At 42.2% G+C, this 144,179-nt stretch overlaps 1 protein-coding gene across 1 annotated transcript; it reads right to left on the reverse strand.

The window, feature by feature from the left end:
* Positions 1-38,992: 38,992 nt before the first annotated feature.
* Positions 38,993-100,288, reverse strand: LOC126272152 (serine/threonine-protein phosphatase 6 regulatory ankyrin repeat subunit A-like). Its single transcript, XM_049974778.1, has 3 exons — positions 100,172-100,288; positions 64,602-65,166; positions 38,993-41,925 (listed from the first exon to the last, which is right to left on the reverse strand). The coding sequence occupies exons 2-3, from the start codon at positions 65,153-65,155 to the stop codon at positions 40,968-40,970; spliced, it is 1,512 nt and encodes a 503-aa protein (XP_049830735.1). The 5' UTR covers positions 65,156-65,166; positions 100,172-100,288; the 3' UTR covers positions 38,993-40,967.
* Positions 100,289-144,179: the final 43,891 nt, after the last annotated feature.

Genomic DNA, 144,179 nt, shown 5'->3' on the forward strand with positions numbered 1-144,179 from the left:
TGTGCATGCTCTGTTGCCTGTGTCTATGTGCCTGTGGTTCTGTCAGTGTGATCATGTGATGTATCTGACCCCAGGAATGTGTCAATAAAGTTTCCCCTTCCTGCGACAATGAATTCACGGTGTTCTTATTTCAATTTCCAGGAGTGTATATACGGCGCTCACTCGATCTCCCGTTGCAGTTCGCCGATTGTCCTCGGTGGATGCCTTCCGAAATCGACGCCGAAACTTCAGGGGAGAGTCTTATACGTGGACCACGGCATCTCAGCCCATAAGTGTTATGTGATGACAGCACCTGTCGTGAAAGCCTTCTTATGTTACTGTGACAAAAGTCATGGGATACCGATATCCGCATATACAGATGGCGTTAATGTGGTGTACACAAGGTGCAAAAGGCCAGTGCTTTCGCGGAGCTCTCATTGCTACTCAGCTGATTCATGCGGAAAGGTTTCCGACATGAGTATGGCTACAGGATGAGAATGAACACTCTGAAAGTGGAATAGTTGTTAGAGCTAGACAGACGCATGGGTAATTCCGTTTCTGTAATCGTTAAGGAATTCAACATTCCGAGTTGCACAGTGTCAAGAGTGTGCCAAGGCTACGATATTTCAGGCAGTACCTCTAACCACGGACAACGCACTGGCCGGAGGCCTTCACTCGACGACCGAGGGCAGCGCGGTCAACGTGGAGCTCTCAGTGCTAACAGACAAACAACTCTGCGTAAAATAACCGCAGAAATTAGTGCGGCGAAATTTGGCGTTAACAGGCTACGACGGCGGACGGCCGACGCAAGTGCCTTTGCTAACAGCATGAAATCTCCTACAGCGTCTCCCCAGGGCTCGTCACGATATCGGTCGGACCTCGGACGACTGAAAAACCGTGCCCTGGTTAGATGAGACCCGAATTCAGTTGCCAAGAGCTGATGGTAGGGTTTGGGTGTGGCGTGGACACCACAGAGCCAAGGATTCGAGTAATGACAAGGCACTGTGCAAGCTGGTATTGGCTCCATAATGGTGTGTGATGGAATGGACTGGGTCCTCTGGTCCAGATGAATCGATCATTGACTGGAAATGGTCATGTTCGGCTACTTGGAGACCATTTGCAGCCATTCGTGGACCTCTAGTTCCCAAACAACAATGGAATTTTTATGGATGGCAATGCGCCATGTCGTCGGGCCACAATTGATTTGATGAACATTCTGTACAATTCGAGCTAATGATTTGGGCATCCAGACCGGTCAACATGAATCTCATCGAACAAGTATGGCACATAATTGAGAGGTCAGTTCGTGTACAAAATCCTGCACCGAGAACTCTTTTGCACTTATGGATGGCAACAGAGACAGCACGGCTCAATATTTCTGCAGAGGACTCCCAACGACTTGTTGAGTTCATGCCACATTGAGCTGCAGAACTACGCCGGCAAAAGGATGTCCGACACGATAACAGGAGGTATCCCATGACTTCGGTCATTTCCGCACAATTTCTCGTATGTTACATTATTTTTAAAGTAACATGATATTGTGGTGACTGATTGATAAAAGCAGCATCTGTATCATGTCAAAGAAAACGGATTACCCCAGAACGATTTTTTCATTCTGTACGCAAGGCACAGGCACCTTACCCTGGTTAGCCGTCGCTGCCTTGGACGGGAATAATTCTTTTTATTCTGATGGTGGTGATGTCTCTACCGGGTCTTGTCCGAGGTTTTCCGAAAGCTATCACGCCGCTTTGCTGCTGCTGCCACAATACGCGGTGCATAAATGTGTGGCATTGCAGTAGTCTTTACGCAGTGAATGGTTCATTGTTGATATTGTCACTTTGTTGGGCATTACTTTAAATGGATCGTGATACGAAGGATGCTTGCGTCCGGACCTGCACTGTGGTACTTTAATGAACTGGTTCTCTAGTGTGATTGTGGTGGGGAGTTACACTTCATTGACCACGAAGGGAGTTTAAAGCTAGGAAGCTTCTACCTCCAAGGATGCAGTTAACCCTTCAGCGGGCGCGCCTTTCATACTTCCAAGAGTGGGCGCGTTGCGGCTTTTGTTTTACATTTTTAACCTAAGGGAAAACAGTCATTCCATCAGTAATAAATAGGTAAAATGCATAAATTTCTTTTTCTGTAATTTCAGCACTTGCCTTTGCACCTAGAAAAACTTGGTTATAGAAGAAAAAGAAAGCGGTTCACTTATCCAAATTCGCTAGTATGCTCCTGTGACGATTTACCCTTAGGACCACAATGTTAGCACCACGTAATGCCCGGCCAAAAAGCACAGCGTCATCTTGTCCATCTTTCTCGGCGGTGGTGACCGCACATACACTCCTGGAAATGGAAAAAAAAACACATTGACACCGGTGTGTCAGACCCACCATACTTGCTCCGGACACTGCGAGAGGGCTGTACAAGCAATGATCACACGCACGGCACAGCAGACACACCAGGAACTGCGGTGTTGGCCGTCGAATGGCGCTAGCTGCGCAGCATTTGTGCACCGCCGCCGTCAGTGTCAGCCAGTTTGCCGTGGCATACGGAGCTCCACCGCAGTCTTTAACACTGGTAGCATGCCGCGACAGCGTGGACGTGAACCGTATGTGCAGTTGACGGACTTTGAGCGAGGGCGTATAGTGGGCATGCGGGAGGCCGGGTGGACGTACCGCCGAATTGCTCAACACGTGGGGCGTGAGGTCTCCACAGTACATCGATGTTGTCGCCAGTGGTCGGCGGAGGGTGCACGTGCCCGTCGACCTGGGACCGGACCGCAGCGACGCACGGATGCACGCCAAGACCGTAGGATCCTACGCAGTGCCGTAGGGGACCGCACCGCCACTTCCCAGCAAATTAGGGACACTGTTGCTTCTGGGGTATCGGCGAGGACCATTCGCAACCGTCTCCATGAAGCTGGGCTACGGTCCCGCACACCGTTAGGCCGTCTTCCGCTCACGCCCCAACATCGTGCAGCCCGCCTCCAGTGGTGTCGCGACAGGCGTGAATGGAGGGACGAATGGAGACGTGTCGTCTTCAGCGATGAGAGTCGCTTCTGCCTTGGTGCCAATGATGGTCGTATGCGTGTTTGGCGCCGTGCAGGTGAGCGCCACAATCAGGACTGCATACGACCGAGGCACACAGGGCCAACACCCGGCATCATGGTGTGGGGAGCGATCTCCTACACTGGCCGTACACCTCTGGTGATCGTCGAGGGGACACTGAATAGTGCATGGTACATCCAAACCGTCATCGAACCCATCGTTCTACCATTCCTAGACCGGCAAGAGAATTTGCTGTTCCAACAGGACAATGCACGTCCGCATGTATCCCGTGCCACCCAACGTGCTCTAGAAGGTGTAAGTCAACTACCCTGACCAGCAGGATCTCCGGATCTGTCCCCCATTGAGCATGTTTGGGACTGGATGAAGCGTCGTCTCACGCGGTCTGCACGTCCAGCACGAATGCTGGTCCAACTGAGGCGCCAGGTGGAAATGGCATGGCAAGCCGTTCCACAGGACTACATCCAGCATCTCTACGATCGTCTCCATGGTATAATAGCAGCCTGCATTGCTGCGAAAGGTGGATATACACTGTACTAGTGCCGACATTGTGCATGCTCTGTTGCCTGTGTCTATGTGCATGTGGTTCTGTCAGTGTGATCATGTGATGTATCTGACCCCAGGAATGTGTCAATAAAGTTTCCCCTTCCTGGGACAATGAATTCACGGTGTTCTTATTTCAATTTCCAGGAGTGTATTTCCACTGCTTGCTTTGCTTCTTTGTCTCATGGTCACAGCGACCCACTCATCAGCTGTCTGCTAGTATAAGCAGTCACCAATATTCGGGTTACAGAGTTGTTGCCTCGGTTAGGGGTGTTTCTAGAATGGGACTGAGCAACTGTGAAACCGAGGGGGGTGCGGCCGTTGTGTTTACAAAACTGATCCATGACCAATTTTCACTTTTCCCGCTATCGCCTCCGTTGCGATACGCCAGTTTCAGAGCATCGGCGCCTCCACTTCCCTTCGGATTCAAATGGTTGGTTGAAATGGCTCCGAGCACTATGGGACTTAACTTCTGGGGTCATGAGTCGCCTAGAACTTAGAACTAATTAAACCTAACTAACCTAAGGACAGCACACACATCCATGCCGGAGGCAGGATTCGATCTGCGACCGTAGCGGTCGCCCGGATCCAGACTGTAGCGCGTAGAACCGCACGGCCACTCCGGCCGGCCCCCTTCGGATTCCATGCTGTCCACAGACGTGGTCTGCCACCGCACTGTTCATCTTTCAAGCCTGTTTGTTGATACTGCAATGGTCTGCGGCTCCTAATCACAATCTTGTGAGACGGTGCACTATTCTGCACGTATCTGCAAACTCAGCATAGATTTTAGTAGCGTTGTTCCCCATGAAATATGAAAAATTGGCCATGTATACAGTTCATCCATTCTGGGAATCTAGAATCTCGAAGAACTTTGCTTGCTATCCACATTGATACTCGCAACATTTCGGTCCCAGGGATTTCAAGAAATGTTTTCATTTCAATAATATAAATGTGATATAATATCATGCAGTAGGGAAGTGACCATTATTATAATAATCAGAACTTCTGCATTCAGGCTGACAGCGTCGCAATGGTAGAAAGCAAACATCAGGCGAGCAATCACTTTATTGCTCACATAAAGCGTTCGAAAATTATCCAGGAGCGATTACTGTACGTAGACACAGCATTTGTTTCACATACTACTTAAAACGCCATATTTAACGTGTAGCAATCGCTCCTAGATATCTGATGATGGATGAATTCCGAAATTCGGTCTATGAGCAATTAAGTTGTTCTTTGCCTGAAGTTTGACTTTTACCATTGCCATTCAGTTAGCGTGAATGAAGAACTACTGATTTCAAATTAAGTTTGACATCGAATAACAAATGTCGAGAGAAATATTTTTTCGTGTGACTTAATTACAAAGTTCTGATTTTTCCCTTTATTTGTTCTGCTTTTTTGTTTTATTTTTATATTTTTTTTAACCTACAGGTTCTGATGAATGAGTTTGCGTTTATCAAAATATGGTATATATGGCTATATCTTTTAACTGTGTTGACTTAGAAGCTTCAATTTTTCACACCGTGAATGGACCGTAGACCTTATTATTTGACATAAATTTCAGATTGATACTTGTACCTATTCCTGAGAAAAAAAACTGTGTTATCAGACGGACGGGCAATAAAGTGATCCTATAAGGGTTCTATTTTACCGACTGAGGTAAGAAACTGTAGACAAGAATTACCGCACAGTGCTCCATCTGGTCAGCTGGCTGAGCCATTCTCCTTTGGCTCTTGGAATGGCACCCTACCGTACTGTGGCACGGCGACTTCAATGTATACCTCGACTGCGGACATGCACCTGCAAGTGAACGAAAAAGTAATTAGTTAACTTTATTTTTCAGAATCGATACTTAAAAACGTCGACTACTCATCGTAAACTGGAATAAATTGTACCTTCATCATTCCTCCTTGATATTCGCAAGGTATATCAATGAGGTGTTAGGTCATCTGAGGCGACAGAGCTGCGATGAGGGCCTACAGTGTAAACTGTAAATAGCACTCGCGATCGTTAGGTTATTCTACAACATCGGTCATGATGTAGAGTCGTGAGAGTCTGCGAATTTGTGAGCAATTACATTGCATTACAAGGTCCCGGCCGTAGACAGCATTCCATTAGAACTACTGACAGCCTTAGGAGAGCCAGTCCTGACAAAACTCTACTATCTGCTGAGCAAGATGTATGAGACAGGCGAAATACCCTCAGACTTCAAGAAGAATATACTAATTCCAAACCTAAAGAAAGCAGGTGTTGACAGATGTGAAAATTACCGAACTGTCAGTTTAATAAGCCACGGCTGCAAAATACTAACACGAATTCTATACAGACGAATGGAAAAACTGGTAGAAGCCGACCTCGGGGAAGATCAGTCTGGAGTCCGTAGAAATATTGGAACACGTGAGGCAAGGTCACTACGTCTTATCTTAAGAAATAGATTAAGGAAAGGCAAACCTACATTTCTAGCATTTGTAGACTTGGAGAAAGCTTTTGACTATGTTGACTGAAATACTCTCTTTGAAATTCTGAAGGTGGCAGGGGTAAAATACGGGGAGCGAAAGGCTATTTACAATGTGTACAGAAACCAGATGGTAATTGCTGGCTGGTATGGCCGTGCGGTTCTAGGCGCTTTAGTTTGGAACCGCGTGACCACTACGGTCGCAGGTTCGAATCCTGCCTCGGGCATGTATGTGTTAGTTAGGTTTAAGTATTTAGGTTAGGTTTAAGTAGGTTAGGTTTAAGTAGTTAGGTTTAAGTAGTTCTAAGTTCTAGGGGACTGATGACCACAGATGTTAAGTCCCATAGTGCTCATATCCATTTGCAACATTTGAACCAGATGGTAATTATAAGAGTCGAGGGGCATGAAACGGAAGTAGAGATTGGGAAGGGAGTGAGACAGGGTTGTAGCCTATCCCCGATGTTTTTCAATCTGTGCAGTAAAGGAAACAAAATCCATGGAGAAGAAATAAAAACATTGAGGTTCGCCGATGACATTGTAATTTTGTCAGATACAGCAAAGGATCTGGAAGAGCAGCTGAACGGAATGGACATTGTCTTGAAAGTAGGATATAAGATGAACATCAACAAAAGCAAAACGAGGATAATGGAATGTAGTCGAATTAAATCGGGTGAGCCTGAGGGTATTAGATTAGGAAATGAGACACTTAAAGTAGGAAATGAGTTTTGCTATTTGGGGAGCAGAATAACTGATGACGATCGAAGTAGAGAGGATATAAAATGTAGACTGCCAATGGCAAGGAAAGCGTTTCTGGAGAAGAGGAATTTGTCAACATCGAGTTTAGATTTAAGTGGCAGGAAGTCGTTTCTGAAAGTATTTGTATGGAGTGTGTGAAACGTGGACGATAAATAATTTGGACAAGAAAAGAATAGAAGCTTTCGAAATGTGGTGCTACAGAAGAATGCTGAAGATTAGATAGGTAGATCACATAACTAATGAGATATTGAATAGAATTGGAGAGAAGAGAAATTTGTGGCACAACTTGACCAGAAGAAGGGATCGGTTGGTAGGACATGTTCTGAGGCATCAAGGGATCACCAGTTTAGTACTGGAGGGCAGCAAGGAGGATAAAAATCGTAGAGGGAGACCAAGAGATGAATACACTAAGCAGATTCAGAAGAATGTAGGTTGCAGTAGGTACTGGGAGATGAAGAAGCTTGCACAGGATAGAGAGTTGCACCAAACTAGTCTGTGGAGTGAAGACCACAACAACAACAACACACGTATAGACATGCTCGTGTGCAAACCTTATGGACGAAAATAAATTTCGCAGGATATGTCAATGCGAATTAACATAGCTCGAAGAAATGATACGTAGAAAGAACTCCTACAGTATATTACGGAAGGTAACTGAGAGAATGAGGTGCACAGGAAAGACAATGATTATACTCGCGTCCCCGCCATTTCTGGTGCTCCCCTGTGTTATGCCGTGCGTTCATATAGCGCAGTCGCCGCAGGTAAGAGGTGGCCACCGCCTTCTCGAACACCGTGTGCCAACGCTCCAGTGGCAGCAAAGCGGCATACTTCAACGTGCTCACAGTGGGTACGCCGCAAGGCACGCAGCAGTCATACCGCTGGAGTCGACGGAGCCTGACAGGATGCAGCCCCATGTGAGAAAGTAGCGTCGCGCGTCCCGGAAGAGTAGGGAGCAGGTCCCCTTTCAGTCGCGATGCTGTTACTGTGATGGTGTTTACGGGAGACGAACCTTGGCTACTCTGAGTTATGTTTCACCTTGTTTTCAGAATAAGTCTTTATAGCGTCCCCAGCGAAATAATACTAAAAGACTTAAACAGTATTTATAAAGAAGAGACATTTAAAAATTGAATAATATACATTTTTCTCATGTATCCGTATTATAATAATTTCTCTGTGTAAGTTTCGAGGGCAAAGAAATATAACAAAATGATTTAAAGAGACGACAAGATACGCTCTTTTGTTAATTTTTTAGTCGTCTTCACTTCTTCTCCTGTCTCGGTTGCGTGTAGACGGACATCTTGTGAGCGCCGGCAAATGTAAGCGTATTTGTACTAATTAAGCAGATAATATATTGATTTAATATCATTGTTCACTTTTAATTTGTAAGAGGTGATCCCGATTTTGTGTCCGCCTTCCTTTGAATTAACCTGCGTTCGAGTAATTTACAGTTCAACAATCGCAGCGGCCGATGCAGCCAACGACGCCATTACGTGGCGACATTAGCTTATAAAAATTATCGGAAGCGAAAACCTCGCCCGCTCTTAACATAATATACATTTTTTTTAAACAGCCGCCCGACGTTGCAGAAAATACGTAGCTTTAAGATTCTTATTTTCAGTACCACAGCCGAGAGTCAGAGCCAGGACTCCGACTACAGTGCAATGCTTAACGGAGGTAAGAAGAAATACTCTCGCGCGTGTGTGGGCCGCAATTGTAATTAATAACTAAAAATTTTTTGCTTTAAAGTGAACTGACTAGCTGAGGAAATTAATATGAAAAGTTTATTCCATCGTTCAACTTATATACTGATGTTTTAATATTCAGCGAGTCTAATTCCACTGATGATCAATACTGTTAAAAAAAGAGAACTTAACAAAAGCGTTTGGTTGTAAATAAAAATTAAAATGAAGTATCATTTCAATTAAGGCCCACCACGTAAGTCGGCAACAATCAACGTTACCAATAAATAATATATTAAATTACGACGGCCGACGGACGCGATATGTTGTAAATTGTAATTAATTCCGACTTCCCATTTGGTCGTTTGTGTCTGGGACACAACATCCTGCAGATTACAAAACACGCGACGTGACCTTAAAAGGGTGTGTGATCACCGCGGACGGCAAGGCTTGTTCTGCAACGTGCTCCCTGCAGGCCGCAATGTTGTTGCTGTTCTAATAGCATGTTCCATTCTTCCACCACCGCGGTGACAACTGCTGCATGGTCAGTGGTGGATGTGAACGTGCAGCAGTAGGTCACCCTCACGTGATCGTTGGGATTTAACTTGGGGGAACTCCAGTCCCTTCGTGGAACATCTTTTAGTTCCAAGAACTCCTACACCTGGGCTGTTTGATGCGATGGCGCATTGCCTTCCACAAAAATAGTCTGGGCCAAGTGCACCTCTGAAAAGACGCAAGCAAAGTGTACAGTGTCACAATAACGTCGACTGCTGAGTGTACCATGTTGAAAGCTTTGGAGGTCAGTATGGTCACTCCCATGCAACATTATGCCTCTCACCATAACACCTGACTCACCAAAGCGAACATGTCCAGTAGACTTCCTAATGGTTGAAATGGCTCTGAGCACTATGGGACCTCTGAGGTCATCAATCCCCTAGAACTTAGAACTACTTAAACCTAACTAACCTAAGGATAGCACACTCATCCATGCCCGAGGCAGGATTCGACCCTGCGACCGTTGCGGTCGAGCGGTTCCAGACTGTAACGCCTAGAACCGCTCGGTCACCCCAGCCGGCCTAGACTTCCTAGATGCATTACTTGTTCCCTCGTATCGCCATTTGACGGTAGGTCCAACATCATACAACACGATTGTTATGGTGGTCCAGTTGTTATGGACTGGGGAGGCGTAACGCTGCATGGACATACTAACCTCCAAACACGGTACTGAGCCGTGTGTCGGCTCTCAACATATATCGCGCTGTAAAGATTGTTCTGAGTCCTTCCATTCCATCGTTAATTGAGTCTTTCAGGTTTATCGTTATGCTGCGTATGATTCTGTATAGATTCCCCTCTGGCGGCGTGTACGGTCTTATCGATCTCCGAGTCGTTGCTTCCTGTTAGCCTTGTGTAAGGGAATAAGATCTTTGGGGGGATGGCCGTTTGATTGCCTAGCGGTGACGAGTCGGTCGGTCGGTTTTTAAAATCGGGAATTACAGAATGCCGTACGATGAGACCGCGGCGTGGCGTAGCGGTGGAGAGTTGGCTGTTGTTCCGAGAAGGCGCGTGGTCTATCCTGGCGGTGCGAGACGAATGGGACGAGCTGACGGGGCAAGGCTGTAAGCTCTTGCTGTGAGCACCCGGGGGCCACGGCTGTGGTTCCGAGTCACTACTTTGTGGGAGCGGCAACGGATGTCTTTAAATTGTCCGTCTGGAGGCGGGAATGATGGGCTAGTAACTCACCTAACCTGAGGAGTGGTATTTCGCCGCCGTGGGTGCGGAGAAGACGAGGGCTCCGGTGACAGAGCGCGTGGCTGCGTGACTGTGCCCAGTTAGGTACGCTGACGACGTGGACACGGTCGGGTGTGAGGAACCTTTGCATCGGAGTTCACCTGCTGTTTCTCTGATAAACTGCAAGTTAAGTTGGTTAAAGGTTTAGATGTTAATTGAAGAATTTTGGCTTATTCAACCAGCGTCTTTTCTGCCTTGTGGCCTCCTGCGTTCGGGTTTCCTGTCCCTGTCGCCGGTGTAATTATAGACAGTGATCTTTTGTCTTCTTATTAGTACTGCCTGGGAGGAAGTGTAGTTTTGGGCAGGGATTATGGTTCCTTATTTGATTCCTCCTCCTCCCCTGGCCTCGCGTGAGGTCGATGTGATTGCTGAATGCGAGGTGTTGTGGGTCTGTTAGTCCGCTTCTATCCTGAGCATCCTCCGGGAGACAATTGTGGCCGCCCTTTCACCCGGTCGGTTAATTACTTCTATCGCAGGACATTTTGGTGGCAGGACATGGTATTAAAGTTGTTAGTTAAATGGTTCAAATGGCTCTGAGCACTATAGGACTTAACTGCTGTTGTATCAGTCCCCTAGAACTTAGAACTACTTAAACCTAACTAACCTAAGGACATCACACACATCCATGCCCGAGGCAGGATTCGAACCTGCGACCGTAGCGGTCGCGCGGTTCCATACTGTAGTGCCTAGAACCGCTCGGCCACACAGGCCGGCAGTTGTTAGTTATTGTAAAATGTTAAATTATTGTATTTACTCCCATTGTATTTTGGCCACTGTTTAAAAAGGTTAAGTTTGATTTCATTGGTGGGTTTTTAAAATTACGAGGCTTTAAAATTGTTAGTTATTGTGAAAGGTGAATGACTATATCTTTACTTTGATTGTTTTAATCTACTTGGCATCCTTTGAAAATGCCTCCCTGTCTTGTTGTGCCAAAGTTTAAAAGAAGTTGGCTCCTTACATCTTCGGTGGCGAAACTGTATGCAAATTGGTGGTTTTGTGTTTAATTACTTGGAAAGTTTTAATTTTGTTATTAAATTCTTTATCAAAGTCGGCTTTAAGTAAAATGGCTTGGCCGTTAACTGTAAAGCAAATTGATTTGAAAAGACACTCATGCCTACTAGCTTTTTGGATCTGTTCCTGGTCAGGTGATAAGGAAATGACTTTTAATGGTTGAAGTAATCAATAAAGAAATTGTAAATTGTAACTCGACAGTAACCAACTAATTTAGGCCACGTTTCACAACTGGAGGGTTTCCTTGATTAATCGTAACACCCGTCTCAGGTACACTCATCAGTCAACGCTATTGAGACACTGTACTCCTTCCCCATGTGCGTATCTTCAAGGATGCATCATTCGGCCTGGACTTCATTTATATGAATGATAATGCTCGACTATATGGAACAGCACAGGCGGAGGAGCTCTTGGAACGAGAGGGTATTCAACAAATGGATTGGCCTGTCCGTCTCCCCGACTTAAACACCATCGAACACCTATGAGATCAGTTAGGTTGACGTATTGCAGCACTTCCTCATCCCCCAACGACCATTATGCAGTAGTCAATCAAGCCAATGGAGAAATGGAACATCCTCCTACAAGAACACCCGACCACAACAACACCCTACCAACCTTGTGGCCAGCATGGAGATCGTTGCTCAGTAGCATTGTCGTCTGTGGTGATCGCACACCCTATTAACAACCATATTCTTATTTTATAAACCAGGGTACCATCGTGAACTGCGGTTACCTCGTAGTACACTATGTGACCAAAAGTATCCGGACACCCCCAAAAACACACGTTTCTGCATTGTGCTGCCACCTACTGCCAGATACACCATATAAGCGACCTCAGTAGTCATTAGACATTGTGAGAGAGCGGAATGGGGCGCTCCGCGGAACTCAAGGACTTCGAACGTGGTTGGATGTCACTCGTCATACGTCTGTACGCTGGATTTCCACAGTGCTAAACATCCTTGGGTCCATTGTTTCCGATGTGATAGTGAAGTGGTAACGTGAAGGGGCATGTACAGCACGAAAGCATACAGGTCGACCTCGCCTACTGACTGACAGAGACCGCCAACAGGGTTGTAACGTAGAATAGGCAGATATTTATCCAGACCATCACACAGGAATTCCACTGATCCACTGCAAGTACTGTGACAGTTAGGAGGGAGGTGAGAAAACGTGGATTTAAAGGTCGATCGGATGCTCATAAGGCTCACATCACGCCCGTAAAGGTCACACGACGCCTCGCTCTTGTAAGGAACGTAAACATTGGACGATTGAACAGTGGAAAAACGTTATGTGGAGTGACGAATCACCGTAGACACTGTGGAGATCTGATGGCAGACTGTGGATATGGCGAATACCCGGTGAACGTCATCTGCCAGCGTGTGTAGTGCCAACAGTAAAATTCTGAGGCGGTGGTGTTATGGTGCTCCCCACTGCTAAATTCATAACGCACGGCCTGCGGCGAAGTGGTCACACGATAATAACATCCCTGTAATGGACTGGTCTGCACAGAGTCCTGCCCTGAATCCTATAGAACACCTGTCGGATATTTTGGACGCCAACTTCGTGGCAGGCCTCACCGAGCGACATCGATACCTCTCCTCAGTGCAGCACTCCATGAAGAATGGGCGGCCATTGCCCAAGAAACCTTCCAGCAACTGATTGACCGTATGCCAGCGAGAGTGGAAGCTGCCATGAAGGCTAAGTGTGGGCCAACACCATATTGAATTCCACCATTACCGATGTAGGGCGCTACGAACTTGTAAGTCCTTTTCAGCCAGGTGTCCGGATACTTTTGATCATTTAGTGTAACTATTGTCTCTGAATGAAAGGGTCATTTCCGTTAGTCCGAGGTTCGAGTCCTCCCTCGGGCTTGGGTGTGTGTGCTGTCTTTAGCGTAAGTTAGTTTAAACTAGTAAGTCCCACCCTATCTCCATCTCCACACCCTCCATCTCCTTTCCCAACACAGCTTCCACTGTCTACCCATCCCGGATGATGAGCTTCGCCCTGACATCTACCTTTCCTACCAACTCTATAACCCTATCTTCCTGCCTCCTACTCAGGGCTTCCTCTCCTCCCCCTCCCTCCTCCTGGGCGTATTCCCCCTCCTACTCCCACTCCATCTCTTGTGCCTCCTTTCAGTGTCTCTGCACTCCCTCCTGCCCTGTCTTCTTCTCCTGCCCCACATGTCTCCTGCCTCTTCATGAACCCACTGATGACCCTCCTCTCTTCATCCCGCCGCTTCCCCTGCTGCCCCATGCTCTCCCCTCCTTTTCCATCCTCTCTGCCCTTTCCCTCGGCTGGTCCCGCCCGGCAGTTTTATTCTTCATAGTGTGTGTTCCAAATGGGTTTTAAGTGTGTTGTTCCGGAGTGTTTTTACTACTGTGGCCGACTTTTAACGTGCCCATGTCCATTCAGTGTCTTCTGAGTTTTGAAGACTCACCAACTGTGTTTTTTAACTTTCTGGTGACTTTTAACTGCCCTCCACGAATGTCTCCATGTTATTCTATTTTTTACCTCCATTTTCTCCCATTAGTCTGTTTTAAGTTCCCCTTCACCGTCTTACATATGTAACATTTTATTCTTATTTTAAGTTCTTATGTCACTCGGCTGAAGAGCGGCGGACTGTGCCGCTGACAGCCCTCCCCTGCCCATGTGGCTCAGGAGAATGCAATCACAATAATGACAAAAAAACCTAGTCCAGTCAGTCTGGTACTCGCTCTGGATTGCATCTCTATCTCGGCGGTACTGCGTTCTGGTCATTGCTCGTTGTTGACATTTGCCTGGTTCTGGTTCCGAGTGGATTACTGTTGGTGTTTGGTGTTGTGGTTTCTACAAGCCTCTGTTGTTTAACTCTTCCTTGTTGTGTCGGTCGTTGTCGGTTGTTGACGGCTGTCGTTGGTCTGTTGTCCGACTCGTCGTTGTGCTTACCTGGTGGTGCGTGCTCCACCGCCGGCGGCTTGTGGCTCCGATCCACAGCCCATGGCGTTCTCGCGGTTGGTTTTGGTCACTACAACACCATTATCAACACCTCACGAAGTTTAAATGAGGGCTACGAAAAGTTGGATGTCCCTTCTGCGAATTTGCAGGAAGACTTGGCAGGAATGTCGCCGGTTTACATGACTGTTGGCAACGGTGGCCACGAGAATGTGCGGTCGTGAGATGGCCACGTGGCAGTACCGCGAGGGGAGACCATAGTGTTCGGCATATGGTTCTGGCGCATCATAACTGCAACTGCAGCTGCAGTAGCAAAAATTTGAGCAGTAGTTGGCACCACAGTGACACAGCGAACTGTTACAAATCGGTTACTTCAAGGACAGTTCCCTGTGTCTTCCATTCCAGTGGCCCCAAAGCACCGCCACTTGCATCTTGAGTGGTATCAAGCGAGAGCTCATTGGAATGCAGGGTGGAGGTCAGTTGTGTTTTCTGATAAAACCTGGTTCTACCTCGGTGCCAGTGATGGCCGGTGTTCGTTAGCAGCAAGCTACACTCCTGGAAATGGAAAAAAGAACACATTGACACCGGTGTGTCAGACCCACCATACTTGCTCCGGACACTGCGAGAGGGCTGTACAAGCAATGATCACACGCACGGCACAGCGGACACACCAGGAACCGCGGTGTTGGCCGTCGAATGGCGCTAGCTGCGCAGCATTTGTGCACCGCCGCCGTCAGTGTCAGCCAGTTTGCCGTGGCATACGGAGCTCCATCGCAGTCTTCTAACACTGGTAGCATGCCGCGACAGCGTGGACGTGAACCGTATGTGCAGTTGACGGACTTTGAGCGAGGGCGTATAGTGGGCATGCGGGAGGCCGGGTGGACGTACCGCCGAATTGCTCAACACGTGGGGCGTGAGGTCTCCAAGGTACATGATGTTGTCGCCAGTGGTCGGCGGAAGGTGCACGTGCCCGTCGACCTGGGACCGGACCGCAGCGACGCACGGATGCACGCCAAGACCGTAGGATCCTACGCAGTGCCGTAGGGGACCGCACCGCCACTTCCCAGCAAATTAGGGACACTGTTGCTCCTGGGGTATCGGCGAGGACCATTCGCAACCGTCTCCATGAAGCTGGGATACGGTCCCGCACACCGTTAGGCCGTCTTCCGCTCACGCCCCAACATCGTGCAGCCCGCCTCCAGTGGTGTCGCGACAGGCGTGAATGGAGGGACGAATGGAGACGTGTCGTCTTCAGCGATGAGAGTCGGTTCTGCCCTGGAGCCAATGATGGTCGTATGCGTGTTTGGCGCCGTGCAGGTGAGCGCCACAATCAGGACTGCATTCGACCGAGGCACACAGGGCCAACACCCGGCATCATGGTGTGGGGAGCGATCTCCTACACTGGCCGTACACCTCTGGTGATCGTCGAGGGGACAGTGAATAGTGCATGGTACAGCCAAACCGTCAGCGAACCCATCGTTCTACCATTCCTAGACCGGCAAGGGAACTTGCTGTTCCAACAGGACAATGCACGTCCGCATGTATCCTGTGCCACCCAACGTGCTCTAGAAGGTGTAAGTCAACTACCCTGGCCAGCAAGATCTCCGGATCTGTCCCCCGTTGAGCATGTTTGGGACTGGATGAAGTGTCGTCTCACGCGGTGTGCACGTCCAGCACGAACGCTGGTCCAACTGAGGCGCCAGGTGGAAATGGCATGGCAAGCCGTTCCACAGGACTACATCCAGCATCTCTACGATCGTCTCCATGGGAGAATAGCAGCCTGCATTGCTGCGAAAGGTGGATATACACTGTACTAGTGCCGACATTGTGCATGCTCTGTTGGCTGTGTCTATGTGCCTGTGGTTCTGTCAGTGTGATCATGTGATGTATCTGACCCCTGGAATGTGTCAATAAAGTTTCCCCTTCCTGGGACAATGAATTCACGGTGTTCTTATTTCAATTTCCAGGAGTGTAGTTGAGAGCCTGCACCCAACCTGAGTTCTAGACACGCTTTATCTAAGCCTGGAGTTATGTTATGCGATGCGATTATCTATGACAACAGGAGCACTCTGCTGGTTATTCCAAGCGCCCTGAGTACAAATTGGTACGTCAGTCAGGTAATTCGACCTGTTCTGCAGCCATTTATGGACAGCATTCCAAAAGCTGTTTTCCAACAGGATAATGGTCGCTCACATTCCGCTGTTGTAACCCAATATGCTCTACAGAGTGTTGACACGTTGGCTTGGCTTCCTCGACCACCAGAACAGTCTACAACCGAGCGCATGTCAAACATCATCGGAGGGAAACTACAGGCTCGTCCACAAACAGCCTATACCGACCGACCAAGTGCGACAGACATGGAACTGCAAACCACAAACTGACATCTGCCGCCTGTACAACGCAATACATCCACGTTTATATGTTTGCGTCCAACGTGCTGGCTGTTACAACAGTTATTAATGCACCAACATTTCATATTTGCAATCCCGCGCTTACATTAACCTGCGATCTTGCAATGTTAATCACTTAAATATATTACCTAGACTAATGTATTCCCAAAATTTTAAACTCTGTGTTAATTATTTTTTGCTGACGTGTTTTTTATCCGACAGTGTATATGGAACAGCGGAGGCATGTAGCAATCAACTTCCCCGTAATTTTCTAACTCTATGCAATTTAGTCATCAATATGCGGCTTCAACTTTTATGGCATACACAAAAAAGAGGATGCTCATCTTCGCCGACTGAAGATCACTAGCAACATTATATAAGCGGTGATATTAGTGTAACATCCCCTTAGGGTGAATAATTTTTTGTCTATTGTCCTTATTTTCCAAACCTGCATACCTTATCTAACATAAAGCACCAGAAACTACAACAAAACTGTCTTAAGTGGATATAGTGAACAGGGATCACTAAGCGACTTTCCTCTATGCACGATGCGCGTGATGGTTAGCCATAGGTACTAATTTATCACGTGCTCTCAAACAAGACAATAACGTAGTATCGATCTGCTAGACGCTCAAAATGGGCCAAATGGCTCTCAGCACTATGGGACTTAACATCTGTGGTCATCAGTCCCCTAGAACTTAGAACTACTTAAACCTAACTAACCTAAGGACATCACACACATCCATGCCCGAGGCAGGATTCGAACCTGCGACCGTAGCTGTCACGCAGTTCCAGACTGAAGCGCCTAGAACCGCACGGCTACACCGGCCGGCGATCTGCCAGAAGCCATGGCACCCGCAACAGTGGATGTCAGTTACCGATCGCTAAGGTCATATCCATGGAAACGCATGTCGTCAGCAACTTCTCGAGGGCCGTTTCATTTGGAAGTAATCCTGTTGCCGTTTCAGAGGTGAGAAGGAAGGAGAATTACGTTCCGTGGTATCAGTATAGGGAGGTGAGTAATACCTTCCATTGCTTGGATTTAGTACTACGGAGCTATAAACGCTGGGTGCTCCGATCCGTCGACATGTTATGCGTTTCGTGTGTCTTTAGAACTTTGTAATTGCTGCAGACATAAGCAGTTACATTGAACTGCATTACTTATAACGAGGAACAAACAAAGATTGTGGTGTACATTGTAGTTCCAGTTTCTTTTTACTGAGTGCGTTTTGCAGTTCGTAAAATGGAAAAGACGTGTGTTAATGTAACTTACTAATGACCGTCGTGAACGTTATATACATTATGGAATGCAGCGATTTGTAAAAGAGTCAGAGTAATGCCCTTTCCTACTATTTTCACTCCATTCCTTATTTATATCTCGGATTCGCACCCCACCGCGAACAGTGTCTGGTTATGTAGGATGTATTATCTTTACATGTTTAGCAGCTGTTGCTAGATGCAATTTAATTCACATGACATCTGCAACGATGCATAACAGAATAAAAGCTTCACATTAACTCGACGTATTCATTCCGACAACTGCGCCAAATCTGCAGCGATGTACTTCACGAGGGAAGTGGGGTTAGCTTGGATTTATCTCCATCAGCTAAACTATCCAGTTCTTTTTTTCTTCTTTCCTTTAGGTTTGTTTCACGAGCTGCTGTTCCACCTAACGAGAAAAATAGGCACATGAATTAAAAATAGATGTCTGTAATATTTTTCACATAGGTTTCAGATAAGGTGAAGTTTACGATAAGCACCTTGATTTTCGCGGCTGATGCTGCTAACTTGGATTCGTAAATTTTCTCATGTTACTGAAACATGCAATCTGTGTAAATAATAGTTGCTTAGGAGATGCAGGTACAGTAATCTCGTCAAGGAATGGTGAAAAAAGAGTGTGAAAGCAGGAAATGATGCGGTTTGAGGCGCAATGTCACGGATTGCGCGGCCCCTCTCGCTGGAAGTTCGAATCCTCCCTCAAACATGTGTGTGTGTGTGTGGGGGGGGGGGGGGGGGGGTCTTAGCATAAGTTAAAGTAGTATGTAAGTCTAGCGACCGATGCCCTCAGCAGTTTGTTCCCTTAGGAATTCACACACATTTGAACTACGTTCTTAACTGCAGTTCTTTCTCTAACGTCAGCAATATTCCACATCCAAAATTGCACAGCAAAGGTATTATTCCAGCGTAGACACTTGTATAGCAAAAATTGTAAATTTGTGGTAAGATCTTATGGGACCAAACTGCTTAGGTAAGCGGTCCCTAAGCTGACACACTACTTAATCTAACTCAAGCTAACTTACGCTATGGACAACGCACACACTCATGCCCGAGGGAGGACTCGAACCTCCGACGGGGGGAGCCGCACGGACCGTGACAAGACGCCCTAGCCGGCGCGAATACACCTCATGGCTCAATATACACACTACTGGCCATTGAAATTGCTACACCAAGAAGAAATGCAGATTCATTGGACAAATATATTATACTAGAACTGATATATGATTACATTTTCATGCAATTTGGGTGTATAGATCCTGAGAAATCAGTACCCAGAACAACCACCTCTGGCCGTAATAACGGCCTTGATACGCCTGGGCATTGAATCAAACAGAGCTTGGATGGCGTGTACAGGTACAGCTGCCCATGCAGCTTCGACACGATACCACAGATCATCATGAGTAGTGACTGGCGTATTGTGACGAGCCAGTTGCTCGGCCACCATTGACCAGACGCTTTCAATTAGTGAGAGATCTGGAGAATGTGCCGCCCAGGGCAGCAGTCGAATATTTTCTGTATCCAGAAAGGCCCGTACGGCACCTGCAACATGCGGTCGTGCATTATCCTGCTGAAATGTAGGGTTTCGCAGGGATCGAATGAAGGGTAGAGCCACGGGTCGTAACACATCTGAAATGTAACGTCCACCGTTCAAAGTGCCGTTAATGCGAACAAGAGGTGACCGAGACGTAACCAATGGCACCCCATACCATCACGCCGGGTGATACTCCAGTATGGCGATGACGAATACACGCTTCCAATGTGCGTTCACCGCGATGTCGCCAAACACAGATGCGACCAACATTATGCTGTAAACAGAACCTGGATTCATCTGAAAAATGACGTTTTACCATTCGTGCACCTAGGTTCGTCGTTGAGTACACCCTCGCAGGCGCTCCTGCCTGTGATGCAGCGTCTAGGGTAACCGCACCCATGGTCTCCGAGCTGATAGTCCATGTTGCTGCAAACGTCGTCGAACTGCTCGCGCAGATGTTTGTCGTCTTGCAAACGACACCATCTGTTGACTCAGGTATCGAGACGTGGCTGCACGATCCGTTACAGCCATGCGGATAAGATGCCTGTCATCTCGACTGCTAGTGATACGAGGCCGTTGGGATCCAGCACGGCGTTCCGTATTACCCTCCTGAACCCACCGATTCCATATTCTGCTAACAGTTATTGGATCTCGACCAATGCGAGCAGCAATACCGCGATACGATAAGCCGCAGTCGCGATAGGCTGCAATCCGACCTTTATCAAAGTCGGAAACGTGACGATACGCATTTCTCCTCCTTACACGAGGCATCACAACAACGTTTCACCAGGCAACGCCGGTGAACTGCTGTTTTGTATGAGAAATCGGTTGGATTGCTTATCGGAACTATCATATTGGTGAGGTAGCTAATAAAGATTTTGAGAGGTCTGTTTACTACTCTGTTAACACCTAGCCTCTCCGTGCACGTAGCAGACGTAGAACAGAGGGTGCTGAGGGCGTTTGTTCTTTCGTCTAAGGGACATGGATTTTGTGAAAACGTAACTGTAATTGGTAATTGTATTGTGGATCATCATCAGTAGAGGTGACACTGAACCCCACGATAAAAATAAAGCCGAGAAGCGATTCTTGGTGTTGTAGCTCTCATGGACATTTATCTACGTATGTAATGCAAAGAAATAATCAGCAAAGTTATTTCTACCGCATGAAACAAAATTTCTCCATTTATCTAGCACTTTTATTAATTTTTTAAAAGAAAAGTGCCTTAAATACGGACAGGATGTTGGGAACGATAGATAGTTCCAAAACTTGGAAATCTTTCAGCCAATGAGAAAGCTCATTATGATGTAACACGCTGCTGGCAACAAAAATGAAAGAAAACCATTCACTTTAGGTTTCACAATTTATCTTTTAGATTAGGAATCACTTTCTCACATTGGAAGTAGACCACTGCGTCTAACATGAAACGGAGAACCTGTGAGAAGTGCCATTATACAATGAGTCTGGTATCTACAAAGTATATAGTTATGGCTGCAACGGAGGTAATAAGAATAGCGGACAGAACAAATAGATAATAAACAATAATTTGCTAAAGACAGTTAGGTATGGTATAAGAGGGACCTCATTTCATGTGACTTATTTTGGAAACGTTTGCTGTCGATTAGAATGAACCTAGAAATGATTGTACTGAAATTTGTTTTAGACATAATGAAATGGTTGGTGGGAATTGCGTAATAGGAAAAACAAGAATCTCTATTTGGTAAAGTAAGATTGGAAAAGAGGGAATGGGTACTCTAGTAAGTGCCGCGCGGGATCAGCCGAGCGGTCTTAGGTGCTGCAGTCGTGGACTGTGCGGATGGTCCCGGCGGAGGTTCGAGTCCTCCCTCGGGCATGGGTTGGCTTCGTCGAATCACAACCAGACTGTTGCATCACAACGTGACCTAGACCTCGGGCTACGCTAAAGATCAGTCTTTCACGCACGGTCTACCGACAGCGTTTTACTTTTTATCCGTCGTATCAATATGGCAAAGACCATTTAATTTTTCCTTCTGGACTTCCGTTTCAAGATGGCGTATTTAATAGACCTTTTCCACGACCCTGTTTTTAACTGGCGTCTCTTCCGTCGATTGGGATTGACGTGTAGTTGTTTTTAACTCCTCTCTCTATTCGTGTTTTGCGGTATTGACATGGGTGCGTATGACACTAATTGTTTTTGCGCCCTAAAACAAAGCAAACAAAGCAAAACAAAACAGTCCTTCATCACGGACAGGTTTTTTACAGTCACACATACGTTAACAATTTCATGATATTTTACCGGTCAGTGGGGCAACCACAGGGTCGTAAATCTGCATTTACATCTATACTTTACAAATCACTTTGAACTGCTTTGCAAAGTGCACTTCCCATTGCACCAATTATTAGGGCTTCTTTCAGTTCCATTCACATTCTGATAGTCGAAAGAGTGATTTTGAAATCCCTCTGTGGGCTGTGGTCAATCTCTTCCACACTGTTCCTATGGAAGCGATATGTAGAGAGTTGTAGCTCATTCCTAGATATTTCTAGATCAGAACTGAGTGCGTCTTTTTGTCGCGATATTTTTGATAATCTTTATCCAGTAGCGTTTTACAGTTAGGCCTACTGGTATTTTTTAAGATTAATATTCAGTACCATCTCATATTTTGCAGCATCTGAAAGGTAACCAACAAATAATATATAATACCACCGACCCTTATCATTTTCCCTAACACAGTTTTTATTGCTAATTAGCACCATAAGATACATGTAACAAAGATACTATTAGAATTATGACGAAAGTGCTTTCTAATTTTATTAATTCTGCATAATATAAAAGCCATTCCGTTTGGAATATAATTAGTTCATACATCAGATGAGGATCTGTTTAATACCAAAATATTAAACTGGAGAGAAATCGTAAATCTTTTGTTTCGTAAGTGTGCATCTTTCTTCACCAGCGTTGCTGGTACTGCCACAACCTAATAAAGTTTACTCTTATTTCGGAAGAGGCACCACATGCGTTTGTTTCTTATAAGGTTTGGAATTTCCGCCACCAGAGGCGTCCCAAATGTCTAATAATTTCTGATTGGCTACATTACATTAATATCTGTTCCACAGATCATGAATGCGCCATTTCGTAGTGATGTGGGAGTTGTCAGTTTAACAGTTTCCAATACACTATAATTTTTTCAGATAATATTTAGTATCTAAAAATCTGTCTATTGAGTAGAATGAGTTGTCATTCAGAAGTTCTTTTAATTTTTTAAAATGTTGATTGACTGTCACACACTTGATGCTATTTGGGAAATTACTGAAGATTTTTGTGGCAGCATAATTCACCCCTTTCTGTGCCAAAGTCAGATTTAACCCAGAATAGTGAAGATCATCCTTTCTTCTAGTGTTGTCGCTATGCACTTCGCTATTATTTTTAAATTGGAGTGAGTTATTAATAACAAATTTCATAAGTGAATATATGTATTGTGAAGATACTGTGAATATGCTGAGTTCCTGGTCTTCAAGGTTACCTCGGGAGAGCTCCAACTATTATTCTGATTAAACGCTTTTGTGCAATAAATACTTTTTCTCTTAATGACAGCAGTGAAAGAAAATAGGTATAGCAGGCTAATTTACTGATGTTACTCGGCAGGGTTGAGAGTCCAATACGTAACTTTAGCTGATTCGTACAGCTGTAACACTACCTTTAAGTAATTGTCAACCAAACATGGTGTAAAGCATATTTGCTTAAGGTGTCTCAATTATTTTTCCTTGGCTAAGTTATTAGCGAACTATCTACTTGATTGCGCTACCAGGGACCTGGTACATATTGTTATGTTTACTGAGGAAAAGAAATTGACAAAGTTTGAAAATGTTCATCAGGAGCGATGCCCATTTGTCGTGTACGTCGACTTTGAATGCTCTTCGCTCCTGTGACCTGCTGTGAAGGTGACTCTATAGGATTACGTACTATCTTTACAAAAAAAAAAAAAAAAAAAAAAAAAAAAAAAAAAAGTACTGCGTGGGGCAGCGTACCAGACTGCATCATCCTGTGATTGCATTCTTAACTGCTAAAATTCTAATGTCAGGGATAAACCTGCAGTTTGGTTGCTGTAACCCCTCGTTACACATCTTGTCTTTGTTGTAACTGAAATTTATTCGAACTGGCTGTGAACAATTCCCATATTTCATATAAAATCGCGAATTCTCTTTTTAAAGCATAAAAATAAAAGAATAATAAGAGCCAATGGAATACATTAATACAACATGCAAACCAGCAATAGGCTTTATTCAAAGAATTTCTAACGAATGTCCCTTTCGTTTCATAACTATTACACAAACCCAACGCACGTACTGTTAACGTCTTTCGCGTCTGTTAATCTCTAGCGTCTGTTAATCTTTAGCGTCAGGGAGTCGTATCCGAGCTTTAAGCATTGTAGTTAAGTATTATGGATCGTCTCGAAAGTCGAAAGTGCGTCAGAGCCCCAGTATGGTGAATGTTACTGTGATTTTCGTGTACGACTGTGGTGATATTATCCTAACGCTTATGTTTCTCCACGGCAGACTGGCAGTGCAGAGTATTACTGTTCGTTTTTGGAGCATCACCTGCGACCAGCTTTGCGAAAGAAGCGGCGGCACTTTCTGCGCAACTCACACACCATTTTGCACGACAATGCGCGGGCGCATACAGCGCAAGTTGTGGCTGCTCTGTTCGGTCGATGGGACTGGGAAGTACTGTACCATCCACCATAGTCCTGGGCTTAAGTCCTTTGATTTGATTCCGAAGATGAAGGAACCACGTCGTGGCATTCGCTTCAGAACTGTTCCAGCAATTCCACAGGCAGTAGACCGCTTCATTCGCACCATCAACAGAATAGGCTCTGCTAACGGTATACTACGCCTTCCACATCGCTGGCAACGGGTGCTACGCAATGCCGGTGACTACTTTGAAGGACAGTAACAAGCGCAAACTCTTTTGTATCGGTTGTGAATAAATAGTTGCCACTATGCAAAGTCCGGCCCTCGTAATTTGAATTTAAACTTATTGATCACCAAATACTGACTGCAAAGACAGATAGTGTGGTGTCGCCTCACTTTCACGCATCTCGACGAGGTGAAGAATACGGGCTGAGCATAGAAAAAGGACATTATACTTCCGCTGATTGTGGAAGTGAGGGAAGCAGCATCTCACTGACCTCGAAAAACATCCACGGGAGTTGATAAGCTTTACAGCGACAACGTTCCCATGACCAAATCGAAAGAGAATGAAGATTTGTGCAATAATGCGATTGACTCATATTTGTGGGCTCCCGCTTCCAGAGAAGCGGAACTCCTGGTAGGAATAAGGTCATCTTACAGGAAAGTTCTGTGGTGCAGCTCACAATACATGCAATTTCAAGTACCAGCTACCGACGCAGAAACCCGTTTTCTTTCATAATTTAAATGGGTTTGACGCTCACTTTCTATTTGAGCACTTGGCTGATCTCGGCATGGAGAAACGTCAGGCCAATGTCTTACCTGAGAGCGTCGAGGAGTACATTTCATTCTTCAAACAAATGACCCCAAAAATTACGCTCCGCTTCCTTGACAAGTTACGTTTTAAGCAGGCGCCACTACAGAAATTCGTTGAAACTCCACCTTGGGGAGATACGCATACCACTCGAGCTGCATCTCCCGACGAGGAAAAGCTTCAACTTGTGACTAGGAAGGAGGTTTTCCCATACGAATATGTGGATAGTATAGCAAAGCACAACGAAAGCAGGCTACCTGACGTAACTGCATTCTCCAGAAACCTTACAGGCGACGCCATGACGGATGTAGAGTATGCCATGAATGTCTGGCGGGAATTCAACATCTGAAATTCAGGAGAGTATGCATGGCTTCACATGGACACAGGCGTTTGCCTGCTTGCAGACGTTTTCGAGAAATTCTGGAATCTATGCATGGTCACATATTCTCTGGATACCGCTCTTTATTTCACAGCACCTGCATTGCCTTGGCACGAAATGCTCAAGTAAACGAAGTGCAACATTGAATTGTTGAGCGATGCTGACATGCTTCTTATCTTTGAGGGATGGATCGCTGGGGGACTTTGCCGATGTGTCCATAGGCATGCCAAGAGAAATACCTCAAGGATAGGTGATACGTGCCTTTGGTTCGAATTACATTATGCACTTCGAGGTGAATAACTTATACGGGCACGCCACACGACAACTGCCGATTGGTGAGTCGCGATGGGTGCCCGAAGACGAATTCCAGGGATTAGGTAGAAAAATCAAGGGTGATATTGGGGCTGATTCTGATATAGGGTACGTGATGGAGGTAGGACTCACAAACCCTATTAGTTAGCATGATGCACACACCGATTTACCCCTGTGTCCAGAGTAACTAGTTCCACGAGGAGGCTCCACCCTGAAACTGATGAAAACGCTTGGGAATAGGTGGAGAGATATTACTCATTATCGTAACCTCCAGCAGTGTCTCAACTTGGGGATGGAGTTGGCTAGAATCAGCCAGGCTGTCTTCTTCAAGGAGTTCCACTGGCAGAAGGAGTATAGTGATTTGAGTACGAGTCAAGAGCTTCTGTGACGTGTGACTTTGAGAAAGATATTTATAAATAAATGAATAATTTAGTTTTCGGAAAAACAATGGAGAATTTGAAGGAATGGCGTGAAATTTTGATTGTAACAGAATGGGATGGGTGATCGCATGAGAAAATACATCGCCAGACCAAATTTTAAGTGGATCACCATCTTCAATAAGAATTTGGCATCGAGAGCCAATTAAATTAAAGATTAGTTGCGGTGCCTGTACAATGGTTTTCATGGTGCTTCACTGCTGCCACCGCATATGGTATGGCAAACTGGTATTCGATAGAGAGAACATGAGGTGTACGCTGTGCTACAGTCTAAATTCCGCCCATCGCCTCGTGACGAAAGGGTCATTTTTGATGATGTGACTGACACTCTCCTGTACTCACACCACTCACTTGTAGCGAGAGATGGGGTGGGGCATTCTGATTAAGTGAGAGGGAGAGAATGAAAGAGAGTCTGTAGGGTAGTATGTAATTGTATGTACTATATACTATGTATGTACTATATACACATGGATATATATGCACATCATGTGCAGGAAAAATCATAAAACAAGGAAAAATACGTGTACTAAAATGTAAATATATATGCACGCCACGTGCGTGGACTTAAAAAAAAAAAACTTTAAAAGTCTAAACAAAAGCGTAAGCAAAGAAACAAAAATTTGTATAATTATTTATTCGTACACAGCGCAAATTTACTGTGTAAATATATATCTACACACCATGTGCAACATGTAAACAGAGTGGTTTTTAAGTTTCACTTGCCACTACCTATACAAAACGTCGAAGTGCACACAGTCCATCACAATTACTGTTCAGTCTATGCTATTGGGACTGCAGAATTTAGTTGCAGTTAAAAAAAAAGTATCTCTGCATTAATCTTCAGCGTAGATTTATAAATAAAAGTTGTAAATATTCTCATCGAGTGCTACTGTAAAAAATTATAAATAATATTCTCAAGCAATGTTACTGTTCTAGTGTGTAAGTTAAAAGTATCTCTGCACTGAAATATCAAAGTCAAATTGTACCTCAAGAACTGAATTGCATCTCAACAACTGAACTGTACTTAAAAAATTGAACTGTATTTGAATGAATTGAATAAATGAAAAAAATTCGTTACCATACGTTTTTGTTGTTTTTATTTCAGAAATACATGTAAAGGATGTGCATGACACATATGACATTAATTTTTCTGAATATGAGTGCTATTAAGGGGCTGAAGTTTTAGTTGGAAGATAACAAAATATATAGAATGGTTGCTTATTGTACAATACGAATTGGCTTATGGGAGCAGGAGGCACGTGACCATGTCTGCTTCTAAAGACATATAGTAAACATGTCTAAAATTATATCACCTGAGCTTGAAGAAAACTTCATGGTATCTGGGTACCACTGCATACTATCAAAGGGAGGACTGGGTGAAATCAGCAAAAAGTGTACACACATATTATGAGGTGAAAATTAATTTATTTCTCTTCCAACAGAAAAGTGATTTTACATTTGCATAACCAGACATGGCAACACTATTTTCACTCAACATCTTCTTGAGTTGATGGAGAAAAGGACACCCGTAAAATTCCAGGTCTTGAATAGCAACAAACTTGAAGATTCTACGCACCCATGCGATCGTCTCCTTCCCCTTCACGTACATGATGCTTTCCACGAGGTTGAATAATTTAAGCGACGTCACCATATCTTTATGGGATATGCCAGAACCATCCCAGTGCACTACATTTTAGAAATGTGTTAAGTATTTTGCACTCTTCCATGTTTTAGCTCACTTCACGTCCTTGAAAGACCTGTCATGCAATGTTAGCTGAGAATGTCTCTGTTCTTCAGGCATATTCTTTGTACATTACAAATGCAAGATCTTTAAATATGAATTATGCTCATCGTCACTGAAACCCTGAGCGTCTGCAGCGATGATCACACCTTGAGATACCATTGTGGAATGTTCTGGGTATGGTGCAGGGCCTATTCATTTATACAACACGTTGCCCAACGCTGGTGAGTGGGAAATAGTTAATCGCATGGTCAAGTAGAACTAGAGCATATGCTGCAGTATCTGGGAAATTTGCCAATGATTCCAATTCAAATCGTACATCTACCGGTCCAGATTCAACTATATATCAGTCTGTTTTGAGCAGTCTATTACTATGACAGCTGTCAGCTCCTTGAGTTTCCTAGGTCTGAGTAGGCATCCCATTTCTTCATAGTATGAAGCATGGAACTTCACATACACGACATATCCTACACTGTATACATTATCATATGGGTATAATTCCGAGTTCATGTAGACTCTGGTATTAGTTAACATGCAATTCTCAAATTTGGTGGAATCCTTTGCTATATTCCCTCTCCTATTAGCCTGAAACACAAGCACGAAAAGGTAACTGTAGAAATACACTGCCATTTAGAACTTTTAAAAGCTTCAAATACTGTTCATCTGAGATTATTTTATTGATGGTGATCTCGTTCTGCTCTTGAGCTCCTTGTATGTACGAGTTGTTATCCACTGCACTCTTTAACATTCAGAACAATTAACCGCATGATCTCAAAGCATCCCATGAGATATTTTAAAGGTATACACGTAGTAAATCTCTTGTAATCTTCCATTGTTCTAACCACTGGCCTGTCAGTGAACCATCCAGAATTTTATAAACTGTCCAAATCCGAGCTAGACTCAGAGACATACGTTAAGAGCTGTTGTTATGCCTACAGTAAATCTCGACCCTATTAAGTTTATATCTTATCTCATGAAACTAACACTGAAGAATTACGTGTAAGGTTCGATGTCACTGTACCAGTACCATACCTTTTCGTAGATGATCCATCAAGATACGTGAAACTCTTGCATAGGAAGCTTAAAGCATCTTGGTGCTGGATGACAATCCTAGTTTCATCGTTCTTGTTACATGTAGTTGATGGATAAGGTTTATGCGAGAAGTGTTCCTGGAGTATAATACATTCGACACATTCCTCCAGGCTAGTTACATCGAACGACGTCATTGCACAGCTTCAGACCGACTGATTTAAGAAACTCGTAGTTTTTACGGGTTACCACCTTGCTGTTCTGTTGTGAAGTGCTGCGCTGCGGATTTTGGTTTTACACCTTACGCCCATGCTCTCTTTGTTGACACTCCAGGGCTGCTGTAATCCCTGACTTGTTGAAGCTCGCTGCCAACGCTTCCAGTCTGGCAAGTTAAAGGTCGCCGATTCTGCATCCAACAGGTCTCGGCTGGTTGAAGACCGGCACCGCTTCTGCATCTCTGCATGTTCAAGGTCACAGCTGCTTTAGACGTAGCCATACATTCATTTCCTCGCCTCGTAAATCGACAAGTTGAGTGTCCTGGTCTCCTGGTCCACAATACGCAGTTTCAGATGCTCCAAAGCCTGAACTGCTACTAGGAGGTAAATAGTGTTGGTAGGGGTCTCAACGATATTATACCCTGTTCCCACTGATGAGAATAACCCGTAAATTATATGAATCAATCTGTTGAGGTAAGAGTTTGCTGCAATGTTTCACTCGACACAGATTGTACTGGCAGGGAGTGTGTCCACTGACTAGTCGGATCTGTAGAATTTATTACGATCCTTCTTCAAAACCTGTCCTTTTGTGAAACCCAACAGCCATCCTCTTAATCTTTCGGGTTAAATTCAATCGTTGGACTAATCGTCTTTATTTCAAATTGAAGTGTATCGATGTTTGCATGCAGAGCAATCCCTTTTCCAGACTGTTGTAAAACGTCGTTTAAATCGACAATATCTTATGCAGCAGGTTCTATTTCCACCATTAATTTCCAAATTAAGTTAATTGTTACCCTCTGTGATATTCGGAATGCTGTTACAAGTCTCCAGTCCAATACTTCCGTTGCTTAAATCAGTCGGAGAAAGTAATTGGCGCATGATACTGACGATCATTCTTTAGAAATCAGTGTGTATGCATAAGGATGTGCATTAAGGATCCACCTGTCATAGATATGAGGAGGTGCATGAAGGATCCACCTGTCAGCCGAGGTCCACATGAGATGTCATATATATATATATATATATATATATATATATATATATATATATATGCTTCTTCGTAAACGTTAGGAGAAACATGATGCACAAATGCCCACATAAGTAGGTATTGAAGTCTTGGTAGCGATGAAATTTGTAAAACACACGTCTTCTGTCAGTGAAGTATCGTTGTAACTCTTTCGGCGGCTGTAAGTCGCCAAATGAGTTAAAACAGTGACTTTATTTGTATTTCTTTTCTTTAACATACGCCACCCAGTGGATTCCTGCTCTCCCTGCAACATCTATAGTCACAATTCCACATTCCCCAATTTCCACGTAGTCTTCGGTGTTGTATCCCGCACAAACGCGCCACAGAATCTTGGAAAGCAGAATTTTTTCGTGACAAACTCGAGCAGATCTGTATTTGTAAGCGATCTATCCAGTAGGGTAGCTAACGGGCTCTTCCTTCTTTTATTGATTCGATTAAAATGCGCAGTTATTTATGTCCATTCGTATGAGATGCAAATATTAAAATGCGTCCACATTTGATTTTTTATTGTTCTGTTCAGATATTCCACGATATCTTCAGGTTCGTGAATTTTGTGCACTGATGTATGAAACACCGTCCATCATGGTCTTGAAATACCTTTGTAAAACTCTTCACTGCGATCGGTTTGGAGGTTGTCAGGGCATCGATTCGTCGCTGTCTGCAACAAACACTCAAACAAATCTGCGACATTCTCCCCATTTTTTGGTCTAACAGTTAATGTACAGGCAAGTTTGGAGTAAGTAATCAATAACCATTAAAATATACCTGAATTCGCTATTCTTACGTGAATATTCACTGACATCTACTAGATCAGCCTGCCGTAAACCATCCAAACCTTTATAATCGTAACGTGCCTAGGAGGGTATGTCTTGTTTTCTCGTTTAAGCAGTTTTCAAACTATTGTCTCCATACTTATTCGATAATACCTCTCCCTCTCTAAGCTCCGAAATATCTGAGACAATTACATTAGGATGAGTGATATTGCCCGCAGCAGCTGATACCATGAACACTCATAGTTGATCTATTAGCTCACTGGGGTCGTCGTAGTATATTTATTGAGGAGGCTGATTGGCTGACACTTTCATGCTGAATGTCAATACCATCACCACAGCTATATGAACTGTATAATAACAATGGTTTTACAATGTGTCTGTATTTCGCACTGCGTTGATTTCCTGTGCATACTGCTCAACTATAGTATTTCACCATACATCCCCAGATGGTTGGGTGAAAATCTGTTTTTAAGTGTTTTAGGAAAACGAGTTTCAGTAGGCGTGTTCTTTGAAATTCCCTATCCCATATATGTATCGTTTTTTTATTTAAAGTTGTAAGTTGTGTGTCCAACATGTTCATAGTTGCTTCTGAGAGATTTTTTGGCCACAAACAACACGACAACCATGCCTCAGCCACCATATTCACCAAATTTGTACTTCTGCGACTTTTTCCTGATCCCAAAACTGAAGAGACCTATGAAAGGACGAAGGTTTTCAACGATTGAGGACATAAAAACTGCATCGCTGGAAACATTCAATGCTGTACCAAAAAGTGCTTATATTTTTTCATAAAAATATAGTCATCTTACTTTTTGAACAGACCTCGTATATCTCTGCATTCAAATCTACTGTTAGCAATTGACGCTGCAAATGCAGCAACGACGTTAGGTATAATTCCTACTACTTGACACTAGATGTAGAATATACACTCCTGGAAATGGAAAAAAGAACACATTGACACCGGTGTGTCAGACCCACCATACTTGCTCCGGACACTGCGAGAGGGCTGTACAAGCAATGATCACACGCATGGCACAGCGGACACACCAGGAACCGCGGTGTTGGCCGTCGAATGGCGCCAGCTGCGCAGCATTTGCGCACCGCCGCCGTCAGTGTCAGCCAGTTTGTCGTGGCATACGGAGCTCCATCGCAGTCTTTAACACTGGTAGCATGTCGCGACAGCGTGGACGTGAACCGTATGTGCAGTTGACGGACTTTGAGCGAGGGCGTATAGTGGGCATGCGGGAGGCCGGGTGGACGTACCGCCGAATTGCTCAATACGTGGGGCGTGAGGTCTCCACAGTACATCGATGTTGTCGCCAGTGGTCGGCGGAAGGTGAACGTGCCCGTCGACCTGGGACCGGACCGCAGCGACGCACTGATGCACGCCAAGACCGTAGGATCCTACACAGCGCCATATGGGACCGCACCGCCACTTCCCAGCAAATTAGGGACACTGTTGCCCCTGGGGTATCGGCGAGGACCATTCGCAACCGTCTCCATGAAGCTGGGCTACGGTCCTGCACACCGTTAGGCCATCTTCCGCTCACGCCCCAACATCGTGCAGCCCGCCTCCAGTGGTGTCGCGACAGGCGTGAATGGAGGGACGAATGGAGACGTGTCGTCTTCAGCGATGAGAGTCGCTTCTGCCTTGGTGCCAATGATGGTCGTATCGTGTTTGGCGCCGTGCAGATGAGCGCCACAATCAGGACTGCATACGACCGAGGCACACAGGGCCAACATCCGGCATCATGGTGTGGGGAGCGATCTCCTACACTGGCCGTACACCTCTGGTGATCGTCGAGGGGACACTGAATAGTGCACGGTACATCCAAACCGTCATCGAACCCATCGTTCTACCATTCCTAGACCGGCAAGGGAACTTGCTGTTCCAACAGGACAATGCACGTCCGCATGTATGCCGTGCCACCCAACGTGCTCTAGAAGGTGTAAGTCAACTACCCTGGCCAGCAAGATCTCCGGATCTGACCCCCGTTGAGCATATTTGGGACTGGATGAAGTGTCGTCTCACGCGGTCTGCACGTCCAGCACGAACGCTGGTCCAACTGAGGCGCCAGGTGGAAATGGCATGGCAAGCCGTTCCACAGGACTACATCCAGCATCTCTACGATCGTCTCCATGGGAGAATAGCAGCCTGCATTGCTGCGAAAGGTGGATATACACTGTACTAGTGCCGACATTGTGCATGCTCTGTTGCCTGTGTCTATGTGCCTGTGGTTCTGTCAGTGTGATCATGTGATGTATCTGACCCCAGGGTCCCCTTCCTGGGACAATGAATTCACGGTGTTCTTATTTCAATTTCCAGGAGTGTATTCCTGAATTCTATGTTCGTGAATGGCGTCTCTTCTTCGCTCCTCTATCCACTGAAGAAATACACAGCGTGCAAAGGAAGACATTACAGAATGACGCTGTGAAGTCAGTGATGGAGAACTTTTTCTTCCGCCCCTGTGATATCTGAAAGTGAATCCTTGTTCAGTATTCGCCAGTTTTAAAGTGCTCAGTCCCTACAGCTGACTTCCTGGCGGTATCAAGAAGCTGGAGGGTTCAAAAATGCATCTCCAAGAGGCTGTGGCTATAATGGAAGCTGCAGTTCGAAAGTTCAGTGTTTTAACAGGTGAAGTTGGTGGTGTAGTTTCCAGTAAACTGCAGTTTGTGCTACATAAGAACACTGAATATTCAAATCTAGTTATTTTGTCCCGCTTCTTTAATGGTGAAATTGTAGAATCCCTGAAAATATTGTTGCTAACACTTTACTTCTGTATAAATATCCTCCATAGACATCTTGCCAAGTTGAGCGATCTCTCTCCATTCACAACTGTCAGAAGACTGTACATGGCAACCGAACACTTGTAAAGGTATATAGATGTTAATGTATTTCACCAATTTGGTTTCATATTTACGTACAAATTTCTTAATTTCATGTTACATAAAATCTGGGCTCCGGTTGTCACAGTGTTCCACCCCCCCCCCCCCCCCAGGTGCCCTACAGTTCTTTCGTGAGTTCATGGACGGCGCCAATGGGACATGTTACGGAATATTCTTCCATCCTGGGCTGCATTTCTTTTCTCATGCCCCTCCCTCCCTGTCCTCACACCTTTCCTTCTGCCCCCTCCTCCGATGGTTCAGGTAGCTCTGAGCACTATGGGACTCAACGTCTCAGATCATCAGTCCCCTAGAACTACTAAAACCTAACCAACCCAAGGACATCACACACATCCATGCCTGAGGCAGGATTCGTACCTGCGACTGTAGCAGCAGCACAGTTCTGGACTGAAATGCCTAGAACCGCTCAGCCACAGCGGCCGGCCCCCCTCCTCCCGCTCTCGATGCTCTTATTTATATAGACCTGGGTGTCCACCTGGTTTCTTGAATTCCTTCTGGTTTTGTTTCCCTTCCCATTTAATTTCATCTTTCATTTTTGGTCCCCCTTTGGGGTTTGGCTCCACTTCTAAATTTCCTCTCCATAATGTGAGCCATTTCTTGAAGAACTCTCTTACTAGCATCTACAGCATCGATTTCTCTCCCTCCTCCTGCTCCTCTTCTTACCTCACCATAGCGCCCCCACCCCACGACGTCACCAGCACATGTAGCCACTCTATGTGGTGAGGCTGTTATGTATCCATGACAGCACAGGGATCACACGCTGGTACTTGAGCTGTTACGTCCCCATGTATACGTAGGAGTGGTTGCTTGTCATTTTGGAGCATCAGCGCTCTCAGCAATGGCCACTGTGCTAGAGGGGCCTTGCTGCTGCTGGGTGGGGCCCATGGGGAGAACGTGTTGAACTCCAAAAAACTGGTTGTTCTTCTATGACTGTATCTTCGGTTGGTAATGGATGATTTATTGCTGTTTATTATGACCCTGTTTCCTTCCCTTCCCTGACTACACCCTGGAGGTCCAGGCCCGCTGGTTTGGGGTGAAACATTGTCCCCATTACCTGACCTGCACTGGCATTGATGGGAATGCGTTCACCACCATTAAAACAATTTTTTTGTGGCAAGTATAGAAGACATGCTTGGCAAAGTAGTCTGTCAGTAAGATGCAGTCGCATTTGCTGTTGATCAAAACTTCTTCTGACACGCAATCTACAGCCCTTCATGCTTGTAACCATCTTGGCGACAACATGGTGGCCATCACTCCAATATTTCAATACGGTTCAAGCAATCATTTTCCGTAGGGACCTCATCCTTCAAATTGATGAGGAACTCCGGGCCAGTCTGGAACGACAGGGCATTCATTTTCGTCAGTGTGTTCCGAAAAGTAATCAGGACAATTGCACCGATACTGCCACTTTTATTCTGACATTTGAGGAAGGGTGTGTTAGTGGTGTGGGGTGAAAAAAAAAAAGCTGTGTGTCCTTGCACTGTATGGTGGACCTTCTGTACAATGAATGTTACACCCACTCAGGCAGGGGAGCCCCTGGGATCCGCTCCCTATGTATGTTGTCATGGCTGTCACTATCCATGCTTGCCAGATTGCCCAATTTACAAGAAGGAAAAGAAGATACAGAAGTACAAGTCCCTTGATCATTCATCCTACAATGAGGCTCGTCAGAATATGTCTGACTTCGGCCTCTGTCAATGAATCTAACTTTGCCTGTTCCGCCCTTTCCCCTTCCTCCCTACACTAGTCCTATCAACCTCTTCACCTCACCTGCAATTCCCAGGCCCTCCTCTTTGCGTGCCACTCCCCCTTCCCCTGCTGTGTAAGTGTCCCCTTTTTTGGCACCCACCATTGAAGGCTCTCACTCCTGGTACTCCTCTCCTGGCGCTTGCAGGTCAGAAGCCTGTTGCCACAAATTGGCCACAGAACACACTGTCCATTAGCCCTGAAGTCGCCCACTGATTTCCAGATGTTGCATAATCCTAGTCTCCCTCCATGACCTATGAAAGAGAAGAAACATCTAATACCTTATTTATGGATGAGAACCCTCCAATATTTCCCATAGTGTTCAGAGCCATTTCTGCAGCAGTCTTCTATTCTGGACCTTGCCCTTCCAGGTAGCCTTGTATGGATTCATCGGCTGTTCCAGAATACCTCGTGACCCAATTTGTGATGTAAACAGCATCAGCTTCGTAAGCAGTCACCTTCCTCGCCCCAAAACAGCACTGAGGCTTCCCTTTTGCTGAAACTCCTTGTCAGGAGGATCCCACAATGAACCTTTTACTGAATGGGAACTTCTAGTCGTCTCTTATTCCCACAATTCAGCCACTAGCCCTGATTACATCAATAATGTATAGGTAACACCTCAATCCTCGACAATAGCAATATCGCCTCCAAGTGGTTTAATCGTATTTGGTTCTGAAGCATTTTCCCCCTCTCAGTGGAGAGACAGTATTATAGTTCCTATCCTTCAGCCCAGCAAGGATCTGTTGTCCCTCTATAGTTACCGGCCCAATAGTTTGACCAATGTCCATTGCAAGAAGCTTGAACAGATGGCAGCTTGTTGGCTCATTTGAGTCCACAAATCTCAGGACCTTTCATCTCCTTCCAGTGCAGCTTTTGGGAGGGATGGTTTCCGATCGATCATATGCAGCCAAGTAAGATTGTTGTCAAAACGAACACCCAAGAAATGGCACTGGGGAACCAAGGTCAGTTGTTTGGCGTTAAGATGGAGCTCCAGATCAGGATAGACTGTAGTATGGCAACAAAAATCTACCGACCTCGATTTAGGGATAGAGCTGAAAATGGTGCGAAAGTGCCCACATGCAAGCGCTCCAGATGGCACCCTCTCAGCTGTCATTCCGTGGAGACCTCCAAGTGTGATCTAGCGCAAATACATAAATCATCCACATAATACAGCAGGGGTGACCAACGTCTGGTGGAGGCTGCAAGTCAATTAATAATGATGAGAAAAAGGAGGGCTTTAATGTGGAGCGCCATTCTCCTGGGACTGTGGAGAGCTGAGAATGGTACCAGCTTTAACTCTGAAGTTTGGCAGACCTTTTCTCAGTGCTGCCATCTTTTTGCAGTATTCTTCGATCTTCGTAAGGCCTATGAGAGTCATCACATTCTACTTATGCTCCATGACTGGGATCTCTGGGGCCACCTCCCAATTTTTTTTTTTGTCAGTTCCTGCCACACTGGTTGTTCATCCACATGTGGGGTGTTTACTGCAGAATTGATGGCCATCTGCTTTATTCAACAGTCCTCCCTCATCCGAGTTTTGTTATGTACAGATTCAAAGAATGGCATTCAGGTTGACGCTTGGGGTTTTTCCAGCCACCCCTTGGTTCCTGCTAGCTGTGACCTCGCCAATGCTGCTTGTTTGGTTGATTTACTTTCGGTTCCTGGCCACATGGGTTGGTGCCGCAACATACATAGCGTTTCTCATGCGCCCATGCTCTCGCCATTTCCCCCACCAATTATTTCCTCTTCCTGCTAGCACCATGTTTCTTTCACCTCTTCGTTTGCCTGTGCCAGTCGGAGTGGCCGAGCGGATCTCGGCGCTACAGTCTGGAACCGCGCGACCGGACATGGATGAGTGTGATGTCCTTAGGTTAGTTAGGGGACTGATGGCCTCAGAAGTTAAGTCCCATAGTGCTCAGAGCCATGTTTGCCTGTTTTCCTTTCCTCCTCTTGAATTGACTGTGCCGTTTCTATCTTAATTTCTGCCACCTTAGATCATGGAACCAATAAACACGCTATATGGTCCCTTCCCTCAATCATCTAACCAACCAACCAGCCATCATATTCCTATAACAAATTAAGCAATACTTACGTCTGAACAGCTGGTCATACGTCTTTGCTAGGCAAAAGGCGTCAAAAGTGCACACCACAGCACAATGAAGCAAGCATTACCAAGCTACAATGACATCCATGCAACTCATTAAATTTCAACACTCACAAACCTCCACGCAGCTCAGTTCAGCATGGGTACCTGCAAGCAGGCCAGCATTCTGGCCATTGTGTTGTATTGAGCGAGAGAATGGAGTCTGTAATGCTAATACTTTGACAGGCGGTCACACAGCAAAGTATTGAGGGTGAACAGTAAATCCAGAGGTACTGAGCCTTTAACACAGCTTTCAGGAGAACACAAATTTCAGTTAACCAGAATAAAAAATTCCTTGAGCTTACTTGGTTTTCCCAGACGCTGGACACACTGAATTAATATCCATGAAACTGGTCCCAGAATTCTGAGGCAGTGCTCTTCCATTTACCTTCAGACTTTCTACTAATGGATGTGTTGTCATTAGAAGGAATAAGTCCCTCTCACCTTCGCCTGATATCCAACAGAAAGATACAAACCGTCTGCCTACAAAGTCCCTGATTTTAACAGTGAGGTGCGTCAATGTCCATTAAATTGAGGACCAAAGTAGGTTTTAGCTCAAACCTTCCATATTCACGTTGAGTACAAGCATAATGCCTCTGGGATAGAAGTTATGCAGAAAATTTTCTCCTTGTCCAGTTAACAATAGTACATGGCAATTTCGGCATAGCGTGTTTTCTTCAGTATAAAGAACAACTGAAAATTAATATAGCAATTTGTTATAAATGACTAGCTATTCACTGCCTAGGAATACACTGAAAAGAATTAGAGAATGTTCAAAATTTCGATTGTTGAGGAAGTGAATCAGACAAGGGTGCATGCTAAAGCAATGCCAGAAGCCATATGAGAACACTCGTTTGCTGCATGTCTCACTTTAAGTTGTAGGCATCCTTCCACAGAAGTGGTGAGGCAAACTGGCACAAATTCGAATATGGGGTACAGAAAAGACTGACACACAAAAGTAAATTTGTGCTGGGCGATGACAGTACTAAAGTTGTATTGTCCATTTGGGCTAAGTGTTTCGACAAACATATACCTGGACATGCTTGAGCAATAGCTAATGCAAAAGCCTGATACACATTACTTAGATAATCTCACTCAGAGGGCACCCCCACATCAGGGTACATAGGTGTGCACAATTTCAAATCAATGTCATACAAACCGATGGGCGTGATGACACTGTGTTCTCTCTTGGTCATCTATGGATTTCTTTTTGTGGGGCTATGTGCAAAACTCTTTGTAAGTGACTCCTTTACGAAAAAGAACACCAGAAGTCAAAATGTTCATTTCTAGTTTGGTCGTATTGACGACTCCACTCACACTTAAGAATGTACATTGTGAAACTGATTAGTGCTTTCATGTTGCCCATGTGATCAAGGGGATTCACTGATGACAACTACGACATATGAAAAAAAATTGAACTTTATTTTACAATCTCTTTAAGTCTTAATTATGTGACTAAGTATTAAATAATTATAGCCACTTGTAATCACTATGCTAATTTTGAATTGCTTTGTATAGTGTTTTGCAGAGCACAAATGTCTGACATACAAAGCTGTAAAGACGTACAGTCTTCAAATTTTTACACGAGTCATACTTAGCTGAAGGATTTGTGAACAATCAATGGTCCTTTCTTACAGCATACCAACTGTTCACTGCACATATGTCTGGGCTACTTATACTGAAAACATTTTTGATAACTTGAAACTTATATTCAGACTTAACGTTTTATGTCATGTCAGAAAGAACATTAGTATACATAATAAATGTGTCACATTACTAACATTTTAGATACATAATGTCTAGGGTGTGGGTTAGTGTTGTGGAACAGCTTCTGTTCTTCACGATTGCAGTAGTATTATTAAGCTTAAACAATGGATGAAACTGTAAAACACCCATTGACAAAATCCTCAATTCATTTAATCAGCTTAGCAATCACTGACTTATCACACACTACAACATTCATTACAAATATTTACTTCATCTGCAAGCAAAAGTTGGGAATATTTTACTGCCTTTCTTCTTCCCATCTTCACTAGTGTCACAAGCGTAATATTCTGTCATATGTGCATCAGATTCAAATTGTAATTTAGTGAAATCTGTTTGATATTTCACGTGTGTTATGCTTTTTTTTAATTTAAAAAAGCATTTTGAGTTCATGTTTCATTCTAATTTGGTCATGGTTTCGCTATCTCACAATTGTGGAGCTAAATTTCATAATTTAGGTTGCTCTGCTGTGAGATAATGCTGACTGGTTTGTCTGCAGTAATCCCATTTGAAGATTTTGAGTGTCAGTGAAAAACTTCTAATATTAATTTTGGTAGTCAATAAGTTTATCACATGAGTAGAAACATTTTCTGAATTCTACAAGCTCCCTTCCCCTTTGTGTATTTTGTTGTGTAGATTCAAATATTTCAGATGAAGTGTTCAAGAAAGTGATCTGAATACCTAATCAAGTTCCTAATACTCAATTACCAATTGTACAGCTCATCCGGCGATAGTACAGGAGACATATGGCCAAACAAGGAAAGCTATTTGGAGCAACACCTGTCAAGTTCGTGCATACCATTTGTGGAAGCTCTGCTGGTATGACGCCTAGCTGAACCGCTGGCACTCATCAGCATCAGAAAGAACATGTGGCAAAAGAGGAAGAAAGATGATGGCTGAATGTCTTTTTCACAGTTATGATGGGGCGCATACAGACAGTCGTTTGTGAGCAAATTAATATTACTGGTGGTTGATAGCCCCACGTATAGCCGGGCCTTTCCATTTGCTACTCTGGCATTTTGCACTCCTAGAATTGAGTCTGGTTGCCAATATGCATTACACACTACCTACCTTTTTACTTACAATGTTACTGGATTTGAAGTAAACAGAGTGTATGATGACATATTATGAGACACTTTCTGCCATTAATCCAGTCTGGAATCAAGCTAAAGGTAGGTTTCTACCACAGAATGAACATGAGAAAGAAGAGGGTAAGGTGCAACGTAAGTTCCGCACAGCACGAAATAAGCTGGTACAAACTGTTTTTCAGCAATCACATATTATAGGGAAACGATGTTTATTAGCAACAAGGTGAGTGTTATAGTATTGGTTAATTCACATGTACTACTGAAAAATTTGTGGTAGAAATAGTTTCAGAATACTACTAAAGAAGGTGCCCCTTGAGGCTTATATTAGAATCTAGGTTCTTGCTTCTTTGACTATAGTGTTTTTAGACTAATTATATCAGCTAAGTATGAATAAATACAAAAGAGTGACTAATGAATAAATACAAAACCGAGTGACTATAATATTATTTTCTTTGGACGTGTTCTATTTAAAAATACAAAAAAGAGAAGTAGAGAGGTTCACAAACGTTGTTGGGCTGTAAGATTTATTTCAGGATCTGCAGCACCTGCAGCCGGAAGTTCCGCTGTGTGGCAGCTTCTAGGGGCGTCCTCCCCTTGTCGTCACTGATCCCCTCACTCGCACCAGCCTCCAGCAGCATAGCTGCCATCTCTTTATTGGTACGGTATACGGCATGGTGCAGCGGTGTTCGCCCCATCCGACCTTTGGCGTTAGGGTTAGCAAAAAATGCCAGCAACAGCCGCATTACAGCCAAATGGCTCCTCTCTGCCGCCAAGTGCAGAGGCGTATTACGCAGATTATTTTTCGCGCCGACGTTTGCCCCCCTCTCCAAGAGACATCTCACCATCTCCAGGTTCCCTGCGAGTGCAGCATAGTGCAATGCAGTACACTTCCTCTTATCTGCCACCTTCACATTTGCCCCCGCCTCTACAAGCACAAACACCAAATCAGTGTGGCACTGCAGTACTGCTTTGTGCAGCGCCGTTCTGCCTTCTATACATTTAACGTTGAGGTCGGCAGAAGATTGCGCCAACAGCTGCACCACTGCCATATGGCCCCTCTCTGTAGCCAAATGCAGCGGTGTGAGATGCCAACTGTTCCTGGGTCCCACCTGTGCCCCACTGTCCAGCAAACACTTCACTGCCTCCAGGTCTCCATTTTGTGCTGCCCAGTGCAAAGGTGTCCGCTGGTTGCGATCCCTAGCGCCCACCTTCGCCCCATGGGCCAGCAGACACCTCATTATATCCAAGCGTCCATCGTACGCTGCCATGTGCAGAGGCGTCACGTGTATTTCGTCCTTGGCGCCTGCATTTGCCGCACTGTCCAGCAGACACCTCACTGCCTCCAGGTATCCACTTTGTACTGCCAAGTGCAGAGGCGTCCTCCGATCGACGTCCTTGGCATCCACCTCTGCCCCATTGGCTAGCAAGCACCTTACTGCCTCTAGGTGTCCACTGAGCACTGCCCAGTGCAGCGCGGTCATCCTGTAACATATATATTTCATTCAGTAAATGGTAAAAAGAGTTTATGAACTGTTTTCGATGGTGAATTGCTGCTCAGTGTGGTGGCGCACAAGCCAAGCAGTACTTTGTAGGATGGCCAAATAACGAAATGTTTCAGAGAACCTGCTGACTGTTGAAAACAGTGTGGTGGCCGTTCTGAATATTTGAAACTAATAGCTCTTAGATATTAAAACGGAACTAGAGCAAGTTCAAAAATGGCTCTGAGCACTATGGGACTTAACATCTATGGTCATCAGTCCCCTAGAACTTAGAACTACTTAAACCTAACTAACCTAAGGACATCACACAACACCGTCATCACGAGGCAGGGAAAGAGCACGTAAATTGGACAGAAACAGTAAGTATGTGTAAATCATATGTATATAAGGAAAGATACAAGTCCTTAGAAAAATGTAGCTGAAAAAAGATGTTTGGAGGTCAGTTACAGAAGGTGAAGAAAATAGACAATAGCTGGCCTCTATCGTAGGAAGGCAGGCAAAGGGCCCAAGGAGACATCCGATAGCTGGCCTCTATCGTAGGAAGGCAGGCAAAGGGCCCAAGGAGACATCCGAAGTGAGGGAACTGTAGTGGATGACGGATGCATTAGACTATGGTTGTGAATGTGTTGGTGACATAGTATAAACTTTTACAAATTTAACGCTTTTGCGCTTTGGGTGTGAGTGTGACAGCACAGTTGTGTAAACTTTCAAAAACTGATTAAAAACACGGGTAATGAAGAATGTTAAACAGAAGGTAAGTCGAATGTGAACACGATAACATTTGAGTGTGACCGTTGTAGCATTAAAGTATAACAACATCTAGTCAGGACTACGGGAGCAATACCTAAAAGTCTTGTCTTTTCATGTGCTGAAAGCACATTCCAAGTTTAAATGTGGAACATTCACACTAAGAACAGCGTTAATGTGCTTGTCACGAAATACTGTGAACTGAGTCTTTGAGATAGCATGGACCCTATAATGTGCGAAGCACCTCTGACATCTCATCCCATAGCAATTATTATTGTATTCATGGTGGATTATCCAAACAAGATAACACAGCGGTTGACTGGACATAGAATGCATTTTTCAGTAATTACAAGCAGTACTACCGATCCACTCATGCGTGTGCAAATTGGCTTTCTGCCTCCAAACTGATCCTAATGCGTCTTCTCGCCGTGCAGAACGAATGGTCATCGAAAGGTAGGGAACCCGACAACGCCTCTGCTGCCGGGGGGATTGGGTCACCAACATCACTAAGAAGTGAGTAATGTCCATCACGATGGAAAGAAACATACTAGCATCCTGTGAGAGAATCCTTAGCGCATAAGTTTATCCAGGTAGTACATAGTAACTGACTTAAAATTTGAAGAATTGAAGGATATACAAATAGTTCTGCCTAAAGAAAACCCTCGGCTATTCTTTTGTAGGTTTAAATGACTAGAATAATAACTTCTTTTTGTAGTTTAATAGTCAGATTATTATATGTTCATATACATCTATGTTGTTCCAGACTTTTTCAACTCTGCAGATTTTCTTTCGGTTTTGCTACTTCCCCAACGAATTCGAGCAGTTCGGAGTACATGATCAAAGCACCGTTTTCAGAATTATGGATGTAATTACTTTCGATGTTGAAACAAATAATTGGGTAATTCCTCTTGCCAACTATGTGAGGAGCAGAGTTTACACAGGAAACATGGAGTGAAAGTAGAGGACATTGTCTGTACAAACTAAAAGCAGTGGTGTGAGGAAGCAGCCAAGAAGTCATAAAATTCCAATTATCCAAGCAATATGTAGTTGTCAGGCAGAAAGGGATTCTATAAATACTGGTGGCCTTGATTCTGCGGAACAATCCAATATATGTGCCCTGTAAATATGAACACCTTACATACATTCGTTCAGTGTCTTCTGAACATGAGCGTACTAGCCCTACTCCACCATCAACACCTATTTTTCGAGAACCTAGTGCTGTGCCTTCATCTAGTGCAGCTAATGTAACATCACAAATAACTGAATCAGGGAGAGTTGGGATTCAGGAAGAAGTGACAGGTCATTCTCTTAATCAACACTACACTCTAGTTTTCGAAACATATCTGCGTGTGCTTGTATGGGGCCAAAAGGAGTTTGATTGACAACTAGTATTTTATATAAGATTTATATGGATTCCCAGTCTTTTCAAATTGTAGACGACGAAGGTTATCTGAATTTAATGGAAGTCGTTAGCCCATTACACAAGGTGCCTTCGTAATTTCCTATGAAAGGAATGTTAGAAACCAAGTACTGTGTTATTAGAGGGCACTGTAAAGAGAAACTTCAGAAAGTGAGTAATTTGAATTTACAATAGGCATTTAGACAGACATGATGCAAACAAGAAGTTTATTGTGACTGGGCACGTTTTTTTTTTATGAGAAACGTTACGAGTTTACAATTTAACTCAATCCCATATTGCAGAGTACACAGCAAATATTTACTTAACATCTGTGAGGAGTGAGATATTGGAATCAATAAAATTCTGGCAGTTGTCACTGATGCTGGCACCAACATCGTAAAGGCAGTAGATACTGCTTTTGGTAGAAATCGTCATATATACTGGTCAGGCTACGTGTTGTATTTGGTGACACAAAACTCAATTGAAAAATCACGTTATATGCCTGACTAAATAGCACCAGTTAAAAGAATAGTAACATGATTCAAACAATGTGTTACCGCTACTGATGAATTGAGTAAGAATCAGATCTGAAGTCGATTCACGATGTTTCCACAGATTGGAATTCAATATTTCATTTGATTAAAGCTGCACCTCGAATCAATAAAATTATTAACTGCCACAGTAGTGCACCAGAAATGTTCAATGCAAAACAAGTAATTGATTTAATTGAAGAGTGCAATCTATTACGAGCAACTGAGATGACGACTTGCACAATCAGTGGTGAAAAATTTTTAACTTGTAAAATAATACCGCTTACCAGATTACTTACTACAACAGTAACTAGCTCCCAACAAAAGCAATAATAGTTTTAAAAGTATCGTAATTGCAGAAATTAAAAACGCTTGCCACATATTGAAAATATTAATAACCTTGCTGTCACCACTCTCTTGTATCCTCGATTCAGTAATATGCATTTTCAAGCCTCACTAGACTGTTCAAGAGCCATCAAGAGTCTCGAGTGACAAGGATATTGTTTCAAATTGAGGTGCATGAACAAAGAGGAAGTACAGATACACGGAGTAATGACTACAAACTTGTTGTTAAGAAGAATAATGCTTTGGCTGAACAACTTGACACCAATATGCTAACGGAACTAAGTTATTTCCATAACACATCTTTACGTAAGAGTCCTGAAGCTGACTTAAAACAAGATTCATTCATTTTATGCTAAGTCCGAGGATCCATCTATCCAAAGTTCAAGAAAGTAGCTATTAAACATCTATGCTCCGCATCGACTTCGACAACTTAGGAAAGCCTTTTTACAAAAACTGGACAACATCCGGGGTTACATAGACTTAAAGGAGAACTTCTGTCCAAAAGTTACTTTTTTGCAGTGGGTACCCATAAAAAACCGGGAACTTTAGTTTTTATCTAGTTTGCATAACGAATACATTTAATAAATAAATAATGGATTGTTTATTTTGGGACCCAAAACATCCACGTTCTTGAACATCGATGTTTCCCTTATATATATATCCTTACATATATCATACATCAATATGTATGAACTGATGTTAATATCAATGTTTCTCTAATATCGATCGTGCCTAGAGCACACCTTAACACAGCAGTGCATGCGAAGTCACAGACTATTAAACCTCGTTGGAATTTTGTTGGGGTGGGGGGGGGGGGGGCTGAGTTGAAATCAAATGACCAGCTTGACTTATAGTCAATAAGCTCGGGGAAGATCGCTGGGCTTGTCATAGCTGAGTTGGGTGTCTGGACACTACCAGCAAATCTTTTTCATTTCTATACCAAACTCCTAGTGAAGTCAAAGTTCTAGGAAACCGTGGTTTTCATGGAGTTTCGTTCAAGACGACTCTCATACACATCGTGTAGGCGAATTTTTCTAACATTTATGTTGGTAACGGCTTCTAGTTGTTGTTGTTGTGGTCTTCAGTCCAGAGACTGGTTTGATGCAGCTCTCCATGCTACTCTATCCTGTGCAAGCTTCTTCGTCTCCCAGTGCTTACTACAACCTACATCCTTCTGAATCTGCTTAGTGTATTCATCTCTTGGTCTCCCTCTGCGATTTTTACCCTCCACGCTGCCCTCCAATGCTAAATTTGTGATCCCCTGATGCCTCAGAACATGTCCTACCAACCGGTCCCTTCTTCTTGTCAAGTTGTATCACAAACTCCTCCCCAATTCTATTCAATACCTCCTCATTAGTTATGTGATCTATCCATCTAATCTTCAGCATTCTTCTGTAGCACCACATTTCGAAAGCTTCTATTCTTTTCTTGTCCACACTATTTATCGTCCACGTTTCACTTCCATACATGGCCACACTCCATACAAATACTTTCAGAAATGACTTCCTGCCACTTAAATCTACACTCGATGTTGAAAAATTCCTCTTGTTCAGAAACGCTTTCCTTGCCATTGGCAGTCTACATTTAATATCCTCTACTTCGATCGTCATCACTTATTTTGCTCCCCAAATAGCAAAACTGCTTTACTACTATAAGTGTCTCATTTCCTAATCTAATTCCTTCAGCATCGCCCGACTTAATTCGACTACATTCCATTATCATCGTTTTGCTTTTGTTGTTGTTCATCTTCTATCGTGCGTTGAAGACACTACCCATTCCGTTCAACTGCTCTTCAAAGTCCTTTGCTGTCTCTGACAGAATTACAATGCCATAGGCGAACCTTAAGTTTTTTTTTTCTCCATGGATTTTAATGCCTTCTCCGAATTTTTCTTTTGTTTCGTTTGCTGCTTGCTCAATTTACAGATTGAATAACATCGGGTATAGGCTACAACCCTGTCTCACTCCCTTCCCAACCACTGCTTCCCTTTTGTGCCCCTCGACTCTTATAATTTCCATCTGGTTTCTGTATAAATTGTAAATAGCCTTTCGCTCCCTGTATTTTATCCCTGCCACCTTTAGAACTTGAAAGAGAGTATTCCAGTCACATTCTCAAAAGCTTTCTCTAAGTCTACAAATGTAGATTTGCCTTTCCTTAATCTGTCTTGTAAGATGAGTCGTAAGGTCAGTACTGCCTCATGTTTTCCAACATTTGTAAGGAATCCAAACTGATCCTCCCCGAGGTCGGCTTCTACCAGCTTTTCCATTCGTCTGTAAGGAATCCGCGTTAGTATTTTGCAGCTGTGACTTATTAAACAAATGCTTTCTTTGGGATTGGAATTATTATATTCTTCTTGAAATCTGAGGGTATTTCGGTTTTCATGGAGTTTCGTTCAAGACGACTTACATACACACTGCGTAGGCGAATTTTTCTAACATTTATGTTGGTAACGGCTTCTAGTAGCACTCGCAATACAAAGTTTAGAGAAGGAGTACACTGAAAGGCCAAGCACAAAAAAATGTATACACAAATTAATAGTCAGGGAAGTAAGCAATAGAGTGCCAAAGTGTTCAATAACTGTCCGTGCCATGACAGTCAAGATACATTTACAAATGAAAAAGAGATTGCAAATTCATTTGGAAACTGTTGTTGTGAACTGTGGAGGAAAAAAAATTGAGACCAATCCCTGTGACCAATAAATACAGTTTTGATGGAAGAGCGATAAGGCTGCACGCGTTCTATTGTGAATGGTTGAAGACTTCAAACCGATATTAACAGACAGATGGGCATGTGATTCTGCTATATTAGTAATGCTGTAAACTCTTGATCAACCGAGATATTGAAACAAGTACGGTTTTGTGTCCACCTCGAACTAGCGATAGGCAAGCCTGAGGGAGCGTGGGCGTAGTGACTGGCCAACGAAGTGACAGCAAACATCAGTGTCCTGGACAGGGACCGTGAGCACGCGAGCCACTATTGACGAAGTATTTGCTGGGTCAGTGCATCTGGTGCCATTCCAAGAAGTTTGGCCCCCACCATTCCAGTATCCCATCAGTATTAAGTGTCGATACGTCCACCATTATAGATAGTGTGTAACAGCCAGAAACACCATTCGACTCTGAAAAGGAAAATACATAAATTGTTGAAAACATGAGTGCTACTCACTGAATAATAAGTATCTGTATCATAACAAAAGTGAAGAGTGTATTCTAACATTTATTTAGCAAATAAATAATGCTAATAGATCCCCCCATGAACCATGGACCTTGCCGTTGGTGGGGAGGCTTGCGTGCCTCAGCGATACAGATAGCCGTACTGTAGGTGCAACCACAATGGAGGGGTATCTGTTGAGAGGCCAGACAAACGTGTGGTTCCTGAAGAGGAGCAGCAGCCTTTTCAGTAGTTACAGGGGCAACAGTCTGGATGATTGACTGATCTGGCCTTGTAACAATAACCAAAACGCCTTGCTGTGGTGGTACTGCGAACGGCTGAAAGCAATGGGAAACTACGGCCGTAATCTTTCCCGAGGGCATGCAGCTTTACTGTATGATTAAATGATGATGGCGTCCTCTTGGGTAAAATATTCCGGAGGTAAAATAGTCCCCCAATCGGATCTCCGGGCGGGGACTACTCAAGAGGATGTCGTTATCAGGAGAAAGAAAACTGCCGTTCTACGGATCGGAGCGTGGAATGTCAGATCCCATAATCGGGCAGGTAGGTTAGAAAGTTTAAAAAGGGAAATGGATAGGTTAAAGTTAGATATAGTGGGAATTAGTGAAGTTCGATGGCAGGAGGAACAAGACTTTTAGTCAAGTGACTACAGGGTTATAAACACAAAATGAAATAGGGGTAATGCAGGAGGAGGCTTAATAATGAATAGGAAAATAGGAATGCGGGTAAGCTACTACAAACAGCATAGTGAACGCATTATTGTGGCCAAGATAGATACAAAGCCCACACCTACTACAGTGGTACAAGTTTATATGCCAACTAGCTCTGCAGATGACGAAGAAATTGAAGAAATGTATGATGAAATAAAAGAAATTATTCAAATAGTGAAGGGTGACGAAAATTTAATAGTCATGGGTGACTGGAATTCGGTAGTAGGTGGTGGTGGTTGTTAGTGTTTAACGTCCCATCAACAACGAAGTCATTAGAGACGGAGCGGGTTAGGGAAGAATTGGGAAGGAAATCGGCCGTGCCCTTTCAAAGGAACCATCCTGGTATTTGCCTGAAACGATTTAGGGAAATCACGGAAAACCTAAATCAGGATGGCCGGAGATTATATAAGGGTAAGACAGAGATCTAGGAACCAGGTTTTAAATTGTAAGACATTAACAGGGGCAGATGTGGACTCTGACCACAATCTATTGGTTATGACCTGTAGATTAAAACTAAAGAAACTGCAAAAAGGGGGGAATTTAAGGAGATGGGACCTGGATAAACTAAAAGAACCAGAGGTTGTACAAAGTTTCAGGGAGAGCATAAGAGAGCAATTGACAGGAATGGGGGAAAGAAATACGGTAGAAGCAGAATGGGTAGCTTTGAGGGATGAAGTAGTGAAGGCAGCAGAGGATCAAGTAGGTAAAAAGATGAAGGCTAGTAGAAATCCTTGGGTAACAGAAGAAATATTGAATTTAATTGATGAAAGGAGAAACTATAAAAATGCAGTAAATGAAGCAGGCAAAAAGGAATACAGACGTCTAAAAAATGAGATCGACAAAAAGTGCAAAATGGCTAAGCAGGGATGGCTAGAGGACAAATGTAAGGATGTAGGGGCTTATCTCACTAGGGGTAAGATAGATACTGCCTACAGGAAAATTAAAGAGACCTTTGGAAATAAGAGAACCACTTGTATGAATATTAAGAGCTCAGATGGAAACCCAGTTCTAACCAAAGAAGGGAAAGCAGAAAGGTGGAAGGAGTATATAGAGGGTCTATACAAGGGCGATGTACTTGAGGACAATATTATGGAAATGGTAGAGGATGTAGATGAAGATGAAATGGGAGATACAATACTGCGTGAAGAGTTTGACAGAGCACTGAAAGACCTGAGTCGAAATAAGGCCGTAGTATGAGACAGGCGAAATACCCTCAGACTTCAAGAAGAATATAATAATTCCAGGCCGGCCGCGGTGGTCTCGCGATTCTAGGCGCGCAGTCCGGAACCGTGCGACTGCTACGGTCGCAGGTTCGAATCCTGCCTCGGGCATGGATGTGTGTGATGTCCTTAGGTTAGTTAGGTTTAAGTAGTTCTAAGTTCTAGGGGACTAATGACCACAGCAGTTGAGTCCCATAGTGCTCAGAGCCATTTGAACCATTTTTTATATATCCAATACCAAATAAAGCAGGTGTTGACAGATGTGAAAATTACCGAACTATCAGTTTAATAAGCCACAGCTGCAAAATACTAACGCGAATTCTTTACAGACGAATGGAAAAACTAGTAGAGGCCGACCTCGGGGAAGATCAGTTTGGATTCCGTAGAAATGTTGGAATACGTGAGGCAATACTGACCTACGACTTATCTTAGAAGCTAGATTAAGGAAAGGCAAACCTACGTTTCTAGCATTTGTAGACTTAGAGAAAGCTTTTGACAATGTTAATTGGAATACTCTCTTTCAATTTCTGAAGGTAGCAGGGGTAAAATACAGGGAGCGAAAGGCTATTTACAATTTGTACAGAAACCAGATGACAGTTATAAAGAGTCGAGGGACATGAAAGGGAAGCAGTGGTTGGGAAGGGAGTGAGACAGGGTTGCAGTCTCACCCCGATGTTATTCAATCTGTATATTGAGCAAGCAGTGAAGGAAACAAAAGAACAATTCGGAGCAGGTATTAAAATCCATGGAGAAGAAATAAAAATGTTGAGGTTCGCCGATGACATCGTAATTCTGTCAGAGACAGCAAAGGACTTGGAAGAGCAGTTGAACGGAATGGATAGTGTCTTGAAAGGAGGATACAAGATGAACATCAACAAAAGCAAAACGAGGATAATGGAATGTAGTCGAATAAAGTCGGGTGATGCTCAGGGAATTAGATTAGGAAATGAGACGATTAAAGTAGTAAAGGAGTTTTGCTATTTGGGGAGCAAAATAACTGATGATGGTCGAAGTAGAAAGGATATAAAATGTAGACTGGCAATGTCAAGGAAAGCGTTTATGAAGAAGAGAAATTTGTTAACATCGAGTATAGATTTAAGTGTCAGGAAGTCATTTCTGAAAGTATTTGTATGGAGTGTAGCCATGTATGGAAGTGAAACATGGACGATAAATAGTTTGGACAAGAAGAGAAAAGAAGCTTTCGAAATGTGGTGCTACAGAAGAATGCTGAAGATTAGATGGGTAGATCACATAACTAATGAGCAAGTATTGAATAGGATTGGAGAGAAGTGAAGTTTGTGGCACAACTTGACCAGAAGAAGGGATCGGTTGGTAGAACATGTTCTGAGGCATCAAACGATCACCAATTTAGTATTAGAGGGCAGCGTGGAGGGTAAAAATCGTAGAGGGAGACCAAGAGATGAATACGATAAGCAGATTCAGAAGGATGTAGGTTGCAGTAGGTACTGGGAGATGAAGAAGCTTGCACAAGATAGAGTAGGATGGAGAGCTGCATCAAACCAGTCTCAGGACTGAAGACCACAACAACAACAATAGAAAAAATCCATAGCTTCTTTCAGTATGTAATTTGATGACAAAGAGATGCAACTCTTGGAGAGAGAAGCAATGATTTCCTCCTCCCACAGGCGTGGCACTCCAGACTCAGTCGGGAGGTAAATAATGCCCATAACCTTTTCCCACCACCAGTCGCAGGCAGGGATTAACTTGTCTGCTAGCACAGCCGCTTTTATCTGGCGTAACCATCCTTGAGTTTTCCTTGTAGCAAGTTCTTCATGTTTGCCACGTAGATCCACCAGTATAACTGGGTGAATTTGTCCCCCTGATAAAATCATAGAATGCCCAATGGGCAGCTTTCGCCTCCTACTGCAAAAATATTTTGGAAGAGCTCACAGAGAAAGATTTAAGCGTTGCTGTTTGACAGTGGAACTGTAGAGAAGTAGATTGAAGGTGGTTCCATAAGTACTATGCCAGACACTCAATTGTGAATTGCAGAATAGTCATGTAGAAGATCTCTCTGTTCTGGACGAGTTCCAAGCAGGCAGGAAGAGAAGACATTTGCCGACGGTTGGCTCACGGGTATTGCAGGGACAGGTTCCCAGCAACAAGAGGCCGAATGCTAGCCACAGTTCCCGTCCTATCAGCTGACCTGCTCAGAACGATCTGCAACCTGATAATAAGAAGAGCTGGCTGGGAACCAGGTAATGATAATGCAGGTATCAAAGAATAACAGGCAGCAGGTGTGGCCTCAGGATGGTAACAACAATGTCAATTAGCCCCCTACAATAAAAGAACTAGCTGCTCCAGAAGCGCAAAGTGCTGCTGGCAGCGCAGGGAATCTCTAGGCTTATGCTTCAGCAGCTAGGAACTTGTAAAATCTGCTGCCCATAGCTCATTTGTCTTATTTTTGCACCTCTATTTTGTGCAGAACTAAGTTATTTCATTGTACTTTACTGATACGTTTCCTGTTATTATCATTCCTTTGATTAGGCATAATATAAGTGCTACTTAAAATTTTTCTTTTAATTGTTTTATCCTTCAAACTCCAGTATTGTCACTATTTCACCCTTACTTTACTACTCTCATAGCTCTCTGATTCTAACGGTTACATTAATGTACATATACTACTGTATTCATTAGCAAGGCAATCCTATATATATTGTTTTCTCCATCCTCCTTTTACATTATTACTCTACTTAACAATCATTTTTTGTGGTTGTTTCCTTTTACATTATTATTTTCTTTCATTACTTATTTTCCCGTACTTTAACAGTTCGCTGTGTCTCTATGTATTGTCAATCTCTGTAAGATTCACGCACTCAGTATCGCCACACTGCCTCTGGGGTCACGTGCCTCTCCTTGAACCTCACCCCCCCTCCCCCCTGCTGCCTTTGTGACCTCGCTTCCACCCGCTGCCTACCCATCCCCTCCTCGCTGCATTCCACAAAGCACTTGACCATGAATGGCCCTGACGCCCTAGGTCCTTCAATCTGCCATCTTAGAGCCAGAAAAAGTCAGGACAGTGCTATATTGCAGATCGACCATACTAAAGTTCAGTCTTTACCAGCCCACATAACTGAGTTCTGCTGCATATTCCAGGATCTCAGGTTCCACATTATACTCCTGTCAGAGATGTGGCCGAAGCCGTTTATCCCTTCTGGCTCTGTAAATCTTGATGGTTACGTCTTTCGGAGGCATGACAGATGCAAGAGACGGACGGACAGATAGGGGTGGGGAGGTGTAGCAGCATATATAAACGCAGATTTATTCACCAAGATTGTGCTCACATTTCAGAATGAAGACAAACAGCCTGAATACATGTTCATTGAAATTAAAACTTTAAATAGAAAAGTCTCGTCTGTGTTATATATATAATCTCCCTAAAGTTGGAGAGCTCTATACTTTTGAATCTGCACTCTCAAATCTAGATTGCCTGTACGAACATGTAATAATAGCTGGAGATGTGAACATAAATTTCCTAAGCAACAGTCCTTCAGAATCAAAATTCACGCGCATTCTTTCCTGTTCAAATCTTACGCTTATTCCTCTTGGGCCTACTCAACATACAGTAGACACCCACACGTTTATTGATATTTTCTTTACTAAAATTCCGAAAAAAGTTATTCACACCGCCCAGATCTCGGCACCTGGCCTGTCTGCCAATGATATAACAGTCATGGCCTACTCACCGCAATGCCCAAAGACCAAACTACAAGTGCTACTTTTAGGGATTTTAATTGTACAAATATGTCTGAGATTATAACTGATACCTATGATATCTCTTGACAGGCAACGTCTGATAATAGTTCCGACTAACGATGTGTCTCATTTCACTGAGAGCATCAATAAATTATATGATAAACATGCTCCCTTAAAAACAGTGAGAGTAAGGAGAAAACCTGGTCCACAGCTCACAGACAACCTCAAGCACCTAATGTCAGAGACGCAGCACCTGGAACATGCAAACGGCACTCAACCCCTGATAACTATTCCACCTACAAGCAACTAAGCAATCGAGTCAGTCAGTCTGTCAGAAATGCAAAACTCGGATATGCCCATGCACTAACTAAGGACATCCACAGGTCTGCTGTGTCGTGAAAAAATCTTCGAGGCCTAGGTATAAGCAAACCTAAATCTGCTGATAAACCTCTCATTACAGTTTAGGATCTAAATGATTACATTGTCACAACATCTCCACTCGACCAAGACATAAGGGCTCGACCCATAGATGCTGGGCCTTAACGTTTCAGTGTGTGGTACAACCGAAAAAAAATTTCTGCAGCCGGTAAGCCCTAACAGTCAGGAAATCCATAGCGCGAATTCATTCGGCAGCCGCAGGACATGATAATATAACATGTGTAAATGATCAATTTTCTTGTCAACCCATTACTGCCCAAAATGACTGACATCTTTAACCGCTCTCTAACGTCCAGCATTTTTCCTGTTGTGTGGAAGAAAGGTCTCATAAAACCATTACCAAAGAAGTAATCTGCCAAACGACTTTCTGATTACAGCCTAATTTGCATTCTACCAGCACCGTCCAAGGTGATAGATGAATACCAAGTCTGGTTTCCGGCAAAATCGCAGCACAACGACTGCTCTTATAAAAGTGACTGACTAATTAAACTATGCCATGGCTACTACTATGTGCTTCCAGGACATCAGCAATGCTTTCTGTTGACTTTGACATTCTGCTTGCTAAAATGACACGTAATTTTTTTTTTCAAGCGCTGTACAGTGGTTCCACTCGTACTTTACATCCTGCCAGCAGTGTGCAATGGTTGGTACTAAAAGGTAGCAGTGGAAGGATGTTATATCAGGCGTCCCACAAGGATCAGTATTGGGCCCATTACATTTCTCATTATATGTTAATGATGTGTTAACTATTCTCTCCCACTGCAGATACCACCTATATACTGATGACCTTTAGCTATAGCTCAGTGCAAGTACAACAAACCTGCACACAGCCATCGATCATGTAAATGCTAGAGCAGTGTGTGGAATTAAACATTTCGTTTAGAATACATTGTCTGGCTCAGCGGTAAAGATTAATAAAAGAAAATTTCTTTAGCAAACCGACAAAATAACTTCATTGTTCTGCAAGGTAATTAATGCTTGACTGTCATAAAGGTGGAAATAAAATAAAATCTGCAACTAATAACACATATTAGCCTTCCATAATTATGTGAATATATTTTAATTCACTTAACAGGTACCGGCCACAGAAATCTGTTTTGTTCTCGTTTAATGTGAGAACAGTAAACGAAGAGGACACAGCAAAATCACTAAATGTAAACACGGGTCACGTGAAGACTATCCACTTCCTCACTATAACTCAGGCCCCGGATCTACGATATTTTCGAACCGGGGCAATACCCCACCACTCCCTTGAGCGTTTGAGATAGGACGTCAAAAATTTGAAAAAAAAAAATCGAATTTACAAAAATATGTTCATTTTATAGCGCAGATCTTGCTGAAGAGACTGATGCATAAAACATGTGTGTTCAAGGAAATGTTAAGATACGTTATTTGGTCGTATGTGTGCCAAAGTACAGCATTCCCCTCCCGCACGTCGCTGTATTTCGCTCTGTGCAATTGAAACGACTATATTTTGTAATGGATGCCATCAAACCATATTCAGGGCAATGGAAACTAAAATGGCCTGTGGTGATGCCTCTCCTGCTTACAATCGGCCGGTTGGACATCCTGTCCCTCCTTCAAAAACTCTTCAGAAAATTTGCACTCTTTATTACATATCAGCCAACAACTTCCTGGTTTGTGTGACATAAAATTAAATATAAGATACATAAACCCAGTAAAGACATGAGACAAGCAAGACAATGCGCATTTCTTCAATCTTTAGCTCCTAGAATTTTTCTCTCTCTAATCTTGCTACAGCTTTACATGTCGCGCTTTCCTTCTATTACCTCATCAAAGTTCGTCAAACGTTTTGCTATATGAAAAATCGAAATGTCGTTGTCTAATACTGAAAAAAAAACATGTTAATACAAATAGGACCCAAGAGTGGTGTGGTTTCCCGACCTATTTTGGCACTGTCTGCTAGATAAAACAAAATAGGCCTTTCTAATACCGCAACAATTGTTAACGCACACCAAGTAAACGAGACTGTTTTGGCACAAACGGTCTTTTTTGGAACGACAGAATATAATTCACGAAGTACCAATATCAAATGCCTATTAGGCCTACTACAAGCAAAAAACTTCACTTTAGGGAATAGTTTCACACTTGACTCATACGCTCGAGTTTCTCAAACATAAGATCGATAAGTAGTAGTACGAAATTTTTAAACAAACTTGGAATAGTCATATTGTTCCATATTTTGTGCTTCTTCCAGAATAGAACTTAAAGCGGCTGATAGCCGGGGACTGTACTACTGGTTCTTACTAGTATTTTCTGTCAAAATTTCATTTTCTTGGATACCCCGAGAAGTTAATATGTAATGTTTCTTCCCTGTTATTCGTTTATTTCCACTCCTGTAGTCTGAATCTATGGATTTCGCTAGTCATTATAACAAAGCTCATCATTCGCAAACCCAATCAGCCACAAAATCAGACAGCGGTTGGCATTCATTTATTCGGCCGTACTCCGTTCAGCTTGTATAGCCCCTTTCGTCTGTAGGAAAGTTTGTTTCTACATGCGACGAGGATTTCCCTGACAGAGGCATTATGTACACTATGCATGCATTCACAAATCAACTTACGATTGATTCAGAAATCAACTTTGTTCAAAAATGTTCAAAAACCGACAGGGATGGGTTTCAAAGCCAAATGAATAATCGATAGACTAACGTATGCTGGATGCTAGGCGCTTTGTGAAGCAAGGTTTATCCCGCTCAATAATATTAATTTGCGCCCCCCCCCCCCCCCCCCTTGATCTGAGCCTGCTGCGCATGCATTAATCTGGGAGCTTGGGCGCTCCAGTAAAATTTTTCCCGGTAGCATCTAGCGCGACTGCTTATACAGCGAACAGCCACATTTCTGCAGCCGGAAGCGGGAGAAGGCATACGCATGATCCCGCTCGTAACTGCTAAAACGAATCTATGCAAACAGTTGTGACGTAACACTCATGGGAGACAATTTGTTGTAACGAAGCATTGCATAGTCTTCCGAAAGCCTTAGAGACGTTTTGCTGCTGGCAGAAGCTTGTATGAGCACTGTGTTTTGTTGCTGTATATGGCGCATTTCCTTTGCAATTTAAGTTTTATTTTCGTTTTTTCTCTCGTTCAAGTTTTATTGCTGCAGTATTATTCTGCAGTAGCAGTAATATCCTTTGTTGGAGTATCGGTTCTTACCGGTCAAAATCACAAATAATTAACTGAAAACGAAAACAATAAAAATTTCCCCTCGGCCGGAGTGGCCGTGCGGTTCTAGGCGCTACAGTCTGGAACCGAGCGACAGCTACGGTCGCAGATTCGAATCCTGCCTCGGGCATGGATGTGTGTGATGTCCTTAGGTTAGTTAGGTTTAATTAGTTCTGAGTTCTAGGCGACTCATGACCTCACGAGTTAAGTCGCATAGTGCTAGGAGCCATCTGAACCATTTCAAAAAATTCCCGGAATTCTAAAAAAATTTTCCGGTTTTCGCCCATATGAAAAAATTCCCGGGTTTCCACGGATCTCCTGTAATTGTATAGGTGAACCCCTTCATTAGGCAATGTTCCACAATGCTGGAAACTCTTCCAGTTTCCGTATGTTGCGATGTTTTCCATATTTATGTCAATAAGAAACATCGCTTCTCTGTTTTATTTCTACCATCCTATGTGTTATACGAGCAGTATAGTTTACATCACAGTGTGTCCAGATTTCTGCGAGAGCCAATGGATCAAGAAGCATTAATGTCAGTTTAGAACCTGACATAGAACTCAAGGTCATGGTTGAAAAACAAAGTGTATGGCAGTGTACAAAGCTAGCCATACGCTTCTTGGATGTGTTACAGCTGAAAACCAATATATTAAACTGTTTATGAAAGAATAACACAGGAACCCTCTTTTGTGACTGGTAGTCTGTTATACATGGTCCTCTTCAGGTACAGGTGACCAAATTTTACACAGGTGTGTGCAAATGAATTCGAACACTCGTCACCTGCTCCATTGGAGGGTACATGTATATATAATATGCTCAATGTCAACACACGGACAGTATTTGTGTTTCGATATATCAGGAAAGAGATACGCTGTAAAATCTTATGGAATGTTCTATTAAAAAGAGTGGTATGACTGGTTAAAATTTGGATGCAAATAGTTTATAGTTTTTAACCTACTCTAGATGTTACAAAATAATAATGAGGAGTCCTCTTGAACGTTGTAAATGAATATAGATGTTTATCAGTATTTGTAATTTTAACAAGTAAAATGCTCTCAAATTATACAGATCTTGCTCAAAAAACTAATGGAAACGGACTGTATTCCTGTGGAATCATTACTGTTTTTAATCTGCCAAGAAGTTTCATTACTGTTTTTATTAGTGTCACAACAGTGTGTTTAAAAATAGGTGTTAGCACAAGTCCTGTGTTATTTAATACTTCATAACTTCTAAGTATGAAGTAGACACCACCTGATTTATACTTCGTTATAGTGTTTCCCTGACATGAAATATGCTATTTTGCGATTATCAAATTACTTACGAAACTAGAATACATGAATCTGCTGCTATTGCGATTGATTGTCTGTTGGATGACAAATATTATACACTACAGGCGAGTTATGGAGCAAAATATGTCAGATGTCATCATATTTGTTCTCAAGTGTATTGGAGGAATCTTACAGGGTTCTCTACTAGGTGACGTTAGGAGGTTCTGTTACAGGACATGCTCTCACGATTTGTTTCGTAAACGCCAGTGCGATATAGCATTGCACTGGCAAAACAGGACCTGCCATAGTGTACAAGGCAGCAACATCCTCTTGAATGATAGCTTGTTGTCGTTGAACATAAAATGGTTGTAATTTTTCCGACATGTGGCCTTTGCAACAGACTGCTGTATGTTCATATTGCCACCAAAACACTTCTCAAGTAGGGCTCCAAAGGCAACATAATTGAAACCAGGGCTTGCACCGAAGCATATAGACAGCCAATCTCCCCTCGATCCATTTCCAAGTGGAACAGGAACGATAAGGAGTGGGAATGACTAGGAGTGTACAAAGTACCCTCCTCCACACACTGTATGATGGCTTGCAATATGCACAGATGGTGGTAATACCGCTACACAATTATTACTTTTTAATTAAATGAAATTTGTTTCTATTTTGAAAAAAATACGAGGGTCAGTCAAAAAGTAATGCCTCCAAATTTTTTTTCTACGTTTAATTGTCAGGAAATTTAAATACAATTACATAGGTTGAAAACCACAACATTGAGGATCATTTTGTCATTTTTCAATGTAATCTCCGCCCATCTCTACAGTTTTGGTCCATCTTTGAACAAGGGCATGTATCTCAGCACGGTAAAAATCACAGCTCTGCTTCCTAAGCCATTGACGCACGGATGTTTTGACGGCCTCCTCATCTTCAAAATGAATCCCACGATGAGCTTCTTTTAGTGGCCCGAACAGATGGAAGTCTGATGGTGCCAGGTCAGGGCTGTATGGGGGATGAGGCAAAACTTCCCATCCAATTTTGACAATCTCGTCAGAGGTGTGACGACTGGTGTGTGGTCTTGCATTGTCATGCAAAGAAGAACATCTGCCATTGATTTTGTTGGGCGAACTCGCTGAAGACGTGCTTTCAGTTTTTTGAGGGTTGTGACGTATTGAACAGAATTTATTGTGCATCCCTGCTCCAAAAAATCAACCAGAATCACACCCTCTGTATCCCAGAAAACTGTTGCCATAACTTTCCCTGCCGATCGCACAGTTTTGAATTTTTTCTTCCTCGGCGAGCTTGTGTGACGCCACTCCATTGACTGCCTCTTTGATTCGGGTTCAAAAAAATGCACCCATGTTTCGTCCCCGGTCACAATTTCTTTCAGTAACTCATCTCCCTCCAAACGGAAGCGCTGCAAGTGTTGGGAGGCTATTGTTTTCCTTGCCTCTTTATTCTGATCGGTTAACATTCTTGGATCCCACCGTGCACAAACTTTTGAGTACCCCAATTGTTTAATAATCGTGATCACACTGCCTTTAGTAAGAGAAATAATGCGACACACTTCATCTGCAGTCACCCGACGGTCACCACGAATGATGTCATCAACTTACTGAATGTTGTGTGGAGTCACTGCACTCACCGGCCTGCCGCTCCGCTTTTCGTCAGTCAACGGTGTTTGCCCTTCAGCTTCCTTACAACGACGAACCCATCGTCTAACAGTGCTGACATCCACTGTCACAACACCATACACCTTCTTCAGTCTTTCATGAATGCGTATGGGCGTTTCACCTTCTGCATTCAAGAATTCAATCACACAACGCTGTCTCAAACGAACATCGATGTCGGCCCTCTTACAAACTTCTGCTGTGCTGCCACCTGTTGACACAGAAAGTTACTACTGCAGTGGATTGCAGAAGAAGGTTTGAGGAATGGCGCCAAATTCAAATTTTTCACTTAACTTAATTTTTTTAAGTAGAAAAAAAATGGGAGGCATTACTTTTTGACCGACCCTCGTACCGAGATCCCCATTGTCGAGAGTGTGCCGAGATTACCAAATTTCAGGCATTATCTCTCACCACTGAAACGCAGTGGCCGACAGCCTGCACTTAACGACCGAGAGCAGCGGAGTTTGCGAAGAGTAAGTGGTAACAGACAAGCAGCTCAGTGTGAAATAACCGTACAAATCAATGTAGGGCATACGATGAACGTATCCGTTAGAAGAGTGCGGTGAAATGTGGCGTTAATGGGCTACGGTAGCACACGACTGGTGCGAGTGCCTTTGCCAACAGATGAGATGGCTCTAACCACTATGGGACTTAACATCTCAGGTCATCAGTCCCCTAGACTGAACTACTTAAACCTAACTAACCTAAGGACATCACACACATCCATGGCCAAGGCAGGATTCGAACCTGCGACCGTAGCAGCCGCGGGGTTCCGGACTGAAGCGCCTAGAACCGCTCGACCACAGCGGCCGGCTCTTTGCTAACAGCATGACGTCGCCCACAGTACCTTTCCTGGCCTCATGACCTAATAGGTCGAACTTTCGACAACTGAAATCCGTGGCCTCGTCAGGTGAGTGCCTATTTCAGTTGGTAAGAACTCATAGTAGGTTCCGAGTGTGGCGTAAACCCCATGAAGCCCTGTCAACAAGGCACTGTGCAAGCTGGTGGTCGCTCCATAATATAGGCTGTATTAACATGGAATGGACTGGTACCTCTGGTCCAACTGAAACGTTCACTGGCTGGACTACTTGGAAACCATTTGCAGCCATTTATGAACTTCATGACAACTGAATTGTCACTGAGCCCCAATTGTTCGTGATTGGTTTGAAGAACACTCAGGACAAATCTAACAAAAGCTTTTGCCACCCAGATCGCCCAACATGGAACCCATCAACCATGTATGGGACATAATAGGAAAGGTCAGTTCCTGCACAAAATCCTGTACTACCAACACTTCCGCTGTTACGGACGGCTACAGAGGAAGCATGGCTCAATATTTCTGCAGGGACTTCCAGCGACTTGTTGAGTCCATGCCACGTCGAGGTTCTGCTCTAGGCCGGGCAAAAGGAGGTCCTACACGGTATTCGGAGGTATCCCATGACTTTTGTAACCTCAGTGGATTAAGCAGATGTAAGAATAGGTAGGGGGGATGTAATGACGAAAGTAACGCGGAGAGGACGTATAGAGAGTCGTGCCTGCACAGCTCAGTCAGTAGAACAATTGCCGCCCCCCCCCCCCCCCCCCCTAAAGGCGAAGGTCTGGGACTCGAGTTCCAGTCCAAGAGATGATTTTAATCTGCCATGAAGTTCCGCAACAGTGCATATTCAACTGCAGAGTGAGTATGCATTTTGGGAACCAGGATCATAAGCTACTATAGTTCAATTCTTTTATCTTGGCGGCTCGCGTTGCCAGTTACCAACGACGCACGCGCCAAGAGAAGCAGCGCCATAGTACAGTATAGTTCGCAAACTTAGGCGCAGTTTATGAAGTAAAGCCAGCACGGCCGCTTTAACCCTTTCGCTGCTACAGAGACGTGTTCCCTGCGTTCCGCGCCATTTTGTCATCACTGCACTGCTCGCCTGTGGAGACACATGGTGTTCTGACTGCTTTAACACACTTATCATTCGATTTCACAGAAACGATGTGGCCCAAAAACTTGATTTTCACACATCTTCTTGACTGGTATCTTCCCCCCATAAATGACTTATTTTGTTTCGATATTTAGCGCAGTTATTGTGCAACATTAAATGTAGTAAACCATTGCACGAAATTTTGAAGAGTTTGCAGAGGTAAAAGTCCATAGCGTATACTTTCCGTATGGTCGCTTTTAGTTGCGACAGTGTTGAGAATGAAATGTGGAGAAGATACCTAAATTTCATATAAAATTTACTGTAAAACAATATCTCATTTAATTTTGGTACCAAATAGGTGTCGTATGTAATATTGAAAAATATTTCGTCTTTCGCGACTGTAATAAAACTTTTATTTATACCATAGTCATTTCGATTTTTTCTAAAACGTTTTGATTAAAACAAAGTTGGTGAAGTACACAAAACTGAATTGTGGGCGTAATACAACATAGAAACTAAAATATATTGTCAGTGAGGCTTAGTGCGCAAACAATTTGCGTTTGTCACAACGGACAGCAAATACTTGCCAAAACATAGGTAGACGAAAACATTGAATATGATGTTGCCAAAGCAGCGAAGCAAAGAATTGCGTCAGACAATCAAGTAGCTCATCAACGTACGAGCCGAAATTCTGCTCTAAATAATACTTTTAATACTGTCGCAAAAGAATATATCTCAATATGAATAGTAAAACAGCGATTGCAGAAGAGAAGATATACGAACAAAACAGATAACATGAATATTGTATGTGTGCCTTTTCACTGTTTTTAGTTGCTGTGAAAAGTAATGTTGGAGGACAAAATTAGAAAAACCGGAAACTTATTATGATTACAATGAAGAGACAAAGCACTAGAATTTAAAAAATTACATTGAAACGAATAAAATTCATGACGTAAGACACTTCGATATTGTTTCTAAATAAATATTAATCACCGAACAACTTTGCACCTTGGACTTAGCAGCCAAACACCTTAACCATTACGCTAACGCAGCTCGTCGTTCAATCGACCTCCTGGAGGACTATAAAACATCACGCAAAATACCGACAAACACTGTTGGTAGGGCTACGAATTACTGACGTTTCGTCGAAGTACAATAGGAAATTGTTGTGTACATAGTTCCGCGTAGTCAGCGCGTACACAACTTTCCCACTAGAGCGCGCCCGTTAAGCACAACAGCGCAGGCGCAGCGCTCGTCCGTCTCCGCACTACGAGATGGCGCTGTCTTGGAGACGGACCAAATTCTGCTTCCGCCGATTCGCGTATTAGTATGTCTCGTAGCCAATGAGATTGCTGCTAATGTAGAAACATTTCTCCTCGCGGATCACACTCGCGCAGTGATACCTGAACGCTCAAGATAGTATAATGGGTGTACAGACCTCCGATTAGTAAATCTCCATTTGTCTGCACCAGTCTGCATTAGTCTGTAGTCAAGTTTCAGTCTGCGCCTAATAACATTATCATATTCCTGTACACAGCCATGAAGAAAGATGAATAGAGACTTTCTCAAGTATCAGAGATATGTGAGAATAAGATTAACGTACCAAGACCAAAGGAACTTCAGATTGTCAATTGTAAATAGCATCCAGAATCAAGTTAAGTAAGGTTTATGATTATTATTATTTTAATAAATGTGTGTGAAAATTAATCATGTTCAGTTTAAAGTTGGTCACTGTCAATCTGCTACTCTAAGTGTGCAAATGGCATTTCTATCGTCTGACCTAACGGCAGAAGATAAACATGCCACGATAAGACCACGAGACATATTACTGACACTCGCCTACTTGGTTAGAGCGACAAGTCAAATAATCTGATGGTGTGTGTACCGAAGGTCTTACAGGAAGCACTCCACAGAAATAAACAATTATCGCTGTTCTTTATTGCAAAAAAGCAGTTTGTGAGAATGATACAAACACCTTTCCTTGCTACCGTCTGAATTAGGAGGCTTATTGCTTGTTTGGTTTAATTAATTAATAGAATATGGAGCAACTGGTATACAGAATGCTTTTTTCAGACTTTCTATAAAAGATAGTCTGCTATCAAGACATTGCTTTCGTTCAAATACTTTACTGATGACTGAACGTTTGTAAAACTGAAGACACTCGCCCATGCTCAGCACTGCAATCGAGCTCTGGCAACGTCGTTCTGTGTTCATTGGCTGACTGTGTTTTGTGACGTCAGATGCGCAGAACAAACCTAAACTCGGCCGCCGCCGTAAATGACGAGCACTATAGAATGGAGGAAAAAGATATGGAGCTGAAAGGAATAGGCAAGCATCTAGTGTTCTTACCTGTCATCTGTAAGCAGGTTAATCAGCTCGAGTACAGCGTCAGGATGATGGTGCACAGCTTTCACCCAGTCCTCAGTGGCCATCACCTGGTCCCTGTAGGACTTGATGAATGTGACGGCGACCTCTGTGAGGCTGGGGCACGAATGCCTCAAGGCGAGCACGGCTGTGGCCGCCGCGTTGTCCACGGTCACCTGTGCAGCCACCTGCTGCTCGCACGCTGCCTTCAATCCTGAAATGCCATACTTGTCCGCAGCTGCGAGCAACTCAGGGGCCGTGCTGGCAGACTGGGGGACCTGGAGGGTGTAGAGGTACACCACCAGCTGACGCAGCACTCGGCCCTCGACGTCCGGGATCACCACCCGGCCTCTTCTGGCCTCCAGTGTTTCGTGGCGGAACATGGCCTCAAACACGGGACTCCTTGCCACCAGGACGGCCCTGTGCACCACCAGTTGGGTTTCTCCAGCCACCAGCGTGATTGCGGCGCCCTCTCCTGCGTCCAGTAGGGCGCCTAGGCCGACATCCACGAACTTCTGACGTTTAACGGTTGGAGACATACCGACAGAACCTGAAACAGCGTCACTGAGAAGTCTTTTATCCTAGTTTATACTGAAACGTCCCCTTTGAAAAATTGTACAAGACTGATCTATGTGAAACGTCCTCTTTGAACAATTATACACGACTGTGCTTAAACTGACACACAATAGTCTTTAGCGCAACGCAATCTGACTTCCAAAAATCCCTACGAAAGAATGGCCCTGACTAACATTAACCTATACGTTTCACAAATCACTTACCTCACAAAAATCTTCGTTACTCAAGCTACTGCAATACAGCGAGCGCCACTACCGCCAGCTAACTAAAAGATTCAAAGTCACTAACTACTGAGGCACAGTTAGCAAATGAAAGATTTTAATAGAGAACAAACAATGTATTTACCTTAATAGTCATAATATATGTAGCAGTTCATGACACCAATTCTTACAAATTTCAAAACTCCGCCATCTCTCTCCCCACGTCCACCACTGCTGGCGGCTCACCTCCAACTGCACAACGCTACGCGCTGTTCACATCTAGCTGCCGCTGCCCAACACTACAATGGCAGACAACAATGCAAACCAGCCACAGACTGCACACGGCACAGCCAGTGATTTTTATACAGAGCGCTACGTGGCGGCGGCGTTACTAATAAAAAAAAACCTAAACAGCCTACTTACATAGCCCCCATGCTCGCCACAAAAAAATTTACAAATTGTTTTGGGCAGTGGCCAATACAGATTTGAATTTTTTTTTTTTCATAATTATGATTACAATAGCAAAGAAATCAAATGCACACACTTATTGATACAATGTTGGTCAAAAGCTAAAATTTTCTCACAGTCCATAAAGACAGTCCTGATCATTCATCAAAGTAAAATTGCAGTGTTTTTCTCAAAGTCTGAGTAGTAAAAGAAAATGCACACGGAAGTAGTGGTTTTCTAGGCAGTCTTGAAGAAGTAGTGTTGTCCTTCCAACAGAAAGACAGTGCTGATAAGAATCAGACAGGTAATGGGCCACAACAGAGCAAACCCACAGCAGAGTCGGTCGAAGTTATGAAGAATGTTGGTAGGTTGGTCATCAAAGAGCAGACCCACTGTAGTCCTGGTAGAGATTACGGTATTGGTGGGCCACCAGAGGTGCAGACCCACTGCAGTCCTTGTAGAAATAATGGTATTGGTGGGCCATCAAAGATGCAGACCCACTGTAGTCCTTGTAGAGATGGCCAGCAGCCATCTGTTTGACTGTGCAGGCGCACAATCACCATTGAAGAGTCTTGCGGACAATATAGCGGCAGCTGGATGTGAACAGTGCGTAGCGTTGCGCAGTTGGAGGTGAGCCGCCAGCAGTGGTGGACGTGGGGAGAGAGATGGCGGAGTTTTGAAATTTGTAAGAATTGGTGTCATGAACTGCTATATATATTATGACTATTAAGGTAAATACATTGTTTGTTCTGTATTAAAATCTGTCATTTCCTAACTATGCCTATCAGCAGTTAGTGCCTTCAGTAGTTTGAATCTTTTATTTAGCTGGCAGTAGTGGCGCTCGCTGTATTGCAGTAGCTTGAGTAACGAAGATTTTTGTGAGGTAAGTGATTTGTGAAACGTATAGGTTAATGTTAGTCAGGGCCGTTCTTTCGTAGGGATTTTTGGAAGTCAGATTGCGTTGCGCTAAAGACTATTGTGTGTCAGTTTAAGCACAGTCGTGTATAATTGTTCAAAGAGGACGTTACACATAGACCAGTCTTGTACAATTTTTCAAAGGGGACGTTTCAATACATATATGGATTACTGTAAGTGTGGTGTCACCACCAGACACCACACTTGCTAGGTGATAGCCTTTAAATCGGCCGCGGTCCGTTAGTATACGTCGGACCCGCGTGTCACCACTATGTGATTGCAGGCCGAGCGCCGCCACACGGCAGGTCTAGTCTACAGAGATTTCCTAGCACTCACCCCAGTTGTACAGCCGACTTTGCTAGCGATGGTTCACTGTCTACATACACTCTCATTTGCAGAGACTACAGTTTAGCATAGCCATTTGCTACGACCTAGCAAGGCGCCATTATTTCAATAATGTATTCTGAGCAGATAATGTTGTGACTCATGTACCGTCAAGAGCGACGTTCATCATTAATGGATTAAAGTTAAGTATCAAACTAATTATGTCCGCTTTCTGAATTCTAATTCCTCCTCATGTTCCAGACCTCACGTCAGTAGAGTTCTTCCCTCCTCACGCCAAACTGCGTGAGCTAAAACGCGTGCATTTCGGCGTCCATTAGTAACACGGTGTGAGTACATAATATTTTGAATAGGAACTCATGTCCAGAAACGTACCGTTTCCCGTTCTATGACGGTTTCATTTCAGATGTATCTACTTATACTTGAGGAACTGTGTCAGGGATGACGCAGTGCAATTACTAGGGAACAAATCGAAAGGAAACGTTACGAAACATCTATTTATCACTTATTCACATTTGTTTGCATTAACACTTAAAACATTACATGTTTACATTTTTCCAAAACATTATTCTGCCCCTACAGAACAGTACCGATGCATTACAACTGCGGCTCCATGTGGCGACAACCAAAGTTGTTACAGACATTTTACCTATGAAGCATGTTCTGGTACACACTCTATCCCACATGGCGTCTCCTCAGTTTCTAGTGCAGCGGCCAGAACTCGTGCTAGCAGATCTTCTTCTGTATCTAAAGGTGTCTCGTAAATTAAACTTTGCTTATGACCCCACGAGTAGTAGTCCACAAGAGTTAAATCTGGTGTTCGCGGCGGCAACACGGCCTATCCATCTTCCATCGTATCAACTGTTGACATGTTTCCGGGACCGCACGTGAGAAGTAAGATGGTGCACCATCATGCTGAAACCATACTTTCTGACGGACACCCAGTGGGACAGCTTATAAGAATGGGTTCAACTCATTTTGTAGGAAGATCGAATATGCAGGACCAGGTAACTTGAGTGGAAGCACACGTGGAAGCGTTACACATCTGCACTGAAAGTATATGAGAATGCAGGCTTTCTCGGCGAATCTCGATGATTAAAGTTTCTCAGGTTGACAGCTGAGTCAATGAGTCGTTCTCCAGCTATGTTTCAGAAAGCTTCTTACTTTCCATCTTCAGACTGAGTGTCGGGTTCGGACGAGACGTGAACTCGATACTTCGCCTGAATATGGCAAATAAGAAACTTGCTGAAACGTTGCAAGAGAACGACAATTTAATTCGGCTGTCAACCCGAGAAGATTTTGTCATTCAACTGAAACTGTCGTAAATTGGTAATGGTTTCCGGACATGAGTTCCTATTCAAAACATTAGAAGTCCTAGATGTTTTAAATGTGAATTTACGAAACATCCTGCATCTACTGATGGGTCAAGGTACAACAATACTTTAAATGCCTCTGTGCACACTATAAATATTGTCTTCGTGATATCGATGAGAGCGACCCCAGGGGATTGTAGCATATTTCTGGATTCGTCACTTAAAAATTATGGTATGTGGCAAAATTATGGATCAAGCCCCAAAAAACAGGTTGATAGTTAATGAACACTATGTGTATTGCACTAACACAAAAGCAGTATAAAAATTGGGGAACACTGCACAAACACAAAAGCTACAGTTTTCTTGTAGTGTAGGTGTTTATTCAACATTAGTTGGTTTAAGAAGAAAACTGTACAAAATCTGGAGAAAATGAAACGTTCTGTGTGCAATGGCTTACGCATAAATACTGATAAGTGCCTTCACGCCCATTTTGACTCATTTGACAAGGTTCTTGGAAAACCACTTCTCCTATTTCGCTTCTCTTTTCTTCAGAAAAGCTAGGTTATCAGTATAGTGTATCCAGCTGCACCTGTTAAAAATCACGTCCCTCTTCAAGATTTAATGTTTCTTAAATTCTTCAGCTGCATTAAGAGTTGCCGTCGTGAAAGTTTGTTACTTGCATAACAGTCTATGTGAACGGTGTTGTGTGCGTAGATTCAGTGATTAGGCGAACTAGATCTTTTTGTAATTCACACACAGTTAGCCTATTTCGTTTCGCAATGCGAGCATAATCACGATCGCAAGACATAATCTGCTATTAGGTAAACCCACAGAAACATCATCGTCTTATTTTTGTTTTCCCCACAGCAGTTGTCATTCCACATTATGAGTTTCTTTTAACTAGTAAGTTTGAATGTAAAGACTGTGTATACGGGAAGCAATTTCATTCCCACCCCTGCCACATACGGCCTCATGTGACTGTTTTGATTAGCACCAACACGAATGCAAAATGTGTTATTTGAGAGTTGCCGCAGATATTACATTTCACTGTGACTTAATTAAGGAAGTCACATTTTGTAAATCCATTGTAGCTGCACATATTTCCGAATAAGGCCTTGACTCTTGATTGTGTCACCTTCCATGGGATCCATAGCTATCTTTGCTTTTCGGTGATGCGGTTCTAGCCGCACTTTACTATGTATTATTGGGATCACATCTCAAATTGTTTTTTAACAATATACATTCATAACAAGTCACTCGACAAACGATGATATTTTAGTTTGTAGAATTTATCTGAAAAGGGTTTTGCACAGAAGTGGTTTGTGATTTTAGTGTCTTCATGTTGCTTTTGAAATTCCTTGAATAAACTAAAAACCTTATAGTCTTCACTTAAGTATTCCTTGTCAGCTACTTTTCCCCTCGAATAATGGCTTTCTTGCCATGATATGGCCTTAATATGATCAACGAACAGTTTTTCATCGTCTTCTGTAGATTTCCAGTATTTTGCCCAATTTCCTCGCTTCTCTTCACAGATAATCTCACCACTCTGCTTCTATAATGATAATGTCTGAACTTTTCTTTTGGTCAAACCGAGATGTCACTAAATGACTCCTTACATACTCTTATTGCATTTCCCTCGTCGGCAGATAATGTATAGCATTAAGTTACCTCTTCCTTCTTTGATATTACCAGTTGTTCAGCACCTTCCTCAGCACACAGCTGAGCAGTTTCATTACTATCATTGTTTACTTTTGACCTTCGTCTCTTTATTTTGCAAATACGTATGTGAGATACTGGATAAGAATTTTCGTTCATTGTAGAAATCATTAAACAACTTAAATTTCTAGTCATATGAAAGCTGTCTGCATTGATCCTGAGAAATCAGTACGCGGAACAACCATCTCTGGCCGTAATAACGGCCTTGATACTCCTGGGTATTGAGTCAAACAGAGCTTGGATGGCGTGTACAGGTACAGCTGCGCATGCAGCTTACACACGATACCACAGTTCATCAGGAGTAGTGACTGGCTTATTGTGACGAGCCAGTTGCTCGGCCGCCATTGACCAGACGTTTTCAGTTGGTGAGAGACCTGGAGAATGTGCTGGCCAGGGCAGCAGTCGAACATTTTCCGTACCCAGAAAGGCCCGTACAGGACCAGCAACATGCGATCGTGCGTTATCCTGCTGAAATGTAGGGTTTCGCAGGGGTCGAATGAAGGGTAGAGCCACGGGTCGTAACACATCTAAAATATAATTTCCCCTGTTCAAAGCGCCGTCAATGTGAACAAGAGGTGACCGAGACGTGTAACTAATGGTAGCCCATACCATCATGGCGGGTGATAAGCCAGTACAGCGATGACGAATACACGCTTCCGATGTGCGTTCACCGCGATGTCGCCAAACACGGATGCGACCATCGTGATGCTGTAAACAGAACCTGGATTCATCCGAAAAAAAAAAAATGACGTTTTGCCATTCTTGCTTCCAGGTTCGCCGTTGAGTGCACCATCGCAAGCGCTCCTGCCTTTGATGCAGCACCAAGGGTAACCGCAGCCATGGTCTCCGAGCTTATAGTCCATGCTGCTGCAAACGTCCTGTGGCTGCACGATCCGTTACAGCCATGCGGATAAGATGCCTGTCATCTCGATTGCTAGTGATACGAGGCCGTTGGGATCCAGCACGGCGTTCTGTACTACCCTCCTGAAACCACCGACTCCATATTCTGCCAACAGTCATTGGATCTCGACCAACGCGAGCAGCAATGTCGCGATACGATAAACCGCAATCGCGAAAGGCTACAATCCGACCTTTATCAAAGTCGGAAACGTGATGGTACTCATTTGTCCTCCTTACACGAGGCATCACAACAACGTTTCAGCAGGCAACGCCGGTCAACTGCTGTTTGTGTATGAGAAATCGGTTGGAAACTTTCCTCATGTCAGCACGTTGTACGTGTCGCCACCGGCGCCAACCTTGCGTGAATGCTCTGAAAAGCTAATCATTTGCATATCACAGCATCTTCTTCCTGTCGGGTACATTTCGAGTCTGTAGCACGTCATCTTCGTGGTGTAGCAGTGTATTTTCATCAATTTCGTGGTGTAGCAGTTTTAATGGCCAGTAGTGTATATATAAGAACATATTTAAATTAACGTACCTGAGCCTTTGCAAACAAATAAATGATTCCGTGCAAGAAGTCAGCTATAACGACAGTCAAGGCCTGCCTGGCGCTTGGGATTCTCTTTAGATAGAACCACAATGCTGTGTTTTTTCCCCTAGTTTTGGTGCAGTTTTACTTTCCATGTTACAATATTGTGTATTATGTATCTGTAATTACTTCATGTAGGTGCGTTACTTCATGAGTTGTTGCGAACAACAACACATCTACATAAGTTGCCAGCAGTTCCCACAAGTCCATTCCAAAACACCGACAGGGACCAGAAAGTTGGCGCATGACTCATTATTTGAACTTCGACGTTAGTGTTAGACTCGAGTCTAGTGACAGCTGTAAAAACTGTTTCCCCGCTGTTCTGGCGCATGTATCTGAACATATGTTGTTGGCCTTGGCGTTTACATAGTAATGTTATCAGTAACTCAAATTTACATTTTATGGCGCTTGACCTGTTATTTACCTTCATGGCACAATTTTTCAAGAAAGTTTGAAAGCAGGCTTTCCGTTGTTAGTTTTAGTTTCAAACAACTGGCGGTTCAGTTTCTTCAGCATCACCGTGACATTAACCTTTGGGTGAAAGAAATCTGTGACCATTTGTGCTGTCCTTCTCTGTGGACGTTCAATATCCCCTTTCAGTCCTATTTGGTAGGGTGCACTTACTCTCGAACAACATTCTAGGAAGGGTCACACAAATGCTTTTTGTAAGCAATCCACTTTGTAGACCGAATTTCCCTGGTCTTCCACAAGCGAACCTATGCCACCTGCTTTACTTGTGACTGAGCCTATGCCAGTCACTCGATTGCGGATATTACTGACCTGCGTTTTGTGAAGTTCATCATTTTACATTTTTGAATTTATGAAGGAAGTTGACAATCTTTACATCCCTTTGAAATCATAGTAGCATACGAGCGAATATTATATCAGTACGGTCTCCCACGTCGTTAATACAACCTAAGACAAAACAAAAGACGTACCACGAAGGAATTATCCGACTGGGCGGATATCGATAGATGTGCTGCACCTGTACAGACAAGCAATTGATAATAATTTCTGAAAAATTCGGTAATTTATTTACGAGAAAGAGCTTCACTAATTGGTCAGCAACGTGTCGGTCCACCTCTAGGACTTATGCAAACAGTTATTTGGCTTGGCATCGATTAACAGAGTTGCTGGCTGTCCTGAGGGAAACCGTATCAAATACTACCCAGTCGCAATAGATCGTCAAAATCCCGAGGTGGTTGTGGGGCCCTGAACATTAATACTCCAAACGTTCTCAATATGTGAGAGACCCAGCGACATTGCTGGCGAAGTTAGGATTTAGCGAGCAAGCAGAAAAGCAGTAAAAACTCGCGTCGTGTGTGGAGAAGCATTATCTTGCTCAAATGTAACCCCATGATGGCTTGCCATGAGGGGCAACAAAATGGAGCGCAGAATATCGTCGACATACCGCTGTGCTGTAAGGGTGCCGAGGATGAAAACGCTCCGAGAGCTTCTACTGCTCGTCTCCGTGCTCGTCAAATCCTACCTTGGCCGGCCACGTCGCCGGGTTTGTCCCCAACTGGGAACGCTTGGCGCATTATTGGCAGGGCCCTCTCACTAGCTCGAGATACTGACTATCTAACGCACACATTGTACAGAATTTGGTAAGATGGCCCTCATCAGGACATTCAACATCTCCATCAATGCCACGCCGAATAACCACTTACATAAGGGCCAAACGTGAACCAAAGTGTTACGGACTTAAATTTGTGACGCTCTTTCCCGCGAATTAATCGCCCAATTTTTCTGCAATTGTAACCAACACACCTCCCTGGGGCGCGTCTGAAGTTACTTCTATCTATTGATAACTCTCCATCCAGGATAATATGCCACGTCCTCTTTAGCAATAAATCCTCAATCTACCTCAAACATTCTGCTTGATGCTACACTTACTTGACACTTCTGATCATAAACGTATGTAGTCAAAATTTGCCCGCCCAGTTGGCCCTGCGGCTTTCCGGGCGGGAAGGAGCGCCTGGTCCCTGGCACGAATCCTCCCGGCGGATTTGTGTCGAGGTCCGGTGAACCGGCCTGTCTGTGGATGGTTTTTAGGAGATTTTCCATCTGCCTCGGCGAATGCGGGATGGTTCCCCTTATTCCGCCTCAGTTACACTATGTCGGCGATTGCTGCACAAACAAGTTCTCCACGTACGCGTACATCACCATTACTCTACCACGGAAACATACGGGTTACACTCGTCTGGTGTGTGTCGTTTCCTAAGGGGGGGGGGGGGGGGGGGTGTCCACTGGGGACCGGACCGCACAATAATCCTGGGTTCGGTGTGGGGCGGCGGAGGGGTGAAGTGGACTGCGGTAGTCGTCGTGGAGTTGTGGACCACTGAGGCTGCGGCGGGGTCGGAGCCTCTCCGTCGTTTCTAGGTCCTCACTTAACATACAATACATACAAGTTAAGATTTTCAGAAATGAAGAAAAACTGCGTCTGCAGGTTTGCCTTAGCCCATAGCTTTCAGGATGTCATGGGAGAAAAATGTGAGTTGGATTTTGCATGCTCGTGGGCAGGACAGTGTGTGAGGCATTCCTGGGAATCTGCAATACCACACATCACACCAGCCCTGTCCGAACAGCAGTTCACGACTGCAAGCGCACATACAGGAAAACGGACCACTCTTAACCTCTTCACTTGCCGCTGTCTTACGTTCGTAATTGGCTCACGTCGGCTTGCGTAACACTTCCGGACATAATTGGCCCTTTCATGTGTAGCATATGTCGTATTATGTTTTTTCGCAAGTTTCCACTGAAATTATATGCCAGTGTTGCGCTTTCAGCTGCACGTTGAGTAGCGAGAAGGTGGTGGTGGGGGGAGGGGGGGGGGAATTTTTATAGGTTTCCTGTTCAAGGGAAATGCAGCAAGAATTTGTATGCATTAACGTAAATCATCTTAAGATTTAATTGAGTTTAGTGTATATTTACAGTAAACAAAGAAATAAAATGGGCTAAGCCAAGTACCCTGATCAGTCAGAACATTATGACCACCTACATAATAGCCGGTATACCCACCTCTGGCACGGATAACGTTGGCGACGCGTCGTGGCGTCGAAGCAATGAAGCCCTCGTAGGTCACTGGAGGGAGCTGGTACTACATCTCCACACACAAGTCACCTACTTCCCAAAAATTCCGGGCAGGGGGCGGTGAGCTCAGACGACACGCTCAATCTCATCCATATGCGTTCGATCGGGTTCAAATCTGGCGAGTTGCGGGGCCAACACATGAACTAGAACTTGCCACTATGTTCCTCGAACGCTGCATCACACTCCTGGCTTTGTGACATGACGCATTATCTTGCTGAAAAATGCCATTGCCGACGGTAAACATGATAGTCATGAAGAGGTGTAAATGATCTGCAGCCAGTAAATGATCCTTGGCCGTCGTGGTGCCTTGCACGAGCTCCATCGACCCACGGAAGCCCAACTTATTGTTCCCCAAACATATTGGAGCCGCAGCCAACTCGTCTCCATCCCTCACAACAGGTATCTAGGAGCTGTTGCCCTGGAAGACGACAGATTCGTGCCCTCCCATTGGCATGATGAAGAAGGTATCGGGATTCATGTAACGCTCTGCCACAGCGGCAACGTCCAGTGACGATGGTCACGTACCCATTTCAGTAGTATAGTTGCCGATGCCGTGGTGGTAACATTGACCCATGCATGGGTTGTCAGATGCGGAGGCCCATCGTTAGGTGTGTTCAGACACACTTGTACTCTGCCCAGCGTTAGGTTCACCACAGTTCGCCTCCTGTCCTGTTTTACCTGTGTGCCCAGCCTACGACGTCCGAATTCTGTGAAGAGGGTTATCTGCCCAACTCCACGACGTCTGGACGTGGTTTCAGCTTAGTTTCACGACGTGTCGAAAACACCACCGCACTCCTCGAACACCCGACAAGTCGTGCAGTTTCCGAAATGCTCGTGCCACTCTTCCGATCCATTACACTCTGCCCTCGGTCAAATTTAAATAGACTGCGCGCCTTCCCCATCCTAGGACGGACAGCACGCTCGCTGACACTACATGCGCCGTGCGTGTGTCCGACTAGAAGTCACTCTTCCCCAGGTGATGCTGCCACTGGACGGGTTTATATCGATACAGGTCGGTGGTCATAGTGTTCTAGTTGATCAGTGTATAACAGAGACAAATGTAAATGTAACAGTAGTGTCTTTTTTTAAAATATTCTGTATTTTATTAACTGTTTCTATGCTAGACTAGGCGTTATCAGAAGCTAATAACAGGTACAGTAGGTGCGCGAAACAATGTCAGTTACAAAGCAATCTGTACATGGTTCATGTATCAGTTATTGTGTAGTCGAGTTACTGACGAGTGCGATGTTATTATGCAAGATCACTGTGACTGTTTCATACCTGGGGGCTACTACATCTGTAGGGAGGATATTTTTCATTGCATAGTCATTATCGTATTTTGCAGAGTACTTTGCTTCAGTAAAGACAAAAACACAATTGTACTTCACACAAAGAAAATAAAACGCAGTCCTTCTGTCTCGGTAATAAACGAGAGTAAGTGAAAGCATTGTAATAAGGAAACGTTGTAGGATGACGTCTTAAACAAAATTTTCTGTTGGAACAATGGTTTCTGTACCAGTAAATGGTTTGTAAGGTGTCAGGCAAAGCCAACACCTTCCATGAAGACCCTGACATTATAGAAAATCCGGCAGTATGTCACATAGCTCCGAATAAATCCTGACATTATATTAATCAAAGTAATACGATCAACGAGAGAGCAAATGGAATACCACAGACTAACACAAGAACGCCTAAATGCATGTCATACCTTCCCACCGTGAAACAGACGCAGTTCCGAGGGAAGAAACGAGAACAGAAGCCGAGAGCAGAGTCGTGTAGGCTAGGAGGCCCTACGATAAGGGACGGACACACACCTCGCCAGCCGACCGCCAGGACCACTCCCCAAGCCATATTGAAAGACAGAGCCCTCCAGAAGAACAGTATAGATCTTACGATAACACTAAAAGGACCACACCAGCTGAAAGTTTTAGCGTGAGACTATACGCATCTCTGTTATGTTGCAAACATTAAAAACATTGACCCACCACGAAAAGGATAACGTTTCTCATTGGATAGACAGAATTTTTTTAGGCGGAGCTTAAGGTTAACATTGAGACCCTGATTGGTCAGTTGAAAACACAGCCAGATACCTTTTACTTAAACCAACTTCGGTAAATTGAAGTAAGGAGAAGTTCGAGAGAGTTGCTTCCGAGACGGCGAGGTGCGTGGAGCTGCGCCGCCCGCTGCCGCCCCCTGACGCTGACTAACCCCTGACAAGGTAATGAACGCACGCATTGCCGCCATAAGGCTTCACTCAGAACTGCAAAAGTCTCATCTGTTACATCCCCTTTTTATGTAATACTTGTGTCGATCGTCAATTAAACTTCGTGGTATTCACATTTGCTACTAGAAGTTAAAATCTGAAACACTATGATTTTTCTGTTATATAATTATTGAGAAAGCCACATCAGCCACTGTAATTTACGACAAGTTAAATAAGTAATTAAAGATAACTGAGAGTCACTATAGGCCATTTTGATAGTTTTCTCTTTTATGAAACTTAACTTAAATCTAGATTAAAGATGTGATATGGCATAGGTCATCCTTCGATCCATTGTAGAACTGGGAAACCCATTCAGGGAATATTCGTTCACATTTTTGTTGAACGCAGTTGGTTTTTATCTTCCTGTATCAAAATATTTGCTTTTATCAATAGTGCAATTTATAAACAATGTTTTGTGAGTAGAATAAAATTTGCAACAGTAAACTTAACTGCTTTTTCGACGTTATTTTACCAGCTGACTAAAAATAGGAACGCCTTGAACCCCTTCCACTAAATTTAGTTAGTATTAAGATTCTTTTACAGGGAGTGCAGTGAAGCTGGCGCTGAAATCATTAAGTTTTTGATTATATCATCGCTAGTCTCACTGAACTCTACATGTCATGTGTGGTCTGGCGTCTCTTTACTAGCAACAGGTCCCAGGTTCAAACTAGTCAATTCCCTAAAAAAAAAAGAACACGCTCAGAGCGTCGTTGCGCGAAAGTGGCATTGAGACACGACTTAGAACAAACAGACAGCACGCAGAATGTTAAGAGGTTTTTTTAGCTAGTTTCTTTAAAAACCAGTAAATCCCCGATTCTTTAATGCAGTAAGCATGGGTGCATAAACCAGGCACCTACTGTGGAGACCCCATAAGTAACAACGTTCACTGAACAGTAGTTGAGGAGACACTGGTTCATCTGGGCAGTTAGATGCTCAACAGCTGCACTTCTACTCGCTCACCCACATACACACATCCCCGCAGTCGTCGTTTATCTCCGTCATCTATGGTGCGCGGTGCACCACAGTTGCTAGGCACCGCTTTTGGATAGCGCCATTTTGCCACATACGACACAGTGACATGCGAACAGTTTACACACTAAGAGTTTTGGAAATACTACCACTCTTGGCCCGGCAGCTAACGATCATACCCTTTTGGACCTCCTATTCTGCATTACGTCAACGACTGCACTGTTCCTCCGTCCTCCGAACGCGCCTTATACACCCTCCACTGCTAGTGCTGAAATTTGACGTCTGTGAGCGGCTTCTGCACGTTGACGTTGAATATAGGCGCTGGCCACTGGACCGCGTATATCGCTGTCACAATTACACCTTCACATTGGCATCATCAAACGGTGATTGCATGGATTAAAAACTGTCACGTAGCCACTGTTACGACTTCACATGCTTATCACAACGCCAACGGAAATCTAAACCAATCCCAAATAAAACTTAACATGAAGCGTTATTACCAACGGTACAAAATATTAGAGTCAGTAAATAAAGATTATAGAGCACGTTGCACAAGAGGCGCTTCCTAGCGCATATACTTGCGCAGTAAATTCTAAATCGAACATCCGTTAGCGTAAAATACTCTCGCCAACTGGAATCAGAAAAACGAGAAACTTCATGAGCGTCCAAGCAACATTTTTGAAGAAAACGGTACTTTTCCGGATAAAATGCGAATGGGAACCCAAGACTTGTTGCTCAACTAGCATCAAACCCGCAGCATCATCAACTGTTTAGAGTTCCTCACGGACTTGGTTTCCGGTACAGCGCAATGGGAGTGCACTCAAATGCGAAGTTGGCAGATGCCCATTTGATGTACGGCTTAGCAGGTGGGGCTCAACGTTTGCTATCTCCAGAATGACTGCTATTTCCCCCAACTGAAGAACGGTTGAAGCAACTGATCGTCATCTTAGGGAGCAGAGGACGTTTAAGGCTACTACTCGCGACTCGAGGAGGCCTAGGGACGAAAACTTGCTAACTGCAAGAGGGAGCTTATTCGTGCAGTTGATGACAATCCCAATGTCAGCGGAAGGCAATTAGCTGCGACAAATAATGTGAACCACATGACTGGAGAAAGCTACATGGGAGCCTGCTATATCCATACCACGTATAGCGTATGCGCATGCACTATCAGCACCTGATTGTCCTTAACACGTACACTTCTGGAAACAGTTCATCCGACAATGTGTCAACCCTTACTTTAACACAAATGTGTTGTCCAGGATATGAGGATTCGTGATCAGAGTGTAAATTTTCACCATCAGCACGCGTGGGCTGTCAAGAACCCCAAAAGAACTTGTGTAATCTACACAGATTTTCTGTCAATGTTTGAGCCAGCATTGTCGGTGATTACTTGTTGGAGCTCATATTCTTTCACTCAGGCTAATGGAGAAACTTGGCCGTGCATTCTTAGCGAATACTCTACCAGTTCAGCTACAAAATTTCCTTCATGCACAGTGGAACTCCTCTTCATTTCAGTGTTAATGTTCATAGGCTTCCAAATAACAGATTCCTTGATAGATGGATAAACAGCGGTGGATCAATTTCTAGGCATCCACGCTCTCTGGATCGGTATGCACTAGACATTTATATCTGCGAGCATCTGAAAGCTCTTGTGAACTGAACGCCAGGATAAAATGTGTGCAGTCCTAAAGCATCGATTGCACACTGACCAGCGCAGCGCCACGTTAAGAAACCAAGAAGATACAGACTCGCGAAAGAGCGGGCAGCGCCACACCTCGTTGCTCATTTAACCAGCCGCCCATTGCTCCTCAGCGTAGTTCAGTTGCAGACTTCGAGAGTTCAGTAATGAATAATGGGAAGCCGATACTTACCTTGCGTCCTGTGAGTAGTAACAGTGTAATGTAGGAGCACAGAAAGCAATTTATGTTTATTTTCTTTTTAGAAATAAAGTTATCCATTAATCTTAAAATGTTACGTACAGATCATTTTGGATTCCTGATAGCAGCCATTGTTTGTGTAAGAGCTGACTCCCACAGTAGCCGACGCCACAAAGCATAGTTTTCATGCCCATATTAAGTATGGCTGTGAAACATTACGCAGTCTACCAGGGGTACATCAGTGCGCCAGGGATTAAATGCGTCGGTGGGTTTAAGTATATATCTTTACTAATGGAGTGCATTTTGAACATTTCATTTGGTAAAGCGTTTCACATAGTGCTGGTATATTCTTTTCCTGTGTGTTTCCCATGATTAATGCGTTGAAGAATTGTAGAAACTGAGCTCTAACCTGGGAATGAAGCGTTTCTAGACTAACACAGAAACACAAACCATGAACTGGGTCAAGCATGATGCGACTTTGCGGTCAAAATCGACTACTTGGCGTGCGCTCTGCGTGTCTGCATGTAAATCAGCACCCAACACCGTATCGAGTGTGTCTATGACATCAATGATTAATAATGTGTTTCTTGTGTGGCGTTCTAAGTTTAGAAGTATACTACACACGGCGCATGCGCACAAACAGGAGACTGTGGCGTCGTCTGCTAACATAGGCATGTATCCTATTATGACGCATCTCACATCTGTTATAGAAATGGATTTTGTGCTCTCGTGCCTTCTAAAATCTTCATTGTGTTGTTTGCATAGTTTCCATGAAACACTGAAACGTTTTCACGATGCCCCATTATTTTTCATTCTAGTTTTCTCCTACAATAGACAAAGGAAAAAAAGGTTGGGCCTAATGTCCTGTCGACATCAAGGTCATCAGAGACGGAGCACAAGTTCGGACTGAGTCAAGGATGGGGAAGCGTAACCTTTAAAAGAAACCGTCATGGCATTTGCCTCTAAATCACGAAAACCTAAATTTGAATGGCTGGACGTGGATTACAAGAGACGAAATGTCTCAAAGCAAACAGGTATTTAAGTTTTACTGCGAAAAAGTTTACGTTATGCGTAAATAATAAAGTGTTTTAACGAAAATTATTTCAATAGTAAAAGTTAGAATTGTTTGACGAAAAAAATATTTTTCGATGTTATCTGGAACTTGGAAAGAAAACAAAACAGAAAGGATATAAAGTAAAAATGCCTATTTACGGTATTTCAGATATGTTTAATGTGTTTGCAAATACATAATTCTCGAGCAATGAAATCTTTAGATTCTGAATGTTTGGACGACACTTTTCCTGTTTTTTCAGCCTCATGAGCGTACAGAATTTACCATATGACCTTTGACAGGATGATTCACTATCAAGTTAGCTTTAGTCATTAATAAACTCCATTATCACTGCTTCTTCCTACATTTCGTTACCGTGCTATGTTGCGGCTTTTTAAATTTTTTTAATTTTTTATAAGTGAATGGGAAAGTCCCTCATAACGTCACTTTCACCGTTCAGGTGCCAAACTGCACAGCAGACAGCTCTGAATAACACAAGCAATTTTGGCACTGGCGTGTTAAAGCCAATGACCACCCGAGATAAACGAGAATCACAATCCGTAGACAAATAAAACGTCAGGGGCGCTGCAGCAGTTACTCTTCTCGCGCAGTAAAAGGCGAAAATAAAGTCGACCGTGTAAATAAAAAGTTTTGCAAAAGGAAACGCCAATGAAACAAGGTCTGATAAATTTTATTTAAAATAAATATCGTCTACGGAGCAGTTCAGACGAATAACAACAGGTCAAGAAGAGTCTTACCGCTATAATTCATCCTCGCGATTAAAATTACACTTTATTACTATATATTTCGTTAGTTCGATATGTAACTCATCATTAGTTACGATAGTTTGGCATGAATTCTGCAATATTGTTTTACAAATTAAAACATGATTAGTTCTTAACTCTAATTCTAATAAGTGATCAAGGAATGAATTGCTCATTCGCAACCTACTTACTACATCATTACCACCTCCCATAAACAATAGAATATTACACTGTGTTTCAGTCAAGTAAAATTTTCGTCTTTGTCTGTTACCTTTACTTAAAAATCCGGTGTTGTGAGAGAACTCGTACTGTGAACTTGTTCACACACAGGAGTTTGCGCAAAGCATCAGCTTCTCACTATGGCTAGTTCCCAGTTTCTTGAGTATTCTTAGCACTCGCGCAGTGCGAGACAAATGTCATTAACTCTTCGAACTATCTCGATACTGCATCGGACGCTCTCGAGTATCGGGAAATTTCGAGCCCGTTCGAACGAGTGTCGTCCGCTGAGTGCCAGTCGGAACAGGCCTAAGGCACAGTCCGTGAGTGTTATTATATACTGCTGCCCACTATGTTCATCATAACAATAAACCTGCTGTAAACATTACGACATGTATTCTTCCGCCTTTGCTTGAATACAATCGGATTTCGTTTCACGTGGATCGGGAGCCAAGCTGTGACCAGTACAGTCAAGTACGATCATAAGGATACGTTTTACGCTGTGTTACACGCACACTGACTGTGCAATAACGCGGGGTTACATCTTAACCGGCGGATTAAACTGGAACAGCACTGGCAAGCCAGCTAGTCGAACTAATGTGCGTGTGTGAAATATTATGGGACTTAACTGCTAAGGTCATCAGTCCCTAAGCTTACACACTACTTGTTGTTGTTGTTGTGGTCTTCAGTCCTGAGACTGGGTTGATGCAGCTCTCCGTGCTACTCTATCCTGTGCAAGCTTCTTCATCTCCCAGTACATACTGCAACCTACATCCTTCTGAATCTGCTTAGTGTATTCATCTCTTGGTCTCCCTCTACAATTTTTACCCTCCACGCTGAGCTCTAATACTAAATTGGTGATCCCTTGATGCCTCAGAACATGTCCTACCAACTGATCCCTTCTTCTGGTCACGTTGTGCCACAAACTTCTCTTCTCCCCAATCCGATTCAATATGCGATCTACCCATCTAATCTTCAGCATTCTTCTGTAGCACCACATTTCGAAAGCTTCTATTCTCTTCTTGTCCGAACTATTTATCGTCCATGATCCACTTCCATACATGGCCACACTCCATACAAATACTTTCAGAAATGACTTCCTGACTCTTAAATCTATACTTGATGTTAACAAACTTCTCTTCTTCAGAAACGCTTTCCTTGCCATTGCCAGTCTACATTTTATATCCTCTCTACTTCGACCATCATCAGTTATTTTGCTCCCCAAATAGCAAAACTCCTTTACTACTTTAAGTGTCTCATTTCCTAATCTAATTCCCTCAGCATCACCCGACTTAATTCGACTACATTCCATTATCCTCGTTTTGCTTTTGTTGATGTTCATCTTATATCCTCCTTTCAAGACACTGTCCATTCCGTTCAACTGCTCTTCCAAGTCCTTTGCCATCTCTGACAGAATTACAATGTCATCGGCGAACCTCAAAGTTTTTACTTCGTCTCCATGAATTTTAATACCTACTCCAAATTTTTCTTTTGTTTCCTTTACTGCTTGCTCAATATACGGATTGAATAACATCGGGGAGACGCTACAACCCTGTCTCACTCCTTTCCCAACCACTGCTTCCCTTTCATGCCCCTCGACTTTTATGACTGCCATCTGGTTTCTGTACAAATTGTAAATAGCCTTTCGCTCCCTGTATTTTACCCCTGCCACCTTTAGAATTTGAAAAAGAGTATTCCAGTCAACATTGTCAAAAGCTTTCTCTAAGTCTACAAATGCTACAAACATAGGTTTGCCTTTCCTTAATCTTTCTTCTAAGATAAGTCGTAAGGTCAGTATTGCCTCACGTGTTCCAACATTTCGACGGAATCCAAACTGATCCTCCCCGAGGTCCGCATCTACCAGTTTTTCCATTCGTCTGTAAAGAATTCGCGTTAGTATTTTGCAGCTGTGACTTATTAAATTGATAGTTCGGTAATTTTCACATTTGTCAACACCTGCTTTCTTTGGGATTGGAATTATTATATTCTTCTTGAAGTCTGAGGGTATTTCACCTGTCTCATACATCTTGCTCACCCAGATGGTAGAGTTTTGTCAGGACTGGCTCTCCCAAGGCCGTCAGTAGTTCCAATGGAATGTTGTCTACACCGGGGGCCTTGTTTCGACTCAGGTCTTTCAGTGCTCTGTCAAACTCTTCACGCAGTATCGTATCTCCCATTTCATCTTCAACTACACCCTCTTCCATTTCCATAATATTGTCCTCAAGTACATCGCCCTTGTATAGACCCTCTATATACTCCTTCCACCTTTCTGCTTTCCCTTCTTTGCTTAGAACTGGGTTTCCATCTGAGCTCTTGATGTTCATACAAGTGGTCCTCTTTTCTCCAAAGGTCTCTTTAATTTTCCTGTAGGCAGTATCTACCTTACCCCTAGTGAGATAAGCCTCTACATCCTTACATTTGTCCTCTAGCCATCCCTGCTTAGCCATTTTGCACTTCCTGCCAATCTCATTTTTGAGACGTTTGTATTCCTTTTTGCCTGCTTCATTTACTGCATTTTTATATTTTCTCCATTCATCAATTAAATTCAATATTTCTTCTGTTACCCAACGATTTCTACTAGCCCTCGTCTTTTTACCTATTTGATCCTCTGCTGCCTTCACTACTTCATCCCTCAAAGCTACTCATTCTTCTTCTATTGTATTTCTTTCCCCCATTCCTGTCAATTGCTCCCTTATGCTCTCCTTGAAACTCCGTACAACCTCTGGTTCTTTTAGTTTATCCAGGTCCCATCTCCTTAAATTCCCACCTTTCTGCAGTTTCTTCAGTTTTGATCTACTACACACTAAATTATCCTAAGGACAAACACACACACTCAACCCGAGGAAGGACTCGAACCTCCGCCGGGAGCAGCCGCACAGTCCATGACTGCAGCGCCCTAGACCGCTCAGCTAATCACGCGCGGCGCTAGTCGAACCACCTGCAATGTTGTGAGCAGTTGCAGTTCAGATGTAAAGAGACGAGCAAAGAAACAGTATAGCTTCGAATGTCATTTAATTTTTAGAAAGAATGAAATAATGTGTGACAAAACTCCAGCACTACCGCGCGCTTCTTAGATGACCTGACGGAAAGTATAAAATGCTCTCGTTCTCACCTCACACAGGATTTTTCGTCACTCTTGTTTGTAATTAGAATACTTAAACACAAGGTAATTTTTTCGAGCAAGCTGCAGGGATTTCACTGTACTGTTGAATACTGAAGCCACTGGAGCTATTAATTACAGTCAGACGGCAGGTACTCTCTCAGCTCCTTCCTTATCCGAATCCGAGAAATAGGTTTCAGTTGTGGAACTGTCATCTGCTACACTGATAAGGAGTCCATCAACAACAGAATCCACGAAGCCTCCCAGGCGCCGCATTTTCTCCTCTCCTTTTATGATGTGCCGTTCTACATCCCACCAACTTTCGGCAGTGACATGTGAAAAAGCTGCGTTCGTTAGTTCGAGTAAATGGACATAGTCCCAATAAAGAGTATTTGGTTTTTTATTTTTGCCTTAAAATTAAATTATTTTTCTTAATTTAAGCAACCTTTATTAAAAATCTTTCATAAAATATGGATAATTAAGAATTTATATCTGAAATGAAAATAGGATTTTCGCTTGCAATATGTAATTTGGGGGGAGGGGGGGGGGGACCACTCAGCTACGGCGTGATCAAGAAAAACGTTGATGGCTATTAAAACATGAGAATATCTTAAAGTTTCATTTAACAGCTGCCAACATGAGTAACGAAGAAGTAAATATCCTCGGAGTAGTGAAGCAACTTAAATCACTTCATAAAAGCAAGTCTTCTGGTCCAGACTGTATACCAATTAGGTTCGTTTCAGGGTATGATGATGCATTAGCTCCATACTTAACAAGCTCCATACTTAACAATCATATACAACCTTTCGCTCGATGAAATTTAGAAGTAATCCACTTAATTACAGGCCCATATCATTAAAAACGATATGCAGCAGGATTTTGAAATGTATATTGTGTTCCAGCATTATGAATTACCTGGAAGAAAACGGTCTATTGACAGACAGTCAACATGGATATAGAAAACATCCTTCTTGTGAAACACAATTAGCTCTTCATTCGCATGAAGCGTTCTCGAGTTCTATTGACAAGGAATTTCAGATCGTTTCGTATTTCTGGATTTCCGGAAGGCACACAAGCGGCTCGTAGTGAAATTGCGTGAATATGGAATATCGTCTCAGTCATGTGACTGGATTTTTGATTTCCTGTCATTCAGTTCACAGTTCGTAGTAATTGATGGAAAGTCATCGAGTAAAACAGAAGTGATCTCTGGCGTTCCCCAAGGTAGTGTGTTATAGGCCATTTGCTGTTCCTTTACTATATAAACGATTTGGGAGACAATCCGAGCAGCCGTCTTAAGTTGTTTACAGATGACGCTGTCGTTTATCGACTGATAAAGTCATCAGAAGATCTAAACAAATTGCAAAACGATTTAGAAAAGATGTCTGAATGGTGCGAAAATTGGCAGTTGACCCTAAATAACGAAAAGTGTGACGGCATCCACATGAGTGCTAAAAGGAATGCGTTAAGTCCGGTTACACGATAAATCAGTCAAATCCAAAGGCCGTAAATTCAAATAAATACCTAGGATTTACAATTACGAACAACTTAAATTGGAAGGAACACATAGAAAATGTTGTGGGGAAGGCTAATCAAAGACTGCGTTTTATTGGCAGGACACTTAGAAAATTTAAAAGATCTACTATGCCACTCTTGCCCGTCCTCTTTTAGAATACTGCTGCGCGCTGTGAGGTCCTTACCAGATAGGACTAACGGAGAACATCGAAAAAGTTCAAATAAGGGCAGCACGTTTTGTATTATCGCGAAATATGGGAGAGTCACTGAAATGAAACAGGATTTGGGTGGGACATCATTAAAGAAAGGCGTTTTTCGTTGCGACAGAATCTTCTCACGAAATTCCAATCACCAACTTTCTCCTCCGAACGCGAAAATATTTTGTTGACACCGTCCTACATAGGGTGAAACTATCACCATGAGAAAATAAGGTAAATCAGATACAGGTGTTCGCTCTTTCCGCGCGCTATATGAGATTGGAATAATAGAGAATTCTGAAGGTGGTTCGATGAACCCTCTGCCAGGCACTTAAATGTGATTTGCAGAGTATCCATGTAGATGTAGATAGTTGTAGAAACGTAACTAGCACCTACTTCCAAGAGCCTAACAACACCAGTGTACGTGTGCTACGGCTTCTGACCAATCAACACCTTTGTGTTCGTTTACATCAGGTTTATTCTTACGATGAACAGAGTATAGGCAGTACATGGAGCGATCTATGATCGTGAGGCATTTGAAGAGTTACTCGTGAATCTCACCAGCCGTTATTGTTGGCAGTTGGTGAACCTGGAGATGCTGCTACGTGTTTATTCAAGCATTTGGCCTCACGAGGCTTGGGTGGACTCCATTCTTGATCACTCGGCATTAGGAAAAAAATCCTAGGAGATTCAAGGAATCGAGTCATTCGGCACTGAGGCTAACCAGTCGGCTAGATGTTTGTGAGCGTGTGTACGTACGTAATGGCGTCCAAAAATAGAAAAGCCGGACTAGGTGTTATATCTAACCGTACATTTTGCTCTGAAAGCCGCATGATCTATTTTGAAAGCAAAGAATGTCAGCTGGATATTTTCAATCATTTATTAATAATAAGTTTAGCGCGATATCAACCTTAAACGTGCTTTAAAAAAATCATCAGTCTTATAATTATTTCGCAAATATAATATCAACAAATTCACAGTCTTCTTAATTGCTCAATTCTCTTCTTAAGATAATCTTACGTCAAAATATTTTACATTAGACGACATCATCATCATCTTTATGAGTGTCCGTTTGCAATTTATTGCGTCCTTTGTCCATTGGGCGTTTATGAAAGAGAGCGCTCTTCCGATGTCGGCGCTATGGCCTGGAATTACGGAGTAATACCGTGCCAATTGCAATAAATCCCCAAAAAATTATTATGCTGCAATCCGAAATAAGGTGTCCTGCCAAACGTTTTTTGACGAGTCGTCTCTGTTTTGCAAGAATTTCGTGTAATTTTGTCACTGACCAGTGAATCTGTCATCTAACTTTTTTCTGTGCAAAATGTCTGTAGTTTCTACTGCTTGTTCCCAAAATGCCATCGGCTGATTGGCACATTCCACTACGCCTCGCTCGCTCTGCGCACAGCGTGGTTGTGACGTTGTATTAGGATCACTGGCCTATTTCCCTTCACTATTTTGTGGGTGTTGTAAGCGAGAAAAAGTTTCTGAACTGTTTGAAACTTCATGTGAAGTCGCTAAGTAACGTCATCCTCCAATACTGGATGAATACATTGCGGGTGAATTTCGCTGTTTCAAGACATGTATTAAACCTGAACGAATTATTTACTTGTTAAATAACAGATTATAGTAACATTTAAAAAATTTTGAACTCAACATCTATATTCGTACGTTATGCATGTTTCTTCGTTCGACTGTTTCATAATTTCAAAGGTGTTTTCATTGATACATGGAAATGAAATTTCTTCGCAAAGTTCATTTTTCATTTTCGTTTCCAATAGAAAAATGGCAAAATGAAAACTCGGGCAGTACCGGGTTTGTCAGTTAGTGATCTATAAATTTAAGCGTGCTTTAATTAGAGTCAGTTGCACACGAGTCGCTTCACAGCATAGCATCAGCACTCTACACAATGAAACATAGACCCTAGCTGCTTGAAGTGTACTACATAGGACAAGCAATGCGCTTTACTCACGTTCTCAATTTCAAGGACAAATGCTCATGCGTAGTTGCGCTATTGGAAATTTATGCGCATGCTTAGTAAGATATTTAATGCATAAGTAGGACCTACTTCCAAGAGCTTACACCGGTATACGTGTGCTACTGCTGCTGACCAATCATCGCGTTCTGTTTGTTTACGTCAGGTTTATTCTCATGATAAAAAAGTATAGTAATACAGAATTGTCCCTGAGCTTCCCTAAAACAATTCGAGTCTGTTGTTCCAGCTGTAAGAAGTGGCACATTGTGACATTCGTTACCTCAGTGATACGTTGCTTGCTCAACTCGTATTCTGTGTTTCGTTAGCGACTGCCATGGAATCATTCTTTCGAGAATTTATTCGGCGGTCCATTAGTTTCGCTTGTACACACCCCTCACATTGATTCAAACAAAAAAAGGTTGAGACGACGTATGTAGTGAAAAGTTGAGAAACAAACTGTTGAAAACTATGACAATTTACTCCGAAGAAAGCTTGTTCCTTTGGGAGTCGATACTCAGAGGGAACAGACGGTGCTCAAATGCATCAAGACATACATGCAAGTTCGGCCTATACAGCTTTTACCAATAAAGAGAGAACGCACAACTAACACCCCTTCAAAGCTAACGACATAAACGCGAGATGTAATTACTACAAACAGATTGGGATGTATAGATATACCAGCAAAGGCTGTTCCTGCGTCCCCGTCCTTAGCGTTTCTTCGTAGACCGAACGAGCCTAAGCACACAACCACGCTATTTCCAAGAAAAATAACATTCTTCATAAAGTGCATTCGCGTGAGATGTTGATAGTTAACTACAGATTACTCTCATTTCTTTATAGGATTAGTTGAAATGACTTAAGTTATTGAATATTGTTCGTTTGCCGTCCCATTACTACACATAATTGTTTATTTTGTTTAATAAAACTTTTATTAATCGAAGGAGATACGACGGCTGCTAGTGGGCACTAAAATACATCCATCAATGAGAAAAGTTGAAAATTTGGCTGGGCCAGGATTCGAGCCCGATTTTCCACTTCTCATGAGCAGTTGCCACCGTCCTGCCTCCCAAAGGGATCGCAACCCTCGTCCTGACCACCATATCCCCATTCCCTCCCACAGGAACCAAGGAAAGCGTAGGGAATATGGAGCACAGGTACAAAGCATATCGAGCGTAGCAGGAAACCGTCATCAGGAGAATCGCTTCGGCCATCCGGACACGGTCCCTGATCGATGTAAATACGAGAACAACGTACTGTTGGAAAGAGTAAACTCACGAGTTTTACATGATTCCCGCTAGGTAGCACCAGTGTGCGCCCACTTCAGTTCTAGTAAAAACGGTCTCGGAACAACAGAAAGTTTTGTGCGCTACGTTTTGAGCAGTGCGGGTCAGTCAACTGTTATGCGTGACTTCTGTACAAGGTAAGGTGTGGATCCTCCTACAGCACAGAGAATTAGACGATAGCGTGAACAATTCCGAGAAACAGGTTGTTCGTGTCAAGGCAAATCGCCGGGCCTTCCCCGAGTGTTTACACAGACTTCCGACGCATCCGCCATAATTTCACCACAAGAAATCCGCAGAAACCCTTTCACCATATAGCTTGACAGCTCAAAATGCCCTTATGTCCGTCTGGCACGTGTTGCGTCGACGTTTACACATGAACCCATAAAAAATTCAGTTACTACTAGTTCTTCGTGAAGGTGACAAACAGCATCGTGTGGAGTTCTGTAATTTTGTTCTTGGCAAGATGGAGGATGACTGTTTTCTTCCACGCTTGGTGTTTAGTGACTAGGAAACATTCCGTTTAAATGGAAAGGTGTACCGTCACAATGTGAGAAAATGGCATAAGGAACAACCACATGAAATTGTACAAGATGAGAGGGACTCTCCAAAATTTAATGTGTTTTGCACAGTTTCACCGTAAGAGGTATATGGTCCATTTTTCTTTGCCGAGTACAGTGTTACAGAAAGCACACATCTCGATATGCTTGAGAACTTTCTTTTCCCACAGTTGGAGACTGATTCGAACGACTTCATTTACCAATAGGATGGGGCACCGCCACACTGTTACCTGCAAGTGCGAGTATTTTTAAATCAAAGGAGTACTGAACGCTAGATCGGTCGCACTAGACCAAATGATTCAGCCTTACATTACTGGCCTCTGAAGCCATCTTGTGGAGCTTTGTAAAAAAGCTCTGTGTATGTGCCTCCTTCTGTGCTCGCTGCAGAGTGGGAACAATTTGAATACCGTATTGACATATGCTGTACCTCTCAAGGGGTATATTGAAAACTATGGAAAAGTATGAAAATAACATTTTGAGTTTCCTGTTTATCAAAAAACAAAATTAATTGTATACTTTTATTACTTTCAGAAATACAGGTGTACCAAATTGGATGATTCTTTTTGAAACAACAGAGGGCATATCTATAGACAGTGGGGCCACCTTAAACGTTTCATCACAAATATCTCTGGCCCAAAATTTACTTCTGGAAAACAACTTTCACTGATATGACTATGAGACTAGCTCACAAAAATAAATACTATGAGACATTCTAAACGTAAGTAAATATAAGTTCGAACACAAACTTATGTTTTCTTTAAATGGAGACCCAGTGTTATTTCTTATGCAATGGATAACATGAAAAATCGCAATAGGAGTGGCGTTGCTTGCATAGCATTATGTCAATTACATCCTGAGAAATTGCAAAACGAGGATGTCATTTGAAATAATCGAAACGCGCCGCTAGTCCACGTCTCGAGACGCAAGAATGTGGTCCAGGACCGAAGTAATAATACGGTTTCCTGCCACAAACACTGATATGTGGAGATTATGCTTGCATCTACGGATGTGCAATAGCGGTGCGTTTAGCTTACTGCAAGCGTCAACTTCGCTTTGCAATTTCTCGGGCTATAACTGACACTGCGATGCAACCAACCCCCTTTTCTGTGACCTTTCACGTTTTAGAAATACGTAAATTTGAGTTGAAATTTATATTTGCTTGCGTTTTAGAATGCCATTTTACTTTTATTGGCCCCCGCCTTACATTCATACATGTGAAAATCGTTTTTCAATATAAACTGTTGCGATTAAATGTTTTAAATGGGCCACCATGTAAAAGAACTTTCAGTTTACCATTAGGTTATCTTAGGAATAAGACTGAGTGATTAAGACATGAGCACTTAGTTGCTATCATAATTCTCAAATTATAAGGCTGTTTGCCGTTTCTTGTATAAAGCACATTTAAGGTTGATATGCAACGGATTACTAATAAACGACTGAAAATACTCAACTGACTAGTTGTATTTAAAATTGGTAACCCGGCTTTTAGGGCAAGAGGTCCGGCTAAATATAATGTCGCTCTCGGCTTTCCTGATTTTTGAAATCGCAATCTTAACAATAAAGTAGGAATGTGTATGGCGAGAGCATATTGAACTGAGCATGTGGCCAACGTCAAACACGAATAGTCGCGTGAGGCTGGTATGAACCTGATGATTTCATTTTACTCTGTGACCGAAACTTTTTAGTGCATATTAATATCGAGAAGAAATAAAATTTATGTGACAGTATGTGTGCGTGTTTACGAGACGAGTGCGGAATATATTCGGTATTGTGGTAGTGTTAAGCCATCCAAATCGTTGAATTCATACACATTTCGATTAACTTGACAGCTAATACTGCCACTCGAGTGGAAATAGCATCACACGGATATTTGCACCCTGTGGGCGTCCTCGGCTACAGGTACGGGTTCATTATACGATATTTAATTATTCAGAAAAACTCACTGAGAAACTTTTTTGTGTATCCAAAATTTTTTTGTTTAGTTTCTCGCAATCAGTTTTAACAGAAAACCTAAACACGGCAACGGAAAGAATTTAGAGACTTTCTCCGACATCCACCGATCGGAATCAGGCATGGTAGGGCATTTAAAACATTATACAGATTCTTTCCTTATATCGATCATGAATTTACGAATTTCACACCCGCTGTTCGTTGACACGTAAGAGATTTACTATAACTGCAAAACACGATGGACGGTTTTTCACCCCACCTCACTATTTGCGACTGGTAAGTGTAAGGCAATAGCATACAGAACCTGAGCAGCATGTGCATCAAGCGCTCCTCAGACAAAATTATGGATATACTGGCCACAACCACTATCTGGGGACTATAGAAAAACCCACAGTGCTGATGTTAAATGCTGAAGTTCTGTGTTCGACCGAATGCTTCTTAGGCTAGGTTATTTCAGAAGTGACGATGGTAGGATACCCCTCGTACATCCGTGGGCATGAGTGTTAGAGCATACATTATTATAGTCTAGGTGCGTATTTAATCATGCACAGAGAAAAGCTACCTCCTTTTTGGGTTACTTGAAACAGTGTTGAACTCTGAAGGCATCCCTCATCATAACATTGAATGAAAACACAAAAAATTGCATTAAAAACATTGAAACATTGTCCAAATTCAGTTTTCTGGTACCGTAGGTACTAAAATTACTAGTGAATATTTACTTTTACGAAAACAAGAAAATATAGGTGTTACACGTTACACCTTCATAGGGAGTTTCTAGAAACACTTCTGTTTCTGACGCTAGATCACGTGCCAAAAATGTCAAGTGTAAGTACACTACTGGCCATTAAAAGTGCTACACCAAGAAGAAATGCAGATGATAAACGGGTACTCATTGGACAAATATATTATGCTAGAACTGACATTTGGTTACATTTTCACGCAATTTGGGTGCATAGATCCTGAGAAATCAGTACCCTGAACAACCACCTCTGGCCGCAATAACGGCCTTGATACACCTGGACATTGAGTCAAACAGAGCTTGGATGGCGTGCATGCAGTCGTGCATTATCCTGCAGAAATGTTGCGTTTCTGCAGGGATCAAATGAAGGGTAGAGCCAGCGGTCGTAACACGTCTTAAATGTAACGTCCACGGTTCAAAGTGACGTCAACGCGAACAAGAGGTGACCGAGACGTGTAACCAATGGCACCCCATACCCTCAATCCGGGTGATGCGCCAGTATGGCGATGACGAATACACTCTTCCAATGTGCGTCACCGGATGCGACCATCATGATGCTGTAAACAGAACCTGGATTCAAACGAAAAAATGACGCTTTGCCATTCGTGCACTCAGGTTTGTCGTTGAGTACACCATCGCGGGCGCTCCTGTCTGTGATGCAGCGTCAAGGGTAACCGCAGCCACGGTTTCCGAGCTGAGGCCATCCTGCTGCAAACGTCGTCGAACTGTTCGTCCAGATGGTTGTTGTGTTGCAAACGTCCCCATCTGTTGACTCAGGGATCGAGAAATGGCTGCACGATCCGAGGCCGTTGGGATCCAGCACGGCATTCCGTATTACCCTCCTGAACCCACGGATTCCATATTCTGCTAACAGTCATTGGATCACCACCGGTGTGAGCAGCAATGTCGCGATACGATAAACCGCAATCGCAATAATCTACAATCCAACCTTTATCAAAGTCGGAAACGTGATGGTACGCATTTCTCCTCCTTACGCGAGGCATCACGACTTTTCACCAGGCAACGCCGCTCAACTGCTGTTTGTGTATGAGAAATCGATTGGAAACTTTCCTCATGTCAGCACGTTGTAGGTGTCGCCACCAGCGCTAACCTTTTGTGAATGCTCTGAAAAGCTAAGCATTTGCATATCACAGCATCTTTTTTCTGTCGGTTACATTTCGCGTCTGTAGCACGTCATCTTCGGGGTGTGGAAATTTTAATGGCCAGTAAGGTAGTAACACTATAGCACCGTTTCTAAAAACCGACAAAAATAATTTAGCAGTAAAATTAATAATAAGTGCGTTAGAAAGTTCGAGGAATCTAAGAATGTAGCTATTGAACTCTATTGTCCATTGAAATTATTTGATAGTTGACGTTTGTCACTCGCTGCTACAGTGTTGCCACACCCTCTACCACTCGGTTATAAGCGACCCACATTGCTGGTCACTTCACAGACGCTGTTAAAAGTGTTTGAACTAAAGTCCTGACCTAACAACAACCTCGTGATTGCGCAATGGATCTGAGAAAACGGCGGTCAACAGTCTGCGGCAGAAATAAAATCACGATTACTTTGTCCACGGCGATTGAAGCTAACCTTTACGAGCAAACTCAAAACAGAAAATTTTCGGTTTCAGCGCCGAAAGCAAACTGTAATTTCTCGCCCACAATGGTTAAAAGTTACCAAACGATGAGCAGTCCTGGATGGTACTTGACTGCAGATTAGAGGCAACAAAAGAACAAAAAATAATGATAGGAAGAAAAATAAGTGCACATACAGAAGTTAATACATTGATGAAAATGACCTGACAGAATAATATAAATGAAGAAATTACATTAAAACTAATTAATTGAATAAAGATAGTGATCAATGTCGTTTGATTAGCTTTACAGATTTTAAAAAAATCGCTGTATATAACGAGATTCGAAATTACTACGGTCTATACGTTACGCATATACGCTAACCACTGCAGTTTGCCACTACAGTGCGTTATGCTGCTATGTTTGTCACTGTGGCGACCAAGTCCCAGCGATGAATTGTATCCAAATATGCGACTACACAGTATGCCGTACGAATCTTTGTGACGGTAAATCACGTCTTGTGCAGAAGTATCCTGTAGTTCTGTGTGTGAAGGGCGTGTATTTCGTTAGCATTGTGTGTGTGTGTGTGTGTGTGTGTGTGTGTGTGTTTCCGGTATGGTTACCATGTGCGACGAAACACGAAAGAAATGGCCCTGACTCAGGGTTAGGTATCCATACACAGCACGAAATAAAGATTGACAAGGAATTGGAAGTGAACTGGCCAATTGTAGCAGTTTGGCAACAGCGAACGGTTTGGGCGTGACATCGAGTGCACTGATTGGAGGGCACCAGCTCTAACGCGTGGAGTGTCAACTATCAAGAAATTTTAATCGACTATAGTGATTCTGTATATTGAGCAAGCAACAAAGAAAAAAACAAAAGTTCGGAGTAGGTATTAAAATCCATGGAGAAGAAATAAAACCTTTGAGGTTCGCCGATGACATTGTAATCCTGTCAGAGACAGCAAAAGACTTGGAAGAGCAGTTGAACGGTATGGACAGTGTCTTGAAAGGAGGATATAAGATGAACATCAACAAAAGCAAAAACAGGACAATGGAATGTAGTCGAATTAAGTCGGGTGATGCTGAGGGAATTAGATTAGGAAATGAGACACTTAAAGTAGTAAAGGAGTTTTGCTATTTGGGAGCAAAATAACTGATGATGGTCGAAGTAGAGAGGATATAAAATGTAGACTGGCAATGGCAAGGAAAGCGTTTCTAAAAAAGAAAAATTTGTCAACATCGAGTATAGATTTAAATGTCAGGAAGCCGTTTCTGAAAGTATTTAAACGGAGTGTAGCCATGTATGGAAGTGAAACATGGACGATAAATAGTATAGACAAGAAGAGAATATAAGTTTTCGAAATGTGGTGCTACAGAAGAATGCTGAAGATTAGATGGGTAGATCGCATAACTAATGAGGAGGTATTGAGTAGAATTGGGGAGAAGAGGAGCTTGTGGCACAACTTGACTAGAAGAAGGAATCGGTTGCTAGGACATGATCTGAGACATCGGAGGATCACCAATTTAGTATTGGAGGGCAGCGTGGAGGGTAAAAATAGCAGAGGGAGACGAAGAGATGAATACACTAAGCAGAATCAGAAGGATGTAGGCTGCAGTAGGTACTGGGAGATGAAGCTTGGACAGAATAGAGTAGCATGGACAGCTGCTTCAAACCAGTCTCGGGACTGAAGACCACAACAACAACACAGTAATTCTGTCACATCGGTGGTACCTATGGCGCTTTAAACTGATTCACATCGTTGAAGACTAAAGATGGGTCCTTCATCACGTTTTGGAGATTGTACAATATAATCATTCACATTCAGATTCTGAAATTTTGGAAAATTTTATTTTCTGAAACTTTTTCCTCAGTGATCTCTGAACTCACTCTGTATTGTTACAGTACTGTAGCATCAACGCAATAGTGATTGTCTTCATCATTGCTGCCCTAAATTTGTTTTCAAGTGAATGTTAAATATTTATAGTTTTTTCCAAATTACCCCAATTAAGGCATGGAATTATAAAAAACGAAACAAGCCTGTTGAGATAACAAAAAATTATGATTGTAACATCATAAGCAACGAGATACGCTATGAAACTTCCTGGCAGATTACAACTGTGTGCCGGACCGAGACTCGAACTGGGGACCTATGCCTTTCGCAGGCAAGTGCCCTACCATCTGAGCTACCCAAGCATGACTCACGACCCGCTCGCACAGCTTGAATTCTGCCAGTGCCTCGTCTCCTACCTTCCAAACTTCACAGAAGTTGAAATTCTGAATGCATGAAGGCAATTCAGTAACCAGAAATATGTAATGAACGGGATGCCGTGAAAAGCGTTTGCCACAGATGTAGGGACTTCATGCAGACGGGAAGTCGACAAGTGAAGAGATGTAACTTTAATGACGATTTATTGCCACTGCTTGCGGCTTTGTTGCCTTTTTAAAGCCTCTTCAAAACAAAGAGAAAAAACTCCCTCCCTTACACCTCTTATACCAAAATTTCCGAGCATTGTCTCTCTAAATGATAATAATCATCTACAACAATCAGTGATGACTGTAGGAAACTTCCTACCGTAAAAACAGACGAAAATTTGAAACGGTTCAGAAGTGGACGTATATGGGGGGGGGGGACATACATAAAAGCTTTATTTGGGTCTACCGGAGGTTGCGGTTTCATGTTTGTCCCTTCCATGTTCAAATTCTGACTGTCAAAGAGTTTGTAGTAAGCTGAATCCTATAAAAGTAAAAAAGTGGAATAGGCTCCTTACTTCCACAGTGAATAAATGTTTGCTTTCCAGCCAGTGTGTGAGAGCCATGAGCTCATGCAAAAATTTTGTTTCTACAGATACTATGCTCAGTAGCATGAAGAAAACGCTGTTTATTCACGGCCATTCACTTTCAGTTCTTCTTTTCCTGACCCTGCAGAGAAGAAAGATGCTGATGAATAATGCATTCCATTTTTAAGTCTTCTTCCAAGGTAAGCAAATAACGAAGTAATTTTTTATATAATTTTACGAACCATATTTAATTTGTATAAATTGTTTCCTTATAAAAAAAAATTAAAAAATCAGTAGCATTGAAAAGTGCAGAAGTTAACGTCAAATAATGGGACACGCCTGTTTTTACGTGGTACCGGTAAAAAAAACCTGGCCGGGCCACGAGTTCCTTCCCAATGCACTGCAACAATCACAATAGCGCTCTAAATCCGTTATTCTTGACAAGCATGTGAAAAAAAATTTAGAAAAGGGCTGAAATTATGCTTAACGTTTGTTGAAGTCGCTAAGTGCTTTCATTGTGAAATACTAAATGATTCATAGGAAAAGTAATTTGCGCTCCATTTTAAGCAGAAGGGCGTTTTTGACGCATCTCATTGTTTCTGACGTCATATCTCCTGAACTATTTGCTATACAGTGATACTACGTTGCCAGCGCATTCAGTGATATATGTAGATACTGTACGCAAAATGTGTTGAATAGCACTAGTAGTAAAGAAGTAAACAATTAAAACGTCATGGCATATGCTGAAGTTTGACCACATGAACAGCGGAAATTTAGTGAGCGATCATCTTTTCTCCTTCCACCATTCTGTGGGGGTTGTCAGCGAGAAAAACTTTCGTAAAGATTTGTAGTTCATTGGAAGTCGCTAAGTCTTATCATTTTCGAGTAATGGACGAACAACACTGCAGTATTTGAATGCCATCAGCTTCAAGCCAAATACTCAATTTCTATTAAACTTATCATCCTCAATGAGCAGATTATGATACTATTTTAAATTTTTAAAGTCATTCAATAATAAATGAATTTTTGTTGCCCCTGGAAGCTGTTATATAGACCACCTGCAACTAAAAGTTCGTGGCAGGCACCCACCAAAACGGATTTTGTATTGTAGTTATATACGATCCCTTAACGGAATGTATGGTAATTTCGATGCAGTTAAGCGATCCACTGACGCTGAAAGGTTGTCAACGCTGGTCGGAAGCAAAACGTATCAGAGTTAAAGCAGAGTCCTAAAATAATGCAGACGCAGTCCTAGAAAAGATTGAAGCAAACGTAAATCCGCCGGTTAATGATTCCGCTCGTTCAACAGTACAAAAACCGAGTGGCTACTCAAGCCTGGAAAAAAACTCAGAAATGCAGTGGGAGGGAGATGATGTAAGAAGCACCTGACAAATTAACGGTGAGCGGGTGCGCGGAGAGGGGTTGAGAAAAGGGGGTGGGGCGAACATTTCATAATAACAGCTTTTCTTTCCTCTCGGCTGTAGTTTAACAGCAGGTTTTACACATCAATAATTTATATGGACTAATATTCAAATAGGCCTAATTAACACACCTCGAAATATAAAGTATTGTACGATTTGTGATTAATAAAGATCAATAAAATTTAATTCCATTGTTAGGTATAAAACACAGAATTCCCTGAGGCTACAAAATTCCCCGAGACTTCACTGATTTTTTCAAGTAAAATGTAACTCCCTGAGAATTCCAGATTTTCCAGAAGAATCGCCACCGCGCTAACGAATTTTCTCGCTGACAATAGACATTTTTTTTCATAACCGAGTCCAAATAAGTACCATTTCAAATTTTCAAAGTGAAATACATTCATTTCAAATTTACAAAGTGAAATATATTCTAAAACAAAAACAATGGAGTAGGTATTTGGAAACAAGTACGAATAACAGCAAACAAAACCGCACGAGGAACGTAAGTGTAAATAACTAAAGTGACTGCTCTAATTCTGCCATACGACTTCTCAGCCTGACAAAGCTAATGGCCTTACACAAAAAGCTATGGCTTAGTTTATCTAACCATACTAATGCAGACTAGATCATTAGCTACACCTAAACAATCATACAACAATAGTTTAATTAGGTTTATCAACAATTCTGTATGTTACAAGTTCTGGCCGTAACTCTAGAAATTTCCTCGTTACTGGCGCCCATCACTGTTCCGTGTCATTGTGCGATAATATTAAAAATATGAGAAATCGCCACAGAAACATGCTTCTAATTCTCTTCACTGGAACGTAGTATCACAAGACACTAATGACGACAATGCATCCTACTTCACACCAGACGTTTTTCATACAGCCGCGCTATTAATTTCAAGTAAGACACTCCGAAAATTCGGCGAAGTACTGCTTTTCACTGAAACTGGTAAAAAGCAATCGAGACCTGAATATTCATTGGTGACCGTACTTGGTCCAACGTATGTACGTTTTAATTACAAAACCACTCATCATCGTTTTGGCGCGAATGAATAATTCGTAGCACGTTACACTCTGTCGCACTGACGATAAATGAGAAACTAAACTAGAGCCCTAGAACCCAAGGACGATAATATTGGTTATAAATTTGCAGAGAATACGAATTTAAAAATTACGTAAAAATCTGAAGAATCGCGACCATATGAAAAGAAATAGTGTCCCACATACCTTAGTATATTTCTGGGCTGGTAAGGAAAGTATGCGAAAATCCTTCCCTCGGCAGTCGAGCAAAACCAAAACAGATGCGTCAACACAAACACAACTCGCGTCTCGCAACAAAGTGTTACGCAGCGCTTCTTCGTTCACAGACAGGACACACTTACAGGGCTGCCAACATGTACTAGCGATGTTCCTCTGCCTGTCAGGCAGCGTCAGTGTTCAAGAAACAGTGTCTTTTAGTCTTGCGAAAAGAACGAAGTTACTCTAAAAGAGTTAATTTCTCCATCATGTGTGTATGAACAAGAAGCAAATGGAGTGTAACCATGTTTTATTCAGTAATAATGCTTAATCCTCTCTATAGCAGAGTCGTTCTGTAGCCTAAAGGGAAAAACCGTGTTGAAGTATTTATCGCTTGCATTCCGTTTGCAGAAACAGATACTCACTTTAAAGGAGCTGGTAAATGATGAGGTCTGTTTGTCAATGTCACTGTTTGCTTTTCTCACATTGTTCGAGATAGCACACAGAGGTACCGCCAACACTTGCACCTTTAACTTTTGACCAGATATCTTGTGCAATAGTTGCTTGAGACGCACCCCGTAATACAGAGGGTGTCATTAATATTCTGTTCGGAATTATTTATAATAATTTTCAATATCAATTGCGCAATTATATATCTAACAGGTTCCGAATCAGTAGAGATATATTTTAAGGTCCTAATAAGTACGCAAAGGATCAAAGTTTGTAAAAAGAGCAATACTTAACCAGAATAATGAAAGTAAATGCAAAGCCGCAAACAGTGATCACAAGGAGTTCAGTAATTCCCAAGTCTGATAGTACTAAAATCCAACCAATGCTGTCAGCAAACGAACCCTACAAAATACAAGCACAAAACTGGGAACACGTCAAACACAAGATTATCAAAACAGCTCAAAATCAAATTCTTTTACAAGAACAGAAAAAAATCGAGGTTTATTCCTGAAATTCGACTTAACTGTAATAGGTATAGATCTCTACATAAAACAACATATGAAAATTTGTGCCGGACCGGCAGGCTGTCAAACCAAGTTCCCTGGACGGACCCAAACTTCCAAATGTTACACTCATTTGTATTTATTCCACTAAATTATTAATTCAGTTACCCACACTCACACATCTCGTGATTCGTTTGGGTCGGTCCGGGAAGCGTGCTCGCGTAGCCTAAAGCCGTCCTCTCACGGGACGTCAAAATGTACGTGGATAAGGTGCTGATGACGTCACAGCGTGCAATTCCATGTTCCTCTACAGTGCGGAGCAGGAACGTACAGGGGGGGGGGGGGGGGGGGGGAGGGTCCAACACTGTCAAACTGGAATCGATTTTTGAAAGTTATTATTGCCAGAATGCTGTCGGCTTTTATGTTAATGTTCATTGAGAATAGAGAAAGAGGCGACAATGAAATCAAATTATTCTGCATTGTCATTCTTGTCTTAACGATTTTATCTTATAGCACAGTTTGGTCAAGTAATCCAAGCTAGTCAGTTTATCACTGTTGTGTTTAAAGTAAAAAGCTTTTTGCTCGTGTACAGTGTGGTACGATTTTCAGCTGGAACTTTTTATTTACAAACTTTTTTGTGCTGGTGTTGGTTGACAATTGCATAAGTGTCTTCAACGTGAATAAGAGTGACAAAAACAAACGTGCAAAATTAAGTGGGTCGCATATATTACGGTGTGTTTAGGGGTGCAAATTTTTTTATACGCCACTGTTTGTCACATTTACTTTTCAGCCAATGAACAGTCACCATTTTTATGGCAAAAAAAAGCTGCTTCAACATGGACAAAGTTGCAGCCACTATTCAATATTCATAAAATTATATCACACTGTACACTCTCAGTGATCTAGTTTCAAGATTAGGTACTACAAAAAGGGAGCTCCAAACCAATCACACGCTTTCTATGTTTATATTGGCCATGAAAAATTTATTTTAGAAAAATTATAAGAAACTTTCAATAAGTGATTGAATAATTCTGTAAGTTGAGATTTACACTGCCAATACATGCGCATGTAACCACATGAAATTTTAATAACATCAGACTAACGCGTTTCAAGGGTTTTGAAGTGAGTAGTTACTAGGGAAAACGACCATAATCCAGGCAATTGTTACTATAAATATAAATAGAAAATAATTATTAAACATTATAACCAAATTCTGTCTTGTCCGTTTCATAGGTTTTTTTTTTCAAACACGACTCTTTTAACAACCAAACACACGCACGCACAGTTTAAGATGGCTTAAAACACGACGTCCGAAACTTCGTCACTCTAATTGTGACTGCCCAAGGGGAAGCGACAGAACACACTGGATTGGTTCCGTTCAGTGTTGCCAGCCAAAAACAAGTTAATTCCGCTACGAGCACATCCAAATTCCACTGCAGTTTCAACTGTAATTTATGATATAGTCTACATAATTCCTAGCGGTATACAGGCTAAATAAATAATTTAAGCTATAAACAAATATATTCCAAATCTTTCCAGCTGGGGCATTTAACGATCAGCGAGAGCTAGAACGATAGTGTCCAGTGATGGACCTGAATGTCGTGCTTCATTCAAATAGTTGCTGTTAATTTAGTAATTGTAGTTTGATGCGACAGGTAATTTTCCTCTTTATATGGAATCTGAACTGGCTAAGGCGTAAAAAGATTTTTTTTTAGTACTGTGCGTGTGAAACGTTTCAATGTTCATTAAAACCACAGTAAAACGCATGAATTTGTTGATGCAGCAATATTTTGATCACCTTCAGTTCTCAGTTAATAATTGATACATTTTTCAAACTTACGGAAATGTTCCTCCGCAATTATGCACGAAATATAATAATGATCAATAACAGTTCTTGTTTTGGATGTCTAGTCATACTTTCAATAAGTCGCTTAACGTTTCTGCTAGTAGCTTAATAAGTCTTTTAGTTTTAATGTCTGTCATCAAGGAGAAAGACTGTTTGGTGTCTGCATTCCCGTACATATATTACATGTTTTGTACTTGGCAGTGAAAATTTACGAGGGTTTTACATTTCGCCAAAGAAAGATGAATTTCGCTACTCTTTTAACAATTTCAGAATTTCGCCGCTACCTCACGAAGGCCAAAAAACTGCAATACGCGTTGCGGAATTCGTTGCACACATAGTGAGGATGGGGGTAGGCACCCTGCCGCAGGGCACAGCTATTTTTTGCAGCCTCATTCCTTCATGGCTTGTCACTACGTCAACCAAGCGCAGTGCGCGACTATTTTGTGGCACGGGGTTTCAAAAGCGGGTATTCTTCTAATTTTGGCGTTTTTTGTGTAAATTAAGGAAGGGGGGTGGGTCCGGACCCCTGGAACCCCCCCCCCTCCCCCTTATTTACGTCCGCTGTGCGGTGTGTGAAATGAAGACTCTGACATCTTGGATTTTTGTATCGTAGCAGTGGCGACGTCAGGGGTTGGCCAGGATGGACCCAAAATTTTCTGGCCCATCCTCTGACTCACTCAAATTAGACATACCACTTTCAGAATCAAAGTCCAAAGTCAAACTTTATTTTATAAAATTAAAATAACTCTGCATTACAAACCAAATCTGGCACTTTATTATGTCTATTGTAATGAATTTATTGGCAGAAATGTGTAGAGTCCATAAATTAAAATATTAAAATATATTTGTCCTTCACATATATCAACATAACTCCTGGTTAGGCCCATCTATTTTACAGTCCAGCCTACCCTTGGCCCACCCATGTGACACATACTAGAGCCACAATTACCTCGCGAGGAGGAACGTGGATAATGAAAGCGACATCGTTTTTACCTCACAAGCAGAACTGAGAAGTAATCATATTGAACTTAATTAAACTACGTATCTGGCGGGTTTTCTTTATCATAGACTTCAATATAAGGTGTTTCAAAGCATCAGTGGATTGAGGTTCTCTCGAGAATACGTCATTCTACCTACGATTTGCTATAGTAAAGTGTCGTGTAACTACGTGTCCGTAGATAAGGGCTTCCTGTATTTGATGTTATAGCTTGTCTATTTCATCTACATCTACATCTATACTCTGTAAATAACCGTGAGGTGCATGGCAGAGGGTACGTCCCACTGAACCAGTTACTAGAGTTTCTTCCTGTTCCGTTCACGTATGGAGCGTAGGAAGAATGTTTGTTTCACTGCCTCTGTGCGTGCAGTACTTATTCTAGTCTTATCCTCATGATCCCTGTGTGAGCGATACTTAAGGGGTTGCAGTGTATTCAAAGTCGGTCTTGAAGCTTTGTTAACAGACTTTCTCGGCGTAGTTTACGTTCATCTTCAAGAGCCTGCCAGTTCAGTTACTTCACTATCTCTATGACAGTCTCCCACGGACTAAACAAACCTGTGACCATTCGTATTACCCTTCTCTGTATACGACGCTGTTAGTCGTATCTGGTACAGGTCCCACACACCTGAGCAATATTGTAGAGCCTGTCGCACAACGATGTTTTGATACAATTTGTATAGTTAAATATCGAATAATGACAGTCGTAGATTCAATCCTTATACAGTCTCTCCATACATGGAAACAACGTGCTGTGTTGAAGTTGTAGCTCACTATTCGTTGCCCTCTGTAATAAAAAAAAAAAAAACGGAGTGAACGGATCAACGATGAACTTGAAAGGGTGTCATGGGACTTCCAACCAGAACAAATACAACAAACAATAACGAACAAAACGAGATAAAAAAGTCGACAGCGTCGTAGGCTCTCTAAATTGAGAGGTCGCCAGTTCATATTCACCTACTTTCAATTTTCGTTTTCTAAATGTTTCTAGACCTTTCTTATTCATTTAACAGAAATATTCCCCCAAATGGCGATGTTATTTATTTTAAACAATTTACTAGCTGCAATTCTTGATGCAAAGCACAACGACTGGAAAGTTTCTCCCCTCGCCAGAATCTTAACATGACTGCCAATCTATGTCTGAAAGTAAACTCAAGTTTTGCTGTTATGTAACTTTATGTAAAATATACACTGAAGCGCTAAAAAAACTGGTACAGGCATGTGTATTCAAATACAGAGATATGTAAACAGGCAGAATAAGGCGCTGCGGTCGATAACGCCTATATGAGATAAGTGTCTGGCGCAGTTCTTAGATCGGTTACTGCTGCTACAATGGCAGGTTATCAAGATTTAAGTGACTTTGAACGTGGTGCTATTGTCGGCGAACGAGCGATGGGACACAGTATCTCAGAGGTGGGGATTTTCCCGTACGACCATTTCACGAGTGTACCGTGAATATCAGGAACGCGGTAAAACATCAAATCTCCGACATCGCCTCTGCCGGAAAAAGATCCTGCAAGAACGGGACCAACGACGACTAAAGAGAATCGTTCAGCGTGACGGAAGTGCAACATTTCCGCAAATTGCTGCAGATTTCAATTCTGGGTCAGCAAAAAGTGTCAACGTACGAACCACTCAACGAAACATCTATATGGGCGTTCGGAGGCGAAGGCCCACTCATGCACACTTGATAACTTCACGACACAAAGCATTACGCCACGCCTGGTCCCGTCAACACAGACATTGGACTTATGATCACTGGAAACATGCTGCCTGGTTGGACAAGTCTCGTTTCAAATTGTATCGAGCGTATGGATGTTTACCGGTATGGAGACAACCTCATGAATCCATGGGCCCTGAATGTCAGCAGGGGACTGTTCAAGATGGTGGAGGCTCTGTAATGGTGTGGGGCGTGTATAGTTGGAGTGATAAGGGGCCACTCATATGTCTAGATACTACTCTGACAGGTGACACGTACGTAAGCATCCTGTCGGATCACATACATTCATTCGTGTCCATTGTGCATTCCGACGGACTTCGGCCATTTCAGCAGGAGAATGTGACACCCCACACGTATAGAATTGCTACAGAGTGGCTCCAGAAACGCTCTTCTGAGTTTAAACTCCTCTCTCGCGTTCGTTGTGCAGTTGAGTTCCATCCAGCTCAGTGAATAGTTGTCTATCCGGTCTGAAAGCAGTTGACTGATACTTACGTAACATGGATCGAAAACGTTGCGAAACTACAAAGGAAGAGACAGAAATCTGTGTCAGATTGTTTCGACGAGGAAAATGTTTTCAAGAAATAGGAGAAACCGTCGGTAGACCTACCATTACAGAGAATCGTATTACACCGAAATAAAATGTTCAAACGTACCTTTGTTCTGTATTTGAATTTTAAAAACCTACCTGTTTCCAACTGTTCGTCTAAAATTGTGAGCCATATGTTTGTGACTATCACAGCGCCATCTATCACAAAGCGAAAAAAGTGGTACAACTAAAACATTCATATTTCTTTACGTACTACACGAATTTGTAATAAAAAATGGTGGTTCCTGTTAAAAAAAAAAAAAAAAAAAAACGCAGATGATATCCGTTTGACCTGTGGCAGCGCCATCTAGCGGGCCAACCATAGCGCCATCTGGTTTCCCCCTTCAAGCTAGGGGAGTTTCATTCTTTGTAGTTTTTTCGTTTGATACTTATTTCGTGGGATATTTGGCCCGGTCACTATCAGTGGACCACCCTGTATACAAGTTTAATCAGAGCAAAAAGTACGAAAACAAATTTCGAAGCGGTCGTCCTGCAATTCTGTCAAAGATTGTGAAACGACAGCAACTTCGAAAAGTCATCAAAAATCTGAAACTGAGCGCTCCACACGTTGCTACTGCTTTTCATATCCATACAGGAAGGTCTGTTTCAGCACAGACTGTAAGAAATAAAGATTCATGAAGCTGGGTATGCAGGCCGAAGAGTCTGTAGGAAACCGTATATCAGTGAAATCAACAGAATTTGCAAGGGATTATAAATGAGATGGGTTTGTTTTCTGGAAGAAGGTTGTATTTACTGACGAGAGTCGATTTGAGCTGTTTAAGTCTAAAGGGCGCGTAACAGTGTCGAGAAAAAAGAACTGTGAACTTGAAGAGAGAAATATAACAGCCTCAGTTAAACATGGAGGAGGTTCAGTACTTGTGTGGAGGTGCATGAGTGCAAATGATGTGGTGGATTTATGTTTTATTGATGGCATTATGGACCACAAGATCTACAGGGCGATTATAATTAAACTTTCAAAACGCTGTAGAAATAACACCACCGGTCAGAATGACGTCAATTTGCAATGGAATATTATCAGAGAAAGGGGAGAAAGTATGGCAGAAGAAAAAAAATAGTGTGAAAATTGATCAATACATGGCACTATATGTGTCAGAATACGTAAATGAAAACACCTGTCCTGCGCACGACCCATTGAAGTTGGTATAAACACGCCGGGTACACAGATTTCTCTCCTTTCACGTCTGCGACGTTCGCTATGACTGTCTCAATGCAGGATCACGTTCTGCTTGTAAAGGTGCATTACAGGAATGATGACTGTGCACACGCCGCTCTGCAGAAGTTCCGGACACTGAAGGGTTTGAAAAATGGCGTTGGTCCGATGACTGCCGTGGGTTTGGAGAAAATTATTCGGAAATTCGAAAAGACGGTTTCTTCTGGTGTGGAACCTGGCAGAGGGAGGAAACGGATTGATTCGACGTCAGTGGTAGCAGTGGCCACAGCAGTGCGGGAGGAGATGAGCAGTAGTGTGCAAACGTGTGGTGCTCGGAGAATAGCCCGAACATTGGATATATCCGTGAGCACGGTAGGTAAAATCCTACGAAACATCCTTCTTTGCTATCCATTCAAAATTACCCATGTGCACGAGCTGCTTCCTGTTGACCTGCCAGCAAGAGAGACCTTTGCTTTAGAATTTCTTGCTCGCACGGAAGTGGACAACGACTGGCCGTGGAAGATTTTGTGAACAAATGAAGCCAGATTCCATCTGACAGGATATGTCAATACACAGAATTGTCGAATATGGGCAATGGAAAATCCACACGCAGATCCACAGTACCGCGTCATCATGAAAAGGTCATTTTGTGATGCATGTTCTACATCTACATGTCTACATCTACATGACTACTCTGCAATTCACATTTAAGTGCTTGGCAGAGGGTTCATCGAACCACAATCATACTATCTCTCTACTATTCCACTCCCGAACAGCGAGCGGGAAAAACGAACACCTAAACCTTTCTGTTCGAGCTCTGATTTCTCTTATTTTATTTTGATGATCATTCCTACCTATGTAGGTTGGGCTCAACAAAATATTTTCGCATTCGAAAGAGAAAGTTGATGACTGAAATTTCGTAAAAAGGTCTCGCCGCGACGAAAAACGTCTATGCTGTAATGACTTCCATCCCAACTCGTGTATAATATCTGCCACACTCTCTCCCCTATAACGCGATAATACAAAACGAGCTGCCCTTTTTTGCACCCTTTCGATGTCCTCCGTCAATCCCACCTGGTAAGGATCCCACACCGCACAGCAATATTCTAACAGAGGACGAACGAGTGTAGTGTAAGCTGTCTCTTTAGTGGACTTGTTGCATCTTCTAAGTGTCCTGCCAATGAAACGCAACCTTTGGCTCGCCTTCCCGACAATATTATCTATGTGGTCCTTCCAACTGAAGTTGTTCGTAATTTTAACACCCAGGTACTTAGTTGAATTGACAGCCTTGAGAATTGTACTATTTATCGAGTAATCGAATTCCAACGGATTTCTTTTGGAACTCATGTGAATCATCTCACACTTTTCGTTATTTAGCGTCAACTGCCACCTGCCACTCCATACAGCAATCTTTTCTAAATCGCTTTGCAACTGATACTGGTCTTCGGATGACCTTACTAGACGGTAAATTACAGCATCATCTGCGAACAGTCTAAGAGAACAGCTCAGATTGTCACCCAGGTCATTTATATAGATCAGGAACAGTAGAGGTCCCAGAACGCTTCCCTGGGGAACACCTGATATCACTTCAGTTTTACTCGATGATTTGCGTCTATTACTACGAACTGCGACCTTCCTGACAGGAAATCACGAATCCAGTCGCACAACTGAGACGATACCCCATAGGTCCGCAGCTTGATTAGAAGTCGCTTGTGAGGAACGGTGTCAAAAGCTTTCCGGAAATCTAGAAATACGGAATCAACTTGAGATCCCCTGTCGATAGCGGCCATTACTTCGTGCGAATAAAGAGCTAGCTGCGTTGCACAAGAGCGATGTTTTCTGAAGCCATGCTGATTACGTGTCAATAGATCGTTCCCTTAGAGGTGATTCATAATGTTTGAATACAGTATATGCTCCAAAACCCTACTGCAAACCGACGTCAATGATATAGGTCTGTAGTTAAATGGATTACTCCTACTACCCTTCTTGAACACTGGTGCGACCTGCGCAATTTTCCAATCTGTAGGTACAGATCTATGGGTGAGCGAGCGGTTGTATATGAGTGCTAAGTAGGGAGCTATAGTATCAGCGTAATCTGAAAGGAACCTAATCGGTATACAATCTGGACCTGAAGACTTGCCCGTATCAAGCGATTTGAGTTGCTTCGCAACCCCTAAGGTATCTACTTCTAAGAAACTCATGCTAGCAGATGTTCGTGTTTCAAATTCTGGAATATTCCATTCATCTTCCCTGGTGAAGGAATTTCGGAAAACTGCGTTCAATAACTCCGCTTTAGCGGCGCAGTCGACGGTAACAGTACCATCGGCACTGCGCAGCAAAGGTATTGACTGCGTCTTGCCGCTTGTGTACTTTACATACGACCAGAATTTCTTCGGATTTTCTACCAAATTTCGAGACAATGTTTCGTTGTGGAACCTATTAAAGGCATCTCGCATCGAAGTACGTGCCAAATTTCGCGCGTCTGTAAATTTTAGCCCATCTTCGAGATTTCGCGTTCTTCTGAACTTCGCATGCTTTTTCCGTTGCTTCTGCAACAGCGTTCGGACCTTTTTTGTGTACCACGGGGGATCTGTTCCATCTCTTACCAATTTATGAGGTATGAGTATCTCAATTGCTGTTGCTACTATATCTTTGAATTTGAGCCACATCTCGTCTACATTCGCATAGTCAGTTCGGAAGGAATGGAAATTGTCTTTTAGGAAGGCTTCTAGTGGCACTTTATCCGCTTTTTTAAATAAAATTATTTTGCGTTTGTTTCTGATGGATTTGGAAGAAATGGTATTGAGCCTAGCTACAATGACCTTGTGATCACTAATCCCTGTATCAGTCATGATGCTCTCTATCAGCTCTGGATTGTTTGTAGCCAAGAGGTCAAGTGTGTTTTCGCAATCATTTACAATTCGCGTGGGTTCGTGGACTAACTGCTCGAAATAATTTTCGGAGAATGCATTTAGGACAATCTCGGAAGACGTTTTTTGCCTACCACCGGTTTTGAACAAGTATTTTTGCCAACATACCGAGGGTAGGTTGAAGTCCCCACCAACTATAACCGTATGAGTGGGGTATTTATTTGTTACGAGACTCAAACTTTCTCTGAACTGTTCCGCAACTGTATCATCGGTGTCTGGGGGTCGGTAGAAGGAGCCAATTATTAACTTAATTCGGCTGTTAAGTATAACCTCCACCCACACCAATTCGCACGGAGTATCTACTTCGACTTCACTACAAGATAAACCGCTACTGACAGACACAAACACTCCACCACCAATTCTGCCTAATCTATCTTTCCTGAACACCGTCTGAGACTTCGTAAAAATTTCTGCAGAACTTATTTCAGGCTTTAGCCAGCTTTCTGTACCTATAACGATATCAGCTTCTGTGCTTTCTATTAGCGCTTGAAGCTCAGGGACTTTTCCAGCGAAACTACAACAATCTACAACTATAATTCCGACTGTTCCTTGATCCAAGCACGTCCTGTAATTGCCAAACACCCTTTCACATTGCAGCCCATCCCGCACTTTCCCGAGGCCTTCTAACCTAAAAAAAACCGCCCAGTCCACGCCACACAGCCTCCGCTACCCGTGTAGCCGCCAGCTGAGTGTAGTGAACTCCTGACCTATTCAGCGGAACCCGAAACCCCACCACCCTATGGCGCAAGTCAAGGATTCTGCAGCCAATACGGTCGCAAAACCGTCTGAGCCTCTGATTCAGACCCTCCACCCGGCTCTGCACCAAAGGTCCGCCGTCGGTTCTGTCAACGATGCTGCAGATGGTGAGCTCTGCCTTCATCTCGTAAGCAAGACCGGCAGCCTTCACCAAATCACATAGCCGCTGGAATCCAGAGAGAATTTCCTCAGATCCAAAGCGACACACGTCATTAGTGCCGACATGTGCCACCACCTGCAGCTGGCTGCATCCTGTGCTCTTCATGGCATCCGGAAGGACCCTTTCCACATCAGGAATGACTCCTCCCGGAATGCACACGGAGTGCACACTGGATTTCTTCCCCTCTTTAGCCGCCATATCCCTAAGGGGCCCCATTACGCGCATCAATTATCATAGGGCTATATTTTTTGGAAGAGACAGGTGCTTCCGTCCCTGTTAATTCTTTTGCGCAACAAAGTCATTCCAGCTCTCCAACAGTGTGGATGTGTGAATGGGATAGTTTTTATTAAAGATGGCGCACCTCCGTACATTGCAAATCCAGTTAAGTAGCTGCTGAAGCACCAGTTTGGAAATGCTAGCATTATCAGATGCCATTTCCCTACAGCCTGGGCGTCCCGGTCACCTGATCTTAATCCGTCTCTCTCATTGCTGTGGGGCTGTCTGAAAGATGTTGCGTTCAGTGTTCCGATTGCAAACTGAACTGCATTGAAGGCACGCATTGCGCAACACGTTCTTAACGTGAACCCGGAAACACTTCGATCAGTTGTGGAACATGCTGTTTTTCGATTTCAACATGTTGCAGAAAACGATGAAGAGCATATTGAACGTGTCTTGCGCCAGTAACATAGAAATTAATTTGATTTTGATTGATGCTTTTTATGCGGTTTTTGGCCTCAGGACAATTAACACATTGACTGCCACGTGAGTTAAATGTAACACACAGGAAGTGTTCTCTTCGGGCCTCGTGAAGTAAATACAACTCACGGACATTTTTCTATTTAAAGCTCTATGGTGCAGTTGTAACTCACAGGAGCGTGCCGTGACTCTGTGTTATAGTAGGTTATGGGCTCAGTCCTACCCCCCCCCCCCCCCCCCCCCCCATGAACCATGGACCTTGACGTTGGTAGGGAGGCTTGCGTGCCTCAGCGATACAGATAGCCGTACCGTAGGTGCAACCACAACGGAGGGGTGTCTGTTGAGAGGCCAGACAAACGTGTGGTTCCTGAAGAGGGGCAGCAGCCTTTTCAGTAGTTGCAGGGGCAACAGTCTGGATGATTGACTGATCTGGCCTTGTAACAATAACCAAAACGGCCTTGCTGTGCTCGTACTGCGAACGGCTGAAAGCAGGGGGAAACTGCAGCCGTAATTTTTCCCTGAGACATGCAGCTTTACTGTATGGTTAATGATGATGGCGTCCTCTTGGGTAAAATATTGCGGGGGTAAAATAGTCCCCCATTCGGATCTCCGGGCGGGGACCACTCAAGTGGATGTCGTTATCAGGAGAAAGAAAACTGGCGTTCTACGCATCGGAGAGTGGAATGTCAGATCCCTTAATCGGGCAGGTAGGTTAGAAAACTTAAAAATGGAAATGGATAGGATAAAGTTAGATATAATAAGAATTAGTGAAGTTCGGTGGCAGGAGGAACATGACTTCTGGTCAGGTGACTACAGGGTTATAAACACAAAATCAAATAGGGGTACTGCAGGAGTCGGTTTAATAATGAATAGGAAAAGAGGAATGCCGGTAAGCAACTACAAACAGGGGTACTGCAGGAGTCGGTTTAATAATGAATAGGAGAAGAGGAATGCGGGTAAGCAACTACAAACAGCATAGGGAACGCATTAATGTGGCCAAGATATTTACGAAGCCCACACCTACTACAGTAGTACAAGTTTATATGCCAACTAGCTCTGCAGATGACGAAGAAATTCAAGAAATGTATGATGAAATAAAAGAAATTATTCGGATAGTGAAGGGTGACGAAAAATTAATAGTCATGGGTGGCTGGAATTCGGTAGTAGGAAAAGGGAGAGAAGGAAACGTAGTAGGTGAACATGGATTGGGGGTACGGAATTAAAAAGGAAGCCGCCTGGTAGAATTTTGCACAGAGCTCAACTTAATCATAGGTAACACTTGGTTCAAGAATCAAAAAAGAAGGTTGTATACATGTAAGAAGCCTGGAGATACTGACAGGTTTCAGATAGATTATATAATGGTAAGACAGAGATTTAGGAACCAGGTTTTAAATTATAAGACATTTCCAGGGGCAGATGTGGACTCTGACCACAATCTATTCGTTATGACCTGTAGATTAAAACTGAAAAATGGCAAAAAGGTGGGAATTTAAGGAGATGGGACCTGGATAAACTGAAGGAACCAGAGGTTGTACAGAGTTTCAGGGAGAGCATAAGGGAACAATTGACAGGAATGGGGGAAAGAAATACAGTAGAAGAAGAATGGGTAGCTTTGAGGGATGAAGTAGTGAAGGCAGCAGAGGATCAAGTAGGTAAAAAGACGAGGGCTAGTAGAAATCCTTGGGTAACAGAAGAAATATTGAATTTAATTGATGAAAGGAGAAAATATAAAAATGCAGTAAATGAAGCAGGCAAAAAGGAATACAGACGTCTCTAAAATGAGATCGACAGGAAGTGAAAAATGGCTAAGCAGGCATGGCTAGAGGACAAATGTAAGGATGTAGAGGATTATCTTACTAGGAGTAAGATAGATACTGCCTACAGGAAAATTAAAGAGACCTTTGGAGATAAGAGAACTACTTGTATGAACATCAAGAGCTCAGATGGAAACCCAGTTCTAAGCAAAGAAGGGAAAGGAGAATGGTGGAAGGAGTATATAGAGGGTCTACACAAGGGCGATGTACTTGAGGACAATATTATGGAAATGGAAGAGGATGTAGATGAGTATGAAATGGGAGATACGATACTGCGTGAAGAGTTTGACAGAGCACTGAAAGACCTGAGTCAAAACAAGGCCCCCAGAGTAGACAACATTCCATTGGAACTACTGACGGCCTTGGGAGAGCCAGTCCTGATAAAACTCTACCATCTGGTGAGCAAGATGTATGAGACAGGCGAAATACCCTCAGACTTCAAGATGAATATAATAATTCTAATCCCAAAGAAATCAGGTGTTGACAGATGTGAAAACTACCGAACTATCAGTTTAATAAGTCACAGCTGCAAAATACTAACGCGAATTCTTTACAGACGAATGGAAAAACTAGTAGAAGCCGACCTCGGGGAAGATCAGTTTGGATTCCGTAGAAATGTTGGAACACGTGAGGCTTATCTTAGAAGCTAGATTAAGGAAGGGCAAACCTACGTTTCTAGCATTTTGAGACTCAGAGAAAGCTTTTGACGATGTTGACTGGAATACTCTCTTTCAAATTCTGAAGGCGGCAGGGGTAAAATACAGGGAGCGAAAGGCTATTTACAGTTTGTATAGAAACCAGATAACAGTTATTAGAGTCGAGGGACATGAAAGGGAGGCGGTGGTTGGGAAGGGGGTGAGACAGGGTTGTAGCCTCTCCCCGATGTTATTCAAACTGTATATTGAGCAAGCAGTGAAGGAAACAAAAGAAAAATTCGGAGTAGGTATTAAAATCCATTGAGAAAAAAAACTTTGAGGTTCGCCGATGACATCGTAATTCTCTCAGACACAGCAAAGGACTTGGAAGAGCAGTTGAACGGAATGGATAGTGTCTTGAAAGGAGGATATAAGATGAACATCAACAAAAACAAAACGAGGATAATGGAATGTAGTCGAATTAAGTCGGGTGAGCCTGAGGGTATTAGATTAGGAAATGAGACACTTAAAGTAGTAAAGGAGTTTTGCTATTTGGGGAGCAAAATAACTGATGATGGTCGAAGTAAAGAGGATATAAAGTGTAGACAGGCAATGGTAAGGAAAGCGTTTCGGAAGAAGAGAAACTTGTTAACATCGAGTATAGATTTGAGTGTCAGGAAGTCATTTCTGAAAGTATTTGTATGGAGTGTAGCCATGTACGGAAGCGAAACATGGACGATAACTAATTTGGACAAAAAGAGAATAGAAGCTTTCGAAATGTGGTGCTACAGAAGAATGCTGAAGATTAGATGTGTAGATCACATAACTAATGTGGAAGTATTGAATAGGATTGGGGAGAAGAGATGTTTGTGGCACAACTTGACCAGAAGAAGGGATCGGTTGGTAGGACATGTTCTGAGGCATCAAGGAATCATCAATTTAGTATTGGAGGGCAGCGTGGAGGGTAAAAATCGTAGAGGGAGACCAAGAGATGACTACACTAAGCAGATTCAGAAGGATGTAGCTTGCAGTAGGTACTGAGAGATGAAGAAGCTTGCACAGGATAGAGTAGCATGGAGAGCTGCATCAAACCAGTCTCAGGACTGAATACCTCAACAACAACATGGCCCCAGTAACCAATCATGTCCGTGGCGTACTGGTTTCAAGAGCTGAAGAGTGGTTAATGATATTTGAATTCGTGAGTTATATATAACTCACATGGCTCAGTCTTACTGGACTTCTTTTTATTATTTATTTATTATATAATTTGACATATTACTTACACAGTAGATTGCAAATCACATACAGTTTTATTTACATTCTTCAACGCTAATTTCAATAACAATGAAACAGAAAAATTTAGGTCATTCCACTTTGTTTCTCTATTACGAGCATACTGCGCTTTATGAAAAAGAAACTCTACGCAAAAATATGAGTCACAATTCTTACATTTCCATGCAATTTGCATTTCTTGACAGCTTGCTGTCGTCCAAATTCATTCTTCATTTTTTCATTGCGCACTGCACACCTACGTCTGGCTCCTTTCATGTTCATAAGTGCACAATCTGCAGGCTTAGGTGAGAGATGTCTCAGCCTCATCGGCATCTGTAAGGAGTAGTCTCAAAGTCACTTTCTCTGAATTCTGTGATTGAGATCTTCTTCTTGTTGATTTGTTGGTAAATCACATAAGCAATTTACCAGTGCTGACCCTGTCAACAGTTCAATTGCAAGCTTCCATTACCATTTCATACCCCGCCTTAGACAATGCTAGTATGACTTCATTTGGTCAGAAAGATCTATAAAAGACTTGGACTGATTATAGTCAATCATCATTGCTGGTTTTTTTCTTTGTGCCCTTCCTGCTTTGAACTTCTGCTTCTTCTTCTCCCTTGACAGTACTCAGCATCAGAACATTCCTCTTATCTTTCCATATCAGTACTAGTACACCTGTGGTACTTTCCTTTGCTTTGTGTTCCCCCTTCTTCAGTTTTGCCTGTACAACACCTTGAGGATTCAGTTTTCTGTTTGATATTAGAGTATCAACTAAATATGTTGATTGTTCAAGAAGCTGGTGTGCTAGATGAACACTTGTGTAAATATCGCCTGTATATAAGATTCTGCCCCCCACTCGTATGGCTCACAACAACAAAAGTAGCAAGAGGAACACTAGGATTCACATTCTTTCCACAGTAAACTTCCATATTCCAGATATAGCCACCCTTTAGACAAAGTTGGAATAGTTTATTTCCGAATTTATGGCCCTTACTCTTTATACACTGAATTTAACATAGCCTTCCTCGAAATGGCACAAGTGTTTGGTTAATGCAAACTTCTTTCTGTGACACAACTGCACTTTGAAATCTCTGCAGTAATTTATTAATACAAGGTTGAATTTTGAATAAGTGGTTTACTGGTGGGCACTGGTTGTTATCAGAAAAATGCCACATGTGTAAAAGCAGTTCAAAACGATTGCTTGGGATAACATTTTTTACATTGTTTTGATAGAGCACATTTCTTGACCCATAATTTGGAATCCTCGGTTTTACATTTAGTGACAGCCATAACAAAAATCCTAAAAATTGTTCAATTTCAGTTTTGCTGACATCAGTCCACTTTTTCAGTCGTGAATTAACAGCTACTGAATGGCTTTCTAAATCTTGTTTTGCGTAAAAATTAGTTTTTTGAGTCACATATTCAAAAGTTTCATCAGTTACAAAAATTTGAAGCTATCATATGGTGTCTTGCCTTTCAGAGTTAGTGCAGCAGAAATATTTACACCAGAACTGGAATGAATAAACGTAAAGTTTTTCATATTTTTGCCCTGTAACTAACCCCCAGACAATCTCATTAGAATTTGTTCTAAATGTGTCATCGTCAGAACTTTCCAATATTACACTTACTTCAACTGAACCTGAATCAACTGCAGTAGTTATGGTACTAACACGGTTAGAGGTGCTTTGTTGCCTGGTTTTTATAGCTGTGAAGTCTGGTTCTTTGCCTGAATGTGGACATAAAACTCTTTTTCCTACCTTTACTGATGTGATTCCATCAGCAGAACTTCTGGTTTCTTTTCCGGTTTCCTCTGGTAAAAATTTCGTCTGAGCTATCACCAAATAAAGACACAGAATCTTCATCACTTATGTCCATAACTTCATGTAAAAGCTGCTGTACATGCCTTTGTTCATCTTCATAACTTCTACGAGACATTTTCTACTGCCACAATATCACTTTGTTACGGAGCAAACAACACTGAATAAAGACTGTAGCAACAATGCAGGAAAGCAATAATGGAAGTGTATATAAATAATGCTATTGAATGAAAAACTGACAGGAGAACAAACCTAAAATTATTAGCGACACAGAAAATTACACACCTGGTACCTTTACTCTGGGGCCATGTGAATCATATGTAACTCACACAAAAAAATTAAATAGGTACTAAAATGCCATATTTTCTCTTTACTTTCACTTAACAAGTTTGCTTGGAGCAAACTAAAACAGGATATTTAGAAAAAGTAAATGGTTCCAAGGGGTCGGTAACGCAACTATACCATGGCAGTCAATGTGTTAAAAACCGATTTTTTCCCATCCGATATGATATGACCTTGTCGTGGTGGATGGACTTACTTAACTAACAGCATCACCCCTGTACACCCATGCACACTGAGTAGTACAGTTTGTTTAATGTCAAACGTACGCCTTAAGCATTGGTGTATGATTCATTTGTCATTTGTAGTCGAACACTAATAAATTATTATGCTTACAGCGCCATCTATTGCTATATTTGCAACTAGAATGAGATTTTCACTCTGCAGCGGAGTGTGCGCTAATGTGAAACTTCCTGACAGATTAAAACTGTGTGCCCGACCGAGACTCGAACTCGGGACCTTTGCCTTTCGCAGTCTCGGTCGGGCACACAGTTTTAATCTGTCAGGAAGTTTCATATTTGCAACTATTTATTTTTCTTCTGCCGTTTACTTACCCCCTTCTCCGATAATATTCCATTGCAATTTGACGTCATTCTTAGTGTGACCAGATGTAGTTGTTTAAAAAGGAGGACAAACAGCTTCAAAAAGGAGGACAAAGGACAAAAAAATAGGACACATCAAACGGGTCAATTGCAGATGAGGATACCACCCGTCAGCTTTGGGAAAGTCACGTGACTGCCGGGAATTACCGTAGAACTAGTAGTTAATTGTTACTGATGGTCAGATGGTGGTTAACTGAGCAATATAAAAAAATAAAAATATTGATTGTGGTGACAGTGTGGCATCAATTGTTTTGTTATGTCAACAACACGGAATTGTTTACAAAGCGAAAAACGGAAGACCATTCACCTCCCTTCATTCGACGCATCGCTACCAACATCCACAATTCAAGCACCAGCTGACGACATGTAAACTGCACTTTAACCTTCCGAATACAAATAAACTGAATGACTATGACACAATGAAATAAAACCATGACAGTTAATCTGTGGAGTTATTTCTTACCTTTATGGGCCACTGAGACGTACGTTCCAGCTCCACATATCATACATTCCGCTTCAAATTCATTTCTCCCTTTCTTGTAAGCTGGATATTTGCAGGAAAGGTCATCAGAAAATGTACACTTTCGTTTAGGCATAGCCAAATATTTTACGTAACTCACTCAGTTAAAAATTGCATTCGCAAATCACACGTGCACTACAGGAAGCCAAGCCAATACAAAGCGAAGATACGAAACGAAAATTTTAAATAAACACTATTTTCATTCGCTTATAGGTCGATCAACGATAACATCGACGATTCTGGTGCCACCTACTAACACCGCCTTCGTGCGAGTTTATCACTAAAGCTGTGCCAACAGTTAAAGTATTTAAGAAAAGAGCAATAGAACGGGACGAATCGTAAATTTAACTGTATTACGCTCAACTTTGCGAAAAAGCCGGACACTGTAAAAGTCCGCCCGGACCCCGGACAAAGAGCTAAAAAGGAGGACATGTCCGGATTGATCCGGACGTCTGGTCACCCTAGTCATTCTGGCCAGTGGTGTTATTTCTAAAATGGTTTGAAAATTTAACTTTAACTTTAATTATAATCACCCTGTACATAAATATCCTAAAAACACATCTATTCAGTAGTGTAATCATATGGGTCTTAATGGAGATTACATTTTCACACAAGACAATGATGCAAAACATACGGTTGTAGATACAAAGCTGTGGCTGTTGGATAACACGCCCCATTAGATGCAGACACCACCACAATCCCCAGGCATTAATCCTATCGAGAATTTGTGGCATTCACAGGAATCGTAAGATATCCTTTAGAAATGATCTACAGACCACTCTACAAAAGGAATGGCGTAAAATTACACTGCAAACAACAGACTCTCTGGTGAAATCCATGACAAGAAGAATTCAATCGATTATAAAGAGGAAAGGAGACCCTAACAACAACATTCTATGTTCAAAGTAGGTTTTCAGTACTGTAGACGAATACTTACTTTATGTCTTACATTGCCTATATGTACTTCTGAATACTTAAGTATGTTTATTTACATATCAATCAGTGTTTCTTTATTGTATTTTCCCTGTCCCTGCTTCATTTCAATCCGCTGGTTTTCCACCCTTTATACGCCCTTAAACAGACAACCATGTATTAGATGAATACTTTGTGGAGTAGCTGTACCTTCTCTAACTACATCTACATCTGTACTCTGTAAGCCATCTTACGATGCTGGTGTAGGGTACATCTGGTACCACATTTTTTCCCCTTTCCTCTTTCACTCGCAGAAGACACATGGGAATGATTGTCGCTAAACTTTTATATTAGCTATAATTTCTCTGATTTTCTCTCTGCGGTCACTGTAAGCTGTGGTTCCACATGCTAATGACTGATTCCTGCCAAAAACATATAGGTACAGTTTGGTTTGTCACGGAAAATCAAGAATCAGCAGAACTCGTAGCATGGTGTAATTATATTCTTTACATACCTATTTTTTCTGTCTTGTATTATACATGTAGTGCATAGACTATAAATAAACAAGACTGCTCAGTACTTATTCCTGAAATATTTCATTAAACTTTAATATTCGCAGTATTATTTACTGATTGCTGAAGATAATGGTAAATAGTTCATGTAGACACTCTTGCTTTGATGAAATGTTCTAAAATTATGATACCTGTCAACTATGTGCAAGTCAAAATTTAATCCCATTAATAACGGTTTGTTAGCTTCTTCTAAAGTCATCATTAACTTCTTAAATTGAGGCTTTTACTTTTTCTAACAACTTTGTATTCCAGAAGATGTTGTTGTTGTTATTGTGGTCTTCAGTCCTGAGACTGGTTTGATGCAGCTCTCCATGCTACTCTATCCTGGCAAGCTTCTTCATCTCCCAGTACCTACTGCAACCTACATCCTTCTGAATCTGCTTAGTGTAGTCATCTCTTGGTCTCCCTCTACGTTTTCTACCCTCCACGCTGCCCTCCAATGCTAAATTCGTGATCCCTTGATGCCTCAGAACATGTCCTGCCAATCGATCCCTTCTTCTAGTCAAGTTGTGCCACAAACTTCTCTTCTCCCCAATCCTATTCAATACCTCCTCATTAGTTATGTGATCTACCCATCTAATCTTCAGCATTCTTCTATAGCACCACATTTCGAAAGCTACTATTCTCTTCTTGTCCAAACTATTTATCGTCCATGTTTCGCTTCCATACATGCCTACATTCCATACAAATACTTTCAAAAATGACTTCCTGACACTTAAATATATACTCGATGTTAACAGACTTCTCTTCTTCTGAAACGCTTTCCTTGCCATTGCCAGTCTACATTTTATATCCTCTCTACTTCGACCATCATCAGTTACTTTGTTCCCCAAATAGCAAAACTCATTTACCACCTAAAGTGTCTCATTTCCTAATCTATTACCCTCACCATCTCCCGACTTAATTCGACTACATTCCATTATCCTCGTTTTGCTTTTGTTGATGTTCATTTTATATCCTCCTTTCAAGACACTATCTATTCCGTTCAACTGCTCTTCCAAGTCCTTTGCTGTCTCTGACAGAATTACAATGTCATCGGCGAACCTCAAAGTTTTTATTTCTTTTCCATGGATTTTAATACCTACTCCGAATTTTTTTTTCTTACTTCACTGCTTGCTCAATATACAGATTGAATAACATCGGGGAGAGGCTACAACCCTGTCTCACTCCCTTCACAACCACTGCTTCTCTTTCAGGCCCCTCAACTCTTATAACTGCCATTTGGTTTCTGTACAAATTGTAAATAGCCTTTCGTTCCCTATATTTTACCCCTGCCACCTTCAAAATCTGAAAGAGAGTATTCCAGTCAACATTGTCAAAAGCTTTTTCTAAGTCTACACATGCTAGAAACGTAGGTTTGCCTTTCCTTAGTCTAGCTTCCTAGATAAGTCATAGGGTCAGTATTGCCTCATGTGTTCCAATATTTCTACGGAATCCAAACTGATCTTCCCCGAGGTCGGCTTCTACTAGTTTTTCCATTCGTCTGTAGAGAATTCGCGTTAGTATTTTGCAGCCGTGACTTATTAAACTGATAGTTACGTAATTTTCACATCTTTCAACACCTGCTTTCTTAGGGATTGGAATTATTATATTCTTCTTGAAGTCTGAGGGTATTTCGCCTGTCTTATACATCTTGCTCACTAGATGGTAGAGTTTTGCCAGGACTGGCCCTCCCAAGGCCATCAGTAGTTCTGATGGAATGTTGTCTACTCTGGGGGCCTTGTTTCGACTCAGGTCTTTCAGTGCTCTGTCAAACTCTTCACGCACGATCTTATCCCCCATTTCATCTTCATCTACATCCTCTTCCATTTCCATAATATTGTCCTCAAGTACATCGTCTTGTATAGACCCTCTATATACTCCTTCCACCTTTCTGCTTTCCCTTCTTTGCTTAGAACTGGGTTTCCATCTGAGCTCTTGATATTCATACAAGTGGCTCTCTTTTCTCCAAACGTCTCTTTAATTTTCCTGTAGGCTGTATCTATCTTACCCCTAGTGAGATAAGCCTCTGCATCCTTACCTTTGTCCTCTAGCCATCCCTGCTTAGCCATTTTGCACTTCCTGTCGATCTCATTTTTTAGACGTTTGTGTTCCTTTTTGCCTGCTTCATTTACTGCATTTTTATATTTTCTCCTTTTATCAATTAAATTAAATATTTCTTCTGTTACCCAAGGATTTCTACTAGCCCTCGTCTTTTTACTTACTTGATCCTCTGCTGCCTTCACTACTTCATCCCTCAAAGCTACCCATTCTTCTTCTACTGTATTTCTTTCCCCCATTCCTGTCAATTGTTCCCTTATGCTCTCCCTGAAACTCTGTACAACCTCTGGTTCCTTCAGTTTATCCAGGTCTCATCTTCTTAAATTCCCACCTTTTTGCAATTTCTTCAGTTTTAATCTACAGTTCATAACCAATAGATTGTGGTCAGAGTCCACAACTACCTCTGGAAATGTCTTACAATTTAAAACCTGGTTCCTAAATCTCTGTCTTACGATTATAAAATCTGTCTGAAACCTGTCAGTATCGCCAGGCTTCTTATATGTATACAATCGGGTGGACACGTGGGGCGTGAGGTCTCCACAGTACATCGATGTTGTCGCCAGTGGTCGGCGGAAGGTGCATGTGCCCGTCGACCTGGGAGCGGACCGCAGCGACGCACGGATGAACGCCAAGACCGTAGGATCCTACGCAGTGCCGTAGGGGACCCCACAGCCACTTCCCAGCAAATTAGGGACACTGTTGCTCCTGGGGTATCGGCGAGGACCATTCGCAACCGTCTCCATGAAGCTGGGCTACGGTTCCGCACACCGTTAGGCCGTCTTCCTCTCACGCCCCAACATCGTGCAGCGCGCCTCCAGTGGTGTCGCGACAGGCGTGAATGGAGGGACGAATGGAGACGTGTCGTCTTCAGCGATGAGAGTCGCTTCTGCCTTGGTGCCAATGATGGTCGTATGCGTGTTTGGCGCCGTGCAGGTGAGCGCCACAATCAGGACTGCATACGACCGAGGCACACAGGGCCAACACCCGGCATCATGGTGTGGGGAGCGATCTCCTACACTGGCCGTACACCTCTGGTGATCGTCGAGGGGACACTGAATAGTACACGGTACATCCAAACCGTCATCGAACCCATCGTTCTACCATTCCTAGACCGGCAAGGGAACTTGCTGTTCCAACAGGACAATGCACGTCCGCATGTATCCCGTGCCACCCAACGTGCTCTAGAAGGTGTAAGTCAACTACCCTGGCCAGCAAGATCTCCGGATCTGTCCCCCATTGAGCATGTTTGGGACTGGATGAAGCGTCGTCTCACGCGGTCTGCACGTCCAGCACGAACGGTGGTCCAACTGAGGCGCCAGGTGGAAATGGCATGGCAAGCCGTTCCACAGGACTACATCCAGCATCTCTACGATCGTCTCCCTGGGAGAATAGCAGCCTGCATTGCTGCGAAAGGTGGATATACACTGTACTAGTGCCAACATTGTGCATGCTCTGTTGCCTGTGTCTATGTGCCTGTGGTTCTGTCAGTGTGATCATGTGATTTATCTGACCCCAGGAATGTGTCAATAAACTTTCCCCTTCCTGGGACAATTAATTCACGGTGTTCTTATTTCAATTTCCAGGACTGTATTTATAACCCTGTATTGGCCTGACCAAAAGTCTTGTTCCTCCTGCCACCGAACTTCACTAATTCCCATTATATTTAACTTTAACCTATCCATTTCCTTTTTTAAATTTTCTAGCCTACCTGCCCGATTAAGGGATCTGACATTCCACACTCCAATCCATAGAACGCCAGTTTTCTTTCTCCAGATAACGACGTCCTCTTGAGTAGTCCCCACCCGGAGATCCGAATGGGGGACTATTTTACCTCCGCAATATTTTACCCAAGAGGACGCCATCATCATTAACCATACAGTACAGCTGCATGCCCTTGGGAAAAATTACAGCTGTAGTTTCCCCTTGCTTTCAACCGTTCGCAGTACCAGCACAACATGGCCATTTTGGTTAGTGTTACAAGGCCAGATCAGTCTATCATCCAGACTGTTGCCCCTGCAACTACTGAAAAGGCTGTTGCCCCTTTTCAGGAACCACATGTTTGTCTGGGCCAGCCGCGGTGGGCTCGCGGTTCTAGGCGCGCAGTCCGGAACCGTGAGACTGCTACGGTCGCAGGTTCGAATCCTGCCTCGGGCATGTATGTGTGTAATGTCCTTACGTTAGTTAAGTTTACGTAGTTCTAATTTCTAGGGGACTGATGACCACAGCAGTTGAGTCCCACAGTGCTCAGAGCCATTTTAACCATTTTTTTGTTTGTCTGGCCTCTCAACAGATACCCCTCCGTGGTGGTTGCACCTACGGTACGGCTATCTGTATCTCTGAGGCACGCAAGTCTCCCCATCAACGACAAGGTCCATGGTTCATGGTGGGGGGGGGGGGGGTTCCAGAAGATATTCATGTTAAAAATTTTTGTATTCATGGATGTTCCAATCTTAAAATGATGCCCTGTCCTAATTCTACAGTTATAGTATTGCAGCCATAGATTTTCTGTTTCCAAAAAGTATATAATTCTCCTATAATAACATGTTAATTTATGAAAATATCCAAATTATAAAATGTAACTTTCCGGAAGACTCTTGGCGGGTTTTGGAAATCCCAGCCTACAGAAAAACATCCTCGTCATAAAACAGTACTTATATTTCTGCCAATTTCTGAGTGACAGCTTAACTTCCATAATGATAACTTTTTTATTTTTCTTTCACATATTTGCCACTATGTACTAAAGTTATTTCAACTGTTTCTCCTTTCTTTCATTCCACATTTCTATCAACATTTCTTTATGTTTCTCAGTGGCTCTGGCCCTTTTTATGGGTGTTTCGTGGAAACCTTTAGAATCTTGCAATTTCTTTTTGAGTGGCAGTATTCCACAACATCTTGTGGAGTAGTTCAGAATTCATCCATGTCTCTTCCAACTTCTTTGCACTATTTTATTGTAAAATGCTTCTCTTTCTCTGCCTTTGCGTTAATATCTGAAATTCAACAGTTTAGTATTTTAATATTTTGTCATTTCTATGCTATGTGCTTCTTTTTGTAGACAGCACGAGCCGAACGAGAGTCAGTCTGTAATGAGTCATCAATGAGTGCACACTGTAAGTTTAGTATTATGAAGTCAGTCAGAGTTTGATAATCATCCTACAAGGTTACATGTCAGTCACTGTCTGTCACTCATTAAGCAAACATCTATTTGTCTTTGCCACATGTGAACTTCGTGAAATTATTCATAATGTACGCAGCTTGCTGGTGTTAACTCGTATTTATATTACATAGGTGTTAATACATTACAATCAAAATGATCATCCAAATCGACTTTAGTGTCATTAAATGGGAAGAGAATGAAAATGTAAAATCTAGTGTTACGTACATTTATTCAATAACTGGTCAGCACATCAGATAATGAGATGAAGATTAAATAAGACGAATATCCAGAAGACGCACGAGGCATCAAACAGGTCGATAACGATTATAGGCGATTCAGCTGGCATGTTAGCTGTGCACACTAAAACAAGGATTGCCGCGTTGCCACGTCCAAACACATCTGAATCTACAGGGTGTTCAGAACGTCACGCACATCGAAAAGTAATATTTGTACTGTAACCTCACGCAAATTGTTTATAACATATGCGGAAAGATGTTGCCCTGTTCAGTAACATATGCACGAACTCTTTTTACCGTGTTCGATGGCGCTTTGAGAAGCACGTTGACTGCGATGTTGTTAATCTCCGTTTTTATGTTAATCATTAGGTCTGTCAACGTTTGCGACATATTAATATAGTTCCTTGGTTTAAGGGAGCCTTAAGAGAACACATCAGGAATGTTAAATCGGAGGAATGTGGCAGCCATAATCCTTTAGATGTGGTTCGATAAAAAATGGTTTAAGAAACGGATATGTTTCATTACACATGTGACAAGTGGCACAGTCTTACTGCAACTAACAGTAACATTCATCAGCGTCAAAAAGTGAAATTAACTATGTTGTGATGTCACATAAACAATACTGCTACAGTAATTTTTTAAAAAAATGAGGACCACTATTTGATGACACGAAACAGCTTTTTCCACTTTTTTGGCAGTGCAAAATCTTTTCATGAGACATTTGGATTTTCGGTTCACCAAGGTCTTGTTTTTTAATTATTCTTACATCCGCAAGGCTTCATTGGAGAAGTTCTGTGATTCTGTGGATGTCATCAAATAACCAAAGCCGTGTACAGTATACTAGACCCTATCTTTTACTGGCCACTCGGTTGCTGCACACTAAATGCATGGTATGCACGGAATTTTAACTTCTGCATCGATTTCTGAGAAAACCATTCGAAATCTGAGATTGGACATATGGTTTCCTCAAACGTTTTGAACGTGAATGATTCTAAATGGCCAGTCTCCAGTTCTTTCCTGCCTGCAACTGATTTCCATTTCCAGAAAAGGGTGATTAATCGCGTTCTTGTTGAATGGTTTGGCACTGCGGCATCTGCATATTCTTCGTGAAATGTGTCTACAAAATATTTTTCAGCGCTGAAAACTAGTTGCCCATGGGAAAACCACAAGTTTACCAAGCAATTAACTTCGCAATACTACAGGCTCATGTGACCTGTACCCATTGCACTGGCTTCTTCTTTTGTTGTCAGCAGAGTTGCACTCTACCAAAACTATGGCTCAACAGTTTTGGTCCACTATATTAAAAGACGTAGTGCAGGATGAGGCAAAAGTCTGGATGCCTCCCTATAAAGTCGAGTGGTGTGCAGAATCATAATAGCGTCTGGTATGGGGTGTCTGTACATTGGGATGTAACTTGTAGGTTCTAGGATGACCGGTGGCCACCTTTATATGAGCCATATTGGATTTGGGTTACATGTTTCAAAAGCGAAGGGGTTCATGTGGCACACTGTTACAAACTATCTCTTTCTCAGGAATACACATGAAAAATCTGTTTTAAGACATCTTTATTTGTGTGGAAGTTATCATATGTTAAAGTTTAGGATACTTGTAAGAGTTGGCAGAACAGTATATGCTCAAAATGACCTCCATTGCACTGGACTCACAGAGTCTTCTTTTGCAGAGGCACAAGACTTCTCACTATGCCAGAACAAATGGGGTACATTGTTGATTTTTACCTCATACACAACTGATTTCAAATGTCCCCATTGATATAAGTCAAGAGGCTTAAGACCAGGGGACCGTGGTGGCCATTCGATAGGACCCTTCTAATCTATTCAGTGACCTCCAAACTGTTCACCCAGAAACTGTCTGACTTCAGTAGCATACTGGGAAGGTACATCGTTTTGTTGGAAGAAATTTGGAGAATAACCCTGTGGATTCAACAGTGCTGGAAGCACAGAAACACAGAGCAAGTTAAGATACCTCTCCCCATTCAAGGTTCCATCAATAAACACCGGTTCCAAGATTTTGGCCACATCTCAAATTCTACATCAAACTATCACTTTTTCACCACTGGTCAGTACCTTTACAAGGATCCACCCATGAGTGGTTTGCATCTGACCAGTAACGATGATTTTGTTTGTTTACTTCTCCTTGCACATCAAAATTAGCTTTGTCACTGAACAACATCTCTCATATCAAGTTTGGATTTCTGTTACACTGATCCAGAGCCCATTCTCCAAACAGCACCCGTATAAGGGTGCCATCAGTGTATGTGTAACACATTCTGGACTGATCACTAACTGACACTGGATATTGTTGATAACTGTGCCCACTGCAATGTGGATGTCTGAAAAACGATCCACAATTGTTATTGCAGCCTCCTCATCGTTGGCTATTCTTGGATTCCCACTGGGTGTCTAGTCCACCACAGATCTGTTGCACGAAATTTGTCCAATAGCTGTCACGTGTGAAATGTCATTTCTCTCAGAATGCCGGGCATTGAAATCAGCAGCAATCCCTCTGCTACTTCAACCGACTCATTAACACAATTTCAATGTTTACCTGCTATGTAAGTGCCACTGTGGATCACCTGCCTCAACAAACAGAATTGATAACGTCCTTGTAGTTCAAAATTTAACAGTTTCAAAATTTAAAATCATAACACCCACACAAATACAGATATCTTAAAACAGATTTCACACATGTATTTTGAGAAAGAGGAACTTAAAAATGATGTGCCACGAGACCCCTTCCCATCTGAAACAAGTAACCCAAATCTAAGATGGCGGATTCCAACATGGCGGCCTCTGTCGCCATAGCTTCACTACAGACAGCCCATACCAGCCGCCATTATGATTATGCACACATTTCGACTTTTATAGGGGTGTATCCAGACTTCTACCTCACCTTGTAAACGATAGGATTACCGGTAGATTTGAAACTTCCTGGCAGAATAAAACCATGTGCCAGACTGAGACTCGAACTCAGGACCTTTGCCTTTTGCGGGCAAGTGCTCTACCAACTGATATACCCAAGCATGACTCACGACCTGTCCCACAGCTTTAACTCCTACCTTCCAAACTTCACAGAAGCTCTCCTGCATACCTTGCAGAAATAGCACTCCTGGAAGAAAGGATATGGCACAGTTTTAATCTGCCAGGAAGTTTCATATAAGCGCACACTCCGCTGCAGAGTGAAAATCTCATTCTGGATACCGGTAGATTTGATAGATTTGGTGGGGAAAGAAACATAAGTGAATGTGTAATAGAGGAAATGGGACCCAAAGAATTCTCTTTGGTTATTTTGTTTCTTTGGGTGTTTGTTTTGCATATAATTAGGACTGCACATCATTCTCAGTGTTTGTTCAATGTATTTTATGTTTTTACAGAATGTAAATTGCATTTTACAAGTAATAAAATTAGTTGTTCATGCACCTTCCGTGCTTTTATGTAACGAATGCAATTACTTTTGATGCAAGTACATAAAAAGTATATGTAATTATTGTTGTTATTCTGTACTCAATAAAACATTCTTCACCATGGTGAAAAGCAAGAGTTTCCTGTTACTACTGATAAATGCAAAAGTTGTTTATTAATAAAAGAAACATGTATGTAAGTCTGTCAAAATATTGAATCAATATCTGATATATTATTGTTTTACAGTTTTTTATTTTACCTTTTCATTAGGAAAACTGAGTTTTCTAGCATTATATGATACATCTGTACTGTTTTCGTAATTTTTACTACATCATCTCTCTGTTCCACCTTACAAATCAACAATTTTCGAATAAAATCTGAATAAAAAAGTAACTAACAGGAGGATACCTATGTCGAAAAAAAAATGTTCTGTAGGTTTTCTGACCCTTTATTGTATCCTCAGTCGTTTCTAGATAGTTCATCGCTTTTGGTTTTTAAGGGAATCTAGTAAGACACTGATCACGTAACTATAGGAAAACATTATTATAAGGTGATGCCCAACAGGTAAGCATCGCATCTAACATACAAGTAGCACAGGTATGACCCTAGCTGACCAAAGCTGCTAGGAAAATTACCATAGCCTACGCTTACTTATGGTAGTCTGGTAGTTTTACAATTCTAGTTGAAGGTAGTACTTATGGTACCATCCTGAGGTGGCTGACTGAATGAATGCTGTGCAACTCCTACTTAGCTACACATTTATTTTCAAACGCGCGATTTTTCGATTGCACTGTAAAACTATCCACCCTAGGGTAAGTTTTTTAGCTTACATTTATGCTGCAGTCACACTGGAGGCACTGTAGTACTGGCATCTGTCACATCGCATCTCGCTGCTCGCCGGCTGCCACGTTGCATTTACGCTGCAGCCTTGCTGCACGACAGGTCAGGATGATGAAAAGGGGAAAATCCACTTCTCCGTTTTTCACGTTGTAAAAACTCTTGGTGGCATATAAGACAACGCCACGTCATTTTGTGAACTGGTTTTTCCTGAAGCATTACCCTCTCTGTGAAAAAAGTATGCAGTTAAAAAACACGATTTTTGTATATATGGTGATGTAACACATTAGCTTCTACATAAACCCTTGACTTTTTCGTAATTCGTAACAGTTGCTGAGAAATGACAAGTGCGACTGTATTAAAATTTTGCTTTTTGTTTGTTTGCTGCCTCTGTACGCAATTTCAGTGAACTTGTGTTTTTTTGACATACTATTGATTGCACACCAGTGATAAAGAGTAAAGGAAAGTACAAAACTTAATTACCGCTGGGCTCTTTCTTTACAAATATTGTAGTAAGTTCACTTATTATATATTGTTTTCGCCTAGTGGACTGTCATCCTTCCATGGCTGATGGATTGTTTCCCGGGGTCAGATCGTTTATGATGTCTGACAATGAATGAACCTGAACCAGCAGCTGTCTCTATTGCAATGCTTCATCTTAGATATTCAGTAGTAAAGTAATAAAGAATGGAGACCTATACTGGTGCAACCTAAGTAGTGACCAATTTGCCATAATTGGTAATGGCGCAACGACACAGTATCAGCTGAGAAGAGGGAGCAGTCGAGGTCGCGCGAACACCCAGTGGTAGAGGGTTGCAGGGTGGGGGGGCTCTTCTTCTGATGGATACAAAAAAGAGGCCATCTACCTTGGCTCGCAACCCTTAGTATAGGGCTGGTCTTGCTGCAGGAACATCGCTGTTCACTGTTCGCACAGGCATCTTGCTTCTCTCCAAAATCCTTACCCTGTGGCTGTTCACACTGGTGGTTGAACTTGCAGAGTGTGAACCAAAAATGTTGTTCTCTGCATTGTGTATTATTCACAGCGAAAATGTGGTTATTGAAAAGGAGAAACAAGAAGTGGTATGGATGTATCCTCTGAATGTAGATCATCCACACTGCAAATACTTTCACCAATTCTAACAACAGTTCTAAAATTAACAAAAGCACTTTTACAGATAGTTACAAAAGTCGTAACAATTTTCAGTTTACTGTAAATATCGAACGAAAAAAGTTAAAGATAAGAAGGTAATATTTACCGAAGAGTGATTCGAAGGCCTACTCACTCTGACGCAATATTTCGTCAGTTTTTATCCACATCACATACTAGATTTTGCTACAGATATTCTATCGAAAAAAAGAAAAGCGGCATATTACGTTAAACATAAAAATAACCTCAAAAAATTATTACATCTTATATTATCCATAAGCAGGTTATCATGAGCCTAGTGTTTTTAAAACTTTCTGAACCTAGGGTGGAAGGTTGTGTGGGTGAATTGACTAATTTTTACTACTGTTATACATTTTTAAATCTATAAAATAGTCACCCACACTATCAGATCATTTTTTTTAATAATTTTATTATTATTTTAATTAAACAGATGATGGGGAAAATTAGATCAAAGAAAAATGCATCAATGTTCAATAAAACATATAACACATGCTAAGCCTGCCTCGAAGCTGGTGCCTTATTTAATGTTGCGAGTTAATTAATAAAAGGGTTATTCAAAAAGATTTTGGGCTTGCAGCGATGGCTCACCTGAGGATGGCTGGCAGTTGTCCAGTCGAAATATCGTGGATGTAAACTAACGACGACCAGATGCAAGACCGACATCTTTTTGAATATTTAGTTCGCCGGGAAAATTTTACATTTCACACAAGGAAAGAGTTACTCAGAGGGGATTCAATTAGCATAAAACGTGATTTTCAAGGAATGGGATACCACATTCAAACAAAAACACAAATGTGTTCAAGGGTACACAAAAAAGAAACTGAACCATCAGCAATCCATTCTATTTAAGCAAAGAAATTCCGCTCCTGACGTAGTCATGTTCCCACTGGATAACCACAGACTGGTTTGGTAGTTTAGACAAAGATCGCGTGTTTCGATAAATCCACAATCTTACCAAAATGCTCTATAAAAATCTTTCTAGAAATTGTGAAATAGGAAAACTGCTCACGATATTGATTAATTAAGTTTGAATACGCGAAATATTATGCAAAAGCGTAGGTGAGGGCTACTTTTGTTACTACAGCACATTTTCCACATGTACATGTACATTTACAGAAAATGTGTAATTCCTCAACGATTTTAATGGCGAAATCAAATCCAAACACATTAGTTACGAAAGAAACTTCTGAACTGCGTTAATAGCGGCATAGTATTGACCTGATGGCTCAAACAATTTTACGAGCATGTGGTACTGCTACAACAAAGCACACACCACATAGGTTGAACGCAAAGAAAAATTGTTAATATGATGAATCTCAGCGAGAGAAAACACTTATACGCAAATTCACACTAAAGAGAGATGGTTTTAATCAGAATTACGCCTCATGACAACGTACATCCACTTTCCTTTATTGGAGTGGAAAGAAAGCGATTACCGCAATAAACTCCAAAACCAACATTGAAATCGCACTGCATCGCGATTTAAAATAATATGAAAAACGTTTTCGATGTAGATCTGGAAGAAAAATAATTAATATTCCAGTTAGGCTGAAAACTTAAGGATTTCATTGTCCTTTTTGACTCACCAAACAAGCTCTTACCCAGAGATGTTACCACTTAAGAAACTGCCCACAGATTGACTAGTGTGGGCCTCGTCTGAGTGTGTCCCACAGATGCAATAGGAAGTGACCAGAGAGGTAGCTTCCTTTACCAACCTGACAAAGGACAGACAGAACCACACCAAGAAGACAACCTCTTTGCCTTAGAAATCGTATTACCTACTCAGATGTTGGCCCTACTGTTCTGTAACAGACAGAACTTCTCTGCAACCACTGAGCACACAACTACAAATACTCACAGTCATTCATCCTTTCACACCAGAAGGGTAGGAGATGACAATATCTTAAGATATCATACACACTATGCAAAAGGTGGCGGATGTGGGTTTCATAGGAAAGTGTATGATAAGAATTACATAAATTTTTTTGTTGAAAATGTTGTATGACAAATTGTTCATGTTTGTATGTCAATATAACGTATACCAATACTCAGTCTCCTCCAAGATAAATTTAGAAATACCACAGTAAATTTAGAGGTGCAAATGTATGATGTAAACAACAGTAAATCGAGGAAAATTTCATGAAAGGAATCTATAGAGACCTTTCAAGGTGTGATGGTGTGTATGCCTCCAGTCTCATATAACTGTATGTCCAATACTGGGTGAAGTAAGTGTCTGTTTAAAATGGTCACTTTTAGTTCTCACAACATTACTGTTTGCAATTGGTGGTTTCGTTGGTAGGATGCTAGAAAACTGCAGTCATTCTACAATGAAGATGCTTACAAAACAATTGTGCGACCTATCTCAGAAAATTACTCAAGTGTGTAGCATCCATGCCCAACGAGAGTATCAGCAGGCATTGAAAGTGTATGAAAAAGTGCAAAACTAATGGTCACATGTATGTTTGATCGCCAACAGAGCGTCATGAAGATAAATGCAATCTATGTATTGGAAGATTACGAAACTTCAAGTACTAGTATTAAGTCCCTTATGTATGACTCTTGCAATAATCACAAAGAAATCAGTTTCCCTGTGGTCTATCCACAATTGGAATGGAAGCAAAATCTTAAACCTTATGTGTGCGATGGAACTCCAAAGCCCATTTCTCTTTCTGATCTCATAAAACAACATGTAGTGAAATCATTTATTTGTGTCCTACTACTGTAGCCTAGGAAACTCTGTGATAGTTCAACATTTCTGCCCACAGAGGGCAATAAAAGGCAGGTTGGGGATTTATCTGGTAACATATTTTATTACCACATAAATCGCCAATTTAAATCATGGTCGCAGTTCGTTATCCTCTATGGATACACTGAAAAAAAGACATTGTTTTACCCACTTTGTTCATTATGCCACAAGTGTTTATGCCCTGCTGACGTGAAACGACAGTATTGTGAGGGTTTTGATGTTTGTTATCTACTCTCTGTTAGTTTTTCGTAGCTATTTCCACATGTGCTACTGAGTGAGGCATCTGATGATTATAACCTGATGGGGCTCATAAGTCCCACTTCCGTTTCATACATGAATTTTTTAAAAAGAATATATGAATGACAATGTACTATTTTGTTTTTCGTTGCATTGTCGATTTTCGCACCAAATTTTTAATACAGTACTTGTAGTTTGTGCAGGAAAGGGTCAGTGTATTCCTTGGTACAATGGTAAGATTCCTCTGGCATGCACTTCACGGTAGTTTACAGAGTTTCAATGTAGATGGAGGCATAGACATAGATGCATGGTATGCGACAAACTGCTTTATTGAGGGTCAGTTCTCTAATCAGTGGTGCTGCTAGAGTGATCCTGAAGCAACCAATCATAACTAAAGTTCCAAAGTGTGCGACCTTGGCTGCTACTCCAAACAGAAACCAGCCTCATACCTCACCTAGGGAGAATCGCAGGAGCAGCGGAACAGGCTCGATGTGCGCCGGTAAGACTCAGTGGGCTTGTTTCATCACTGCCAAGCTGTACGCTGTCGCAGTATAAACGCACCTTAGAACACAGAAAGAACCAAATGATATAAGGTGTCATTTGGTGGTGCCCTAAAATCCCCATTACATTGCAATACAACATGATGTAATATGTTGCCTGAACCTTCTTGAAATGTACATACTTTCACATTTTCAAAAATAAACCTCTCTGACACACAATGCATCTCCTGCTGCATCTTCAACTAGGGTTTATTGAGAATCTCTGTTACGTCTCATGAACAAATTCTTAATGAAATGCGCAACTTTTCTTTGGGCCAACTGTCAAGGGGAAATTGTACATGAAATTCGTTGCAATTTGACAGTTTCTGTTTTCTACTCCATGATGTACTTCGGACTTTTTCTGAACATTTTGGTATGTAATACATTAAAATCAGACAATTCTGAGACCTTCAAATAATATTTTGAATGTTGACTTGTGACTCAAATTTTGCGGCTACACATATACTGCAGCAGTTAAACAGTTATATCTTGGGAACTACACAGTCTAGAAGGCTGTGAATTGCTTGTGCCTGCTGCTACGACTCAGAAGTTGCCATTACGAATAAACAAATCTGTTCTTTGTTTCTGAAACTAGTTTTCGTCGAAGGTAGTGTGATGGTCGGTTATTTTTGTAGTAAACTAACTTCTATTGCCTTTTATACGTAAATAAAATGACTAAGCATAAAAGTAACTTCAAGAAACGCAAATTTGCGGGTAACAGATACGTGACACCTGCATTTTCTTCTGAAGTACTTGAAAACTCATGTGCTAGCAGTGAAGGAAACCATGATAATGTTTCTGCTGTAACCATGCCCCCTACTGCATCTAAAAGGAAAGTAACTTTAGAAACGGGTGACAGTGGTAAAAGTAATGATATTATGGCAATGAAACCTAATTACAGAGATTTGGCAAATCTTGAGCTACTAAAGAAGTCTGTACATGTGAAGACACAGAATGTGAATGTCTTTTAATAATGTTTTGTGGTGCCATGTGCCTAAAAATGTATTTGCTTGCCTTATAACAGTTAGCAGTGCCTGATGCTGTAATAACTTTTAATGGCGGGAACTATGAAAGACTTAACGTTCTGGAGAAGTTAGAGGTAAGATTTGGACAGAACACAGCTAAAGGATTGCAGGAAATAGATGAGCTTCATGTACATTAAACAGAGTTAGCTGCTCAGCAAATGACAAAAGAAACAAGAAAGAAAAAGAGGAGGCAAGTACTGGGCTGTTGTGACACTGTAGAAAACACAGTCTATGGGCCAGGGCAATTCTAGTGCATAAAAGACGCAGAAGTGTGAGTCTGTGTAAGAATTTGTAATAAAAAAGTTTTAAACCTCATATCTCTGAACTACATTTTTTGCAATGAATGACCCGTTTTCTAGAAAAGTACTGATGGTAGAGACATGAAATTTTCACAGCATGCCAAATGTGAGATTCAACACATATGGAAGTAAAATAATTAAAATACACTCAGTTGATTTGTTTTTATGTTCATTTATTTACAAAATTCTGTCAAAAAACTGAGTGTTTGAAAAAAAAAGATAACATGCCCCACAATACAATTTTAGTAATAATTCTACTTCAGTGTATCTAGAAAGGTGCATTCAATAACTATGGAAAATTTTAAGTTGATGTCTAATTTTAAACCAACCCATAATGACGACCTGTGATGAAGAATCGGTCGATTGGTGGTTGTATAATGGACTTGTTTGTTGAATGAATTACATTTAATTCGCTTTTATCCAAGAACTCTCAGATGGCACCCACTTCTGCTACAACTGTAGTTGCAGTCAAAAACGATGGCGATCGAGTGTGGGCTGGCTCTGCACAGCTGTGTCACACGTTCTCAGGCAGCCAATGAACATTGAGTAGTCTTCTGAATGCTCAGCTGTAAATGCCGCTGGTAATGTGAGCATTAAAACGTGATTGTTGCGAGTTTTTTTAGTGAATTCCTATTCCATTTGTTGCGAGTTGTCATAGCTGATGCTGGTGGAAAGAGATAAATGCGCCATAAAGAAGCGAGAGACTTAATTTGCAGGATATACGCTTTCTTCAAGCGAAAAGCACGCTCATGCGCGTGCCGCAACTGTCGCTTGTAATCATCAACAATGTATTCCCCTTCAGTACCTCAACATGCACGAGCCGCCATTGTTCGTGGATCGGACTATAGTTCAGTGTGGTCGCTTCAGTTTAGTAAACTCCAGACGATTGATCCCTCATATTCTACAGTTATTACTTTTCCCAGTGGTTGTTGCCAACTGCGCCTCTCCACCAATTCATCTACATCAACATCTATGCATACTGCTGAAAGCCATAGCCGAGGGGACTTTCCATTCTACGATGTATTAGGGTTTCTTCCACATCCATTCAGGTATGGAGTGTGGGAAGAATGGTAACAGCCCCACAGAAGCACTTTGTAGGCAGTGTTAGTACATAGTTTGGACAAAAATGTGGGAAAACCGCGAGAAACGCATGCTTGAACAGAAATGCAAATATTAGCCAAACCCGCAGGTTATAATGTTATATTTGACCACGAATGGCACCTCTGCAGTATCACCATTGTTTCATAAGTGTCAGTCGAAGTCAGAACGGTGTTCTGTGTAGTTGTGAGTGTATTATGTCGATGCTAAGTGAATTAGAAAGTGGGCAAATTGCCGTTGCTCATTTGGTAGGTGCTTCCATGACCTAGAGAGCTGAATTTTTTGGTGTTCCAATTGGCTCTGTAATGTTATTGATCTTTATTTGCACTGACCATTAACTTAATGGAATACACTTTATGTCTTATACATGATACTGATATCTTTAGTTCTATACATAATTACAGATCTTAACCATACACTCTAAGTTTTAACATATGTTTTGTATATTTTATTACATGCACAATTGTAGATATTTATACTTAATTATATACACAATTACAAGCATTTATACTGAATTACTTACACAACTACAAACATTTAGCCATATATTTTAAATTTTAACATTTGTTCACATTTGGTATTAGAAGACAAGGACCATACAGAGGTTGGTAATTTGTTAACGATTATTGGGAGCTAGCTGTGGAAGTGGGCTGTTCTTACTAGTCTATGATGCGGAATATCCATCTTAATTGTTCCTCTGGTGTTGTGTTGGTGTATATCTCCTCTGATATGAAATTCAATGATATTTGTTTTAATGTATAGTGTTGAGACATGTATATACCAATTTACAATTGTAAATATGTGGAGTTTTCTAAACAGAAGTCAGCAGTGATCTGTTGGTCCAGCCCGACACATTTCTCTTACGACTTTTTTTTGTATTTTCAGTATATCAGCTAAATACATGGAATGGCCCCATACTAACAGTCTGTAAGAAATATGAGACTGGAGCAGCCCAAAATATGTCAATCTTAAATATTTAGGATTAACTAAATGTCTCAGTTTCCACATTAGGTATGTTACCCATGACATTCTTCTGCGAATGTGACTGAAGTGTTCTTCCCATCTGAATCTGGAGTCAATATGGAATCATGAAAGTTTAACTGTTCTAGTTTCTACATCATTAGATAGTCCTAACAGAAGATTCCGGATCTTATCAGGATTACACAGCAGTTTGTTAGAAGAGAACCATTTTACTGCAGCATTTAATGATTCCAGTGACATTTGTTGTAATATTAATGTGTCCTGATGAGTTGTTGTGTCATCTGCATAGCGGACCACAGGCTGAGGAACATGTGGCAAATCATTGATAGAAATTATGAAAAAGAATGGTCCAAGAACTGATCCCTGTGGTAACCCTGTATTTACCATTTTCATTACAGAATGTTTGTTTCTTACTGAAACATATTGATTAAATGTGTATCATTGAGGCACGCAAGCCTCCCCACCAACGGCAAGGTCTGTGGTTCATGGGTGTAGACTGAGAGACAGCTTTTGACAAAGTTGACTGGAATTCAAATTGTGAAGGTGGCAGGGGTAAAATACAGGGAGCGGAAGGCTATTTACAATTTGTACAGAAATCAGATGGCAGCTATAAGAGTCGAGGGACATAAAAGGGAAGCAGTTGTTGGCAAGGGAGTAAGACAGGGTTGTAGCCTCTCCCCAATGTTATTCGATCTGTATATTGAGCAAGCAGTAAAGGAAACAAAAGAAAAATTCGGAGTAGATATTAAGGAGAAGAAATAAAAACTTTGAGGTTCGCCGATGACATTGTAATTCTGTCAGTGACAGCAATGGACTTGGAAGAGCAGTTGAATTGAATGGATAGCGTCTTGAAAGGAGGATATAATATGAACATCAACAAAAGCAAAACGAGGATAATGCAATGTAGTCGAATTAAGTCGGGTAATGCTCAGGGAATTAGATTAGGAAATGAGACAGTTAAAGTAGTAAAGGAGTTTTGCTATTTGGGGAGCAAAATAACTGATGATGGTCGAAGTAGAGAGGATATAAAATGTAGACTGGCAATGGCAAGGAAAGCGTTTCTGAAGAAGAAAAATTTCTTAACATTGAGTATAGATTTAAGTGTCAGGAAGTCATTTCTGAAAGTATTTGTATGGAGTGTAGCCATGTATGGAAGTGAAACATGGACGATAAATAGTTTGGACAAGAGGAGAATAGAATCTTTTGAAATGTGGTGCTACAGCAGAATGCTGAAGATTAGATGGGTAGATCACATAACTAATGAGGAAGTATTGAATAGGATTGGGGAGAAGAGAAGTTTGTGGCACAACTTGACCAGAAGAAGGGATTGATTGGTAGGACATGTTCTGAGGTATCAATGGATCACCAATTTAGTATGGAGGGCAGTGTGGAGGGTAAAAATAATAAGGGAGACCAAGAGATGAATACATTAAGCAGATTCAAAAGGATTTAGGTTGCAGTATGTACTGGGAGATGAAGAAGCTTGCACAGGATAGAATAGCATGGAGAGCTGCATCAAACCAGTCTCAGGACTGCAGCCCACAACAACAACAACAACACCAGTTCCCATCAGATCACCGAAGTTAAGCACTTTCAGGCTCGGCTATCACTTGGATGGGTGACCATCTGGTCTGCCAAGTGCTGTTGGCAAGCAGGGTGCCCTCAGCCCTTGTGAGTAAGCTGAGTAGCTGCTTGACTGAGAAGTAGCTGTTCTGGTCTCATGAACTGACGTACGGCTTGGAGAGTCTTGTGCTGACCATGTGTTGCTCCATATCTGCATCCAGTGATGCCTGTGGGCTAAGGATGACATGGCAGTCGGTCAGTACCGTTGGGCCTTTTAGGCAGAGTTTAGCTCAGTTTTAGTTTTTACTCCACAAAATTCAAGTTTCTCAATCAGTATTTCATAAAGGAAACAACAAAGGCCTTACTTAGGTCACATAAAGCCAGTGAGGCTTTATCCCTGCTTTCAAAAGCAGTGATTATCTGGTTTACAATGTCAAGAACTGCTGAGGTGATATTTTTTCCTTGCCAGTAACGAAACTGTTTGTTTGAAAGAAGATTAATTTCTTCAAAATAATCACTTAATTGATTATACGTAAGAGTTTCAAACATTTTGAAAATTACAGGAGCTACTGAGACTGAGGGATACTTTTGGGGGAGATTTTTGTCTCCTTTTTTAAAAACTGATATAACTTTTGAAATTTTTAATGATAGAGGAAAAATTCCAACTGAAGGCATTTATTAAAAATTAAGGCCAAAGGTTCACAGATAAAATGAATATTTTTCTTGATAATGTAGTTTGATAGTCAGTAATGATCCAAAGCTTTAGAGCTGCAGAACTTTTTTTACTGCTTTCATTATATCTGTGGATGTGACAATTTTCCACTGAAAAGACTGTTTCATTGGCAGCTGCCTACTAATTAGGGCACTCGCAGATGTGTTGGTCAAGTTTATTCTGTTTCCAATTTCTTTCACTGAAGTCAAAAAGAACTCATTCAGTTGGTTCAGTTCAAGTGATACTTACTATGTGTGATTGGGGAAGTGTTCTTGTGCAATAATATGCCATGCCGCTTTGCACTTGTTTGGTGCACTTTCTATAAAACTTTCATTTGCTATTTTTTCATTAAGCAGCTTTGTTTTATAATAAAAAATTAAACTTCAGATACTTCCTATAATCTACATCAGTTTGTTAAGTGTCACTCTCAAGGTTCTTTTTATATGCATTTTGCAATAACAATATATGTTCCCTAATGTTTTCAAGTTCATCAGTTTGCTAACTTTGATTTAGGCTTGCACTGAAACTTAGTTTTCTTAGTAGTGTACAAGTATACCACACTTCAATATATTTGCTATAGAATCTGTCACAGTTTCAACATTAGTCTGTCCAATCTGTGTTTCATACAAGAAGTCCCATTTTATATAACTTAGTCTATCAGCAAGCAGGTTCACAAATTGATCTCTCTGACCTCTTATTCAAGTGACCTCATTTTTCGTTGTGGGTTATATCACTGATGTGACATGACAGTTTGCTGTATAATGTGAGGAGTGATGGTCAGAGCTACATACATCTGCATGAATAACAATAAAAATCTCACTACAGAGGTTAACAATAATATTACCTAAGCAGGCTTCTTTGAGAGCAACATTTTTATTTGTACAGAATAAAGTTAATGACATAAAGATACTGAAAAAAGTTCGTGATACATGACTTGTCACAGTTCGATATTCCTATATGGAAGTTGTTGCAGATATGTTCTTTTTTCCTTAATATTTTTTTTCACAAAAACTGTCAGCTTTATCCAGCTCAACTCAAAATCTACTTCAGAACAAAACTGGCTTATATCAACTTTTGTGAATTTCAAAGTATCTTTGAGAAAAATTACAACTCTACCATGTTTTTCTCTTTTCTACTCATAATGCTGGCCACAATATATCCTTGAGGAACAAAAATATCTGTCTATGATTCAATTAACCAGTGTTCTGATACATGAACTACATTCACTTTCTTACCTCTACAATAATGTTCAAATTCTAGCATTTTATTCCTAATGCTGCCAATATCGATTTGTAGCACTGTGAGTATTTTATGCCTGTCAATACTTCGGTTTATTGAGCCTGATGATGCTCTTTCTTTCTTTACAGAAAAAGAAAATTTCTTATAAAAGTAATGACACTGATCATTTTTAGGCTGAGCCGTATAACTTACTTACACATGGGATAGATCTCTCCTTATTCTACCCTGATGCTATATGCAATTCTCATCCTGTATTGTGGATTTTCTTGGTCTCACTTGCATAGTTACCAGCTTTTGTTGTTCCAGATGATGATTTTGCTATATTTTTTCTTGGTCTGAGGTGCATTTTCTGGATACTTTCTGGTGCTGCTGGTACTGATTCTTCTATGGAGCTTTTGGAGTTTAGATTGATTTCTGCTGATGATTTTAGAGAACTCACTCTCATTGGTAGATGTGTTTTATGTACTGTCCTTGTTCGATTGATGGCTGTCAGTGGGCAAGTGTCCTCATGATAGCGTTAGCATTAGTCCCTCTGCAGAAGATTCTGTGTTTTATTTATTGTCTCCATTTCTATTGGGGTTATGTTAAAATTCACCTTAATTGCATTAGCACTAGCTATTTGCTTCTGCTCCTCATCTTTGGGTTTGTCTATTGGATTAATGTGCAATGATATTGTTTCTTCTTCTGCTACAGATTTTTTTATTCTGATTTAGTTTCTTCATATTTACTCTGGAGATTTCATAGTTCAGATCATTATTCTCATATAAATATTTGATGACTGTTTTGGCTTCCACAGATTTGTTTCTTACTCTTGATGATCAATTTTTCTTTTATCTCACTTACCAGCTCTGTATTCAATCTGTTACACATAGATGTTTTTCCTTTAGATACCATGTTGTGTCCTGCCTGCTCGTCAAATGTGGGGTGCCTAGGAGACCTGCTTTCAGGGATCACTAGACAACAATTCAAGCAAATCTTATTAATTGAGTTTACAATACTTAACTTTCAGAATTTACAATGAATGCATCACAAGCAAAGGGCAACAGACAAATAGGGAATCTACATCTACATTTATACTCCGCAAGCCACTCAACGATGTGTTCAGTATAGACAGTTCCTAATAGAACAGAAGTAATACAGTTCCTAAGTCACTGCTATACAAGTGCCCAGTCTTGAACTCGCTGTGGAAGTCTAGTTTTGAACTGGGCCGCGACCAGGAGGCGCGGTGCGTATGTTCTCTTCGCCTAGAGGCCGCAGTTGTCTCGTTGTCGTCCTAGAGAGGGGATGGTCGACTTACTGTTGGCTGACGCCTTCTTCACAGCCCCCTCTGCTCTAACGTTCCTGACCGGCGTTCCGGCGCTTGACTTTACGCCGGAACACACCATATGCAAACCCATGTCTTATATAATCATTTCTGATGAGGAATGCGTTTATGTCAATTACTGGAACATGATCATGCTCAGCTGCTGCATTCATTATTTCGCTGTTTGATTTATAAATTGAGTGGTTTTTGCTTGGAATGTCGTATCTGTGTGGAATTATACACAATGTTAATTTCGTCTGCACTGTGTTTTGTGTTACTTCATAAGCAGCTTTTCGAAATAGGTATGGTTTCTCTTCATTGTAGCTTTCGTTAGTTCCAGAAATCACAACTGCACTGTCAGTTTTACTGTAATATTTGGTCTTTTCATTAAATTTTCTGCAAATTTGGGACAATATGCACCTGGTTTTAAAAATGCGTAAGTTATTGTGTAATTATTTTCTAGAATATTATTCAGAAGTTTTCTGCACTGCTTACAACGACTGTCGCTTAGTACAAGCGGTTTGGGCACAAGTTTTTTTTTCATATTGCTTAAGCGTATTTGCTTCGTGAGAGTTCCCGCATGCGTTCTTGGGTTCCAAGCAGATGTTCTGGCTGTTTCAGACTGGCATACTTATCATGGAACTCCTCATTTCCCAATCTGGCGTTTTTCTGTACTTTCATAGTGCTCTGGCAATGGTTATGATAGTTCATATTACGAAAATCTTCCTCCAAAACCTTTAAACCATTACTAAGGTTGAAGGGCAGCAAGATGGCGGCGCGTATAGACGTAGTAATAAACCGATCCGCGGAAAATTACGAGTTTTTAAATCCTGTGTGTGTAAAATGTAGTAAGAGTGTGAAAAATTGTGTTAAATTATGTTCGTGGTCACCGAAATGGATCCAACATCAATGTTTAAACGCCTTAGAAGAAAAAAAACATGACCTGTGACTGTGGAAATGTGCACTGTAACTATCGTTATATCGTGTGTTAACAAACAGAATGCAAAGAAGAGTGCACGACTTCTTCATTAAAATACGATCTTATGTTAGCTACAATATATGCAGAGAAGCTTGAATCAGTGATAGATTCTGTACAGAAGCTGGAAGA

Source organism: Schistocerca gregaria, chromosome 5, assembly GCF_023897955.1.
Source record: "Schistocerca gregaria isolate iqSchGreg1 chromosome 5, iqSchGreg1.2, whole genome shotgun sequence".
In the NCBI taxonomy this organism is placed as follows: Eukaryota; Metazoa; Arthropoda; class Insecta; order Orthoptera; family Acrididae; genus Schistocerca; species Schistocerca gregaria.

Excerpts from the sequence above, each read along its gene's own strand:
- LOC126272152 (XM_049974778.1), bottom strand. The coding sequence starts at position 65,155 with ATGTCTCCAACCGTTAAACGTCAGAAGTTCGTGGATGTCGGCCTAGGC. Across the intron at positions 41,926-64,601 it reads AACCTGCTTACAGATGACAG|GATGACCGCGCTGCACTGGG; the intron begins GTAAGAACACTA and ends TATATGTTACAG.